Source organism: Myotis myotis, unplaced genomic scaffold (genome assembly GCF_014108235.1).
Source record: "Myotis myotis isolate mMyoMyo1 unplaced genomic scaffold, mMyoMyo1.p scaffold_m19_p_15, whole genome shotgun sequence".
In the NCBI taxonomy this organism is placed as follows: domain Eukaryota; kingdom Metazoa; phylum Chordata; class Mammalia; order Chiroptera; family Vespertilionidae; genus Myotis; species Myotis myotis.
The window spans coordinates 21587427-21715652 of NW_023416319.1; the positions used below are offsets into that span (position 1 = coordinate 21587427).

A 128226-nucleotide genomic window follows, 5' to 3' on the forward strand; every position below is an offset into this window, starting at 1 on the left:
GTCTGCGAGAGTGGACACCTCTCCTGCCATATCAAACCTACCCTTCTTTCCCGCTTTCAAGCTCTAACAGACCCCTTTTCAGATTTTTTCTAGCCGCACACAGTAACATTTCAGTCTCCTTTGCTTATACCGTAGCCTATGGCCCAGTATTAACTCTCCTGAGAATTCAGAATGCTTCCACTCATGCTTTCTCCACAGGTAGACACTGTGTGGTGGCCGCTTCAGAAGGAAGACATCACCTCTACCCAGGGCTTGCCTTTAATAGTTTGAGGTTATGTGTTTACAATTTAAACGGAGCTAAAATGCTTTGCTTTTATCTGATGAATTTGGGAATCTGCCCTGGTTTGAATTATCTAGATTGTCTAAGTGGAGGTTCCAAATGTCCTGGATGCTGCAATTAGACAGCTTTGCTTGGGCTCTGTAGACACAGCCATATTTGGGAAACACAAATGGGCCAGTTTTTGTATTTAAGACTTTCTGGGTTAACAATGCATGTTTAAGAAACTTGTGTGCCCAGAGTTGTACATATAAAGCGTTTGGGAAGGAGCTCAGGGCTCTGGAATGCCATGAAGCCGGGTTAGGAGCAGGGAATTGGCAGTGAGTGGGCCTAGGAAGCCATGGGGTCCTGTGTGTTGTCACCTGGCAGCCTCTGCTGACTATTTTAAGACAAAACCTTTTGGTGTGATTGCTTCTTTAGGAAATCTGGCTGAACATTCTCGTCGTTTTATTGCCCCGCCTCATAAGACACTGCATGGGAGTAGTTTGGCTCCATTAAACAAAAGCAATCACTGGCGAGCCATGCTGGAATTCCACATTTGGGGTATTTGCCGTTAGTTCTGTGGGAGATTGCACCATGCGGGCCGCCATGTTCTAATGGACAAGGTTGTTAGTGGCATTTTTAAGCTTGTCTCCTAGAATTCTCTCTCGAAAGTTCTAAAGATTACACAATTGGGTATCAAATGCTAGGTATAAAATTACCTTTCAATAAAAAGAAATGTATTATAACGACCTTATAAAAGGGCCTGAGCTCAGGGATTATTGATTCTGGGCCTGTCTGTGTCTGTTCCACACAGTTTGGAAAATATGAATGAAATAAAGTTACCAGTAATTCCATGTCACCGTCTTATTACTAGGATTTGGGCATATTTCCTTTCAAATATATGCATATGTGTTGTTTCTTACATAATTATAATCACAAATGTCATACAGACCTACACCCTGCTTTATTCCCCTAATCTTATGATAAGAAGTCTTTTCCCTTGTTGCATGGTCCATATAGCCATTATTTTCAGAACTATTCAACAGTCCACACAGGCTTGAGGGGTGGCCATGTAATTGGTCTAGTTCGCTGTCACTCAATACTAGTGTTACTAGGTTTTCATGATTATTAATATAGCTGTGGCAATCTTCTCTGACTGTGTAGCGTTATTGTCATGCGGTTCTTTTTCAGGCTCGATGCCCCTAATGCAGAAAGGGTCAGAGGAGCACAGCTCCTGATGCCGTGTACTGCAAACAGTTCCAGTGGCACTGCTGTAAGGAACAGGCCATCGTCTCTGCATTTGTCCACATTGAGTATCACTGTTTTTAAATTTGTGGACTAGTTTAAGAAGTGGAAAAATGGTTAGTCATTATTTGAATCTTTTTTGGTTTTAATTAATCAGGTTAAGTGAACATTTTCTCATAGATCTGTTTGTTGCTTGCATTTTTTTCTTCTGGGAATGATTTCTTCATGCCTTTTAAATTTTTTTCTTGGTAATAAGTATGAATGCACTGTAAAATAAGAATATTAAACCTCTGTTAATATATAAATAATAAATGATTACAGGCGATCTCCTAAATTGTCTGAAGTGCAAATAATACTGCATTCATAAGACTTGAAGCTATTTTGGGCTGTATTTTGGTTGTTGGCAACTTTCTTTTAAATATATATAGAGAGGAAGGGAGAGATAGAAACATCAATGATGAGAGAGAATCATTGATCAGTTGCCTTCCACACACTCATGGGGATCGAGCCTGCCACCCAGGCATGTGCCCTGACCAGGAATCGAACCATGACCTCCTGGTTCATAGGCTGACACTCAACCACTGAGCCATACCAGCAGGGCATTGGCAATTTTCTTAGCAGAATCAACTTCGTATGCTGTTTTAAAGGCTCCATTTAGGTATAAAAGGTAAAAAAATACTTGTAAATTTATTGGTAGTTAACTTTCTAGCCCAGCCAGTGGTCACCAGCCTTTTGGACCTGAATCCTGTGATTATAAATAGGTCTTATTAAAATGAGTTTCTATCACCGTGAATTTTAATGGAGATTTAAAAACAAAACTAAATCAAAATAAAAACCTTTACTATTGTGGGGCAAATGGATCTGGCTACTGGGATTGGCCTTAAAGTTTGCGAAGGTTCGAGAAAGGGCATAAGTGGAAGTAAAAAGGAGATCAAAGACTCAGAAATGGGAAATCTTGTCATTGTTCAGTAGGAATGACAAATGTGGAATACTTGGAGTTTAGAGCTTATTGAGTGTATGGGGGAAATGAGATGGGAAAGTAATTGGAACCTCGCCTTACAGGGTTTTGTGGTACATTACAAAGTTTGGACTTGATGTTTTAGACTAGTATTTCCCAAAGTGTGACATTTGAGGTGATTTTAGAAGGTATGTCATTGAACATTTAAAAATGTTAGGGTTTATTCATTCCTTGATTCTATTTCCCATGCAGAATTCATTCCTTTTCTTTCTGTGCTCCTGTAACTCGTAGGTCAGATTGCTAGCAGAAGGGATACCCACCGTGTTATGTTTCAATAGGATATGTCTGCCTCCCTATAACTGTGATAGCCTTAGAGTCAACAGCTGTGTCTGATTCATGTTGATGTCCTCTAGGCCAGCGGTTCTCAACCTGTGGGTCGTGACCCCTTTGGTGGTCGAACGACCCTTTCACAGGGGTCGCCTAAGACCATCCTGCATATCAGATATTTACATTACGATTCATAACAGTAGCAACATTACAGTTATGAAGTAGCAACGAAAATAATGTTATGGTTGGGTCACAACATGAGGAACTGTATTTAAAGGGCCAGAAGGTTGAGAACCACTGGTCTAGGCCAAACACTGTCCTAGATGCATAGTAGCTGCTAAAGAAATGCTGTTTGGCCTGGCTGGTGTGGCTCACAGCCCAGCCGGTGGGGCTCAGCAGTTGAGCATCAACCCAGAAACCAAGAGATTGCTGGTTTGATTCCCAGTCAGGCCACATCCCTGGGTTGTGGGCTCAATCCCCAGTAGGGGGCGTGCAGGAGGCAGCTGATCAATGATATTCCTCTCTCATCAGTGTTTCCATCTCTCTATCCTTCTCCCTTCCTCTTTCTCTAACAAATCAATAAGAACATTTTTTTAAAAGAAATGCTATTTGAATGGTATCATTGGATCTGTGATTTGGATACATTATTTTTCCCTAGGAGTTTCACCACCTTTTTTCCTTTTGCCCTGTACTGCCCAGCCAACCCCTCTGAGCTCATAGGGGTCCAGTAGATGTTTCTTCCCCCATTGAAATCTGACCCAGGACCTCTTTCGCTGCTGAAGGCAGAATGTGGGAGTACTGGACTCTAAGGGTGATTCTGAGCCTTTTTAGGCTATTGTAATGATCTAGGAATGAGGTGATGGAATAGAATGGTGAACATGCGGATGGAAAAGCAGAGGTGGCTGGGATGAGTCATGAAGATGGAAGAGATGACAAGACTAGGCAACTTACCCACTTTGGATGGAGGGGGTGGCAGAGGAAAGAGAAGAAATTAGTGCACTCAGACACATGTGAGGGACAGATATTCTCTCCACCAATATTAGTTGGGTGCTGACCCTGTGCTGGATGCATTACTAGATGTTAGGATAGAGGTAAGCAACACACTGTCCTGCCTGCAGGTGCTGACTGTCTGGTAGGTTTTGTGTATGAGGCCTGATTGGAGCAGCAGACTGGGAGGGGAAGGTGGGGAGAGGTGGGTGATGGCCTTGGCCGGTCCTAGTAGTTTATCATCAGAACTTTGCATTGTTTGGTGAGTTATGGGGCATTATCAAAAAGGGAACATGACACTGTCCAGTCCATCAGCTGTGGAGGGCTGATTCTCATTTGGAATTCAGTGGCCTGAGGAAGTTAGAGGAAAGATAGGAAAGTGGGCTTAATAGGAGGAGTATAAAGCAAGACAAAGGGAAACTTTTTCTGAATCTGTTTTTGCACCTGAATAACAAGGGGAAGATTATTTTTCTGGTTTACAAACTTTTTTTGTAGCCACAGAACCCATTTATCCAAGGAAAACTCAGGAAGTATAAATGAACGAAATCGGTAAAAGGACAGCTGCCCTGGTTGAAGTGAAAGGTGGGGAGTGGGTGGGCGGGCGCCTGAGCTGTGGCCTGAGGAGGCCCATGGAAACCTCCTGAAATCATTGGAAAACCATGAAAATGGGCTATGTAACCTGCATGGATCCTCTGGTTCTAATATTCCAGATGAAATCCTCAGGAAGCAAGAATGTCCTTGGAAAGGAATGACGACCACCAACTCAGGGCCCTCTAGCTCTTAAACGCCTAGAACAGCGGTTCTCAACCTGTGGGTCGCGACCCCTTTGGAGGTCGAACGACCCTTTCACAGGGGTCGCCTAAGACCATTGGAAAACACATATATAATTACATATTGTTTTGTGATTAATCACTATGCTTTAATTATGTTCAATTTGTAACAATGAAAACACATCCTGCATATCAGATATTTACATTACGATTCATAACAGTAGCAACATTACAGTTATGAAGTAGCAACGAAAATAATTTTATGGTTGGGGGTCACCACAACATGAGGAACTGTATGAAAGGGTCGCGGCATGAGGAAGGTTGAGAACCACTGTGCTAGAAGAACCACAGAGGCCCCTTTCTAGAGGAAGGATACTCATGGCCCAAGGTAAACCGGTCCGCAGTGACACTTAGAAATCAGGACCAGAGAGCGTTTGTGGGAGGAGGAAGGAGTTAACTGTCCTCAGTTCGGTGGAAAGGTCAGCGAGGCCCTGATCAGTGCGGAATTCATTGGGCTTGGCCGTGTGTGCACTGGAAACCTTTCTGAAGGCCATTTCAGATAATTGGTTAGAACGGAAACTGTGCTGGAGGGACTCCAGGAGGAAATGGGAGGACGTGGGGGGTGGCCTTTCTGGTGTGTTTGCCTATTGCTCCCTCTCCAGAAGCATCGATCTTTTCACAGAAAGATCGTGTTTGTTGTGTTCTGAGCCCCCAACTGTGCTATGGGATTCCAGACTGAAGTTAATGTCAGGGTCGAGTTTATCCTAACTTCCTCCCCACGCAAGGAAGTGTTAATAACACAGTGTTTTATCCTTTCTGGCTTTCCGAGGAGCCTCTGCACCCTCTCCAATTACGTAGAGAGTGCATTTGGAGAGAAATTACGTTAATAGTGATTGAGAAGAGGATGAGGTATTGAAAAACTGAAGAAGCGTGGCTTTGCTGGTGGACCAGCAGAGTTTAAAGCAGCAAGGCTCTGTGAGCTGTCCCTATGCTTTTCAAGCCTTTGGAAGTAGCAACAACTATATCAAGTCCCAGATTATATTTCAAAGCTAGAGTTTAACCAGAGTTCGGTCAGGGAGCCAGCTTCCTTTTAAGCAGCTGCAGTGCAGTTAAGGAGGCTCTGGTTATCTTGAAGATAAGACTCCAAAGTAGGTTCTGAAGGCTAAACAGAGACAAGGGCAAAGTTCATGATTGAGCACCCACTGTATCCTTGCTCCTGAGGATGACATCGGGTCTCCATTCCTGTAACTTACAGTCCTGTGTTTGTGTGTGTGTGTGTGTGGGGGGGGGGGGGTGGAGGCAAAATACCACAGTGCATAGGAGAAGCTGGAGCATGCTGTGTGGAGAGGTCAACCAAAGGCTCATTGTCTTTCAAACGTTTGCTGGACCTTGAACTCACTCTTACAGGCAAACTCAATTCCTCCCTAGTGACATATCCCTGAACCACCCATATAAGGACCTTCTTTCCTTCCCCAACAAAAACCCATATTTAGTTATTGGATCCTATTTCAGCTGGAAGCAGGAGTATATGGTAACTTTTGCTTTTCAGTAATTATTCACTCTGTGTCATCTCAGAATTATAGGGTCGTGGAGTGAGGGAGGGACCATACAGAACTGTTAATTATCCAGACGCATTCTTAACAAGTCTGGCTACTTCACATCTTGTTCTTCTGGTGGAATGCTTGTGTGGATGCTGCGATGCTTTGACCAAGTATGGTAGGTCCCATGGCCCAAGGAGTGGAATGGTGGCTGGACCCTCACTGGCCCCACTCAAGCTGTGATACTGTGTAGGTTCCCGCAACCCATTGGGGGAATAGCTGCCTGGTTTTGTCACTAGTTGGCACTGGTCATCTTTTTGGCTTTTACCCCTTGGAGGGGACACATGGGAGAAATTCCAAAGAGGTGCCATCATGTTCACAACCAAATCAGCTCCCTACAGCTTAGTTTTAAAACAAATATTAAATGTCACAGGTTTTTTATGTAAAATAAACTCTCACATTCTACATATAATTGTAATAGCCTGTACTATCTATAATAATAAAAGCACACTATGCTAATTAGACCAGATATCCTTCTGGACGAAGCCGGGGCTGCGAGGGCCGAGCCCCTTGCATGAATTTTGTGTATCAAGCCTCTAGTGTCTAAATAAACAGCCAGGGCTGGATTATGACTTTCAAAAAGCTCTTGGCGTTCTTCTGGTCAGGCTCAGTTTGTGCAGCTTCCGGATGCATCTTCACTGACAAAACCATTTGCTGAGCCACGTGGGATTCGAGTCTGGCTGGTCTTACTGCAGAGGGATGAAGGTTCTCCTCTCCCAGTGAAGCCTTAGGGGTGCCCTCCTCCTCCTCATCTTTCTTGGTCAAGGTTTTTGGTTTGCAAACAACCAGAAACCACCTCTGGTCAACTCCCACTGAAAAGGGATTTATTGGCAAGATCTCAGGTAGTTCTGAGTTTATGGGAGGCTGGGGAATGGCACTCAGAACAGGGCAGGAATTCAAGGAGGCTGAGTTAGCTGGAATGAGAGCCAACCTCGGGCTCTGGAATAGTCTGGATAGGGTGTCACTGCTGTTGCCACCCCCGGCGAGGACTGGGCCCTGGGCGCCATCCTTGGCACAGCTGCCACTGCCATTCTTGCTACAGTTTTTATTTTAAATGGCCCACTGCGTCTTTTGTGTCACCTGCTGCAGATTCAATCAATCACCGAGTGACAACAGCAGAACCTACTTCCCCCAAGTCTTTGTGTGCAGAGTGGTACTCACCTATGCATCGTCATTGACACCTACTGTCATACTAGTTCTTAAAATAACAAAATAGTGTCCTACCTACCAGCCTGGGCCCATTCTCTTCCAGCTTCTTACAATCCAGCCATTGCATGGTTAGCTCCTGGCACAGGGAGGGGCGTCCCAGAGCCTGCCTTAGCTGTGGTGGTGGACGTTGTGGCAAAGTGATAGATAGTATTTTGGATATTAGCCCTGACCATGTGTACTTAAGATCAGTCTGTAAGTAAGAGGGGCTGACGCTCAGAAATCACCAGAATCTATATTAAATATAAAACACGCAAAGAGCTACCCACATATGACAGTGATCACTCATCGTGTGTGAGACGAGGCATCCTTTGTGTTTGGTTCATAGAATGTTTCCATTCATCTCCTCTCCTGCCTAAGAATGCTGTTGTGCTATGTACTTATTTACAAAATTAAGATGAATTAAACTAAATAATATGGAGGGAATTGGTAAATGAATTATGGCATGTTAATACTATGAAATATTATATAGCCACTAAAATGATGGACTTAATGACTGTAGAAGTTCAGGAAATGTTCATGAAATATTTAATTTAAAAGTTAGAACACAAAACTGCCCAGACATATGGTTACAACTATGTAAGCACTATTTATACAAATAAATGAAGGTAGGAAGGACTGTAAAGGAATAAAAGTTCTTTTCTGTTAAGATAGCTCTGTGGTTGAATAATACCATTTCTTAACTAATGCTTTAAAAACTAAATAAATAAAACCTTAACATAAAAAGTTGATTACCAAAATAAAGTTTTACATGAAAATGTTTGGATGCTATCACCACAGCCCTTTTGGTCCTGGGAAGCAAATTGATGTATTATCAACCAGGGTTGGAAACCACTGGGGCGTTCAGAACACAGGTTATGCTCCTTGACTGAGAGAACAGATGTTTCCACCGCTTAGAGAATGATCTAAGGGGGCTGTTGAAGGTCATGGGTCGTCTCAGGTGTATTGACAGTGACGGAGGCAAAGTTCGTGTTGATTTGGGCTGCACAGGACTTGGAGTGATTTGCTTGTTGCCTTGAGCATTCTACTCGGTCAATTCCAAGGACAGCAAGGCAGCCACCTAGAAAGGAAACAGGTGCCCATGTTAGAAAGAAAACTAAAGCATGTCTCCTTGTGCAGAGCCTCAGACCATACCTTGACCTTCTTACTACAGAATGATCACAATAAAAATTCCAGCAGGTTTTTGTTTTTGTTTTTGGTAAAAGTTGAAAGATAATTTTACACTTTATATGAAAATGCAAAAGACCTAGAAAAGCCAAAACGATTTTGAAAAAGAACGAAGTTAGAAGACTCATGCTACCTGATTTCAACACTCACTATAAAGCTATAGTAATCAAGGCAGTGAGTTATTGCATAAAGACAGATCAGTGGGACAGAATGAAATCCAGAAATAGGCCCACATATATGTGGCCAAATGCTAAATTGTGTTATGCAGAGCAAGAAAAGCTATATAGAAGATTACATGCACTATGATACCATTTACATGAAGTTCTAGGAAAGAAGAAACTAGTGACATTACTGGTGATGAGACCATACTAACTGAGAGGGTTATTCATTTGAGTGTCAGTGGTGAGTGCAGTGCCCAAGAGCCTGGGCTTTCAAGTCAGGCTGTCTGGGTTCCAGTAGCAACTCTTTGTTCACCTCTCTGTGCTTCGGTTTCCTCATCTGTATGAACCAACACAGTGTTAGTGCTTGCCTTGTAGGGTCACTGTGAGGATCAAGTGAATTAACATAATTAAAGCATCTTGAACATTTCCCTGTGCCTTTTAAGCCGTATTTATTGCTGCTGCTTTTGTTGTTGTTATTATTAACCTCCAATAATATTGTGATTTCACCTTTCTCCTAAAACTTGTTTTTTTCCGAACTTCACCCTCTCCATGACCCATGTGCACTCATGTAACTCTAGGGTTTTATTTGAATACTAGAGGCCCGGTGCACGGCATGAATGTTGCTGTGAGCCCTGCTTCTGGCTCAGTGGCCCTCCCCCTGTGGGAGTGCCCTGACCACCAGGGGGCAGCTCCTGCATTGAGCATCTGCCCCCTGGTGGTCAATGTGCATCATAGTGACCGGTCGATCCACCGTTTGGTCGATTTGCATGTCAGGGTTTTATTATATAGGATTAGAGCTGGAAGAGACCTTGCATAGTATTGAAATCAAGTACAGGCAACAAAACTGTGGCCAAGGTGGTTGAGTGATGTGCCCGCGGTCATGTTAGTACGTAGCAGACCAGAAGCTTGGCCACGTTGACTCCTGGTTCAGCTCTGTTTTATCAAGGATGTATGTGTTGTTTTTTCCTTTTCAATGTGAGCCACAGGGACTTATCTTGAACCTGCCATTCATTGGTTTCATTGTGTGGTTTTGTTTTTCTGCAGAGCAGTGCCGAGCCCCAGTTGCAAAAGACTTGTCCTGTCACCACCATGAGCTCTGGTAAGTCATTTAAAACCCTTTTCTTCTCGACAAATCTACAAAACTGGGCAGTTTACCCAGATTTCTTACTTACTCTGAAGGTTCCAACTACATTTCATTTTTTATTTTTGAGACCTGGGTAAGTGCCAGAGCTTTGTCATAAATCGTCATCATCACTATCATCACATGCATTGTTGAGGATTTATTCTCTACCACGTGACAGGAACTATGCTATACACTTTACATGCATGTGTCCTCATCTTTGTAATAGCTTCCTTTCTTTCTATTTTTAACAACTTTATGGAGGTATAATTGGCATACAGTAAACTGTGGATCTATTAAGTATACAATTTGATAAATTTTGACATGTATACACCTCAGTGGCATTTCTTAATCCCAGTGAATGCAGCAAAAAGAAACCAATGGACTATAATTGCCCCTGGGTGCAAGCTAATCTAACACTTCCTTCATCCAGGCTGACAGAGTGGTGTGCTCACCTTTTGCTGTGCCTGTGGTAGTAAAAATCAAGACCTACACAAATGACCAGTTTTGAGTACATTAAATTTAGAGCTGGGGTGGAAAGCATGGGCTAGGGAAGACGGGGAATGGAACAAGCCCCTGCTCATTGTGCAGCCAAGAGTTTGAGGCAGAGAAGTTTCCATCTGGAGATTAAGACCTGTCTGCCTCAGCCACTGAGCCTGCTTCGACCACTGGGCTCGCCTCGGTCACTGAGCCCGCCTCGGCCACTGAGCCCGCCTCGGCCACTGAGCCCGCCTCGGCCACTGGGCCCGCCTCGGCCACTGAGCCCGCCTCAGCCACTGAGCCTGCTTCGACCACTGGGCTCGTCTTAGCCACTGAACCCGCCTCGGCCACTGAGCCCGCCTCGGCCACTGAGCCCACCTCGGCCACTGGGCCCGCCTCGGCCACTGAGCCCGCCTCGGCCACTGAGCCCGCCTCGGCCACTGAGCCCACCTCGGCCACTGAGCCCACCTCGGCCACTGGGCCCGCCTCGGCCACTGAGCCCGCCTCGGCCACTGAGCCCGCCTCGGCCACTGAGCCCACCTCGACCACTGGGCTCGTCTTAGCCACTGAACCCGCCTCGGCCACTGAGCCCACCTCGGCCACTGGGCCCGCCTCGGCCACTGAGCCCGCCTCGGCCACTGAGCCCACCTCGGCCACTGAGCCCACCTCGACCACTGGGCTCGTCTTAGCCACTGAACCCGCCTCGGCCACTGAGCCCTCGGCCACTGGGCCCGCCTCGGCCACTGGGCTCGTCTTAATCCCTGGGCCCGCCTCGGCCACTGAGCCCACCTCGGCCACTGAGCCCACCTCGACCACTGGGCTCGTCTTAGCCACTGAACCCGCCTCGGCCACTGAGCCCACCTCGGCCACTGGGCCCGCCTCGGCCACTGAGCCCACCTCGGCCACTGGGCCCGCCTCGGCCACTGAGCCCACCTCGGCCACTGGGCCCGCCTCGGCCACTGGGCTCGTCTTAATCACTGGGCCCGCCTCGGCCACTGGGCCCGCCTCGGCCGCTGGGCCCGCCTCGGCCACTGGGCCCGCCTCGGCCGCTGGGCCCGCCTCGGCCACTGGGCCTGCCTGGAGCCTCCCGTGACCTGTAGGCTGTGGGGGTGAGGGGGATGACCAAAGGGCTAGCTTATTCAAGGGTGTCCCAATCCTGAGTTATTTCCAGCATGTTCCAGAAATCTCAGAGGATGAGAAACACGTCTTTCCACATATTTACATACAGTGCCTTTTTAGCCAGGTCCTAAACTGGGCGGACAGTGTGTGCTTAGGACTGAGGAGGGCTCTGGGTGGGATAGCTCAGGGCCACAGCTTGGCTTCCTCAGGTACCACGGTGTGACCTTGGGCCTGTGGTGGACCCTTCTCTGCATTCTCCTCCGTAAAACAGACATCCTAGAAGCACCAACCCATTGGGATTGTGTGAGGATTAAGTGAGGCCTTGCTCCCTAAGTACTGAGTACCTGGTGCCAGGCTCGGCTGGTCTTCCGTCCATGGGTTCCCAGCTCCGATGTCCTCCTTGGGAGGGGAGGGACTGGCCTATGCCTTCGGTGCTCTTGTTATGCATAAGATGCTGCACACCTTTTCCCTCCAAGGGGCTCGGGTACTGCCAGCAGCTCCTGCTTTGTAACGCTTTTTCGTTTTTGTTATCATTTTTTTAAACTTTGGCTCTGCAGCCTAAAGAGTTTTTGTTCTTCTAATGTCAAAATTAGCCCAAACTGGCATTGCTACCTACTCCTGGCAAAATAAGGGCAGAGGAAGTAGGAAGGGAGGGCCGGGCCGGAGGGCGAGGGTGTGGAAGTGCCTGTGTGAGGTCTCCCTACTTCTCCCTCTCGGGTGGTGCTAGAAGGAGGCTTTCACAGCCAGAGTCCAAAAAGTCTGGACCCTCTGACCTGATAACTCCACTCTTGGGAATTTCCGTCTTAATTCCAAGAAATCAAAAACACCATCCACATAAAGGTGGGGTCTCTCTAGGTTCATGCTGTGTATTTACATGGGGGAATAATATGCCGCTATTAAAAATGATCATTAGGAAGAAAGCAGTTCTGTGGGAAACACTTGTTTTAACCTCTGGTGGACAGAGCAGCATGAAAACAGCTTTTGCCTTCTCTCCTGGTCCAGACAACACGCAGTTCTCCGAATTCTCCCATGACACCCAAGGGGGCCCATCTCCAGGCCTGAGCAGCCCCCACGTCCCCAGCACCTCCCACCGGGTGGGACTCAACAAATGTTGGGGAGACCTCATCCCTATCCTCATGCTTCTTTCTTTCTCCAGAATGTGACGTTGGCGCTTCTAAAGCCGTGGTGAACGGGTTGGCACCAAGCAGCAATGGGCAGGACAAAGGTAAGGCTTTTAAAGGGAAGCCTGGCTTGGTACTGGGAAGCGTTTCTAGAAGGAGCAGGGTGTCGGGGCGGGACCACCTGCCCAGTGGGAATAGTCATGGTCCAATCAGGCCCTTTGCTGGAGACCTGTTTCCCACACTGAGTTTCTGAAACCGTGAGCATGATCTTGTATCTCAGGAGTCTGAGGCTGCTGCTTCCCACTGTGAGGTGACTTATTAAAAACTGTCTCCTGCTCACAGGGTGTTTCAAATAACAGATCAAATATACAGACCGAGGTGTACCTCCTGCCTGCTGCATATGGCATTTATCAGCCTGAAGTTTTCCTCACCGGCATTTCACCTTCATAGCCCTGACCCTGAGGCCGGAGCCTTAGTTGCTGAAATAAATGATTTCAGTGGCATTCATTTCGTGCACATCCTCTCATATTTTCAGTTTTTAAAAATTTTAGGATGAAAGATTTAAGTGCGAAATGAGTGATGGATAAGATGACCTTTGAGGTCCCATTTGCCCTGTCATCTCTCATCCCGAATGTCTCGATGTGGCTGCCCAGGTAGCAGGCAGCGGGGCTTCCCATGGTTCTTCTACAGCCAGGGGTGAGTTGGAGTGATAAGGTACAGACATCTCAGGAGGTCCTTTGTCCTCATGGGTGTGTCTAGAAAACACAGGCATTGCATGATCTGCAGTATTTATTCCTCTTCAGATTCTGGGTGCCAGTGGTTCTCTCCATGCTCACCCCACTAAATTTTAGGATATCAGAGAGGGAGGGCAGAAATCCTATCATTGGGCATTTAAGTAACTTCAGAGTTTGATGTGTTTGGCTTTTGTAATTTTAGGCTGGTTTAGCCAAGTATTCCTTTTTCGACAAGGCCAAGTGCAAAGTCAGAAGGAAGAGCCGGAGAGGGAAGTCATTGAGAGCGGAGGGGTGGGGAGTGGGATGGTGGTTTGGGGTGCTTTCTCTGGCAAGAGGTGTCCTGCTGCCAGCCTGTTCTTGCCTCCCTGCTGGCCGCCCTCCTGTACTCAGGGTGTGGGGCCGTGTTCTCGGGGTCCTGGACAATCAGGCGGAGTTGCATCAGGGGATGTTGAAGGGCGGTGCCTGTGGAGTGGCTCCCGGGGAGGGTTTAGTCCTCCAGTGAGGAGCATGGAGAGGATGGGCTCTGATGCTTAACAAGCCTGTGGTGCCAGCAACACCGTCCCTGTGAATTCGCTTAAGGAAGAGGCTCCAGGGGAGCGGGGGGAGGGTGGCAGATGGAGGTGGTTTCCGCTCCCTCTTCAGTAAAAATCACCTTTGGTTGGGAAGAGGAGGCAGATGCAACCATAGGTCATCCTGGTGGCCCGAGGAGGTCCCTGAACCCAGTGCCGGGACAGTGAACTCTAGCCTCAGCCTCTTTCCTTCACTGAGTGACTCTGAGCGGCTCCCTGAGCCTCTGGCTTCTTCCTCTGAAAATGGTAACATAACAGAAGTCTCCCACCAGCCAGTCTCCCAGCTGGTCTTAGAGAGCAGTGAATAAATAGGATTGCTGCGAAAGCATGTTTGTACCTTCACACGTGCTGCACCCCACGAGTTATCCCGGTCTTAAAGCTCAGCCGGGTGTCAGATCCCGGGCTGCGCACTTAGGTGCTGCCCTGAGTCTTGAATATGCACTTGGACACTTGGCCACCTCTTGCCCGAGAAAGGGTGGGTTGAAGCAAGACCATCTGCTGCCTGACAGATGGGGGTTCTGGTTTGCTTGGGGACAGAGGGCTATACTTGTCAGAGGAGGCACAGGACCCCAGAAGGTACAATTCTATGGAAGCAGTTGTGATGGCTGAAGGAACCAGGCAACTCACTGACTGGTCCCTTTCCTTCCTCCACTCACCTGGGGCCGGAGCGCACCCACCCACAACCCAGCACAGACACCCCAGCATTCTTTCAGGGGCCCCTTGGACCCTGATTCTCTCCCCTTCCTCTATTTGCCAGGCCATCTGCATCTCTAAATCTTGGCAAGTTCCTGGTGTGGCAGGAGGTACAGAGACACTGACCAACTGCACGCGGGCACCGGTAGGAGGGAGGGTTCTGCCGTCTTGGCACAGAACTCTAAAGAGAGAAAGCAGGTTATTTCAAATCACTGCATCTACTGCTCTTTCTAGTGTTCTTTTCATGTGGGCGACTTCCTCCTATTGTCCCTGCCGAGTTCCTCAACTGCCTGAGTGTTTCCCAATGTCCTTCCTGGAGGCACCATTTACCCTTTTGTGTTTGCAGCAACCACCGACCCCTCACGCGCACGCTCTATTTCTGCTGTTAAAATAATTCCTGTGAAGACAGTGAAAAGCTCTCCAGGCCTAGTACTCCCTCCAGGTACCTCTCCTTGGGTTGGTTTCTTCTTTTAATTGCTAGCAGATCATGCATGGTGTTTCTTCTTTCCTTCTAACAAAGACTGGAGGCTTAATCCTTGCATGCTTAGGAGCCATTCCCTCTCACTGCCTCGGTTGGTTTCCTTTCTTCGTGTGTGTGTGTGTGTGTGTACGTGTGTGTCTGTGTGTACGTGTGTGTGTGTGTGTGTCTGTGAGCCAGCCAGTCCAGAGACAAACTGACAGCTGCCTTGTGCCCCGTCCCCTCTTTAGGAGAAGGGTCACCCAGAGGCTAAGCATTTACTCTGTGCAGGTCTGAGGTACATGGACTTCTTAGCCTCTCCCTAGGGGTTTCCAGCTCCCGGTACTTTATTTAGAACTCCAGTCTCCCGGAGAATTCATGTGGCCGCACAGGGACCCTCTGAATTGGGCTGAATTTGGAAAAGAGGCTTCGCTTCTCTCCGCCTGGCACAGGCCTGGGAATGAGGTGGATGTCTGAGCCCCCATCCTGTCCACTGCCCACCTTAAACTTGACCTCATAATCCCAGGCTTGACGATTTTAGGTCAGCGATCCCAGCTGTGCTGTGGAATTCAGTTCAGCTCGGCCGCACAGAAAGAAGCTGAGCACGTGCGCCAGCCAGGGCTGTGCTCTGCGTTGGCGGCGCCTCCCGGGCCGACTCTCGGAGGGTGAGCAGCCAGCTCTTTTGAAGCCTGTTTTGAAACCCTTCTCAGTGCGATTCTGAAAGATGACCCGGGCCTGTTATTAGGCCATTGTCACCTGTGGAGAGGTCGGGACCCGGTGACGGCTCGGCTGGGTGCCGCGCACACTGTTCAGGGAAGGCTTTAGCATTCCTGGTCCTTTCCTTTGGTGTGAATTTTCTTCATTAAGTTGGAATGCGAGGCTCTCTCACCCCTGGTCTTTCTGCCCAGGCAGCAGATCCTGTCTCATCTTTTCAGGGTCCTGACTTGCTGATGCAGGTTTTCTTTTCCTTTTCCCACCAGAGAAGTGATTCTCTGCAGAAAACCACTGAATTCCTGATGTGCCTAGAGCTTTTCTAAGACGGATGGTCTGGAAACTTGAGAAATCTTTCATAAACTCTGTGCCTTACTAATTGGTCAGACATCTCACCAACCTACACTTCATTTAATAAAAGAAATAAACCCGCTTTCATTTTGAAAGTCTTCAGCTGATATTGTAACTCATACATATACTCCATTTCCCCCTAACCTCATGATGGGTGGTAAACCTCTGAAAATGGGGTTCATTCCTCTCTACTACCCACAAATTAATTTTCATTGACCATATAAGATTGTGCGGCTGTGCCCAGGTTCATCTCATCTCCCAGCTGTAACAAGTTGCTTGCTGACTGTTGCTTAATCCTCGAGGAGCTTTGCATTCAGTCCTCCCTTTTGGATCTTTCCTTTTCAGACATGGATCCTACAAAAGTCTGCACTGGGAAGGGAGCCGTGACTCTCCGGGCCTCATCCTCCTACAGGGACACCCCAAGCAGTAGCCCTGTGAGCCCTCAGGAAAGCCCACAATACGAAAGCAAACCAGGTGAGCCACCTCTGCGACTGGGGGCAGGTATTCAAGTCACGTGGGAAGGGCACAGATTCATCAGCTGCTTCCTGATTCTCCCAGGGGCCCCTGGGTCACTCAGCTTTTTGTCCCATCTGCGATACATGGTGATCAATGCCCTGAACTGACAGGGCCCTCTTGCTTCTGGCAGAGGCACAGCAGCAATCACCACTTTATTTTAGCTTTTGACTGGACAGGTGGGCAGACACCCTATCTCAGAGCTGGGGTCTCTGCTAACAGCACTGGTGAGGACGGAGAGGCTTGGAGGCCTGGGGGGGCAGTGGAGAGATGGGCTAGTGGTTAGGTGTCTCTGAGGGCTTGGCTGTGCCTGGCCAGGCAGGGCTGGGGCTGAGAGGAAGCCAGAGGGCACTGAGAAGTGCAGGCAGCTGACCGACCTGGCTCCCAGGAGAGCAGAGGTGGGGCAGGGGGCAGGCTTGGCAGGGGGTGACCTGGCAGCTCAGGGAGCAGGAGCAAAAGAGCAGGTCTCAGACCAGTGCAGACTAGGAGCTACAGAGACGAAGAAGCCCGTCTGAAGCCCAGCTCCCCACATGACTCGCCACTCGGGAAGCCTGGGTGTCTAGGTTTAGACCTGGGACTTCGGGAGCTGGTAGATTTGTGTTCAGGCCTTTCACCACCTGTTGGCTGTGTGAGCCCGGGGGATATAGTTAGTCTCTCACGGCTGGCAATCTCATCTGCACTGCCTCCCGCATCCTTGTGAGGGTGCAAGTGCGGGAGGTGTTTTGCACCACACCTGGTGGCATGGAATGGGCTGCATTTGTTGCAGCAGGAGAGTCAGACATGGGCCCCTCATCCACTACCTTGGTAGTGCTTTCCTACCTTGGATAAGTCACACCTTTGAACACATGTGAAACCTGAGGGACTTGGGCAAGATGGCTTACAAGCCATTCTCATTCTAAATGCTCGGAAACCTTGGGAAGACCTGATTATTTTGGCCGCTTTGGAGAGGGCTCTCTACAACCCAAGGGTCCTGGGAGTTGGGAAACGCTGATGTTGAGGTTCCACAGGCACCGTCAGGATCCGGCGGGACGGCCCTCTCCACTCTGTGGCAGTGGGCGGTCCTCACACTTGCGTTGCTTCAGAATCACCTGGATAAAAACACAGGTTCCTGGGCCCGCGTCAGAGCTTTAGAATTCCTGATTCCCCCCTGAAGGGCTGGGGTGCCGACCCAGGTTCTGCATTTCTGACGTTCCCAGGTCATGCTGATGCTGCTGTCCGAGGACCCCATTTAAGAGCTACTATAGGGGATGGGAGTTTCTTAAAGGAAGGAAATGAAGGGAGAAAAGGAATTGGGGTGATGATGACCCCCCCTTGGGTCCAGAGAGGAAAGGAAGGGGGGCATGAAAACTCTTTGGCACAGTGGGGAGCAGTGTGTGGTGATAGAAGGGAATTAGACAAGATGGGGGTGGTCAGTGCCCAGCATCCTGGGAACTGGCTTTCTTCCCATCCACCGGGAGCAGGTGCCAAGGCAGATGTCCGAGGGCGAGGCCAGGCTGGAGTGTGAGCTTCTTCTCCCTTGACTAAGGGAAAACGTGAGTGGCCTCCAGCACTAAAACTCAAAAGTAGCTCCTTGGCCCTCGATTCCTGAATTTACACCTGACTCTTGCCCCACTGCTGTTTGCCATTCTCGTCTCCAGGAAAGGTGGGGCCAGGAAGTGAAGGCAAAATAATTTCTTCCTAAAACAAGTCTAATCCAGTCTCTTCAGGCCTAATTGGGAAAATCCAGCTCCCAGGCTGGAGGACGTTAGGGCAAGAGTGAATCCCAAGTGATGGTTAAAGAGAAAAACCCTCCTCCCGCCCAATGGCCCAATAAAAAACGGGTCACCCCCTGGCCCTTTCTCCGGTGGTGAGTGAGAGGTGAAAGGAAGGAGGAGCCTTGCGCTCCCCCTGGTGGTTATAGTGTGGCACTATCAGAATGCAAATGCTACTCTTTTTTTTTTTTTTAATTGATTGACTTTAGAGAAAGAGGGGTAGGGGAGAGGGGGGAGCGAGAGAGAGATCGATTTGTTGTTTTGCTTATTTATGTATTCATTAGTTGATTCTTATACGTACTTGGCAGGGAATCAAACCCTCAACCTTGGCATATCAGGATGACACTTGAGCCAACTGAGCTACCCACCCAGGGCCACACTGTCAGTAGGCTTTCACTACAGGACTGTGCAGTTATTTGAGTCACTTTAGGAAACTCTCTCTAGTTCCCAAATAATTCTATGTCTTATAAATTTATAACAGCTAATTTGGGTTATAAAAGATCATGTTTTAAAATGCAAAAACTCTGAAGAATTAGGGGATAGCTATCAGTCATTCACACTTCACAGTAAATTAATCTTAGTAGATTATTTTCATCCTCATAAATTGAGATCACTGAATCCAAATTATTCATTCAGCCATTCACTTATCATCTCTGTGTCAGACACTAAGCGAGTCGCTGGGAATTGTGATGAGAAGGGGGGAGAAGGGAGGAAAAGGGAGAATAATTCTGGGTGCATTAGGTAAGGACAGAGGCAGTTTGTTGTAATAGGAGAGCCAGGTGTGGGCCCCTAATCCACTACCTGCTTTCTGACCGTGGTTAAGTCACACATTTTAAGCACATCTGAAGTATGAGGGACTGGGTGACATGGTTTCCAAGCCATTCTAGTCCCAAAATGCTCTGTGGCCTGACAAGTTTTGAAACTGACCTGATACAAACTGATTTCCATTCACTGGACAAATTCAAGATTGTGTACTAGAGCAGTTTGAGTGGGAAGGAATAAGTTTGCTTTAAGTAGGGGTGGCGCGGAGCCCCGTACTGGTTAAGAGCTGGAACGAGTGAATACTGGGGGTGAGGTTAAAAGGATGTGACTCTAGAGATAGGACCTTCAGGAGTGGGGATCTCGTCGCTGTACTCTGCTGCTCATTGACCAGCATCCTGGCTCCCTCGTCCTCCTCTCCTCCCTGCCTACTCCCTCCCTCTGGGCCTCCGGATGACAGCTTGTTGGCCCACACCAGTCTGAAGTCCTGTCCTGGGCCTGGGGGGCACTGGGCCGGGACCTGCCTCATGAAAACAGTCTTGAACAATATTTGCAGGAAGCCATGCCCAGCCTGGACTGGAAGCCCCACCAAGTGTGCGGTAATGAGTGGCTCTTGCCAAGGATTGGGCATGCTTTCTACTCCCCATGTCAGATAGCGTCCAGCTCCCTCCCTGATCACTAGGCCAGCATATGTCCCCCATCTGCTGTGTCTACCCCTCCCCCCACCTTGCTACCTGCCTTTGCCACCTTCTTCCATTCCTACAGGTCTCCAAGTTGCTGATCATTGGCCTAGACTGGAAGCTCCAGTCCCCCACACTGCCCAGCACCTCCATCTGATTTCTTTCCCTACATGGGCCTTTGACACCCACATTTCAGAGATACCCCCTATTTCCAGTCCTTGCTCCAACTCTCTCATGCTGGGCTTGTCCTTGAATCATAGAGCTCTCCGAGGTTCAGCTCTGCCTCTTACCGTCTTTGTGATATGGGCAAATCACTCAGCCTTAGAGAGCTTCAGTTTCTCATTTACAAAATAGGAATGATCGTAATAGAGTTGTTGGGATTCAATGAGCTCTTTCATATCAACACTTAACACAGTGCCAGGCATGTAACCATTCTAATTACTGCAGACAGGAGGCCCTTCAAAGAGGCTCAGTAATTTCAGTTAGAGGCCGTGAGGGCCTGGGCCTGGCGTGGTGGCAGCAGGAATGAAGAGCAGCGGCCAAGGGTGAGTGGATTCGGAAGAGTAAAAGGGCAGGGCTCAGTGCCGTGTGTGTAAGGAGCACGGAGGGGTAAAGCTCAGTGTGGACAGGAGAATAACCGGCACTCATGGAGGTGGTGGGTTTATGCAGGAAGGTGAAGGGCTGTTGAATTCCTTCGTTAGACATCTTGAATTTTTTTGGCAAGGAAAGAACTTCTAGGAGGAAATTTGGAGTCGAAGTATGGATGTGGGGGCCACCTGATCACATGAAATGGGGAGGTGGAGATGCTGGGGGTCAGGGACAGATGGAGCCTTGGGGGTTCCCCAGTTCAAACCCACAGTCCAGACTCCTGCTCTCAAGTGGAATCTGGACTCTGGGTCCCTGACCATGGCTTCCCAACCAACCTCCTAATCTCAGAACGTGAGCCTTGGTTTTTGAATCAGAACCACTAAGGTTACTGGGTGAGGCATCACCTTATCCCTGCTTCCTGATGCCATTGCCTGGCAGCCTCAGTGTCGGCCCTGTGGTTCAGAGTGACCCACCACATCCCAGGTCAGGGCGTTTTTACTCAAGAGGAGACAGGGAGCCTGAACTGGTGATGGGTGTGATATGCTTCCTGTCTGGTGTAGCCTGAAGACCATCAATCCCTGCATTTTGACTCACAAGCCAAAAGCCAGGGCAGATCTTACATGTTGCTCATTCTGTGCCAGTTGGCTCCACTCCTGCCCGGTTCTTGAGAAACAAGTCAGCTTTGGACATGAAGATTCTTGGACCTGCAATCAGCTCATTTCCTCTAGTTTGAGCCTCGCATTTGCTCTCCAGAAATGGCAGGAGCAGAAAGGTGTCATGAGAAAATTAACATTGAAGCAGTTAAAGGCACTTCCTGCCCTTGTTACTGCAGAGTCCTTTTTATGAGCACATGTGTGAGAATCAGGGCCAAGAGATGGCAGGAAATTCCCCAAAAGAGAACACCCTCACTCTGATACCAACTCCAAGTTCAGGGGATTCCCAAAACCATCCTCAGAGTTGATCATTTGCTAGAAGGACTCAAAGAGCTCATTGAAAGCTGTTGTGCTCGTGGTTATGGTTTCTTTCAGATTAAAATCAGCCAGGAGAAGCACAGCGTTTCCAGTGTCCTCTCCTGTGGCGTCAGGACGTGCAGTTCCTGGCCTTGAGGTGTACACTGTGCTCAGATATGCCAACCAGGAAGTGCACCTGAGCCACGTGTCCACAGACTTGTTGGTCTTTTAAATATATTTTTTTATTAATTTCAGAGAGGAAGAGAGAGGGAGAGAGAGAAAGAAACATCAATGATCAGAGAGAATCATTAAACGACGGCCTCCTGCATGCCCCTACTGAGGATCAAGTCTGCAACCCAGGCATGTGCCCTGACCCAGCATGGAACCATGACCTGGTTCATAGGCTGACGCTCAGCCACAGAGCCACACTGGGTGGGCATGTCCAGAGTTTTTGTTGAGACTTCCTTACATTGGCTTTCTCACTGCCCATGTGCTGATACCCTCAATCACGTTATTGGTGTGGCACACAGACACTCCTATCAGGATGACCTTCCAGGGGTTTAGAGAATAACTCCCAGAAGTCAGAGGGCAGAGCCAGATGTCTTCTTGAGTAAGGTTAAGTTCTTTACCACATAACATGAGTAAAACATAAACATAAAGAGCTTAAAACACTCGTAGAGCCACTTTAACACATCTCATCTGTTAGACACTACAGAATGTGTCAATTCTCTCAGAGAAAGTTATCCTAAGATTCCAAGAAGAACTGATCAGTAAAACAATGTAGAACAGATCAAAATGAAATTAGCACAGAAAGAGATACAAAAAAATGTCAGGGGGCTGTGGTCTCAGGCCAGAAAAGATTGTCTGTGAAAGACAGATGGAGGAAGAGATAAGGCAAAATAAATATTACTTCCTTCTTGTGGGAAGGCTCGGGTCTCTTCCGAGCTGTAGAGCCTACCTAGGACCCAGCTTTCCAACATTTATTGAAGGAAGCATTCTGATAGTCTCCTCACATCAAAGTTAATAGCTGATGGTTATGTGTATAAGATTTCACATGCTATACTCGGGCACATAATGGTCATACTGCCACCAGCCTTCAAGATTCAGAAGACTGGGTAACGGATGAAGGGTGACAAAACTGCAGAAACACAGCTGCCCTATAAAGGATGAGAGGGGAGGACTGCTCAGAGAGGTCCTGGGACCCACAGGGAAAGGGGAACCGTTTTAATGACTTGGAATTAGAAGAAAAAGTGGGTTGAGCCCCAAGAATATTATGTTCTTGACACTATTTATCAAATGGCAGATGTTAGCAACTCTAATTTACCTCTATGTCTGGGCAGATTTTTTTCCCCTTATGTTTTGGATTCCTAGTTTACTGAGCTCATACTTATGCCAGACATTTCCCTTTGATCCTCATGACTCAAGAGGTAGATAATGTCTCTTTCACAAATGCGGCTAAGTCATTTGCTGCAGGATGTGCAGTTAGCGAGATAGTCAGGACTCAAACCTGGCAGTCTGGTGCCAACACGGGAGTCCCTTTATGATGCCCAGACCTGCGGCAGCACAGACTCTTCTCTGTTTTCCACGACATAATGTTGGCCAATGTCACCTGAGTAGAACCAACCCAACCGAGAACCAAAGAAGGTGCAAAATAAGGTGCCCTAAGTCCATGCAGAAAGCTCACATCCTTTAAGGAAAAGCCCCTCACTTAGAGCCTATTGATATTTTAGTGTATTTGTAAATCTAATAAACTTGATAGAATGATTGACAAAGGTAGACCAGAAATAATGTAGAAAGGAGGGTGGGACAGTACAAGTGACAGGTGCCAGGGAGTAGGGAGAGTCATTGTCACAGTGTGTCACCTGGTGTTTCAGGATCTGTTTGATGTGAGGGCCAGGGTTCTGGATGGAGGCAACAGAGAGGGTTGAAAATGATCACATTGAGGCTTCTTCACATACCTGACCTCTGGAGCTCCAGCAACCCTGGGAGTAAGGATTATGGTTTATAGATGACGAGAGTGAAGTTTCGAGTGATTGACAGCTTGCCCTTGGTCACACAAGCTAATACATTGCAATAATGTGAATAAAATTCAAGTCCTGTAAATTTCCCAACTTCTGTGGTTGGGAAGAGAAGACAAATACCTGTGATTTGTCCATAAGGGAGGGGCAGAAATGCAACAGACAACTTACTAAAGGAATATACAACTGAAATCTGTAAAAACTCTGACCAGATTGGGGGTGGGGGAGGGGAGAATAAACAAACAAAAATAGATATAGTTAGTTTTCCAGAACAAGGATGTTTTTAAGTATTCCTTATAACAGTGGTTCTCAAAGTGTAGGTTATGGACCATCAGCCTTGGCCTCCCTGGGGAACATTAAAAATGCAGATTTTTGGACTGACCTCCCATCATGAGTCAGAGGCTCTGGGGGGCAGAGCACAGCAGTCTGTCCTCTGTGATTCTGATGCAGCTCTGACACCTTGTGGCTCCCCCACATCCCTGAAATGTAGGCTCTGCTTTGTGGCCTATGTGGGGTTACTGACTATCCTACGGATGGTGGGTGGAGCACCGTACTTCATTCTGGAGACCTGGGCTGACTGCTTGGTCGGCGCCTGGCTGTGTGACTTTGGGCAAGTCAGTTGGCCTTTCTGTTTCCTCGTCCATGAAGTAAAGACTCGTGTGCACTAACATACTAAATAGGAGCAAAAGTGACTAACAGTGTCTGGCAGAAAAATGTTCAATAAATGTGTGTAAATCTCAACTTGACATCTGGAAAGCCCATCTCTAGTCCTTGAGGGACACACTGAAATGGAGCCTCGGGCTGGGAGAACTGCTGTGTTGTTCCCTCTTATCTCTGTACAGAGTTAGACAAGAGCAGGCGCCCAGGGAGAAGAAGGAAGCTGAGGGATTGGCTAGATCAGGGGTTGGCAAATATACCCATGGGCCAGATGTGGCCGTGCCTATTTTTGTTCAGCCTGTGAACTACGAATGATTTTTCTATTTTTAAACGGTGGAAAGAAGATCAAAACAGTATTATATGCCGCTTGGAAATTACATGAAATTCAAATTTGTGTCCATAAATAAAGGTGTATTAGAATGTGGCCACACTGGCTCATATGCATATCATCCATGTCTGCTCTTGTTTTGCAACAGAAGAGTTGAGTAGTTGTCACTGAGGCCATATGGCCCGCCGAGCCTAAAACATTTCCTGTGTGGCCTGTTACAGAAAAAGCTTGCTGACCACTGGGCTAGATGGAGGATAGAGAAGAGAGGCGAGAGATGATGCAGAAGATGATTAGAGTAGACATTTACTGAGCTCTGCCAGGTGTGGTCTAAGCATTTCTCATGCACTGTATCATTTAATTCTTAAAACAACACTTATGAAGCAGGCATATCATTATCCCCATTCTTCAGATGGAGAAACTGAGGCTTATCACTTGCCCAGGGACACAGAGCCCACAGGTGATAGAGTCAAGATTTGAATTGAGGTCCAGCTGCCTTTCCAGCCGAGCTCATGACTGTTGTGCCCTGTTGCCCCATGGCGTTAAGTGGGTCAAGTTAGGAGAGGTTTAGGGCAGTGATGGCGAACCCATGACACGCGTGTTAGATGACATGTGAACTCATTTTTTTGGTTGATTTTTCTTTGTTAAATGATATTTAAATATATAAAATAAATATCAAAAATATAAGTCTTTGTTTTACTATGGTTGCAAATATCAAAAAATTTCTATAGGTAACACGGCACCAGAGTTAAGTTAGGTTTTTTCAAAATGCTGACACACCGAGCTCAAGAGGTTCGCCATCTCTGGTTTAGGGTCTCAGATGTGCCGGGCAATGACTGGGAGGGCAGGATAGTAGCCGGCTGGAGGGAGACAAGGGTGCCTTGTAGTGCAGTGAGAACTCAGAAAGGGTGATTAGATTTTAAATGTTTATGTGGCTCGTTTAACAGAAAGAAGAAAAGCAGTGGGGAGAAAAGAAGCCCTTACCACAGCAGATACCTCTGGGCTGAAATCATGTTGTCCCCAAGCCCAGCACCAGCAGCCACGGGAAAAGTGCTCATCTACTCCCCCTCTCTGGGGTCTGCTCATTAGCCCCCTGCTAATGGGGAGGGGGCTCTCTGTGCCCACATCAGGCGCGAAGGAGGGGATGAGATTTAGTGAGGAGGGACTGGACAGTGGAGTTCTGTTGCCTTTCAGTCTGTAAAATAAGAATGTCAAGGAACAATTGTTTCTTCATTGCTGTGAATGTGAGCCTTGTGTTTGCAAAGGTCAGCGCCTGTGAGCACATCGTGGCTTAGAGTGGGTTCCTATGGTAATTAGGCCGCTGTGACTGAGGGCATTCTGTGTCCGGCGGCCGGGCGCTGGACTTGCGCCTTTCTGTCGGGCGCATGCTTGTTTCCTGCAAATGTAACCATTTCTGCCCCCCCCCCCCTTTTCTTGTTTTCATCCTTTCTGCACCACACACAGTGCTGGAGTCAGAGAATCCCCCAGCAGGTATGTGTCCCTTTATTCTTCTGTCCTGCCTTCCACCCGGGACCCTCCAATTAGAGGGGACCCGGAGCGTTCCCTGCGAGTGAGGGTGTTGTTTTCTCTTCCATCCAGATGAGTGGCGGCTTTCTTCCAGTGCTGATGCCAATGGAAACGCCCAGCCGTCCTCACTCGCTGCCAAGGGCTACAGAAGCGTGCACCCCAACCTCCCTTCCGACAAGCCCCAGGTAGGCATGTGCCCAGGGCGGGGTGGGCACCAGTGAGCGGTACCTGTTCCTAAGTCGTTTAGCTTCAGATTGTACTGCCAGCTTGCTCCGCTGGGGAATGGGCTGGCTCAGAGTTGTGCTGTTGGGCACTCTGGAGAAACTCAGGCACCAGCCGTAGGGAGAGTTGGGGTTGAGGGGAGCAGAGGCGTGGAACCAGGTTGGTTTGCACCAGGGGATTGGAAATAGAGGCCCGATGTGTTATAATAGTAACGTGTGTTTAGGAATGTTCTGGAACAGGGAAGCCATTTGGCCTTGGATGTGGGGAAAAGTTCTGAGCCTGTTTGTTAAAAACTCTTTAGAGTCATATTCAAGACAAGAGTGCACTCTTGTGTTCATTCCGGTAACCAGCTGCAGGTGGGGCTGTAAGAGTTCCAGCAACTCTTCTCTTTTCAGCCTAAGATGGGGAGCTGTGGCCAGACCTCACGCCCTGGCCCAGGAACAGCAGCTAGAAGTCAAAATGGGAGCACCTGTAGTTTAAACCTGTCACCCTGCCCCCAGGTGTACAACTGGAGTAGAGATCATTTTGCTTCAGTCCCTTGTCCTAGATTGTTTTCCTGATGGCCCTCCCCTCCCTGTGGCTGCTTTGCTATTTTGAGGAAAGGAATGGACCCTGTTTTAATCCAGGCAATCTGTGAGGGGCGTCTTTACAGAGAGGAGCCGAATCCATGGAATGGAGCAGTTCTTTCTTTCAAAGGAAGCTGTGCTGCGCAAAATGTATTGCGGAAATGTGCTCCTCAGGGGGGCCTTTCCCTGTGCCTGCCTCTGTCAGGGTGCCTTCTCCCAGCACCCACCAGACCCGGGAATTCTGCCTTTCCTTCCTGGCTCCCACACGCCTTCTCCAGCGATCCTCTGGTTCCTGTTCCTGAGGACTGGCCCCTGAAAAGAAACTGAGTCGGAGATAACATCCTCCTTCCTCTCTGTAGACCCGCCTCCCAGCTTTAGAGCTGGTCACTTGATGGTCTACCTTGTGTGCCGAGCAGCACCACCAAGCCTTCCCCCCCATGGCTGCCTCTCTGGGGCATGGCCCGGTGCATCCAGGCTACTGGTTAGAGCCAGGAGCTGCAAATGCGTCTCCTGAAGTCTTCATCAGACACGGGACGTGGGTTTCCCAGTAGGTGGCGTGCCCTAGTTCTCCCTTTCTACCACCTTCCTGGCGGGTAAGCGTGCTGCCTGCGTCAGACAGGCTTCCTTCTTCAGAATGGGTACAGGCGGCTCGGCCCCAGTTAGGAAACAGCACTGACCCACGCCAGGCAAACGTACAAGCACGCCTCTTCCCCTCGGTGACTTAGCTCAAGGAGAGCTCACTGATCCCTTTTGGCTTCTTATGCTGCTCTTCAAAAGAGATGCTTTTAAAAGCATGTGAACTAAACAATCACTTTAAATACATGAATTTACCGCAGCTTTATTGGGCACTGTGTTCAGATCACTGTGTTAAATGTCGCCCTCGAGGAGTTTGTAAGCCTCATAATATAAGTGTGAACATCCTGTAATATCGCCTGTGAATAGCATATTTTCTTACCTGTCACTATCCGAGACGTTGCTTTTTTAAAAGGGAGCCTGGTAAATTGCTGCTATAGCAGTTGAATCCCGTATGTTCAGAGTTAAGTTGCCCGTCCAAATGTCAAGAACCTTTAGGTCATGCCTTACCTCTTGAATTTGTTGGCTGAATACAACTTGTCTGTAGAGCCATTGCCAAAGCTGCAAGTATTCACTGGCTCAGAACAGCCAGGTGGCTGGGGGCTCTCATATCCCTACAGACCTAGCATCTCCTCAGAAGGACTGGATTGGGGTCCAGAAGCTTCAGGGGGAGCCTGTCCCTGATGTTCCCACAGGCTTCCTTTCCTCCTGCCAGCCTGGACCTGCTGCCCTGCTGTCCTTGCTCCCACTGACAGGAGCCAGGGCTGCCCTCTCTCTGACAGCATCATCGTGTTGGTGTCCCCATTGTAGGTGGAGATTGGTAGTTTCCGGAACAGTATAAACTAGGAGCCACTCAGATTCTTCCAAGCAGCCCCATCTTTTCATTGCCTCACCTTCTGCTAAGAGAAATGAGATCTCATTAGTAGCCTGCTGGGGAGGATGCAGACTGCCAGTGTGGTTCCTGCCACGTTTACAATGAAGCAGCGCCTTCCATGTAAAGAAACTGTGCCTGCCCCCCTCCTTCATTGGGGCTAAAAGCAGCCCCAGGACAGGAAGGCCTCTGGCTCCGAGTGCGCTGTCAGCACTCTGGGGAGGCGTCCTCGCCACCGGGTCAAGGCCCTGGGAGGGCTCGCGCCTGATGTAATGCAGCTGCGGCACCGTATATGGCCAGAGCCAAATCCAGTTAAAACCTCATTGCAATTGATTTCTATCTTTGGACAAGAAGGAATCACATGTGGGACACTCCAGCTCAAAGTAAAAGTAAATCTGAGCCTAATTCAAAATTGCCTTTTACTTACTTCCCTGACCACCATTATCACCTTACCCCCACGGTCCCTGGGGTGCGTGTCAGTTCAAGCACTGTTTCTAGAGAGCATCATTTAGTCTATAAACGCACCCCAGCCTCCAGCCTGCGCTCACCAGGACCAGGTGAGCACGTCTGGAGGCTTTGCTTCTGGTTACTACCGAACAGGGGCTGCTCCTTTTGTCTTTTTGGCCAGTATTTAGGTTCCACATGGCTGCATTCCACCGGCACTGTCATGGGCAGCCTGTGGAAGGTTAGGCATCAAGTCAGCCCAAGATACCCAAGGAGGCTCTGCTCCATCCAGGTTATTTGAAAACCAAGTTTGTTAAGGAATAGGTCAGCTACCACTTCTGGCTTGATATTCTAATCCAGGCTCATAAAACGTTTTTATTTCTCACCGATTACCCTTACTAATATTCCTTTACCCCTTGCCACCTGCACTCCACAAAGAAATAAAAAAAATAAAAAGCAACCTCAAAATAGACCCACACCCTTGTATCTTTCCAGTTTTGATCACAACCCAGATACTGACCACACTCTAATGATCTCACCTGTGCCATTTGGAGGACTGTTATCTTTAAAGACGGGGGCCAGTGAAGGGCATCTAGGTGTCTAGGCTTGGACTGCTGGAGCCAAACACCGTAGTTGGGTGGCTTAAACAACATACACTTATTTCTCACAGTTCTGGAGGCTGGGAGGTCCAAGGTACTGGCCTATTTGGTTCCTGGTTTGGGCTCTCTTCCTGGCTCGTAGATGGCTGCCTTCTCACTATGTCCTCACATCGTGGGGGGTGGGAAAGAGAAGGAGGAGGGAAAGAGAGGGAACAAGCAATCTCTGGTCACTTCCTTTTTTTATAAGGACACTAATCCACATCATGGGGGCCCATCCTCATGACCTTATCTAATCCTAAGTGCCTCCTAAAGGTCTACCTTTAAAAGTTATTACTTAGGGTTAGGGGCTCAGCACATGAATTTGGGGGGACACAGACATTCAGATATTCAACACTAGGAAAATAAACTGCGCATCTTATGGTCTAATTCCCAGGTGAGCCACAGTTTGACAGATGGCTCTCACTGACATGAGGATCAGTCTGGAGATTTACCCCATTTCCTGCCCTTCTGCTCCACTGAGCCCCAAGGAGGAGTCATGTGGAGGGAGAGGGAGTGAGATGTGACCTGTAGCTTTCTAGCTCTGAAGCCAAGAGCCCTGGGGCTGATCACATCCCTCCAGAATGCACTGCCTCCTAGTGGGCTGGGTGGGAATGGCTGGAGTTTGATAAACCAGGTACAGCCCAATCTGGTAGGTGAATCAAGTGCTTCATTGTCTGATCCCTTTGTTCCATGTACGTCAAAAATTGGAGATTACGTGCTTTTCAGCCCACACCTGTCTTCCTTCTAATAATTAGTTCCATCATCTTGTTTCTTGCGAGGAGAGAGCACATGTGGGTGCTAAGCCCTTAGCACTCTCTTCTTGGGGAGCTATGGTTTGTTCTGCTCATGGAAGTGAGTGCTAGAGCTCAGGGATTCCATTAGACCTCTGTCTCCTGTGAGCACAAATAAGGATGGCTCTTCCGAGTCTCCATTTCCTGAGGGAAAAGCATGAAAGACCCTTGAGGGTTTCAGTGAACTTAAACTTTTAAAGCCAAAAGCATAAAGAGGAGAATCTTTGAGGAGAGGAGGTGTAGTAATTGGGGGCCTGGGGCTTCTTCCCCTGGCTTAGCCCCTGGGCACCCTTCTTCAGTCAGGAGGTCTAAGAGTGCAGGTCAGCCAAGGATCGGCGTCAACATAGACTCAGCGCGGGGCTCTCCTGGGCTGAGCTCCCTCCTACGGGTGAGGGGTCGGGCCTGCCCCTCCAGGTGAGTGAGCCGGTCCTCGGCTTGACCCGGAGAGAGATGTAGACTCCATGAGAGTCTACGCTGAGGATTTGCTTAAAAACTTGTCTAGAATTATTTTTTTCTTCAGATCATGTTATGCTGCTGTTTCTAATGGTCGTCCTTCTTTCCATATCCCCTCCTCTCTCTTTTTCTCTGTCTTAATATTGTGTCTTGAAAATCATACTAAAGGTTCTCTCCCCCCCACGTCCTCCTCTCCCTAAAGTGGGCCACTTTGCATGGCAGCCCCCTGCGCTCCACGGTGCCTCCAAGGACTCGCTGTACCGGAGCTCACCAAAGCCTTACGCCCCACCCGGCACCCCCAGCCAGCAGAGCCCCTCACCACTCCAGCCTGTCTCTGTCCCCCTGGCGGCCAGATCAGCTCCCAAAGGTGTGGTGTGTCCTGGGCCCTCGCTTCCAGGTTCCACGTCCCCCAGTGCTTCATCCCAACCCCAGCGCCACTGTGCAGCCACCAGGACAGTTTATAGTGGGAATGTGAGCTCTAACCCACGTCATAAGGCAGTTGGGAATAAAAAGGTCAGCAGCTTATATGTACCTTGTTTAGCCAATAACATTTGCCCGGTGGCATCGGAAAGCTGCTCTCGTGTTGCACGTGACCCAGCCCAAGGCACTCGAGCACTGGCTCCCAGCATTGTCTCCTGCTCAGCGGGCACGGGAAGGCCACGCTCTGCTCCTCCTCACTCTTCCAAGCTATTCTTTGACCCCCGTAAAGATGCTGGTAACCGTGGCGAGAGTCCTTCCCTGGGGACTCGGCCTTCGTTCCCAGATGCAGTGGGACCACCTGTGCTAGGCCCCCAGGTTACCTCTGATCCCGAAAACCGGAGGAGAAAAGAACCTTACCTTTTGCAGCCGTGTTATCCAGCCAAGGCAAGGAACTAGGAATGTTTGTGTGTCTGCTCCGTCTCTTTGGAACTCATGTGAGAGCTCGTTTGTGTTCCGGGCTGCCCTCCCTTCCCTGTCCTCGTTAATACCGCTGCAGCTTGAATCCCAAATTCTCTAAACATCTCAGCACAGTCCTTTCTGTCTCCCTGTCTGTCTTTCCTGTGAATATGTAAGTATGCCAGAGCGTGGAATACATAGCCTGATAATACGGTGGGACACGGCATTTATGTTTTATAACAGGTGCCAAAGAAATTGTATTTATTCCCAAGCTTTCAGGCTCCGCAAGCGGCTCTGGGGGTTAAACACAGCCTGCCTGCCTGTTCTCTCTCTTTCTCTCTCCTAAAGTGTTAAAAGGATTCAAAAATAGATGGATGGAAAGTAAAGTTGGATGGGGTTCCCTCTGTGTCATAGAGTGTCAGGAGGCCAGCTGGCTAGCACCGACTGTCTCATGCACCCTGAGCAAAGGGCACCGATTAAATAGTTCTCAGAGTACATCATTGCATGTCCACGCTCAACTGTTTAAATATGGAATTCCTTCTCCCCTGCTGCCATACCCCTTTGCGTAACGACCCCTTATTTCCTACAGGACGCCACTTCCTCCAGCCCAGCCCAGCCTGAGGTCATAGTTGTCCCTCTCTACCTGGTTAATACTGACAGAGGGCAAGAAGGCACTGCCAGACCTCCAGCACCTCGGGGGCCACTGGGCCCCCCAGTCCCGGCGGCCGCCCCTGCCGGCTCACCTCTGACCTTCCCGACTCTAGATGATTTCATTCCCCCTCATCTGCAGAGGCGGCCCCACCACAGCCCGCCAGCCAGCGCTCCGGGCCCCCACCCCCCTGTTAGCCAGACACCACCATCCTTCTCACCACCGCCTCCGCTGGTCCCCCCAGTCCCGGAGGGCCTGCACAGCGTCTCGGAGCCTGACCTCACGGGAGCTGTTTCAAGTACCGTAAGCTTGCTGGGGTCCCTTCCTCGCGGCTTTCCTGAATGTCTGCCCTGGCAGTAAAAGCCCTTCTCACTGGAGTACTAAGTTCCGAGGGAGTGCTGGCTGCCTGTGCTTGCGTGATGGCTGGAGCCGGGTCTGCTGTCCCGAGTGCATGCCTCCGTGTGTCCCGGGCTCTCGCGGCTGCTCACGGTCTCCCTCCCTCTTCCTCGCTGTCCTGTTCGGAATGCACATCTTCCTGAAGGAACTTGGTTCTCCGCCGAGAGAACAGCCTCTGTGGCCTTGCCTCTGGCCAGGTGTGCTCGCCACAGGCAGGCAGGTGTACTGTGGAGAGCTGAGGAAAGCTACGAATCAGGTGGAAAAACCAACAGCCGTTTCTCCACCAGGGAGCAGGGGAGGAAGAGAGTCACTCTTGTGTGGATTTAGCAAGTAAACAAACTCGTGTCCACAGCCATGGCAGAGACTAGGTTTAAAAAAAGAGTTGAATATGATTGAGAAAATGGGTATAAAAGCCTTGTACGAATGTTAGGACTATTTCCTCAACAGGCAGATAATTGCTGGGGACCCTGAGTAGTGGCTCCCAAGGCCTTTGTAGCAAAGCAGCGCCTCACTGGTCATGAAGTTAAAGGGCCCATCCTGTGAGGGACAGGCCCCCAACCCAGGGGGGGAAGCCCAAGAGAAGACTTCATCGAATCCCCACCGTGTTCTGGGCATTCTTCTCAATTCTCTACGAACAAGGCACAGCCCCTGCTCTTAGAGAGTTCATCTGAGCTGTGTTCTCAAACTCAGAGTACGTGGCTCATTGAACGGCAGGAAAATGCATTTAAATCGTACTCTCCAGGTTATACTCCTGGAGATTTTAATCAAGGGATCTAGGACTCAAACTACGTGGTAATGTGCATCCTGGGGGATTCTGATGCTGAGGGTGCATGGGCCACGTTTTGAGATGAAGGGCCATGCAATTGGCTGATGGAACTAATGTTCACTGGCATCCTTGTATGCCTCCAAAACAGGCTCAAGTGGCTCATTAAACTGAAGCAATTCATGCAGTTTAATCAAGCAGGAGGGAAACTTTTGGGGGAGGGAGGCTTTTAAGAGAAATTCCAGTGAGATATCAGATACAATGCTGGGACCCTTCTCAAAACTCGAGATGCAGCACAATGGGTTAGGTCAGGACGCTGTCAAACGTGGCCCGGGGGCTTGGATGTCCTAGTTTTGACCTCTACAACTCCGCCCACGTGGAGAAAAATGCTAAATTGTTCCCTGCTGCACTCATCTTACCGTATCTCAACTTACAGGTGAATTTAGCAGCTGCCCTTGTTTTGGAGAATACAGGTGCTCTTCCCTTTGGCATAGAATGTGTCTCTAGGGCAGCGTTTTCAGTGTGCTCACATGCATGGTGAGCAGTTCGGCTAGGTGTTCATGTTGAGTTTGTTCAGGTAGACCAGGACAGGTGAGTTGGGACAATGTCCTCAGTTTCTCAAACCCCACTGACGTATAGACTTCCCAGGAGACTTCAGTTGGCCTGATAACTTCTAGTTTGGCCCAGGCAATGAAGTAGAAGGTGAAAAGGGCAACTGTTGGGTTCCTTCCCTGAATGAGGTTCGTCAAGCAGAGCAGATCCCCGTGGATGGCGGCCAAGCCACCATTGATACCTGCTCCATCTGCAGCCATTCACGTTAGTTAGTCCAGGTTCTGAATCTAGTCAGTAACCAGACTTGTGCCACAGAGTGAAGTTTGTAAAATGGGTGATGCTCACATGGTCCTTCCAGGCCTCGTGGGCAGTTCGCACACTTCAGAAAGCTGTGTGCCCGACTCTCGTGTTTCTTGGCTGCATTAGGGCAGTTTTCATGGATATGTCATTTATTTGTGTTATATCACTTTGGAAGTAAATAGGATGGTGTAATTGTTTTCCCACTTTATAAATGAAAAATTAAGACGAGGCACTTTCGTACAAGACCATATTGTGCCTCAAGTCTTGGGGGGAAGTTTCATTCACTAACCTGAGCTGCCACTCATAAGTAGCAGCTGTGACATTGGGGCGCTTTCAGAAGTGGACTGACCAAGCCGCCCCTACTGTGTGTCGGGAGCTGTCCGGGGTCCTGACACTCACATCCTCTCCTGAACTCTTTGTTCTTTTGAACACAAGTTGTTCAGAAGCACCTTTGTTGGTAGGTGGCTGCTGTCATTCATGTGGCATTTTACTACTGAGCCCCTGCTGTCTGCAGGGCATTGTGCTAGGGTAGGGGATGGAAGGAAGAGGATGGGGCCGTGCCTCTAGTCCTGCAGAGCCATGATCTCTGATGGAGCATACGAATTGCTTTGATGCCATACTGTTTTCTAGACCAGTGATGGCGAACCTATGACACGCATGTCAGAGGTGACATGCGAACTCTTTTTTGGGCTGATTTTTCTTTGTTAAATGGCATTTAAATATATAAAATAAATATCAAAAATATAAGTCTTTGTTTTACTATGGTTGCAAATATCAAAAACTTTCTATATGTGACACGGCACCAGAGTTAAGTGAGGCTTTTTCAAAATGCTGACACCCCGAGCTCAAAAGGTTCGCCATCACTGTTCTAGACAGTAACAAAGTCTTGTTCTTCAAACCCTTTAAGAATGATATTCTGGCTTTAGGGTCTGTAAATTCTAAAATAGAAACATTGCTAAATGTATAGGTGTGATAGAGGAAACTGTTTACATATCCTTGCTACATTTCGAAGTCTTATTTTTCCTGTCTTTAAAAAGACTGCCCTTATTCCCATCGTGCAAATTGTAATGGTAGGAATAATAATTTTACTGGTATTTCTGGCTGAGACCCTCAGGTTTTTTAAAAGTCAGGATTTTCACAAGTCTTCAGAGATCTTTGTCAGTCGATATTGGAGTGAAAAAAGCGCCACTGTAGGACAGGATAATATCTGAATCTCAGCAGCAAGTGCTAGCAAGGTGCTCAGTGATGTGGGTGACAAGCATAGCTTTCCAAGAGTACCAGTACTTAACCCTTTCTACTCTTACACCTATGGCTTCTTATCTCACATCGTCTCATGTTTCTGTAAACAGTGTACTAAACTTTCCTGATTTTTCCCTATTAAACCAGCTCTCGTGCTCGGACCGCATTTGGAATTGCATGAGTTTTGCATGTTTTTTTCTACTTTGATTTGAATTTGCTTTTTCAGTAACTGGATTGATCCACGTTTCTTACCAGGTGAAAATAATGAATAATGTTGCTGTGACTTTCAGTAACATTATCTTCCCTCTCGCCCCTTACTAATACCAGCGAAGAGAATAAGCATTCCAGATTAAGCTTCTAACTGGAATCAATGACGTTTCATTGATTACATTTCTTTTTCTAATTAAGGTCCTTGTACAGCCTTAATTTTCTTTTTAAAAAGCATTAGCTCTAGGTTTTGTGTACTGACAGTTATGTTTGTCCTTTTTCAGGATTCAAGTCCTCTGCTAAATGAAGTTCCTTCATCTCGTGTTAGAACTGATTCCCAAACCTTTGCACCAGTCAGCAAGCCATCCTCTGCCTACCCCTCCACGACCATTGTCAATCCCACTATTGTGCTCTTGCAACACAACCGAGGTAAGGGAGCTTCACTGCTCACCTCTCCCTCCACTCACTGTTCCGTGACCCCGGGACAATAAGTCTGCCTTCCCACACAAATTTTCACAAATCTCATTCATCTCCGAGGACATCGGCCCCAGTTTCCTCCCACGACCCACCAAGTAGACTGTAGCGGACAGACTTCTGATTTGGGGTGACGTCTGGTATCAGAATAAGTAAGCTCCTGCAGTGTGTGTTCCACACCTTGGGTGTTCACAGTAACTTCAGAGGGTGGCACCAAAAAGAAAAAAGAGGCAGAAAGGGAAAGTCTGGGCCCCTTCATTCCTCATCGTGAGAATTCTCATCACAGCTTTGCTTGGAAACTCTAGATGCAGTGGTCCCTCTTTTCAGAAGTGCCTGAATCATTGAGCTCTGACATCGTGAGTTCTCTAGAAAGAGACATCTTGAGCACCAAACTGTAAAAAAACCTAGTGATGGGATATTTTCTAAAATGTCAAACATGTTTTTCTGCCTCTAACACAGAGGCTACTGAACGTCTCAGTGTCTCACCAGCCTCCATTCTTGCCAGCAGTCGGCACCCTGGGCCACCTTTCAGCACCCCCTGTGGGGACTGCCTGGCTGTGTGGCCCCTGGCAGCTCGGCCGGGGGGTTCGTGTGTGCTTCCTGCGGTTCCGCAGGCTGGTTCTTCCCCTTCTTTGCAAGGCATCGTGGGGAAGCAGAAGCACTTTGTGGTGATAATTCATATGGTGACCCTCTGCTTTAAGATTCCAGAAGATGTTTCTAAATCCAGATGTTTCGGTTTTGGAATTCAGTAGAGGGATGCGCTTCCCGGTCCCCAAAGATCTTTGCACTGAGAAATGTAAACTTTTCCAGCTTTCTGGGTGTTTCTGAGTGAGGTTTTATTATTTTATTCAGAGCTCAAAGCTCGGTACCAGATCTTCCTTTCCTGACTCCCTGCTTGCCTACTTCATAGTTTCCCTCCCCTCCGCCTCTCTCTCTGCCTTAACTTGGATGAGAATGAGAGGCTGAAATCTATTTTTAATTGTTCTCCATATTAAATGGAGTTTTCTGTTTCCTGCTTCTAACTTAAAAAACAGATGAATGAAACATTTTCTCTCACTGAAAATCTTCCCACTCCAATCTTAGTTATTTTAGTAATTTTATTTTTTTCACTCTGTGTGGCTCCCATATTAATTTTCACCCATGAATCTGTGTTCTTCAAAAAATAAAAAGTGCTCCCACCCCGCCACACACACACTAAATTATGTAAGAGCCCATTCTCCTCTCGGCAGCGGCTTTCCCTGCCCAGAAAGTGTCCGTAATGCAAGACAAAGTGAAATTTTGGTTCTGTATGAACTTCTTTATGACTCATCTTTTTAAAAAATCCAGTCAAATAGAAGCAAGTGAGTTCCCAGAAGGAAAAGCAGTTTCTCTAAAAATGGGATTTATTCCCAAGGCAACTTGGGTTTTGGGAAATGCCAAATGTAATGTCAGTTACTTCTGCCAAGTCCTCTGACACCGAGTGAGACATCTTTGGGCACAGACATGCCCGTTCTTCCTTTTTGTTCCTTTCCTGAACAAACGGATTCTTCTTATTTGCCCAGATGTCGTAGGTTCTAAATTTCTCTTTTGTCCAAACCCTGCCCCTGGGTTTAAAATCAGAGTTGTGCAGCCTGCAACACACATCCTTCAGAAAAAGATACACGTATATTTGTCTTTTGTTTTGTTTTTTAATGAAAAGTCGCTTCCTATAAAGAGCAAACCATATGTCCCCAAGGAGGTGCGGCAGGAAGAGTCCAGGAGAATGGAAGCGCCTCGCTGGCCGCGCCTCGCTGGACTGCTCGTCAGTGGGGTGTAGGTCAAGCATTTTTGGCTTTGCTTTGGAATTGACCCAACCTGGCAGCTCTGCTTTGCATCATAGATAATACCCGTAAAAAGTTTCTTAACTATTGCAAAGTCTCCTGAGGGAATGATAACTTTACTCCACTTCTGGAATTCTAGTTTAGTCATCCTAAGAAAGGTTCCCTTTTTTCCTGCCTAGACTGGCCCGGGGGATGGTGTGACAATAGCCCCCTCTCTGCAAGCAGATGGAGGGCACCGCAGTCTGGCCTGGCTCAGAAGGTCATGCACCACACCGCCCTTGCTCCTCTCCTGAGACTTCGCTTTACATGTGTCTGAGGGCAGATTGCTTATGATCAGTCTGGTAGGAGGACTGGAATCAGAAAACTCCCAGGACTGAAAGAGATGCATGGGTTCCGTAGCTCCAGCTTCTCAGTGTTTTGTTTTGTTTTTAAGTTTTTAAAAATGTTTACTTGATTTGAGAGAGAGAGAGAGAGACACATCGATTTGATGTTCCATTTATTTATGCATTCATTGGTTGATCCTTGTATGTGCCCTGACCAGGGATCAAACCCACAACCTCCGTGTATCGGAACAATGCTCTAACCAACTGAGCTCCCGGCCAGAGCAAAGCTCCGCAATCTTGATTGTGCCTAGACTGTGGGGGAAGGGGGTCTTCTTGATCTGCAGATGCAGATGCAGATTCAGGAGCTCTGAAGCAGGGCTGAGGTTCTGCATTTTTCAGCAGCTCGCAGGGCGTGTTGGTGCTGCTGGTCCATGGACCACACTGGAGATCAAGAGCTCTTTGGTCTCCAGACTTCTGTCAAATGAAACCGTCTGGGGACCACCCTAGGGTTGCTAATTTCTAACTTTGCTACATAACACCCCTGAAAGACAATTGCCGTTATCCTCATCGCATGTCATTCCAGGAAAGAAGGGCCTTTCACACTTGAGAAGTGGGAACAACACAGTGTTTTAAACGGGATAACTTGGCTTTTGCCTGCTGGGGAAGAGCCTGCCCCTGGCTCGGAGACCAGAATTCGGGATCCATGGACCCAGTGAGCGCTTTGATTTAACAGATTAGGAAATGGAGGTGACGACTGGTCAGTGTGGCTGGCAGCGCGGTGCTTCGAGCTCTGCTGGTCTCTGTTGTCCAGCCGTGTGAGTAGCCTCGTCCACGGGCCCGACGTGGACAGGGCTGCTTCCACCAGCTGCGGGCTCTCTTTACTTGCCCACGCTGATTCTGCGGGGAGGGTGGGGACGCAGCCACGGGGGATAATGGCAGCACCCATGGCTGGCAGGCTTTCTGTGTTTATCTGTGTGGCTGCTTTATATTTAGCAGCTATGGAAGGTAGAGGTCATTTTTGTCCGTATGCCGTAGCACGTCCACACAGGACTCTCCAAACGAGAGGTTGACTCCTTCCTCACAAGTGCCCAGAAGAGTGAGAACCCATAGACCTCAGTGTTAAGGAAAGGGACCTGGTGATTAGAGTTGGAAAGATCCTTGAACTAGAGATAAGGAGATTCCAGGTTTTAGACCAGTCCTGGTTTTCAGTGTCTTCTTGGGTAGTTTGTGCCCCTCATTGAGGGTGTCTCAACCACCCTGACCTACCTGCTAGGGTTGTTGTGAAGATTAAAAGCATTAACCTGTGGGAAAGCTCTTAAGACAATGCCTGGCATCTGCAAGTGCTCAGGAGGTGGTAGCTGCTATGGTTACCATTGCAATTACTTCTCCTCAGAAGGTACCAAGACTGGGTGGTTCAAAGTCCTCCTCCCTTGAAACCAGTGGAGGTGGGAGGGTCTCCTTCCGTGACCAGATTATCCTGAGATACAATGTAAACACCCAGAACAACAGTGACAGTGCCTGAGTCCTGGTGCAGACCCAGGGGCAGGGGGATGAGATACCACACTTGGATGACAGGGCCACGTCAACACGCTGCTTTCACTGGATGCACAGTGTTTTAGCATCTAAACCCAGAGGACACAGATACTGGGATCCTAACGAGTTGTGCCCAGATGTCTCGGTTTCACCACGTCTTTGTAAATCTCACGCTGTGTGTTTTTTCTTTTATCACAGAACAGCAGAAACGACTCAGTAGCCTGTCAGGTAGGTGAGAAATATTTATTTACACGTTAGCACCTGTCCGTGTTAAAGCTGGCTTCCGGTCACCACTGATGTTCCGTCAGCACAGTCTTATGAGCTCTCCTGGTGTGTGTGGGCGGGGGGCGGGGGGGGCTCTGTTTGATGCTGGTTGGCCAGGATGATGAAACCAGGTGTGGTTCATGCTTCCCTACAGCTTGAAGGCTGGGGAGGGCCAGACCAGACAAGTGACCCAAACTAATAGACGTGTCCTGATGGGTAAGAACAGGATATTCCGAACAAACATGTTGGCGGAAATTGTGGGGAAACCCATTTCCGTGGCTTCTGTAGTCGCCCTGCTTTGAATCCTGGTTCTATCACTTACTAAACAACGAATCCGTTTCTTACATGTTCTGCTTATAAAACAGCTCGGCCGAGCCTTGGCATTCACTGAGTGCATGATGGGTAGTCACTGTTTTCAATAGGTGCCTCCCTTGATTTATTTATCATTTGACTGAGTGTCTACTTTGTGTCGAGCACTGAATAGGCTCTGAAGCCATGACAGGGACCAATGCTGCCCTCACAGCTTGTGTGATGGCTGTAACCTTGTGTTGGTCATGGCCCCATCTGGGGATCTGTGAAGGCGGTAGATTCATTATCTAGAAGAAGCCACGCGTGTGAAAACGCATGGCTGTGGTCATTTGCAGATAGTCTTGAATTCCGGGGTTAAAAGTCCCTGATTTGGTGGATAGCAAAAGCCACCGCTTTCTGAGCCGCTGCTTCATGATTCCTGTGTTGCTTCGTCCCACTGCTGTCCTTGGGCTTCGTGGAAAGCCCGGGTGGGCAGGACATGGGGTTCTCACACCCTCTCAGCTTTATCAGGACTTGGCTGTGGAGCCAGGACAGGCTGTGGTTGAGCATAAGGTGCCCTTCGCTGCCCCCTCCTCAAGGTGCCACTCTGTGGCCCCAGCCCAGGTTGCTGAGAGCAGGGTGGCTCGGGGTGGGGGAAGGGAAGGTAGCCCCTGTGGGCTCCTTCCTGCCTCTGGGAGATTGAAAGGAGCAGTGGAATGGGTTTTTAAAAGGCTCCCAAACACAAGTTTTGTTTTTGTTTTTTTATTGCTTAAAGTATTACAAAGGGTATTACATATGTGTCCCAAACACAAGTTAGACCCAGAGTTTGGTCCTGGCTCGTCCCTCTTATGGCTGTTTGTCCTCGGGTAAGTGACTTCACCTCCCTGAGCCAGTTTCCTCATGTGGGAAGTGGGGTGACAGTCCTTGCCTCTGCAGGATTGTGTGTGTCACAGGAGGCTTTGGGGTATTCTCTGCACACTGCAAAGTGCTATATAAATGCCAGGGCTTGTCTGCCGTGCCACCAGACCGACCCACCTCCTGGCTTTGAAAGAAGCCTCGAGCTCTGTCCTCCTTGGGTTTGAGGACAGATCCACTCATGGGGTTCAGAGAGTGGCACATCCCTAGCTCACTAAACGTTAGTCTTGGTTTAAAAAGAAGCACCATTGTGTTCAGAGCTCCCAGCGAATGGGGCGGCAGGCCTGGTACTCCACCCTGTGCCTGGAGTAAGTGAGGCTCTGCTATCTCGCCTGCGGGGATGGCACTTGCCAGCCACCCTCGGGGGCTTCTTGCTCAGTGAGGTTCACCTGTGGGAAAGAGCCCCTGGGGCTCATGGTCCCCTGGGTGGACCGACAGGAGAAGGGCTAGGACAGAGGGGCGCTCCCCCAAGAGAAGTGTCAGCAGGCTGTAACCTCAGTCACAAAGCTTTCCCACCCCCACAAAGAGAGAGGCCCGGTCTCAGGTTGCCGGCACCATTGTTTACTGAGCGGCTCATTCCAGGATCTTGCTTTTGAAAGCACAGTATGAAACTGGAAGGAACTGCTCCAGAGCGGGAGGCGTCGGCAGCTGCTAGTGCAATGATGGCGAACCTATGACACGCGTGTCAGAGGTGACACGTGAACCCTTTTTTTGGTTGATTTTTCTTTGTTAAATGGCATTTAAATATATAAACTAAATATCAAAAATATAAGTCTTTGTTTTACTATGGTTGCAAATATCAAAAAATGTCTATATGTGACACGGCACCAGAGTTAAGTTAGGGTTTTTCAAAATGCTGACACACCGAGCTCAAAAGGTTCGCCATCACTGGCCTAGTGAGACGTAGCAGAAGCCCTCACTGCAACCCACACGTCACCTGGGTGACAGTGAAGTGTCACTTTGGGTTTTCACTATATAAAGAAACAGTTTTCCTTCAGAGGCTGCAGTTCCGCCCTCCATATATTGAAATCCACTCAATCATGAATCACATGATCACAAGCTTCTAAAAAACAATAATTCGGGGCTAATTTTTGTAGATCAAAAGGACTCTGGCAGCTTTGGAACAAATCCATGGACGGTCAGCCTGGGTTTTACAGTTAAGTGTTGTTAGAGCCACCTGCCATAAAAATTTTTTTAATTTCCTGGACCCCAAAACCATGAGAATGGCATAGATGCGATCTTCCTCTTCTAAAGAAATGACATTGAAGAGTGAGGAGTATGAGCACCTCCAAACACCAGTGAGACAGAGCTTGAAATCTTTATTTTTAAAATTTTTTGATTGATATTTAGAGGGAGAGAGGAAGGGAGAGGGCGAGAGAAACATAGATGTGAGTAAAACATTGATTGGCTGCCTCCTGCACTTCCCCTGCCGGGGATCACGCCCAATTCCTGGGCATGGGCCCTGACTAGGAATCAAACCAGCAACCTCCTGGCTTATGGGCCGAGCCCAGCCAACTGAGCCAGGGCCAGAGCTCAAAATCTTGATCCCACTTAGGAAGGCCTTTCCAGGGGGAGGAGAATGCTCAGCTGAGCCATTTGAAGGGTAGACTCTGGTAACTTGAAATCCCCTGACATGTCGCATGCTTCCTGCCAAGTCCCTGGCCTCCTGTTGGAATTTCCTGGGAGTAATAGAACCCATTCTCTGAAACAGTCTGGCCTTGACATCCTTTAAAGCTCATGGTGGTGACACCGGGATCAGGTTGTCTGAAGGGTTCCCTGAACCGAGTCTCCCACAGAATGTTTAGAAAACGTCCTATGGCCCTGGCTGGTGTGGCTCAGTGGACAGAGCGTTGGCCTGCGGACTGAAGGGTCCCCCGGGTTCAATTCCTGTCAAGGGCACATGCCCAGGTTGCGGGCTCGATCCCCAGTTGGCGGCGTGCAGGAGGCAGCCAGTCAGTGATTCTCTCTCATCATTGATGTTTCTATCTCTCTCTCCCTCTCCCGCCCTCTCTGAAATCAATAAAAATATATTTAAAAAAAAAAAAAAGAAAGAAAGAAATCGTCCTATGACCACAGAATAAACCTCATTTTGGAAGTTAGTGTGACATCCATGGAGCAGACTGTGAAAGTCGCAAACCCTGAGGGTGCCCACGAATGTGTTGCCCCTCCCCCAGCGTCCCCTCCACACACGACAGCTCCATCTTCAGCACAGCGTTGCCTGCACCCTCGGCTTCCTCCAGCTGGCACTCGAACCTTTTCCTTTCTCAAAGATGCGAACCTCCTCCTCAAGCAGTGAACAGATGCCTGTTGAGCATGTATTCATCTCCAGGCACATCTCAGTCCCCGCAGCCTCACCGCAGGCTTCACCGTGGGCCTGTAGACTCCCCTGGCTTGGACCTTCTGCCCCCGAATCTTGTGACCTCTCTGGTTGGCATAGTTCTTCCATGCCCACCTCCCTACTACCCCACTTCCTGCTTTTATATTCATTTCTTTTCCTGCGATCTGGCATCTACCCCCACTGCCCTCCCAAAATTACTCCCTCAGAGCAATCCTGTGACTCTTCGTTTGCCTGATCTAATGCCTCCTCCTCTGCTTCAATTTCTGTTTTGAGGTTTTTTAATTTATTTTTTGACGTATTTAACCACCCACTTCTTGGCATTGTCTTCTGGTTTCACTGGCACCTCACTGTGCCTGTGGTTCATTTCCTACCCCTCTGGCGACTCCTGCATCTTCTGGGGAGCCTAAGACTGCGACAGTCCTTGGTGCGTGAGTTCAGCCCTTGACTCTCTCATTTACCTCCTCCACTGAGCTCTTCCAGCTCCTTGACCTCAGCCACCACTTTCATGCTGATGGCTCCAGAATTGCACTGCTGCTGGGGCCTCTCACCTGGGCTCCGCTCCCACATTTCTCCTAGGGGTTCTAGGGCATTTCTTCATGAACATCTCACTGTCACCTCTAAGTTACCGTGTCTAAATGGAAGAGGCCATCCCTCCCTGCCTTCCCCAGGCCTGTTCCCTTTCCTTTGCATGGGAATGCATATCACCTGGCAGGGACTTAGTAAATGCCTTCCCATAACTAAGTGACATGGAATAATAGGTTAAACGGAGTAATTTTATAATCTGTAGACCGCCCATGGAACGTTTATTAGCTCTTTGTAACTTCCAATCCTGAATCAAATTTAAAATATTCTAATGTGCATTAAGCAATGTAGAGCTTTCTGAGCATTTTGGCATGAGTTATCTTGTTAGGTCCTCTCGTAGCATCCCTGTGAGCTTGCCAGTGGAAGGATTATCCCCATTTTTGGATGAGAAAACAGGGGCACGGAAAAGTTCAGTGACTTCCCCAAGATGAAACAAGGACTTTCAAGGAATGAATGGCCACCTCTTAATGGTTTTACCTGCTCCCTGACAGTCAGCAGCCTCCGGTGTATACCTCTGCAAATTTTTTAAAGGGCCAGATGGTAAATATTTTAGGCTTCGCAGGCCATATGGTTTCTGTCACAGTTACTCAACTTTGCCATTTTAGCTTGAAAGCAGCCATAAATAATTCGTAAATGAATGGGTGTGGCTGTACTCCAATAAAAGTTTATTTACAAAAACAGGTGGCCGGGCCTGGTTTGCTGACCCTTGCTCTACGTGAAACTCGTTCCAATTGAGAATTAGCAAGCACACTTCCCCCAGCTGGATTGTTTGAGCAGGTGGTTTTTTTTGGGGGGGTGGGGAGGTTTGCTTTGGAGCCACCAGAAGAACTTCAGCTAACGGTTGTTTTTCACTTCCAGATCCTGTGTCAGAAAGAAGAGTGGGAGAACGGGACTTGGCAACAACCCAGGAAAAACCCACCTCTCCTGGCAGGTCCACTGACAAAAAGGCCAAGGATGACAGCAGGCGGGTGGCTAAGAGCACTCAGGACCTGAGCGATGTGTCCATGGATGAAGTGGGCATCCCACTCCGGGTACGAGTCCCAACTAAGTCCTTTCTCGGCCTCCTCTCAGCCAGGGACAAGTGTACACCCCTGTGTGCATGTGGGCCCCAACGTGGGTTGCAAAGGCCTCGTGAGGAGGGTCCTCACCACTGCCCACTGTCCGAGCCCACTGAGGGCGCAGAGCCTCAGAGCCCTGTGCTCCAGCCTCCGAGCCCACCTTGGTCCTGGGCTCCGCGTGCAGCAGCTTTCCCCAAAGAGGTGCTGTCAGTCTCGTGAGAAAAGGGATTTCACGGTTGAATGAACGTGAAGAAAAGCTTCGTGGAACAAGGGCAGGGAGATTTCTCTGCAGCAGAACTGAGAGGCGTTGAGATGTGCGTGTTGAAGAGGAGAATGTTGCCGGCAGTTTCCCAGTCTCCCCACCCATGGACACGTTATTTACTAATCCATGGAGCAGACTCGGAAATTGTTAGTCCAGGGTTAGAGAGCGCAGGGGAGAGTGAGGCTCAGGGTCCCTGTTCACGGGTTCTGGGAGCAGTTCCCCTGATGGGAGCAAGCCCATCATCCAGCATGAGAGGGAAACTAAGGCAACCACAGAATGGCTCAGAGTGGCCTTGGGGTAGCCTGCCCAGTCCACCCCCCGGTACAGGCATGCCAGCCTCCCGCAGGCCCTCAGGGATTCCAGGGAAGCCCGACTTTTGAAACTGGATTAGGGTGAATTCCATTCCTTGCCATGTGCTTTTCGGTGATTCCCTTGAGCTAGTGTACAGGGTTATGTGCCCGTTGGAGAAGGCTGATAGAACAGCAGTAGCTCAGCCTCCAAAGAAATGTTGTCCAGTCCTATAAAAGAATAGTTGTATAACAATAATGAGAATTATTACTAGTAGTGATCACAGCTACCATTTGCCAAGTGCATTATCTCATTTAAACATCATTCACTTTACAAGGTGGCTAATAATATTGTTCCCATTTTATAGATGAGGCGGCTCTTCCACTCCTCTCCTCACCAGCTCTGTCGGTTTGGACACTTTGATTCATTTTCCTCATCTGTAAAGTAGGAGTGAAGCTATCTGGTCTAACCACCTATCTGTCCCTGTTCTTGTTTATTTTTATCTTAAAAAATAAATAAATAAACATGAGCCCAGCTGTGTGAATAGGATGACCGCTCTGGCACTGGCTGCTATAATGGATTACATTTTATCAAGTGCATTCTGAAGCTGGCCCCATGCAAGGTGACTTAGACACACTTCTACAGAGTAATCTGGGATGGACAGGGCAAGGCCTGACAAGCGAATGTTCTTTGTCTCGTGTATGTTTCTAGGATGTTTTACTTTAGTTTAGTCATCTATGTATGGAAAGAGACTCTGTAAAAATGAAGTTTTAAAAAGTTCTATAAAAAGGGACACCTTTTGAAGTGTATCTTCGTCCACTGTTGTCAAAATCTGTGTCCTGTGGGCCAAATGTTACTCTGCAGATTCAGGTCTGAATCTCTTGGTTTGTCTGTTCTTTCTGAAAAGTCTTGCATTTAAAAAAAAAAAAAAAAAATTTAAGTGTGGGATCACAGGGTGTATAGAATTACGTGAGTTTGGACTTGAGCTGTTGTAATTGTAGAAGTTCTGAAATGTACCAAGATTTCCGTTTCATGTTACTCTTTGCCTTTCTCTTTCTCCAGAACACCGAGAGATCCAAAGACTGGTACAAGACCATGTTTAAGCAGATCCACAAGCTAAACAGAGGTACTGGTTTGCTCTTGTAGAAGCTCTGCTGTGCTCCCATGCTGACTGTTGTGGTGAGGGCATAAACCCCCTTTGCTAGGATGCCAGGACTGGCCCCTGCGGCTTGACCTCATTAAGCGCCAGCCTGCCTGAGCCCAGCAGCCACCTCCAGAGCCAATGGGGGGAGGGAGCACTTGGGTGCCTGCCTCACGTGGGGGATTGAGGTCAGCTTAGAAGTCCTGCCCAGATGTTGTGGGATGCTACAGGCCCTGCTTCCTGCGCTCTGGCATCTGCCTGCCTGGGATGCGAGCAGCTCCAACTTCCACCTGCTTCCAGCTTTAAGGGCACCTCCCCATGTCAGCCCATGACTGCCTTGTAGGAGAGCAGGTTGAGAAAGCACTGAACCGGGAGTTAAAAACTGTTCTGACCTGGAGTTAGTTCCCCAGGACTCATCTGATCTTGGACCAATCACCTACCTCTCTCTGTCTGTCCTGCTTCCCTTCCTCCAAGAGATGTTGCAAATTCTGCCTGTGAACAGCACGCCTTCTCCCCCTGTAAGGTGGTGTTAATATGAAAAATAATCTTCCCCATCTGGAGCCAGCCATTGGCAGGTAGCCCTGAGTCAGTCAAGAGCTGACAGTCCAAAGCCCGTTCACGCTGGAAGAGAAGCGCTTCCAAGTCGGGCCCGCTGGGTGGTAGCAGGTTCTCCGCATGGTGGGAGAGCCCCCGGCCAGTGCTCGGGCAGGTCATAACCCTCCAGCTCCCATCGCCTCTGCCGCCAGTCAGCTGATAGGCAGGGATGCAGCTGCACCATGGGAAGGTACCACGCCTCCCTCAGGCAGAGCATCCTGTCCTTCCGTGTGACCAAATCCAGTCTGGCTGCCTGGCATGGATGACACACACAGGCAAAGAAAAAGCGTCCGGTCAGTGTTGGCCTAAGCCACAAATAACCAATCTCTCTGATTAGCTGTGGATGCCAGTGAAGGTCACTGTTAATTACCCCTGCAGTGTTCAGAGGTGCCCCTCTTCAAACTCCAAATATTGAGATGCTCGTGTTCTGTGTTTCGGAGCCAAGAGTAAGCCCACTGTAGTTGGGTGGATGAGCTCCGTCAGGATGGCGAAGTTAATGGCCAGGTCTCTGATTGGATAGTGCCAATTCCTCTGGTTACTTCCTGAAGCTGATGTCCCTTTCCTCCAGCAAGCTGTGTCTCACGTTTAGCCTTTAGCCCCAGCTCTGGCAGCCCCGATGTGGGGATACAGGCACATGTGTGAAAAATATGTGATTCTGCCTCACCAGCAGTGTGGGCCGCTCATATGTTACAGCTGTTAACTGCTCAACTACAGGTCCCGAACAAAACTGTCTGCTTTCATGGTAGGCAGAGGTATGGGAAAATGAAAACCTCAATTGTTTGCCTTGACTCTAATGTCCACAGCACAAGGCTTGATTTATTTTACAAAACATTTTATGATAGTGTTTTCATTACATACTATTTATTAGCAAACTTTAATATTCTTTGCCTATAAAAGGTAAAAACTTGACGCTGTGTGTTAAATGCCTCTTGCTTTCCGGAGCCTATATGTACGTAATTCTTTGTCAAAGAAAATAAATGATATGGTCTCTTTAGGTGTGTCTCAGCACTTCAGGCAAAAGGACTGGATTTTTAAACGCAGTGTGAATTTCTCTCATATCGCTAGTGAAGCTTATGTTCTGAAATTCAAGGAGCCTAAATTGTGTGTGGATTCCTATTTGTTCATTCTCTCCATTTGTATCTTCCTCTATTCTCTCTCCCAAACCTGCTCCTCTGCCTAGACACTCCTGAAGAAAACCCTTATTTCCCTACGTACAAATTCCCTGAACTTCCTGAAATCCAGCACAATTCTGAAGGTACCATAAACTTAGACAGTGTATCTGTTGTGCTAGCCTTAAATTAATTCTTATAGTTCCATTATAGGAATGAGACTTGGCTTTTAGATTTTATTTTTATAGTCGTTTTTGGTTGGCAAAAATTTTATTTCACTCATTTGCATGATGCGCTATATTAAAATGACTAAGACCTCGCTAATACATTAACCTGTTTTAGGTGTGATGCCCACGAGCTTTAATAACACTAAACAGGTAATCAGTCATTTGAAAGAGTCAGTGGGGGATTGGTCAGTTCCTCCACCTCATGGTGGATCGTTTCAAAATCCACTGCTTCTCTCTGCTACAGAGGACAGTCCTTACACTCCTACCTACCAGTTTCCTGCATCTACTCCTAGTCCTAAATCTGAAGGTAATTAAAGGAAAATCATGTGCCTCTCCCTTTACCGGTGCTGTTCCTTTCTCTCATCCTGGGTTTTTTTCTGGTGGCTAAGGGCTGCCTCCCAATCATTTGCTTCCTCCGACCTTGCATTGTGTGGTGTTGTCTTGCTCCTTGCTGACTGTGTGATGGGAGTCTGTCCAGATGGTGTGTTCATTCTATTTCCTTGGAATCTACATGATGAATGGGGTAGCCAGTGTACCTTAGTTATGATGCTGTGAGCATGTGGAGCTCTGGGAAAAGCTGCCATACCCAGCCACCCAGGGCTTTATGCTTGGGGTGGTCACAGGGTATTGTGGGTGGCGAGGCATTGACTCAGGGAGGCTGTGGATGGTGGGCAGGAGGTAGATGTGCCATCTGTCAACAGAAAAGTTACCCAGTTCCTGTATGTGCAACTAACTCCATCACTAGGACCCTCTTGTCATGGACCCTCAGGGTGTAGCTCCTTGGTAGGGAATTCCCAAAGAGGTATCCAGGTATGAGATTCAGTCATGGCGGGAAATGATATTTCTTGAAAATAAAGGCTTTGGCCAAACTATGAAATATTTCATGAAAGAGCTGGCTTAGAAATTTGGACATGCTGGGGAAGATAGTCACACTTATACCTAGAGATAGTTTTCTCTAAGGCAAAAAGTCTAGGTGTCAAAGAAGGTTCTAATAGACAAGTTCAGAGCAACATCCTGGGAATTATTCTAGTCCCAGGGGTTGTCTGATCTTTGGGGAGTGACCCAGAAAGAGGAGAGAGCATGGGACATGCAGGAGGAAGTTTCCCTCTGTGCTCTCCCAGGACGAGAGGTCGGATGCTCTGACCTTCATCCATTCAGGCAGGGTTGAGCCCTTGCATGTCCCATTCCCTGTCCTGGGGACTGAGGTTAGTGCCATGAATAAGATAAGTCCTCTGTTCTCAAAAGTCCACATCTGGCAGGGAATCAGGCAAGGCCACTCCATCATACTCTGAGCAACGTGGTGGCATCTGCAAAAGCATGTGTCCAAAAGGCCACAGCAGGTCCTCGGTGCATGCCTGCCTGGCGAGTGTTGATGAGTGAAGGCTTTGGACCATGAAGTCAGAGTTGTCTTCTAAGGTGAGCCACCACCTCGGTTCTTCTCTGCTCTAATTAGGTCAGCAAACTTCCCACAGCCCTTCTCACCATTGGCAAAGTCATCCATTAAGTCATTCACCAAACTTTTATTGATCAGTTAGTATTTATGAGATGACACACTGGTATGTAAATACAGCTTTAGTTAAAAGACCATATTCCCACCCTAGCCAGTTTGGCTCAGTGGATAGAGCATCGACCTTTGGACTGAAGGGTCCCGGGTTCAATTTGGGTCAAGGGCACGTACCTCAATTGCAGGTTCCTCCCCAGCCTGGGCCCTGGTCAGGGTGTGTGCAGAAGGCAACCAATCAATGTGTTTCTCTCACATCGATATTTCTCTCTGTCTTTCCCTCTCTCTTCCTCTCTCTCTAAAAATCAATGGAAAAATATCCTCAGATGAGGATTCAAATAAATAAATAAATGGCCATATTCCCTTTTGGGCCTCCCTGTTTTTCTGTGATAATCTTTGGTTTCCAACCATTTCATGCCTCGGGCCTAATTTGAATGAAAAGAAAAGTCTACCATACCAAAGCAGATGTAAAAATTAAAAGCTGATGATTGAATTTTAATCTTTGACCACCTCACTGCCAACAAAAGTCTACTTGGTGTGAGATAACCTAGTCTTTTTATCTTGGGGTACCGAGTCTAGCCAAAAACACTGCTTATGAAACAATTGACTGAGTGAGGACAAGGGGATTTTTTCAGGGTAGTTTTGACTTTTTTATTTTGGCTTTATTTGGGCCTGGGAGCCTAACCCACTCAATAAGGTAGGGTTCACATCTGTAGTAAGTGCACGCCGTGCCTGAAGGCATATTGTCCCGTAGCCGTGGGCAGAGGAGGGGCACCTGGAGAATCCTGTGAAAGGAGCAGTGACACCCATTGAAAATTGCTGTAGGCCTGGCACAGGCAATGCCAGCAGCTGCCACGGTCAGCCTGGCTGTTGGTCTGAAGACAGGGTTTCAGGCTTCACACCCAGAGCTGCCACATCACCCACTGCCACACCTAGCAACCCTGGCCAACGGTGACGTCTCAAGTCAGGCCCATGGGGGAACTAGGGTTATTCTGCCTAAAGGCTTAAACAATAAGGGATGACACAACAACTCTTCATCTATAATTTAGGAAGCAGAAATCCTCACCTAAGAATATTTTTTCCATTGGTTGTTTTTGTTTTGTTTTTGTTTTTCAGAAAGAGGGGAGGGAGGGGGAGGGAGGGATAGAGACAGAAACATCAATTGGTTGCCTCCTGCATGTGCCCCGACCAGGGCCAGGGATTGAGCTGGGACCTTTCATTCCTTGAGCCAGTGCTCTATCCACAGAACCAAACCGGCTAGGGCCAGACGTTATTATTTTTTATTTTCAAAGACCAAAAAGGAAAAAATTCATAATACCCAATATGATTAAACTTGAACACAAATTTCTAAGAAAGTCTTCTTCCCTGGAGATCTTTTAAAAATAGGGTAGATTTCATCTCTTGCCCACGCTCCTGTCTAAATGACAGATTCCTCCGAGGTAGAGCACAGATGCATTCAATTAGATGAGGGCTTTTTACAAGTGAGTGAAACGTTTGACTCGATCACTTTTGAAAGTCGTTTTTTTAATTTTAATTTTTGTAACTAGTAAGAGATTCTCTGGCTTGTGGCTTGTGCCGTGAGCCCAGCAGGTCCTCCTCAGCCTGCCCTTGGTGCAGCTCCAGCCCTGCGCCTGCACACCCTTCTCAGCGTGGGCAAGATTTATGCCGTTCAGGGAAAGGTGTTCAAGACAGATTAGCACCTCACAGAGGCTCTACCCCAGGTTTTTAATGAGCAATAAAAAATAGACAGCTTGACTGAGAGATGTGAGCCCTCATTCCAGAGTTCATCCCCCGGGGAGGAGAGACAGTTGTTGCTGCTGGTTTTTTGTTTTGTTTAATTCAGAATTTGAAACTTGCAATAAACCTATCAAAACCTGGCCTACAGCTGCCGCCGCTGTCTAGATTCTGGTTGTTTATACAGTGTAAAAAAGACATTTCCAGTGTCTCAAAGCTGGTTCTCCTGAATAGTAAAGGATCACATGAAAGTTTGTTTATGCTGGCTGAGCAACCTTCTTTTTCCCCTCACTATGGTGCAAAAGTAAACTTCTGGCCAGACTTTCAGAAGATAAGTAGGATTAACATGTCTTAATCAATGAGGTTTAAAATATCCTTTTAAAGAAACCTGTAAATTCCAACAAGGAGCAGCCCCTTCTGATTGCTTTGTAATCTTGGAGCGCGCTCTACGGACAGGAACAATGTGATGTTTGCTACTCCTTGTTTCATGAGGCAGTTGGGAAGAATAGGGCTAGGAAATTTGGGGAGAGTAGAATGAATTCAGGAGACTTATTTCCTGTCATTTTACTACATTCCCTGGTCCTTAGGAAGCTAATAAAAAATAATAATTTACCAAAAGTCCTTTGGGAATAACTTTCAAAGAAGGCTAAGCAAATGAGTTTTACTTTCTTTAAGAAAACAAACAAACAAACAAGCTTTCATTTCACCCCCTTCCTCCCCATCATTCCTTCCTCTCTGACCCAGAGTTACTTGCCTGGGAATTACACTCCATTCTCTCTCTCAAAAGCAAATGTCCTTTCCTTGCCTCTGAGATACCAGCAAGTCAAAAAGGATTGTGGGGGTGGGGAGCAGGGATGTTGATGGAGCCCAGCATTGCCCCACCCTCCGCTGCACCCAGACCCTGGAGGGGCTGCCAGAAGGAGTCTTCAGACATCCTGCCCAGGGTTTCCTGCTAAAGCGGGAGCGAGAGGAACAAGCTGTGGAGAAACCGCTTCCGAAACGCCCCTTCCCCTCCTCCTCCCTTCTGCTCTAGGAAATAGCAGGCTGGTGGCCAGCACCCCAGCAGCTCACAATCAGAATCCTATTAATAATTAATAGTAATAGTAGCATAGCCACTGCGATGACTGTGCCTCACTGTCCTCTGTGGAGCCCCTACCAAATACCAGGCTCCGTGCTGAGTGCATCACCGTCGTCATGTCATTTCATCTTCCCAGCAACCTCATTCTACCAATAGAGGGTGTGAGGCTCAGAAAGATTAAGTGATTTGTGCAAGATCACACAGTAAGTGGCAGCGCCAGGGTTTAAACCCAGGTCTCGGGGGCCCAGCAAACATGGGCTTTTATGCACTCTGTTCTGCTGCTCTGCTGCTTCCCGTTCCTCTCCGGCTGTGCTCTGTGTTCTTGGTTGGCCCCCTTGCCCAAGGGCTCTCTGATGCCTGATTCCAGGCGTCGGGCCTGCCCTGCTTCTGAGTCATGTTTCCCGGGCTGAGCCGGTGTCTCCCGGGACAGTGCCTGGGAGTATGAAGTCAGGGAAGCTCCCTGACACCCGGCCAGGACTGAGAACCACTGGGATGGAGGAATGCCACCCTTTCCACCCTCCAGAAGAGGAAGATACTCGCTAGCACAATTTGAGGGATTTGGATATAGAATTAGAGTGGGGAATACAGATTCAAAAATTCCGTGGGTGAAAATAGAAGATATTTTCAATTGATGCCACCAAATAAGCAGTAAAACCTCGTGGTCCGTGGCCCGAGAGGACCCCCTTGTTCGTGTCAGGATGAAGAGCTACCACACCGGCCAGGGGTGATGTCCCCTTGCTATCCGGGGCCTCTGCCGCCGCTGTCAGGTGAATCATGGCCACTGCCACCTCCTGGCAAAGTGACTTAAGACACCATCCCCAAGACATCCCCAGGTCGCGGTGACGCATCATCTCCTACGGGTCTGTCGCCTTGAGCTTTTCCCTCAATTCTCGATGAGGATGCACTAAGGCAAGGATTTAGGAGGCTGATTTTCCCAGTCACATCTATATTTGAGTTAAAATAATCCCCTGCTGGCCTTACAGGATTTCTAAGAATAGCCTTATTTTGCTTGAGTTCAAGCAAATCCTTCTATTGTGAAGATGCCTGGCCAGGATCTGTGCCTCCTGCCCCAAACTCTAGCTAGTACTGCCCAGAGGAGGGGCTGAGCCGCTCCCCGCGGTCACCTTTGCTCTCCTAGCTAGAGCTGCCCGAGGCCTCCGCCTACAAGCACGGGAGTCTGACGGCCGCAAGCTGGTGAGACAGTGGTGGACTCCCTTCCCACCTTCAAGGGCCAGGAATGCCCCAGGAGATGAGGTGGTGAGTCTTTCTCCAGCTTTCACTCCTTTCCTGTTCCCCCTCCTTCCGATTCTACTTTTCCCCGAATTGGTCTTCTATAGCCACTCTACACCCTGTATTGATCTTTGTTCATCCCTTAAAATTTGATTGCCTTAAACGGGGACCTAGGCAGCTTGAGGAATCTTCCCCCCAAGATCCCTGGGCTACTGACCAACTTGCCCCGTTTCCTAGCTTGTAAATTGTTCCTCTTCCCTCTGCCCAGATTTGGTCTCTGCCTCTGCATAGGTCTTTCTTCTTCTTTGAATCTTTTTGTCGGAGGTGTGTGTCCTCTCATGTGACCCATTTATCCTCTTTCTTCCTAAGTGTGTGGGTTAAAGTAGGAGAAAGAATTAATTTGAGCAGTGGAAAAAGACTGTTAAAACAAGCTGTTGATATTGAGAAATAATTTGAACTTTTCAAGGTCTAAGAAATGCATAAAATTGAAACTTAATTGATATAGGCAAGTGATTATGCAAATACTGCTTTTGGCCCATCCCATTTTGGTCAATTACATAATTTTTATAGAACAATCGTTCTCAACTAGCACTTTTTCCAGTGTCTTTAAGGTTGTCATTAATTCTCCAAGAAAGTCTTTTTTTAGAAGTTCATTTTTAAAGTCACTGTGGTTGAAAAGGCAATTATGTGCCTCCTGGCAGTGTAAGAGGGTAGCTGTTCCCAGATGCGCCTGCAGGACAGACTGCCAAAGCCCAGAGCGGCGTCGCGGGTGTGTGGACATCAGAGCCCAGCAGGGTCTGTGGACCCTGGAGTGAGCTGTCCACCCCGTGAATCCCCTCAGTGTTAGAGCTTCCTGGAAGTGGCTGGCACAGGAAGTTCTGAGCATTGCTGCCAAGGTTTGATGTTTGCAGCTTTGAGGGGCACAGTCAGCATGTGGCTCCACCACGAGCAAGAATCACAGGATCCCGGCTCAGCTCAGCCCACTATGGCATCGTTTTAAAAACCCTGGAGAGCCCAAGCCGATGTTGCTCAGTGGTTCGAGTGTCGGCCTGCACACCCAAGGTTCCTGGGTTCAATTCCCACTCAGGGGCACGTCCTGAGGTAACCAGTTGATGTCTCTCTCTCTCTCTCTCTCTCTCTCTCTCTCTCTCTCTCTCTCTCTCTCTCTCTCTCTCTCTCTCCCTCTTTGTCTCTCTCTGTCTCCTGTTGGCTAACCCTAGTATATAGACATACAGACAGGTAACCAGTTTTCCCATTCACTGCCATTCTGAACTTCATCCCCTCTACCCCAGTGTGGACTTAGCCTGCTAGGCCTGGAGAGCAAGAAGCAGCAAGCGGGAGATGTAGCAACAGTGACTCGGTTTTACCCGTGTCCCTGGAGACCAGCAGGAGGAAAACTGAAGAGTGGTGGGGTAACGCAGCAAACTTGCCTAAGTGTCACCAGGGAGGGGACGATGCAGAAAAACGGAGCAAAGGCCTCAAGGTCTGGGAGGCAGGCCAGGACGCAGGGCAGGACTGAGTCGCAGAACAACACTCTCCCTTGTCTCTTGCATGATATAAATTATAAAGGAATAGCCACAGTTTCCCCCGGGACTGGGCAGCTAGGGAGGGTGAACTCAGAACAAGGCACCCATCCCTATCTCAGGGCTTAGAGGCGGCCCAGGGAAGTGGAGTCAGAAAGACGTGCTCTGTCTCTTACTGCGAGGCTCCAGGCACATTTCCTGACCTCCCTGGGCCTTAATGTCCTTGTCTGTATGTGAGATATTTATGCATTTCCTATTGCAGAGATTAAGTGATACTAGTACATTACTGGCTGTTATTAGGCACTTAATAATGGGAGCTGCTATTATTTTTACTCATAAGCACGGGTAAAATTTCTTCCATTTGTTTTGCAAGACTAACATAAAAATTTAAAGAATAGATTATATGTACCCTGGATATTCAGATGAATTAGTACAACTTCAATTTGCCCTCTTAAAGGTTTGATGAACTGAAATCCACATGCCAGACTTGGATCCCATGACCACTGGTGGGCAAGGTTTCTTTCCCCACCTGCACCAAATAAGAAATAGCTTCAAGCCAAAACCGGTTTGGCTCAGTGGATAGAGCATCGGCCTGCGGACTGAAAGGTCCCGGGTTCGATTCCGGTCAAGGGCATGTACCTGGGTTGCGGGCACATCCCCAGTGGGAGATGTGCAGGAGGCAGCTGATCGATGTTTCTCTCTCATCGATGTTTCTAACTCTCTATCTCTCTTCCTCTCTGTAAAAAATCAATAAAATATATTTAAAGAAAAAAAAGAAATAGCTTCAAGAACATCATTCATTCATTTTCTCTGTTGCCCTCACCCCCATCTTTCCTACTTCTGCTTTTCAAAATACATTAATTGTTTAACACTCCAAGCTATTCCTTTCATCTTATAAGAACTATTTCTCATTTTCTGTTAACAAATCTTCTAGCCCTGGCTGGATAGCTCTATTGCATTGTCCCATACACCAAAAGGTTACAGGTTCAAGTCCCAGTCAGGACACATACCTAGGTTGTGGGTTCAATCCCCGGTTAAGGTGCATGCGGGAGGAACACCTCTCTCTTTCTTTCTCTCTCTCTCTCCCTCCCGCCCTCCTCCCCTCCCCCCATCTCTTTCCCTCTCTCTTCCTTCCTTTCTTTCCCTTTTCCTCCCTTCCTCTCTTTCCCTCTCTCCCTCCCTCTAAACATATGCTCAGGTGAGGACTAGAAAAAAAATTAGAAAAAGAATCTTCTAGAAATCCACATTAGAAAGCTCTAGAGAGAAAATATTTTTAAAGATCTCAGGGTTTTTAAATTTTTTTCTTTGAATCTTTAAGTGCCTTTTTCTTCCCCATTTGCTTCTTACCTCAAGAACAGGTAATAGGAATTAACCCTCACGTTACCAGTTACAGAAAGGCTGTAATTCTCCACGGTTCAGAGAGATGCAGAGTTTTGAGCTAAAATGCTAGACTGGATTTTAAGCACTGTGTACATTGGTTCCCAACTAGGCTAATTTTTCATTTGACAGGCATGATTTTTCCAGTCAAATGCCTCCAATCAAAGTTGATTTTTAGTTTTCTTTGACATCATAGCATTTTATCAGTACAGTAATCAGAAGTTCTGTTTAAAATAAAATTCTTCAAAATATATATTTCCAGATGCCACTTTATCTCTTCTGGCCTGTTCTCAAAAGTTAATGACACTCACCCGCTCAGCTTATAGCAGGGAAAGGCTTGGCTGTGTTGATAGAAGTAACCTTAAGCCCTGTTCAGATTTGATGTTGACTAACCCTAGCCTTAACACAGAGAGAGGGATGGGGAAGGAGGTGGGCGAAATAACTTGGTACCTGATGGCTTTTCTTTATTTGCGGGGGCGGGGGCGGCGGGGAAGACCTGGGACAGATAAAAATGGGGAGAGAGGAAGGTAGTAAGAAGGGGGAGCGGGAGAGGCTGCCTTTGCAGAATACTTAACTCACAATAACAGCTGTTTTAGCTTTATTTACATTGCGCAAAATATTATGACCTGTACTACTCTGAGACTAAAAATGATTTTTATAGTGACAAAGACTTGATTAACACTTAGTCATTAACATGTACTGGGTTCTCTGACTTGTCCTTTCAGGTTAGTTCATGTGTTTTGTAAACTTGCTAAGATTTGAAGGGAAGGTATTGGGTCTTCAGTCCACATTCACGAATCCTGAGTTTGGGTTAGCGACACCTTAGAGGATGGGAAAGGCCGACTGTTTCAACACTTTGGAAGGGTCATCGCGGGGATAGTGACCAAATATCTGATATTCTCAGGACAGTCCCAGTTGTGAAATCTGTCCCTGTAAGTGCACCTGTAGTCTCAGTGTTAGTGCAGTGCAGCCACTTGCACGGGGGTTCAGATCTTATCGCGGTTCCCAAGTCTGAGAGCCCAGTGCCCAGCTTCTTTAGGGACGTGTCGTGCCCTCGGTGGGCATCTCGCACTTACAGAAACCCCTGGGAGTCTGACTTATTCCAGAGCCACAGTTTAGACACTCGCCCCAGCAGCGCCTTTGTGGAGCAAACCGCATAACCGCACCTGCCATGGGTGTGTTATATCCCAGAAAAAAAAGTGCCTTGAGGAACCAGGTCAGAGTGGAATCAAAATACGATTATGGGGGTTTTCTCCGACTGTTCTTTTAGCTGCAGAGCCTGCTTGCTAAATGATACTGTATAGGGAACCTTAGCATATAAAACAGGTCATAGCCGAGGTGGGGAGCTAGAAAACACACCTCTTCCCCGACAACCCCACCCAGTAGCGGGCCTGGGGGACTCCGAGGACCTTGCAGGCTAGACCAGAGACTCGGGGTGAGCATCCAGGGAGGCATCTCAGCCCCTGCTTCCAGCTCAGCCAGGCGGAGCCCCCTGTTCCAGCTCTGCTTGTGGAAACTCTCCCCGAGGCCCTTTGGCTACTTGTCCCCATGCTTTTCTTGGTGTCAGGCAGTGGTCATCTCCCAGGCCACGTGACTGTACCTTCTGGCCTGCAGGTTCTGTTTGGGTGGGTGGCTCTGCAAACCTGGCTCCTCTCGCTTAGCTCCTTCCCCTCCCATGGGCCCCTGGTGTGGCTGGATGGCGGTGCAGGTCGGCGGGAGTGGGCACAGGGCGCTCGTTCTCCTGCCTCAGCCGAATTTCTCCTGATTGCATTTTGTTTTGTTCACTAGATGATGATTCAGAACTGTATTCTCCTCGATACTCCTTTTCTGAAGACAGTAAGTGACAGAATTTCCTGAGCATGGGGAGGAAGAAGGAGCATTGGATAAGGGGAAGCCTCTTCCTAATTCCTGCTTTCACCAGTTTTAAGTCTTTTGTACCCACTTTTCTTCCCCAGCAAAATCTCCCCTTTCTGTGCCTCGCTCAAAAAGTGAGATGAGCTACATTGACGGTGAGAAGGTAGTTAAGCGGTCAGCCACACTTCCCCTGCCAGCCCGCTCTTCCTCACTGAAATCAAGCCCAGAAAGGTAAGTGCTCCTTCTCCCCGATCCACTGTGACTTCAGGCTGCCACGCAGTGTGGCAGCCAGGTCCCACCTCTCGCTGCTGGGCAGCAGCCGTGGGGCCAGGAGTCGGGCAGACCTGACCTGGAGTCCCTCTCTGTCCTGTGTTAGCAGCGACCTTTTCTTTCAGTGTTCATGTTCTTACCTATAAATGGGGACACATTTTACATTTGTCAGGGGTGTTGCAAGGACAAGACAAGGTAGTGCATATAACATTTCTCAGTGCCTGGCCAAGTAAGTATGGGCTTAATTCACGTTGGCTATAACTCATCACTTTTTACCTTCTCACAGGAGAAACCTTAGCTGTAAGCTTTGTCATGTGTTTTTATACTCTCTGTGTTTACTGATGGAGCCCGTAGCAGAGAATATAATTTTAACATGAAGTTACACTTTTTAATATCAGTTTATTTGCACAGCACACGTTATTGAGACATAGGTGTGGATTGGCTGTAATGATGACGTTAGTCATGTCTTGACACCCACATGGAATGACCCAATATTCTTTCCTTGGGTTGCGATGCCCATGGAGCAACCTTCTTATGCCATCTGGACTGGTGTCCCACGCATCTCCCACTGCTTCTCAACACAAAAGAGGCTCTTGCCAAAATGCATTATTTTTCCTGAAAAAACACACTTAGTTTCACACCTTCATACCTTTTCCATCTTCGTAGACAACTGAATAGCTGTTTTGAAAGTCCCACACATGCATAAGTGGCATCTGCCTCAGGAGTTTGATAATGAATTTGAAAGGAAGGTTGGGTCTGCCTATAAATTCTTTGCAACGGCATTCATCAAACCGGGTGCGTTCTGTGTGCAGACGGGACCACATGCTGTGGGGGAATATAAGCATATAGAAATCATCATCCCTGCCTTGCAGCAAAAACTAAATATAATCACAGTGCAAAGGCAGTCATGTGCAGGCATAAAAACTCTGCAAACAATTTTCAGGGATTCATCTCCTCTGAAACCCACCACTGGATCCGGTCGAATTTGTGTGCCAAAGGCTGCAATTTGGGTGATTACTGGGGTGAAGTGTGGAATAGGAAACACCACGGTTATAATACCAAATAATATTTACTGAGTGGTTACAATGGACCTGGTGATTTACATGCACTGTCTCATTTAATCCTTGCAACAACCCCATTTTTCAGATGAGGAAACTAAGGTAGCAAGAGGTAAAGTGTGTAGCCTGGATCACCAGCGAGCAAGTACTGTCGCAGGGATTGGAAACACAGCTGACTGGCTCCAGGACCTGCATTCTCTCTCCCTGTACAAGCATGAGTGGGAAGTGCAGGCGTGTTTGGGGGATGATAAGCTCGGGAGAGCAGAGCAAGCTTTGTGCTTCCCTCCCTGCCTCCCTCTCTTCTCTGCTTCCTGGTACCTGGTTCCTGGTACCTTAGGCCTTTTGTGAAGCAAACCCAGAGCTTTAACTGGTGGTTTTGAGAAGGGAACCAGGACAACTAAAGGCTTTGCACCGAGTCCGATTTTATGCTTTGGATTTAAAAATTCCTTGATTAGACTACAGTCAGCCAATGTCAGAACCTGTTGGATGCCAATTTTCATGAAAACAGCTCTAATAGGATTTTCTTTCTACAGAAACGACTGGGAGCCCCCAGATAAGAAAGTGGATACAAGGAAATACCGAGCAGAGCCCAAAAGCATATACGAGTATCAGCCAGGCAGGTCTTCCGTGCTGAACAACGAAAAGATGGTAATGTGAATATTAAAGTCCCTTTGTCCCACCCAGTCCTGTTCTTTGATCCGGATGCATTGCGCACTTGCATCCCCTTCTTTCTTCCTTGAGATAGACTTGCTTTGTTTAGAAGACAATGAAAAAATGAAGTATTTTTACCCTTTTCATTTTTGCAGGTGTTCATAACATAAGCCCTGAGAGTCTGCTTTGAAAGAAGCTCGTCTTGTGGCTTTCTGGCACTTTTTGTGCATGGTTCTAACTAATTTAGCATTTTCTATTAACATAAAGATTGATTTTGCTGCTGTCTTTTTTTAAACATCTAACCATTAATTTGGCAGGCTTATTACTAACTGGACTAAGTTCGTGGTGTGTGTTTTTAAGTGCCTCTATTTGAACATGCATAAATTTTGTAGAAGGTACTTCTAGTACATCACTAAAAGCTAAGTAATTACTACGATGTTGTGATTTGAGGGGGAAAAGCCCCAGGCTGTTAAAACATGTGCTTTAGGTCTTCCTTTTCTGACACGTGCAGTATCGAGGATGAATTTCATAGTCGGTCTGATTTATGGTTCACATCTCTTCTAAGTGGGGAAGTGGCGTGTGGGGCAGAGCAGACCACCCTGGAAAAGCGGCCTCTTCTGTGAAACGGGGAAGGATTTGTACAAACCCATCAGTTTCCTACCTGCCCATCACACTTCCTTTTATCCATCCTTCCTTTGAAAAAGCTGGTTCAGAATTCTGATCATGGTTAACGGGATTCTCCAAAGCTCGTGCCACCGCAGCCTCCGCCGGGCCCGCAAGATGGAGCTGTCATGCTGAGAACTGGATTCTGTTAAAATGCTGCTACCACACTGAGCACAGAGCAAGTAACCCCTGAGGTGTGGGGGCGCCTTCTTCTCCCTCTGCCTCTCCCGTGCCACGTGTTTTTCAGGAGCGATTGACTTCACTTTGACGAAGATAAAAGTTTGACATCTTTGAAAGCATAAAGGGATCAGTAATTTTAATTAGGATACAGCAGCCTGCAGAAATGCTCCCGATTGTCATTCCTCAGCATTTTCTGTGCACTGCAGCTATTTTAAGCAAAAAGTTCAGAGAGGAGTGGAAAATGTTGCCTGTGGCTCCACCTTTCACTGGAGGCTCTCTCCGTGTTAGAAGATGATAACCTCATTAGGTAACCTTCCCCACAGGTGTTCCAGGAGAGAAAATCATGCTCTGGGTGTATTCCTGACACTGGAATAACAAGTCAGGACACACCGTCATATACCAGCGCACGTGAACGATCTCAGAGTCTGTAGGCCTTTGGGTGCGTTGTTTTGGCAGTATTACTATTTACAGGTGGTCACTTCTCTCGAAGCCTTGCCCCTAAAATTTCCTCATTGTTTTCCCCTCCTCTCCTTAGTTCCTAGTAATTTGACCACCAATTCAGAACTAGGAATAAAATAACATAGTTTTGTTTCGTTCCTTGATATCACCGTGGTTACAAATATCTTCCATGTGTTTACAAACCCAGAGAAGTAACACATAGTAGCCCATAGGCGCCCTCTTTGGGGACCTGCCCTGATCACACGCATGGATCACAGAGCACCATCTGTGTTCCTACCCAGAAGCCCCTGTGTCTGCCGAGACCTAGGCCCATCCTGTCTGTCTTGGGACAGAAGCTCCAGAGGGCCCATCACATTGCATCCGCGAGCTTCCACTCTTAGCGCTCTTCCTCCAGAGACTTCGTTTCAGAGAGAAATTTCAGTCAAACCTCATCTTTGAGCCACTCTTCACGGTAGTCAAGTTAGTCCTTTATGTTTGAATTCTTTCTCACCTATCTTTGAACAGAAAAGTTGAAATGTTGGTTTCAGTGTGTGAGTCTTCCCTTTTAACATCCCGCATCAGGTTTGCCAGAATTTGAAGACAAAACTCCCACCCTCAGCTCACACACACACACACACACACTAACTGTGGATGATTGTACCAGCTAGTGACAGGTGTAGAATCTAAATTTGCTTTCAGGAATACACAATTCCTTTTTGGGAAGGGAGGGGAGAGTAGGGGAACCATGCTTTTGTTTCCAATTTGAGGTATTCGTGTCTGCTTAAGCCTGGCGATTTAAGTTGCGACCTCATTGGCACACCTATCTGCTGTGTGCAGGAAGGATTGAATGGCAGACTGTAAAGGCTGCCTTAGAGCTCATCTTTGTCCCTGGAGCAAATGCCAACCACCCAGAGAAATAAAACACTATACCACCTTCAGAAACCCCACCAGGAGACGCATAGATTTGATGAGCTACTCAGCTACTTGGCAAAATCATATGAAGCTCTTCATAACTGCTCGGCCTGTCTTACCGTAGCGTGAATCCACTTCCTCCTCTTCTGGCCTTGGGATTGGAGATATTGGTCAGTCCCTGCTTGGTCAGGAATAACCGTTTCAGGCTTTGTCCCTTTTACTTTCCTCCCAAGCCCCTTACAGGACTTTGACTCAATTCAACAAGTACAGAGAGAATAACTTTTATATGCCAAGCCCTGGGTTAGATGTTGGGGGAAGAGTGGGAAGGAGAGACACTAGCGTAGTAATTTCACAACTTATATTTGCAAGTGTACAATGAGGGGATTTTCTCAATTTGGTTTTTTCCCAGTTCAGGGTCACTTTGAGTTCCTCCCTGGCTTTTCAGGTCTGTCAGTTAGCCCCGTTTTAGCTTCGTATCACCTGCAAGCTGAGTGGGCCCGCCCCTTCTCGTGCGGAGTGGGAGAAGTGCAATGCGGCTAAAGAGCACCCGGACTTGGAAGCCCGAGCTCTGAGTTCGTGTTTCGGAGCAGGTGCTTTACCTTTCTGAACCTCGGTGTTTTCATCTCAGCCAGAAGTGTGATCTGGCCCGAACGGAGGTCATGAGTGAGAGGACTGAGGGCAAGAATCCGGACAAAAGAACCCTGAACATTATGAAGTGCTGTGCCAATGAACGTACCGCATTCACATTACTACTTAATTAAAAGTTGAAGCTGGTCTCTGGCTCCTATTCAAGCAACAAAACTGTCCTTGAGGAGATCAGGCATTTTCCTGGCAAGGCACCCGCCCTTTCCAAGGGTTTTGCCAGCTGGGAAAAGAGGAGCCCCGGCAGGGAGCACTGAGCCTGGCATTGTGGAGCCTGCCCTGCCTGCCGTCCCGAGATCCTGCTGTTTGTCCGTCCCACCACCGATGGACAGCTGAGTTACGCATGGCCCGGTCACACGCAGACGGCAGCACTGTGTGTGTTACCGCTCACTTCCTGGACAGCTCGAGGGACCGAGGCTGCTGCCTGGGCCACGCTGCTCGACACACCTCCTGACTCAGTCCTTGGCACAGTGTGAACCTCAGCCATGCGACACTTTGCCCACAGCCTTCAGCGACAAAATGGGTTAATTCTTTCAGGACCAAGTACCAAAGCATTCAGGCAGTTTCCTGAAAGAGTTGGTACATTTTATTTAAAAAAAAAAAAAAAAAAAAAGCCTAACCTATTCCCAGAGAGCAGCTTATAAATAGTCTCTAAAAATAATAAACATGAAATAGGTTTCATGAAACCCCATCATATAAGGACCTAGGATGTCCCACTGCCTTAACTGTTTCTCCTGAAGGGTATGGGTTCGGGGCCCCATCTCCCTGAAGAGACACAGAACCCATTCTTTTACATGGTTACAGCGCCCCCCGAGGAGGAGCACGGCGTCTCCTTCAAGATTTAAGCCCACGTCCCTAAAGACCGTGGGGGAGGTTTTAGCTGGACATTTCCCTCTGGTTTCAGCTAACGTATAGTCAGTGAATTTCAGTTAAAGGAACGTTCTCTGTCATATCTTCCTCAATTTAAAACAAATGTAGGGAAAAAAATCACAGTGACAGTTCTTCTGATGGAAATAAATATTTTTATTATTCTTGCAAAAAGATAAAACAAACGTAGGAATAATAGAAAGGTTCTCCTAAGGATCTGAGAAGAGGAGATGGGTGAAGGTCACTGAGACGCGTGCAGCATCCCTACAAGCTGCAAAGGCCTGAACGTTAAGAGAGCCGAGTCCGGGGGAGCTGCTTGGGAGCAGGCGCACGGAGGAGTCCACAGCCCGCAGCCCCTCCTCCTGTGCTGGGGCCCGAGGGAGTGACGTTGCTTACAGACCATTTTCCACCTCCGTGGGAAATGTACATTTCATATTTCGTACCGTTACCGGAAAATCCCCCCCCCCTTGTGACTATCAAGGTTTTTTGAAACATAGACATGTATGAATTTAATTGGAATTTAATTAAGCCATGAGCCTCTAACACTTTTGTCTGCTGTGAACATATCTCCATTTTATTAGGGGGAAACATGATTTGCTTTCTAGGCATTCATTTTTAACTAATTATTGCCAGAAACACACGTTATTCCACAGCAAGGTACCAGGACTTTATAAATACTTGATTAAATATGAAATCCCCTGGGGTCCATTATCACTCTGTGTGAACTACCTGAGAATTCTGTAAAGTGGCAAATCTAACTTATTTTTGTAACATAACCCAGGAGTTTTTCCTTCCCCTGTTCTGCTATCTGTCTTGTTCAGCTTTCCCTCGCTCTAATTCCCCAGCTCTTTAACATTTACTTGTTGGAACATGAAGTATATCCTATCTGTACCCATCCCCCGGGAGCTTGTTTAAGATGTTTTTTCACTCGTGTCCTCTGTTGTTACTTATATCATCTTTCGCTTTACTGTGTAAGGGACATGGTTTCTCACCTACTCATGTGCCATTAAAGATGCAGTATTAACAAATTGGCTTGGATAAAAGTGTCAAAATTTGCGTTTATTTTGAAAACCTTAAGGCAGCCTTGCAAATAAGTACTAAAACTGTACTAGCCCGTAAAAATGGTTTGCTCTACTCACCTGGCGTAAGTGGCTAAATGTTTGGTGTGCTCACCAGGTTATTTGCTCATAACTAATAGTTCTTGGTGAAGAGGAGATGAGATCCTTCTTTTCTCCCACAATATGGAAATACTGCTATCCCCGCATTCGTATTTGTGGGGGGCAGCAGTGTGTGCAGAGCTCCCCGTCCACACTCCATCCTCCTGCCTTGGGACTGAGCGTGATGCGCCCACTGCTCCCTCGCTCAGGGGCCCTGTTTCTATAAACACATCCTTCCCCATCTGTTTTAGCTCCATGATGTTGCCAGTGTCAGTGGAAACGGGTGATTGCTGCTGTTAAATGCAGTTCTGTATATATCTGGAAACCACTGCATCTCTACTGGCCTGTTCCTATGTAATCTTTGCATAATGTTATCCTTCTCTCTCTTCCATTTCCCTGTCACCAACCCCTATAGAGTCGGGATATAAGCCCAGAAGAGATAGATTTAAAGAATGAACCTTGGTATAAATTCTTTTCGGAATTGGAGTTTGGGAAACCGGTAAGTTTAATAGCTTCAGTGGTTATAGACATTTTTAAAAATCATGCTGTTGCTGCATTGTCGCTGCTAAGGAATCAGATCTGTTTGTAAGGACTTTAGGGAGTGGGGAGCCCGTGTCGGTTGCCCTGGTGGGATTGTCTAGTCCAGGGGTGGGCAAACTTTTTGACTCGAGGGCCACAATGGGTTCTTAAACTGGACCGGAGGGCCGGAACAAAAGCATGGATGGAGTGTTTGTGTGAACTAATATAAATTCAAAGTAAACATCATTACATAAAAGGGTACGGTCTTTTTTTTTTTTTTTTTTTTTAGTTTTATGCATTTCAAATGGGCCGGATCCGGCCCGCAGGCCGTAGTTTGCCCACGGCTGGTCTAGTCTCACTACCATCTGTAAGCTTTCCGTTGCTTTACTTCACCAAGAAAGGACAGTGAGCTCCGGATTTATTGCCAGAAAATCCTGAGAGACACAACTAGATCCTAGCTTGTCTTAGTCCCTCCTACCACTAGCAACGATGCCACGTGTCTGTGGATGACATTGAATTGGCCGTCAGTTCAGTTCCATGGCCAAAGTCCTTGTGGCATACTGAAGATAAGCAGGACAGTGCACCACAGCGTGAGCAGACCAGCATGGCCACTGCTTCGGATAGAGCTTCTAAAAGCACCTGTGCAAGGGGAGTGTTGAAGCCAGCCAGAAAAGGTCTATGCAGATGTGATCCACAATTACAACCCCATGTCGGGTGACTTTTAGGGAATGAACTCTATGAGTTAGGATAACATTTCCCAAAATTTGAAATGAGAGTTAGGAATTCTAGCAAGTTTAGTGTTGAGCCTAATAATATTCCACAACTTCCCCCTGATGTGTCTGAGTTGGCTTTGGTACCAAAGGATTTTGTGTACTTAAAGGAGGGTTTCTTAGCCCTGTACTCAGAGGAGTGCCCACCAGAAGGGAGAAGGGAGCTCATTTTTCCACTGGAGATGACTGGAAACTGACTTTAAAACTCCACTTACTTTAAATGTTCACAACTGCAAAAAGCATTTACAAGTGGGGGGTTAAGCGTATAAACATAAAATATTTCATTAGATCAATGGTTCTCAACTTTGGCTGCACATTAGAATCACCTGGGAATCTTTTTAAAATCCTGATTTCTGGGCCTCATCCTCCAGAAATTCTGTTTCTTTGTTACTAATGTTGTGGCCTCATCCCATAACAAAGAAACAGAATTTCCGGAGGATGAGGCCCAGAAATCAGGATTTTAAAAAGATTCCCAGGTGATTCTAATGTGCAGCCAAGGTTGAGAGCCACTGCATTAGATGTTCATGTGAGATTTTAAGCATTGCCTCCAGTATTTGAGTCACCGTGGTTTGGAATGATGGTTTTATCTGCAGACAGGAATTAACTTTATATAGTTCAGTAAAATGTTAAATTCCATGGTGTATATTTTTATTAAGATGAAGACAAAGACAAATTAAGCTGGTGCTCTGGGATTTCCCTGTTGATTTAGCGATGCTGAGCTTTGTTTCAAAGTTCCTGCATCTTCTGAGAGGAGCACCTGACTTGCAAACAGCCTGCTTGTAGGAACAGACATTCCTCCCACCTTGTCCCTCCTGGGACACTGGCTCCTAATAGCAGCTAAGCTGTCCTGGGTGAACAGCGCCATCTAGTGACCAGTGGAGAGGGAAGCATCTAACCCAGAGTGTGCCCCATCTCCCCTTCCCAAAGCTTTGACGCACACCTCACTTCTCCTTTCTCTCCCTTTTTTCCCTGCTGTCCACCATTCAGACATCAGTGGAGTCTACCCAGGCAGTCTCTTCCACATTCAAATATTTAACAGTATTGTAACCCTTTTCTTTTTCTTAAAACCTACTCAATTATCTCACAGAAAATCCTTTTGATATATGTAGTTCCTCCCCTCTCCCCAGTGATTGGTATATATAATAATATATATATATTATGGTATAATAATAATACCGTATTTCCATCAGGGAAAACAAAAGCTATTTGCTTTGAATTATGTATAAGCAAAAGTCCATGCCATTGAATTTCAAAGTCCATTCAGGTCCACAAATTTCTAGCCGTCTCCTCATTGGCCAAATGACTAAAATAGTTTTCTCTTTAATGCTAGCTTTTAGGAAACATGAAATGATTCTAATTAATCATTTGTTTTACCAAATCTGTCATTGCAAACAATCCTGGTTTTGTCAGCAAGAGACAGTACTTCTGCCCCAGCACACCCTAAGCAGCTCTCTGAGAGCTCGGTGTCTGGCACTGCTTCTGCGGGAAGCTGGTCTGAGTGCCCCCAGCCATGCCACACAGATCCTGGGAGCACAGCCCATTCGTATCCTGGGACCTCCTGTCATTCGTATCCCCAACCTGTTGTGCTAACTGCCTCTGAATTATTTAAAGAAATGCTTTTCCAAAATGTCATTTCTCTCAAGCCACAAGTGTTCCTTCCATAGACCTTAGGGTCCTTAAAGGGGACTGCTCCTTTTTGTGCAGGTCTTTTAAAGTAATGAAAGGTAAGACTTTTAAAGACTTCCCAAAATAACGTAATCGCTGTCTATCCGGAGGGAACAGTGTTGAGACCACAGTTCCGATGGTCTGAGGCATTCGAAGGGTGGGCTTCCTATCTAGTTGAACCAAGTTGAATGACTGGATGGCACTCTCAGCGTTTGGTAAGAAGGGGAGGTGGGGAGAAATATTTTTCTTCTTTTCACGTCTCTCCTACCCCAGTCGCTCTGGGCCATACAAGGGTAAGAGACATAAATGAACGTGGCATAAACCAGGAAAGTTGTTTTTGAAGGTTTTGCCGTCATTCAGAAGCAGAATGAAATTAAAACTCCTACCAAAGCATGTGGGTCATCATTTCTGCTTTTTATTCCACACCCACTCGACCCCACCCACCACCCCGAGTGAGGAAAGCCTGCCAGGACTTTGATGCTAGACCTTCATTTACCCTGGACCCCTTCCTTCTTCAGCCCCTTCACTGAAATCCACCAAACACACTGACACTTCAGCAAGAGCTGACTCTAACGCCGCTCAGCTCTAACCGGTGCTGTGGAACATAAGTCGTTCCAGACTCCGGGGCCATTTGGGGGAACGTTATTGACAACCAATTTAATTTGTAAGCACTGTCTTATTTTTTGTAGTCAGGACACGTAGGGAGACTGTATGTGGCTTTCAAAGGTCTACTTCCCATCTGAACCATCTGTGAAGTGTGTAAAGCGCTTAAAGAAAAATGATGATTGTTAATAGCACTTACTTTATAAAGTGCAGAGTATACGTCTACAGAGATCACATTGCTGTCCTGTTGCTGTGGGTGGTAAATGCATCTTGAAATCAGATTACTTTTCATTTGCAAATTTATTACTAAGAGCCTGGGTGTCAGCTTTACACACACACACACACACACACACACACACACACACACACCCGCCGCCAACTTCTACAGAAATTGATGTGATTTCTATAAGTAAACTCACGGCAAAATGTCACAATGTAAACCAATTTGAATAAGCTTCCCTAATTGGTTATAATGAATATAATTACAATATTCCAGGAGCTATTAAGTGACAGCAGAGGGGAGGGGGAGCTGTATGAGAAATTTCAAGTCTAAGTGGACAGAGCAGAGGGTTCACCTGGGGGCAGAGTAGCTTGTAACTTCCAGTGTCCTACATTTGAACCCCTCCCTCACTAAACGTTACAGCGGTTCTCCCGGCAGATTTCTGTTTTAGGAATGTACCCTAATTCTATCGTGAAGAGTTAAAGGAAAAAACAAAAATAGCCTTACAGTCCGCTGTTTAAATGCAAAGTAGATCTCTGTTCTCTAAGGGAGATGGAAGGTATGGCTCTACACTAGCAGTGTTAATGTCTAAGCAAGCAGTGAACGATTATTAAAATTGCCTAGTCACACCGTGGGAAACTTAACACCCATCTGGTACACTTGCCACAAACCACAGAAAACACATTCAGTGCAATTTACCCTCCACTGGCCAAATCTCCAGATTGCCACATTGAGGAACAATGAGTTTCACAGTGGAGAAGCCTGCTTCAGAAATGTGGGCTCTCAGTGGCCATCTTAGTTTGAAAACAACAACGGGGAATTTTTAAAGTTTCGATTTTTGTTCAAATTGGTGTTAATGCTTTTTTTTTTCTTTGTGTCTTTTAAGTTTGCAATATTTGGACTCCAACCATGATCTGCTCTTGAGACAGAAACGTAGAAAGGAAGCTCCCAGTTAGCGCCCACGCCCGTGCTTAGCTCCCTGTTGATGAGCCCTCCTGGTGTGCCCCTCTTTGTGTGAGCTGGTCTCCGTGTCTGTCCTTATGCTCATTTCTCCATTTCCTCCTCTGCTTCCCATCAGCCTCCCAAAAAGATATGGGATTATACTCCTGGAGACTGCTCTATCCTTCCTAGAGAGGATAGAAAGGTAATGCGCGCCTCTCCGGGGCTGTGTGTGCTCCTGGCCTGGTTAGTGTGAGTGTGCTGTGTGTGGGGTTTTGCTCTTATTTTCTTCAATCGCTGTTTTTTTAACTTGATAACTTTTTTTTTTTTTGGCTTGGTGATAAATCTATTTAACAAAGTCTCTGAGATATAGACTGATGTATAGAGGTGTGTGTGCTTTTTCAGCAATGACTTACTCTGACATGTAGTATTTGCCAGTCACCAGACTGAAAAGAGAGACAGTAGGCATTTCCTCCCGGCAGGTGTTGTGGTATTTGTAGTTCTCTGTAGCCAGGAGAAGAGAGTTTTGAAGCTCTGATTACCGTGGGGCTTATATTTTCCATGCCTAACGCTGCATTCTCTGTTCTCGTGGCTTTTAGTCATTTCCAGTGAGCTCCTTGTTTAATCTTGCCATCTCTGCCTTATTAAAATAGAACCCTAAGAAGATTCACTTTTCAAACTTAACCTTCCATTCTCTCTGCCTGTCCCCTAAACTAAAACGCTCTTTCTCATCTTTTCTTTCTCGTACCAGACTAACCTAGAAACAGAGCTCAGCCTCTGCCGCACAGAGTTAGAGGCAGACGTAGGAAAAACGGAGACGCTTAGTAAAGCAGCCCGTGCAGACCTGGCGCAGGTACTTCCGAGTTTTCCTCCTGCCGTCAACGCCTGTCCCAGCGCGGTTCTGTCTTCTTTGCTCTGCGGTTTGGGATGTCGCTGAGGAGGGGACTGTCTCGCTGATTATTGTGAAGCTGCATGGCTTTCTGGCTGCTGTTTTCCATCCCCTTCCCCCAACTTCAGTTTTGCTTTGGTTTCTTTGGAGCTTGACATCTTCCTTAAAGGGGGCTTTGCAGGTATCCTTTGGGTGGCTGGTGATTTCCATGCTCCCCCTCTCCTCTGCTGTCAGGGGCGGCCCTCTTCCTTCCCTGCCTTCGCCTTGGAATGCCTCTCGGGGTTCTCGGGGAGCTGTGTTTGGCAGCTGTCATTTTTGCAGCCTTGGGAGGTACCGGCCTCGGAGATCATTCTCCAAAGTGTGGCAGTGACTCGAGCGCCGCTTACTAAGTGCAGGCACTGCCAGAGCAGCCCTGCTTGTGGTTTGAAAGGTCAGGAAGTTCTCAATGAAAATATGCACTCCAGGGGCCAGACCGCCGGGCCACACGGGCAAGCATTTGAAACTCGGCCTGCACCGGTATTTTTAAGTGGAGTGGTGTCAAAGCGTGGTTTATTAAAGGCTGGGTCAGGAAGAGAGGGAGTCCGAGGTAAATGGGCTCCCAGCGGAAGGAAAACACCCAGTGTTTGGAGATCTGCTCCTAGGGCTCCTTGAAGAAACAAGAGAGACCCTTGAAGGAAAGGGGATCTTTACAGAAAATAGGAGAGGAATGTGGGCACACTCGAGTCTGGGAGGGTCCGCAGACCAAGGCAGGGAACATGGAGGTTGTGAGTGGATCGTGTTACACTTCAGCGGAGCTAGGAAAGCAAGGAGGGTCAGACCACCAGCGTGAGTGACGAGGCACCAAAAGTCAAGTGAGTGCCAGGGACGTAGCCCAGGGAAGGAGCGGAAGCTGGGGTTACAGCTGCGGCCACTGGGGGACAGGATGGAAACAGACATCGTGAGCCCTTGGTCCAGACAGAGGGAGCCGTGGGGACATCAGTACGTCACATAAGAAAGATGGGGAGAAAGTCGGTGCAGAGGTTAGATGAAGGATTTGGTTTTAGGTCATTTGTTTTGAATGCTGGTTGGGTATCACATAGGGGATATGCAGCTGACAGTTTGAAATGTAAGACTAGGTTCTGTGAGACGAGCAGAGGCTTACAAAGGCAGTTGCAGTCCCTTGAAGAGAGGTGATGGTTGACGTCCGGGAACAGATGAAGACACCCCGCCTGGGGAAGATGAAAGATTGAAGGGAGGATCCTGTTGAAAGGATGAAAGATCCATAAGGACCTGTTGGGATGTTGGTGACAGCAGGAGAGCAAGGGGAGGTCAGAGAGAGAGCATTCCCGAGACGTAGGAGGAAAGATGAGAGGTGGGTCTGAGCATGACCCAATGCTCCAGAAAGGTCCCCACCCTCGACTCAGGAAAGGCCAATGGGTTTGATAATCCAGAGGTTTCTAAAAGCTTTGGAGGCTGCTGAGTGGTGGACGGGAGCTGGAGTATGTGGAGAGGAACTGGAATCCCCAGGGGTACACACTGATTAAAAATGTGATCACGGCAGGAAGGCGAGGGGCGTGTGCCCAGAGGGCTCAGCAGGGTCGGCAAACACTTTTCCACGTTGGAGACCGGGGCATCGTCCACAGAAGTGTGGAGACCCAGAACGGGGCAGAAGCCAAAGGACAGGCTCAAGGGGGAAGGGTGGGCAGGGAGACCAGTGCAGGCTCAAGGGGGAAGGGTGGGCAGGGAGACCAGTGCAGGCAAAGGGCTGGACGGACGGACGGACAGACAGACGTGCAGGTAAGAGGGCTGCCTTCTCTGAGGAGTAATGGGGAGAGAGAGGGCGGGGACCTCCTGGGGTGGAGGTGCCCTCAGAAATGCCAGGACCAGCAGGCAGAGGGCCAGGTGGCTGAGCCCCTGAGGAAGGTTACCTCCTTCCTGCACAGTCTCTTTCTCTTTTCCTGGTGTTTCCTTTTCTCAGGTATCTCTCCTCCAGGTAGTTTGTTTTCCTTGAAATGGTCAGTATTAGAGCTAGGAATATCTTTGAAAGTTAACTTTTTCACTGATTTATTCAACGACCACATTATTTTTAAGAGCCAATATACTGAACCCTTTGCCTGATTCTCTCCAAGATAACAGAAACCCTAAATAAACGACACAGTGTGCTGCTTTCTCTGCATGTAGCTCCCGATTGTTTTCCTCCTTTTGCACCGTGGTCTGTAATCTTATAAAGTGTTTCCCACTGAGGCTGAGGTGGTCATTAATAGCTTCTGTAAACCTGCATTTCTCCCCCTTTTTGCACGTCTAAGTCTGCGAGGGCAGACAAACAGCTAAACCCAGTGTGGTCTTTTAAAATGTGTTGCTGTGCATTCTGCACCTAATGTTTCGGGTGGCCCTCTCTCTGGATGTGGCATCTGGGGCGCATGAAGGAGTCTGCATTGGGTTGGCAGGGGGTCGGAAGGTCGGGGCACGCTGGGGGAGGGTGTGCTCTGTCAATGCATGTTGGCCAAATGGTGGGCCTGTCCCCCAGAGGGCCCAGGCGGCCATCTCCTGACCCACCCAGGGAGCCTCGATGCAGCCACCGGAAGGTCAAGACCAGAGACAAAAAGAGGACCCCTCCCTCCCGGCCCGAGACCTTTCCAGCCAGGCCCCCTCCTCCCAGAGGCCCTGGCTACATTAGCGAAGAAACAGGGACGCCCCTTGGCTTGAAACATCTGAGTCAGAATAAAGCATGTTCACTTTTCTTTCTTTCTTTCTCTTTTTGACATTTACAGAGCTCAGCAGCCAGCCCCACTCCGGAAATGTCTTCAGAGCCTCCTGGATAGTAAGTTGCCACCTTGTTTCTAGGCTCACTGTATGGAATGTCTAAACGGGAGACGCTTACGATCTGGGCCTAAGTGTGTGTTATAGGCAGCAGTCTAGTGGCTTTGAATGACGTACAGTTTGGTGATAAGTAGCAATTCAGTTCTGGTCATCCATTTTTTCCTTCTATGTTTGTATAACTCTAATCTATGATAATAAAAGCGTAATATGCTAATTAGACCGGACAGCCAGACGACCTTCCGGACCACGCTGGGGCTGCGAGGGCCAAGCCCCTTGCACACATTTTGTGCATCGGGCCTCTAGTAAATTGTAAACTCCTTGAGAGCGAGGACTCCATCTCCATCATGCCAGGTGCACCCATAGGCCTGGGAGTTTGTTCTGGTGGGAGCAGCTCCTCACCTTATCACCGCTGTGTCTGTATCTTATTCTTCAAAGCATGACAAGAAGGGGAGCACAGCTATTACCTGTTCCATTTGGGTTGGGCAAATCCACAGTGAGACAAGCTCACCTGTGCAGACAGAAGCCTGACTTGATCTGAATGCTGAGTTTATGGATATGTGTGACGAACCTCTTGGTCACTTGGGCATTTTGCAAGAGTGGTTTCATTTGAAAGTCGATTAGCTGTGATTGGAGTATTTCACTAGAAAACTGGAAAAAACCCTTCATCCTCTTAGGGTAGTGACCAAATCTCTAGCCAGATCTATTCTATTAATATTTCTTCTATAAATGTGTATATTAATGGCTATGATTAACAGACCCCAGAGTCTGAGAAGAAGTTGAAACGATGTATTAGGACAGCAGTTAGAAGGAACGTTTCCTGCCTTAAAGGACAGCTCCATCTTGGAGCAGGTCGGCATCATCTCTTGCACTCACTGCTGGGTTGGTCGTCAGGCCACCGGTGTGACAGAGAGGAATCCGAGTTCAGCTGTATCATCAGGCTGCCCCTGCTCCCCCTCCCCCCGCCCCGCTACCTTGGGCTCTGAGGCTCACTCTGTTTTAAGGAGATAGTTGAACTATCCCTTCAGCCCAAGGATGACCAGCCGCAGGTCCTCCAGGTCCTAGAAATGAACCCACAGACGGCCTCAGGCTATCTGCAGATGAAGGGCTGCTTCAAGGCCACAGCTCCCAGCAAACTGGTCCCTCAGGTCACCCATTGGTCAGCGACAAAGCTTGTCACTTTGGCGGTCCTGACTGCCCAAAGCCTGGTTGGACCAGATCTCTCCCTGCCCTGCCGTTCCCAGGATTGCATAATGTAAGCCTGCTGCCTGGTCTCCCCCTCTGCCTCCTCGCCCCATCCATCTCCCTGAAATGCACAGACAAAAAAGGCTGTTTCAGGTGGCCAGCTGAGTGGATTCCTTAGCTTCTCTGGACCAAGGCACTATGCTATGTAATAAATAGGAGCATAATTGTCCCTTAGTAGTTTTGGGGGTAAAACAAAAAAAAAAAAAAGGAATGTTAGTAAATAAGAAGGCAAAGTGGGCCCTAGCTACTTTGGCTCAGTGGATAGAGTGTTGGCCTGCGGACTGAAGGGTCCCGGGTTCAATTTCGGTCAAGGACACATGCCCAGGTTGCGGGCTCGGTCCCCAGTAGGGGGCGTGAAGGAGGCAGCCAATCAGTGATTCTCTCTCATTATTGATGTTTCTATCTCCCTCTCCCTTCCTCTCTGAAATCAATAAAAATATATTTTAAAGAAAGAAAGAAAAGTGGCACATGATTGAAGCAGACTTAAAGGATTAAGAATATTCAGAAAAAGACAGCATTGCCCAGCCTGTCAGAGTTAGGCACACGGGTCTTAAATGAAGTGGTGACTTGAACTACTTACTCAGCATTTACTATGTGCCAGGCCCTATGCTTAGCAGCTTCCGTACTTCACCTCAATTAGTCCTTGCAACATCCCAGGACCAGGCATTATTTTTAATCCACATTTTACAGGTGAGGAAGCAGGAGTGTACCAGCCACGGCTCTGCAGCTGGTGTGTGGTGGAGTTGTTCCTCCTCAGACCAGACTAGCAGTCATGTTCTCAGCCAGGGCACTGGTGTTGGCAGGCGCTCCCATTGCACCATACTGATAATAAACTAATAGAAAGCATCTTATAACTTAATGTCTTTCAAATGATTGAAAAAACCATTTAAGCAACTATTTGTAATATTGTGTTAGCAGGATTGGGGGGCCTAATGCAAACTGCCGAAAAGAGCAAATTGCTGTCAGACTCTGAGGATTCATGTGCATAAAGCTATTTGATGTGTTCGTTTGCCCAGCACTCTTATTTATATCATCGGAACAGGTCTTCAAAGACCTCTGTTTTTTTCAGCCTTACCCTAGCTCACGGGAAATATGTGGCAGGGATAGATGAGGTTTGTTTCCTCTTGCTATTCTACCATTTGGGAATTTATCAGAAATTCGGGCTTGGTTTTCTCCCAGTTTGTTCAAATGAATAAGGTTTTTCTGTGTTTGGAATTGGTGAGAAGCCAGCTAAGTGCAGTGCCTGACGCATAGGAAAGCATCTTAATTAACTAAAATTCAACTCAGCACCAAGGCCGGAAACTTGTGGATTGAATCTGGTTCCCTTCACCCGACGGACAGGAATGACCTGCTGAAAGAAACATTGGCAAAGACTTGACTTAACCCAAGGACTGAAGAAAGAGGAATCACAATGGCCCAGGTGCAGGACTCTGTGGTCAGTGGGGAAGGGATGGTGTTGTTTTGAATCCACTCTAATATCTTGGAGAGACTTTAGTTTAGACTGTTATTAATTAAGTTGATTACATATCACAATATTAAAAGAACCTGGGAACAGAGAGGAAGAAATTCACCCATTGTCCCAATATCCTAATACCATCTACCAGTCCTTCCTCTCAAAAAAATATATTTTTATAGTTGTGATCACAGTGTATGCCAAATTTTGTATTTTATTTCTGTGGAATTACCAGACCTATAAATCAGCAGTGTAGCCTACTCTTCATCATTGCTTAGCCTTTCAGCATTGGTTAGTTTGGATAGTCTTTGCCTAACCAAAGAGCTTTACTCTATTTGGCCAGCAGGTGGCACTCAAGCTCCTGCTTTCCTAAGTGGTGATGGTGCACTTGAAAAAACACCCTTTTCCCTTAGTCTAACTTAAGATCAAAACACAAATCATTGCCTGGAGAACTTGATGAAATATTAGAAACTTCCAGGGCTTGAAAATGTATCATAAATCTGTGAGTGTAGGCATTTAATTTTATGAAATCATTTATTCCACTAATATTTATTGAACAAAGGTGCTAGACACCAGCCGTGCAAAGGTTAATCAGTTAAACTGCCTCCCTCAAGGGAAAAACCAAGTGTAATGGGAGGCAGACTTGTAAACAACCATCAGAATCCAGTGCAGGACAGGCAGTGATGGGATCAGGAGGGAGGGAACACCTCTGTTTCGTGGAGGAAGAAAGGTACGCTTTACAGAGGAGCCGCAAATGAAAAGTGAATAATAATAGTAACATTATATTACAAACAGAAGAGGTAATTTTTTTTCCATGAGGCTGGAATTTTTTTGTCTGTTTTGTTCCTTATTGAATCTCCACCTAAGAGACTGATTGACATGTAGTAGGTGCCCAATAAATACTTGTTGAATGAATAAGATGAGCCATGGAATGACATGGTGAGATCTTTTCTAGAAATATCGCTGGCAGTAGTTTGCAAAAATGACTGGAGGGAAATGGGGTGGAGCCTGGGGGAGTGGTGGTGTGCTGTTTGCACAGGTGTGGGTGAGTGGTGGGAGGTAGGGACCAGAGAGGTAGAGACGGAAGGGATTGATGTGAGCTGTGTCAGGACGGAGTAAGCAAAGCGTGCTGACTCCTGAAGTTCGCAGGGCAAGGAGAAGGAGAAGGGGCTGCTTTTCTGGGCTCTCTGGCTTGGGTGATGGGAGGCGGAGGAACGGAGCTGCGCTTGGTTTGGGATGTGTTGGGTTTAAGACGCCTGAGGAACATCTAGGTCAGGGACGGCGAACCTGACACGCATGTCAGAGGTGACACACGAACTCATTTTTTTTGGTTGATTTTTCTGTGTTAAATGGCATTTAAATATATAAAATAAATACCAAAAATATAAGTCTTTGTTTTACCATGGTTGCAAATATCAAAAAATTTCTATATGTGACACGGCACCGGAGTTAAGTTAGGGTTTTTCAAAATGCTGGCACGCCGAGCTCAAAAGGTTCGCCACCACTGCTCTAAGTGGAGCTTCTAGAAGGCAGTTGAGCGTATGTATCTGGAGGTCAGAAGGAATGTCTTTGTAGATAAGGGATTTGAAGGGGGACTTTTTGGACAGTCTCACCACACCTAATAGTCTTGTAGATGAAGGAAATGGAGGCTGAGAGGAACAGGTTGTTTCCGAGTTTTTAAAGTGAGCAGGTTTGCCTCCACTGATCACATTGCCTGTTGGAGTCAGGCGGGAATCCCGACCCGGCCAGTTAGCCCACTGGAAACGTTCGGCCCTAAAATGATCGCTCTGTTCTCTCACTTTATTCTTTGAGTGAGTTTCTGTCGAATCCCCTTGAAACTCAGCAGCCAGCACTGCCTCTTAGCCAGCGGGTCCGTTCTCGTCACTGCCTCCTGCTGGCCTGCTCTTCCTCAGCCCAAAACTGGCTCCGCCCAGGCTGCAGAGCCGAGCTTCTGAGCCAGGCTTGTTTTGGCGCAGAATGGGTGACTCGGGTCTTTCTCGGCCAGACCGAGGGCACTGTTCTCACCCTCTCTGATCTGTGTGAACACAGCAAAGACCCAACAGCACTGTGACCTTTGACAGAGGCCTCACCGCCCGGTCCTCAGTTTCCCCTTTGGTCCAGTGGACAAATGGTGTCTGTCTTTCCAATGAGGAGGCGTGGGGAAGATAACTCACTTAGGAACACTGTGCTGGAGCTTTTGGACATTGTTTTTAAACAAAGTTGCAAAAGTGTCACACATCTGGAAAAAGTATGTCGGCTTCGGTATCAGAAAGAAAACAATTGGCCATAGCAAGTCCATCCTGAGAGGTTTCCTGAGGGCTTCAGGCTTGTCGGTCTGGTGGGAAGCAGGAAAAAATGGTGATAATGGGTGGAATAAAGCCAGAAAGTGGGATGGTGTTGGGGGCGGGGTGAGTTCTGATAGCGGGTGAGGTAGGGGAAGGGGAGGTGTGAGGTCCGCAGCTGGTGTCATGGCCGAGAAGTTAGGAGGAACGAGGGGAGATGGGTCGGTCGTTCTGGCTGAGGCCACAGCAGTTTAAGGACAGCGGGGTGGAAGCCACTGTCAGAGTCGCTCTGTGCTGAGGTCTGGTCGCCCCAAACCAGAGCTTTGGAGGTGCTCCTCTCACAAAAGCGACCTCGGTCCCACAACTGTTGGTTGGCAGGCCTGAAGGATGCCTGTCCATGGGTCTCTCTGCAGATGGAACGGACAGAGGAGACACGGGCTTTAGCTGAAGGACAAAATCAGGAACTGCAGCCAAAAAGAGAGGGTGGATGGCGAAGGGGAAGTTTCGAAAAGAAGCAGATTTCTTTTCAATTAGGAAGTTCAAAGGGAACACCAGGTTAGATGACTTGTGCTGGTCTAAACCGGCATTGACAGCCTGCGAGTCTCCTGAAGGCCCCCCCCGCCCCCCCCACTAGAGTGAGTGGCTTTGGTCAGTCAGAACCAGGGACATCTGTGAATGCCCTGCCGGCAGAAGCCGGAGAGCCCAGAGCTGCGTGGATGGCAGCCCTGTCCCTTGCCAGGCCCCTTCGCCTGGGAAAGCCACGCCTTTTTGTCTCCAGGTGGCAGTAGGCCTCCAGGCAGGGCCCCAGCACCAGGAAGGACAGCCAGCCTGAGCCCAGGCCACCGGCCACCTCGGCCACCTCGATCCTGCAGCCCTTCTCTCTCCACTGCTCCGATGGCCTGAGGTCACTGACGTCAGTAGCTCAGAGCCCCAAGTAAATGTGACATAGTTCTTACACTTGCGGAAGAATCCTAAGTACGTCGTTTCACAAATCAAACCATATTCTTTGTTGTTATTGTTGTTAATCCGCACCTGGGGATATTTTCTCATTTTTTAGAGAGAATGGAAGGGAGAGGGAGAGACAGAGAAACTAAACATTGACTGGTTGCCTCCCGCATGCACCCTAACCAGGGCCAGGGACTGACACCAGAATTGAACCCGGGACCCTCCCCCTCGCTATGGTTCAAAACATATTCTTAATCAGATCACATGGGCCAAATTTGCTTCCAGAAAATGTGACCTTTTATTCATTCAGCAAATACATGCTGAGTGTCCTCACGGACCCTATAGTCCTGTGGGCTCTTAGAAACCAGGGCATGGCCTGGGGGGAGACCGCCTGGGCTGCTCTGTGGGCTCACCCCACCACCTGCCTGTATGTTCTCAGCTGTGAGGGTTGATTCTCTTTTCCCTTAGATTCCATTTCCGTGGTGTGTGAGCCTGGGCTCGGGGGGCGGGGTGGGGGGCGGCGGGGGTGCGGGCACTGCCTCCACAGTCGTGGGGAGATGTTCTAGAACAGCGGCTGAGAGCTCCGTGTGGCGCTGGTGTCCTGGCTCAGGGTCCAGCCCTCCCGTTCACTAAACCTCGCCCACCCCCACTCCATGTGGGGCTCCCCCTCTGGAAAAGGGAGGAGTGGGGTTGTTTGTGAGGACCAGAGGAATTCTGTTGTGATTGCTGGGGAAAGGGAAGGCAGGGGACAGATGTGGATAAAGCAGATGCAGCCCAGTGGACCTTGGGCAGGGGGGGGGGGGGCGGGGGGGCACATCGGTGTTCACTATTACAGCTCCTTAAGCATTTCTATGCACGTGGTAATATTCATAATAAAATACGGGGATGAAGCATCCACCGAGCTGTTGACATCTTTAGAGCTGAGAGTTCCAGCAAACGGAGCTCAGTAGGACGGAGCAGCAGCCTGGGCACGTCTGTGGGAAGGAGTCCTTTCCTATCTGTGCCTGTGCATCCCCCTGTCAGTGTGTCCGGGGCGAGGGCACAGGACACTGGGCCTCGGGAAGGGGCGGTTCAGTGTGTGAGTGTTCTTCATCCTTTCTGGGGCCCACCTCATTCCAAAAAGGATTTGTGGGAACTTGCAAAAATACCCAGGACTTCAACAAGATAAAAGTAAGTGAAGGCTATGTCAGTGAGTGAAGGATGTATCGATAGGTGAGCCTCATAACATGGCATCATGTTCTGAGTATGAATCTTGAAAGCAGTGGGTACAGGGGCGGCTGGCACCGTGAAAGCATGGAGGACCCAGGTTCCCTTTCACTTGGTGGCTGACTGTCCTGGAGCCCCAGCTGGGCCTCCTCTTTTCATGGTTGATTTTAATGCTTCATTGGCCAAAGAAAAATAACCCAGAAATCTAAGTCCAACTTTAAGTTGGACTTAAAGTTGCCAACACTGGTCGGAGACTCCACCTAACATGCATGTTATTTTTATACATGCATATATTTTGTTGATTTCAGGGAGGGAGGGAGGGAGAGAGACACACATCAATGATGAGAGAATCATTGATCAGCTGCCTCCTACATGCCTCGCACTGGAGATCGAGCCCACAACCCAATGTGCCCTGAGTGGGAATCGAACCGTGACGTTCTGGTCCATAGATCAACAGTCAACCACTGAGCCACGCCAGCCGGCCTCCAACTATATTCGTGACTGCCCCATCCTGTGTGCAGCACCTGGACCCCTGCATCTCTTGCCCTGCCCTCCCCACCTCCTAATCTTATCTCCTACCCCCTGCCCCAGCCGTGTTTCTCAGTTATTCTGCGACAGCACAAATCAGTCATTCAATTAGGGCAGTTCGCTATCTGGACAAGGGGCTCCCGTGGGCCTGCCTTGCCTGTCGAACTCGACCTCTGCGTAGGAATGCTCCTTAGAAATGGCGGTACTTGATTAGAAAGCCAGAAAGTATGCTTCTTACCCTCAGCTGGAAATGTACCTTTTAGACAAATGTTAAAATACTAACTCCTGTTCTTTTTCTCCCCCCTCTTCTCTCTTCCTTTTAAAATTACATTGTTCTTAGTATATATTCTTCCAACTTCCACGCAGTGAAGAGGGAATCCGATGGGGCTCCCGGCGACCTCGGGAGCCTGGAGAATGAGAGGCAGATTTATAAAAGCGTCCTGGAAGGTGGAGACATCCCTCTCCAGGGCCTCAGTGGGCTCAAGCGCCCGTCCAGCTCGGCCTCCACGAAAGGTAACCCCGCGAAGCCTGCAGGCCTCTCGCCTGTCTGCCTCATCGGGTGTCTCTCCCGTCCACAGTCACCGGGGTGTTGGCAGGGGTGAACCTCCAGCTGCTGGAATCACTTTTGTCTTGTGTGGGTCCACTTCCAGGCCTTTGAGCCTTCCTAGCCCCCTCCCCTCGTTTCTCACCGGCCATTTTTCTTTCTGGATTAATAGTTCTCCTTCCTTCAATCCCCGGCCTTGCTCTCCCTGAAGCATCTCTCTCTCTTTTGTTCTGATTCCCTTTTCTTAGAAACTAGCTGAGCTTTAGCCTTTCCTGACTAGCAAGGTGGCCATTTTTTCGTTGCATTTTGCACCTGCTTTGCAGCACAGATTATTTTGCTTCTGGACATCGACTGGAAATTTAAAATAAAAACACCTTATGACAAATGAGCATGTTACCTCTCCCTTTTTATTAGCAGCTTTCAGCTTTAACCTAATGGGTCTGTTTATTTTATTCTGCATGCTTTCCAGTGGATCGTAAAGGTGGGAATGCTCACATGATTTCTTCATCTTCAGTTCATAGCCGAACGGTTAACACTAGCAATGCCTTAGGCCCTGTGTGTAAGCACAAGAAACCCCTGTCTGCTGCAAAAGCCTGCATTTCAGAAATCCTCCCCTCCAAGTTCAAGCCCAGGCTCTCCGCTCCCAGCGCTCTTTTGCAGGAACAGAAGAGTGCCCTGTTGCCATCAGAAAAGGCTCAGAGCTGTGAGAACCTTTGTGTTTCCGTTTCTTTGAACGGTTCCAAGAGAGGGCTCCCCCTCCAGGTGGGTGGGAGCATCGAGAACCTGCTCATGCGCTCTCGGCGGGATTACGACAGCAAGTCGAGCAGCACCCTGAGCCTGCAGGAGTACGGCTCCAGCGCCAGGAGGCCCTGCCCGCTCTCGAGGAAGGCGGGGATGCAGTTCACCATGCTCTACCGGGACATGCACCAGATCAACCGAGCGGGCCTCTTCCTGGGCTCTGCCTCCTCCTCCAGCGTGCGGGACCTCGCCTCCCATTTCGAGAGGAGCAGCCTGGCCCTGGCCAGGGGCGAGCTGGGCCCCAGCCAGGAGGGCTCGGAGCACATCCCCAAGCACACCGTCTCCTCCCGCATCACGGCCTTTGAGCAGCTGATCCAGCGGTCACGGTCCATGCCGTCCCTGGACCTGTCAGGCAGGCTGAGCAAGTCCCCCACGCCCGTGCTGTCCCGGAGCGGCCTGACCGCAGCCCGCTCCGCCGAGTCCCTCCTGGAGTCCACCAAGCTCCGGCCCCGGGAGGTGGACGGGATGAACCCCGGGGGGGTCTATGCCTCCCCAACGTGCAGCCGCCTGGTGGACTCCCCCTTGGGGTTCAGGGGCCTGGCGCCCTCTGAGCCCCTCTCCACCTGCTCCGACGAGCTCGACCACTGCTCCAACGTCTCCAGTGACAGCAGGGAGGGCAGCGGCGGCAGCGTTCACGGAGACTTCCCCAAACACCGCCTCAACAAGTGCAAGGGCACCTGCCCGGCCTCCTACACCCGCTTCACCACCATCCGCAAGCACGAGCAGCAGGCCTCCCGGCAGCCCGACTGGCGCCCGGACTGCAGAGGGGACCGCAGCGCGCTCCTCAGGAACATCTACCTGATGAGCCCCCTCCCCTTCCGGCTGAAAAAGCCCCTCCAGCACCCCCCCAGGCAGCCTGCCCCTGGGGACTTCTCGGGGCCCCCGGCGGGCCGGAAGCCAGGCCTCCCCAGTCAGCCCCAGCAGGACGAGCCCCGCGCTGGGGGGAAGCCCTCGGTGCCCAAGCGCCTGTCTTCCCGACACACCATGGCCAGGCTGGGCCGGACCGCAGAACCCCCTCAGGAGAGACCCGCGGTCCCAGAGGACTGCCCGGGGGCCTTTGATAATGGGAACCCTGTGCCGTACTCAGACCACAGCCTGGACAGAAACAACAACCCACCCAGTGAACTGGGACCATCCCACGGAGGTGGCCTTTTGTGTATTTGCCCAGTCTCAGCTCCCGTCTCCACTCTGCTTGCTCTGTCCCCTCCTCCTGTGTGCCCTTGGTGCTCATTTTCTGGTCTGTCCTTTGTTTTCTGTTTGTTTTGCTTGGCAATTAATCATGGCTCGTAGTGGCTGCACTTCTTCAAAAACAAAGCCCCCATGTCATCTAGACTAACCACCAAACTCTGTTTCGAAAGAAAAATTGGCCGTTTAGCTCATCTGAGAAATTGGTTCATTTGAACCCTTGCACCCCTTGCAGTTTGCACCAACCCCAACTCGCCGTGGTTTTTTGAGAGGCAGCCGCTCTCGGTGGCCTGTGTGTGTGTGTGTGTGTGTACAGTGTGTCCCTGTGAGATCCTGCACGCCTCTGAGCAGGGACACTTGTCCAAGAAGGTCCTCTCCTTTTGCTCACCTTTTGCCTTGTAATGAGTTTTGTATTACACTAGTTCACAAGTGAATCCAAAACATGGGGGGAATTCGAGGGTTCTTTCCTTCAGAATTCGATTATTGATCACTGGTCTCTACAACTGTAAAAAATCTGCTATTTAGAATGGATGAAAGTGAAATCTTTTCCCAGTTTGGTTTCCCACTAAATGTTTGCCTGTTTTAATTCTACTTTGTTCTTTTGAAGATTCAGAATCACCAAGACATTTTATACCAGCTGACTACTTGGAATCCACAGAAGAATTCATCCGAAGGCGGCATGATGATAAAGAAGTAAGTGCCATCTCTAAAATCTCTTGGCTTTTGGGCAGAGAAAAATATGAAGGAAGTAAACATTCCAGATGTCTGCCAGAGAGATGACGTGACCTAGCAATTGGAAGCCAAGATTAGCTTTGTCAGAAGTGACTTTTTATATGACATTGGCGCAGTCAGGCCTCTTTTAGTCCACTTTCCCTTAAAGTAGATTTTCTCAAGGCACTGGGTTCTGAACGCCACGTTGCCCCCCAGGAGGTCCAAGAAGAGGTTGCCCACCTGTGTTGCTCTTTGCTCTTTCATCCCTCCGCCAGACCCCGGCCTTATTATTCTCTAGGGAAATCCTCTCGCATGTTTCTCCAGTACTGCCATCCCTCTGTTGGCACCAAGCACAGTTCATGTTGGGAAGGGTGCAGTAGGAGGAGGCGGAAACTGGAGAAGAATAATGACCATGATACATACTGTGGTCACTAAAAGGCAACCATTTGATGTTGCCTTTGTACTCAGAAGAAGAGATGCCCCAATAAACGTTGGTAAACTCCCACCAAGAGCTTCAGGCTGAGCCCTTTCCTTGCAGCTGTGGAGGCATGACTGACAGGGCAGGGAAAGCAGCGCGTTCCCTTGGGATTTAGGAGGAGGCCGCTCTGCCTATCCATTGACTGGGCTACATCACAGCGTCTGTTATGACACAGTGTTGGTACGAGGCGTGCTTTCTAGACGTTGTGTGCCCAGGAGAATGGGTCCTGTAGATGGAACAGGCTGCAGTGCCTGCTCCTGTCATGAGTGAAGAGGTGGAAGGACGGCTGGAGCCTGGCGGCAGGAGGTGGAGGGTGTCCATGTCTACGCAGCTCTTCCTTTCTCTGCAGAGTCTGAAGTCCCCGGTGGTTCTCTTTCATGGTGGTTTCAGGGTTTGGGTGGATTTTCCTTAAAGATTTCGGGTGAGGCCAACTCTGAGGAGAGCCGGGTGGTGCGACAAAAGACAGAAAAGACATGGTCTCCCCTCTCCGGGCATAACGCAGGCACGTGTCCATGGGAAGAAAGAAGAGGAAGGATCTGATGTATAGAGTAGTTTGTAATAACCAGGCGAAAAGCTCAGACACCATGAGTGTTCACGAGGCCACCAAGCAGACTCGGTTCTCGTCACCATCTCTGAGCCACAGGAGCCGCCCTGCAGGCCGGAAGCTGTGGTGGAGGAGAGCATTCCAACTCGCTGTGTAGACCGAGTCCCCAGCACAGAAGGTTTTGTGATAGAACGCTGCCTGCCACCCGGGAGGCATATTTCACGTACTTGGTTTAGCCATTTGGTATATTCAGAGGTAAATTCAGAAGGTGAGCAGCTCGTTTCCTGAACTGCTCAAAGGCCCTTAAAAACTGTGTCTTTCCACAGGGTATTGGCTGGTGTGGAACTGCGGGGCAGGTGGGTTTATCGAGGTCAGATCCAAGGGCTCCATTCCCTTTCCACCTTCACTGGCTTCATGTGACCTGGGCCAGACCACCAGAGGCCTGGCCTCAGCGTCGGGCCCTTCCCACGGCTGCAGGGAAAGCACACTCCCAGCTCGTGGGTGTCAGTGCTGGCGTGTTTCTAGCAAATGCTTTCTTATCCACGTTGATGATGGTGGCGTTTCAGGAAATGGTCATGTCAGCCCTGGCAGGGACATTCGTGGTCACCCAGTCACCTCCTTGTTCATCCAGGAAGGGACTGGAGAGGGTGGTGGTTGCCAGGGCCACATCCACGTTGCCTTATACCCGAGACAGAGCTGGAAACAGGGCTCCATGTGCTTGCGAAGCACCTGCCTGTCTTTTCTTATTTAATCTTCACAATTTACCCCAGCATTGGAAATCCCACGGCCTTCGGTGAGTCGTTACTTTATTATTTGTGACCCTGGAAAAATAGGAAAATTGGGCCCATGGTCATTTGGGGCTAGGTGTCACATGAGGCATTTAATTTCCTTCTGAAAAAAGACTAATGTTTTATTAAGAATGTAGGAATCGTCAGTTATAATTAATGCTTTTCCTACAAAAAAATGTTAATCCCAAGGATGTATGTTTGGTATGAAACAGGAAAACACATTAAAGTTCTATTCCATAGGGTCATTTCAATAGGCAATGAGGAAATGCAACATTGTTTAATTATTTTAAAAGATCTTTCAAAATAGAAATAGATGCCTATTTCCTTAATTTAGGGGAGAATATTTCTTCTAAACACAAGTACCATCATTCTTAGTTTATCTTCTGTATTTATAGTCTACAAATTAAACTCACTTTCATTTCACCTAATGAAGAAATAGTTATCTTTAAAAGTATAGCAAGAAAATAACTGATGCTCTGTCAGTCAAACATAGCCTTGGCTGAGGCCTCCTAAAAACTGCGCCCGGAGAAGAGATCGCTGGCCTAGGAGAAGAGGAGCTGCTTGCTGAAATGGCAGCTCCACTCTGTCAAGCATCTTAGAGTGACAGACATAGGAAGCACAAACATGACCTTGTTGCCCTCGACCCCTCAGAGTAAAAGCCCATAGCAGGTGTAGTAGGTCAGATGTGGGCAGAGGAGTCAGCCGGCCCTGGTCCCACCGTGGGAACGGCTGTGGGAACGCATCGCTGAAGGACAGCACTTCAGCCTCCTGCCGCCGGCCCAGCATGCGTACGAATGCATGGATACGCCTGGGTCACCTGGCCTTGCTGCCGCGTGTGAGGAGGTAGGGGGCTGTGGGCTGAGCCGGGGCAGGTTGCAGACAGTGTAACTGTGTGGACTTCAGCCTTCGCTGTGTCCCAGCGTCCCCTGGTTTCTCCTTCCTACGCGGAGTGGCGCCGGGGGGTGGTCATAGCGGAACATAGTGGTTGTGGCCATAAAGCCCTGCCAGCATCTAACCCTTAACTTCCCTCCTATTGACCTGGCACCTTTTCCTCAGTTGTTTTTGTTGGCAGTTTTCCAATGCCCTGGACCAGATGATTCACTGCCCATTTTATGCAATTTCATGGCAGAAACTTTTAGCGGACCAGCGACGACTTAAGCGCGAGCAAGAAGAGGCCGATATTGCAGCTCGGCGCCACACGGGCGTCATTCCAACGCACCATCAGTTTATCACTAATGAGCGCTTTGGGGACCTCCTCAATATAGACGATACGGCAAAAAGGAAATCTGGGTCAGAGGTCTGTTTTGGTCGCCTCGATCTGCTGCTTGACCCAAAGCCATATTTGCCTCCCCTCAGCATTGCCCGCTGTAGGCCGAATTAGTTCTGTCATCCTGGCTTCCCTAGGCTCGCTTTGGCTCACTGTGGCTGGCCCGTGGACATGAGTCCCATCATGTCCTGCGCTCTGTATGTTCAAGCATGCCTGGCTGCGGGACCGGGATCTGCTGGCACACACCCTCTGCATGCCTATAGAGCATCGGCTGCCTCCATGCGTCCAGTCCTCTACATCCTGCCTTTCATCGTGATACCATGTTGCCTGTGCATTCTGCTTAGAAACCTTAGACCTTAGTCCCTGTGCGTTAGCTTCCGTGTGGACAAGGACAAGGTTCTTCTAAGAGATGGTTGAGTGAAACTTAAGTTACAAAAGTTAGCTAGCAATGCATCTTTTACACCGACCTCGAAACTTAGTCCTGTTAACATTGAACTATCAGAGCACCATGCTGCCTCTCAGTGGTACAATGAGGTACTTGGATAAAGTGCCCAGCAGGACTGCAGCCTCACTGGCGAATTTTGAAATGAGTTTTGCAGCGGGATGAGCTCATGGAGGGTGAGAGGCGTTTCATTTGTTCCCTTAATTTTGACATTTCTCAGCTGAGGTTATGAAACTTAATATAAAACAAACGAAGAAGCACAAACCTTTGAAGTGATGTTGTTCAGGCCTCGGCCTCCTCCCCCTCCCCTGAGGTCGGCATGTTGAAATCCTGGTGCTGCCAAGGCTGCCTCTTGTGCCAGAGTTTGTTTTGTCACGTGACCCTCCAGTGGCCCTGCTGAGGTTGGCTCCTTTCGGGGACCTGTGTGTCTGGGGGTTGAGGGGGTATAGAAATGAGTTACACCCAAAGTATGTACCGTTTTATCATCTTTCAGTATAATAGTAGGTTAATACTCTTTTTTCTATCTTTTGAGTGACAGAGGTGGCACTGGCTAGTGGTCAAATTGTCTGGGAAGAAGAGGTAGAGAAAAGGAGGGGCCAGATTAGAAGACAGGAAACTAGAGAGGGGACAGAGACTCTAACATGATGGGGAAAAGGTCATAAGGAAGAGGCAGGAGTTCGAAAGGTTGATCAGTTTCAAGGGAAGGATGCCCTCTTGTACCAGCTCCTCAAAGCCCTGTTCTGAGGCTGCAACGGTGGCTGGTCCTCCTTCCTGGGTGGGCTTGCTCGAGAGTGGTGGGAAGATGGGAACACACTGCCGGGGTCCAACCCCAGCAGGTCCAGGGGTCCCCAAAGGTGTGGACGGAGTCGGCGAAGAAGGAAGGACACAGAGACAGCGTTCAGTTGATCAGCAGCCTAGCCAGGATCTCTAGCCAGGATCTCCAGCCAAGTGTTTTTCTTTTTAATGCCTGCTTTTAAAAAATAAAAAAGGGGGAATTTGCCGGGAGCCAGTCCATCCTTGCTGTTTCAAGGGACCTGGCATATATGGCATACTGTTCTTAATATGTTTGCTCACCTTCTTGGCACTATGTGTTTTAACCAAGGTCTCCTCTCTGAGAAAGGTTGTTTCCCCAGGTAGGGATTTTCCCCTGAAGCTAGGGAGGGAATAAAACCTCTTAACTAAGTGCCAGTTTGGTAATTAATCACTTTAACTATGAACAATCGTGCTTAAGCTACATAATCTTTACTCCCTGGAATGAAGATAAGAAACACCCTAACCTTTGTAATAGAGATTGACAGGATTGAATCAACTGGTATAAATACAGATGCAACAAGACAGCAAGACCCAGAACTTAGAACACAGAACCTACATACAGAACTTAGAATACGGAACCAAGAGAGACAGAACCTAGGCACAGAACCTACACAGAACGTTCTCTAGAGACAGAAGAACTTCGCTGGAGAGAACATGGCAAAAGTTCCTGGACAGAAACTGGCCTCAGAACCTAGAGACAGAACCTAGCGAGAGAACATGGCAAAAGATCCTGGACTGAACCTGACTACAGAAATTGGCAAGAGAACCTGACTAGAACCTGGTAACTGAACCTGGCTGGAGAACCTGGACAGAACCTGGCTGGAGAACCTAGCCAGGGAACATGGCTATAGAACCTGGCTGGAGAACCTGGAGAACCTAGCAAGAGAACATGGACACAGAACCTGACTGGAGATCCTAGCCAGAACTTCGCTGGAGATCCAGACCAGAACTTGGCTGGAGATCCTGGCTAGAGATCCTGGCTAGGCTGCTGATCAACTGAACGCTGTCTCTGTGTCCTTCCTTCTTCGCCGACTCCGTCCACACCTTTGGGGACCCCTGGACCTGCTGGGGTTGGACCCCGGCATCAGGCCTGCACACTCACACAGATGACAGCACACGTGCGTGAGAATGCGGCTGGGGTAGAATAACCATGGACAGAGGCAGGCACACTGCCCAGCCCGCCTTCCTCCCTCCAGAGCAGTGGTCCTCACACCTGAGTTCTCGAATCCCCTAGGGGCTTTTTAACATACAGGTGGCTGGGCTCCATCCACAAATGATTCTGGCATGGGGCCTGCGAGTGTGCATTTCTAACCAGTTCCCAAGTGACATTGTGATACCGGTTTAGGGACCACACTTAGAAAATCATTGCCCTCGATGTGGGCTGACAGACATGAGAAAACAGACACCAACAAGTCCCAGGGCACCGGGCTGTGCAGACACACTTCAGACCCATCAGGCAGACCTTGGGTGACCACTGGTTCTGCGCAAGTCCCTGTGGGGAGGCGGGACCCAGACTCAGACTGTGCCTTTAGGAAGCTGGCAGTCCAGCAGAAGAGGCCCCTTCCAAACAGGTGTCTCTGTGGTAGGAACGGGTGTCTCTGCTGTGGTAAGTAGCACAGTGCATGGGAGCCAGAGGATTCAGCCCCAGGAAGATTAGGAAGATGGAGAGAGATGCTTGTACAAGCAATGGTGACTCAGGTAATGTGTCCCAACAGATCAATGGAATCAGTGTTGCTCAACGTTGAGTGATACATGGGTTTCCTTTAATGAAAAAAGGAAGTTCAACCCCCAGTTTTGACCTAAGCCAATTCACGAATTAAGCAGTAAATACACACCTGTACAACTTTATTCATTTAACTGTAGGTCATACCACTTTGCGTGAGCTCTGTTGCCACCCAAAGTGTGCAGATGGCGCTGTTAGTGCAAATATTTACATCACCCAGTTCTAGCGCTAGCTGTCAAGGGTGGCCACCACTTTCATTGTAGTCACTGCTATGTTTGTCCTTACCGTTTTGGTCATTTTCTCTTGTCATTTATCATCAGCCCCACATCCGTTCTTTTCTTGTTTGCCCACAGCTGTTCAGTTACGCCCCTTGGTCACAGACACAATGCAGGCATTGAAATTGTGTAGCATTGGTTTGTAAGGTCATCCTTCAATTGACCTCTAATATGCATGTCTGTAGATAGAAGGATGGAAGCATCAGCATGAAGATGAAAAATAAAAAATTCCTGTGGAGAATTCATGCCCTTAAGAAGATCCCTCCAAGACCCCAGCTTGAGGAGCCTGGCCACACGGGGCGTCTCACTGAGGAATCGGGATCTAGGGTCGCCCATGTCCCCTGAACTTTGACCATGGCCTCTAATACTGAAGAGGAAGTGTGTGGTTTAATTTCCATCACATTGTTCCCCTAGACCAGGTGGTCATGGGGTCAGATCTATATTGGCAGCTACATTGCTCACATGACTTCTCTCCCCTCCTTTTTTTTTAAAAATTAGTTAAAATAACTACTTTTAATGGTGGGGAAGACAGATGTGCAAATACATATGGGGGTAAGTAAAGGTGAGCTTTTTGCTCTTTTTGCCGGAATTAGAAATGAAAAAATTCCAGACAGAGAAGGCAGTTTAGCCAAGGTGTGGCAAACAGACTTGCCTGAGGGGAAGAGTGTAATAAGAGATAAAGGCCATTAGGTGTGAGGGGGGAGACATTACCCACAGGCCTTAACAACACTTAGGAATTGAGATTTGATCTGAGGGCAGTTGAGAACCTCAGCCAACTTCAAAGCAAGGAAGTGATGTGATGGAAGCATTTGAGGAATGTTCTTTGTGCTCCTGAGAGACAGCAGATTAGAGTGGAGAGAAGTGAAGTCAAAGGAAGCTTTGTGCCTGTGAACCAGAGTCAGACCTGATGGGGAGGGAGGGAGAGGGAAGCTGGCTGACTTCATGGCAGACGGACAAAGGAGGGGAGACGGGCCAAGGGTGCACCCAGACCTGGAGTCTGGAAGGAGAGAGCCACCCGATAGGCAGGGCAGCCTTGGAGAAAGAATGAGCGCAGGGCTCCTTCACCTGGCTTGTGGGTGATCGCAGAGGCCATGAGAAATGTACAGAGTTGAAGATGACGTGAGAGGTGAATCGGGGTTTCATCCACTTGCAGGTCGTAATTTAAGTCAGGCAAACAGAGGAGGTAAGAGTAAGACGGTCACAATTCCCACACAGTAAGACTTCTGGCTAACTCCCTTTTTGTTTTTTATTAGTTTTTTTGTTTTGCTTTTAATAGCCATGGTCAGCTGTGGGGAACTAGAACGTCAGCTTTGGGACTTCTGTCACCACCTCCTCCCCAAATCTGGCCCTCCTTAGGGAGAGTCTCATGCATGACGTAGCTGACCAAACATCCACCTAGTGTTCTGCTGAGGTCAGACAAGAGGAATCCTGCCCAGATGTGTACCCCAGAATGAACTGGTTAGAGTGCGTCTTTCTGCTTTGCTTTCCGGAAACGTGTGAAAATGTGTCCTTTCCATTGTACGTGAATTGTGGTTTTAACTTGACACTGTTTCTTGTGTTTAGATGAGACCTGCCAGAGCCAAATTTGACTTTAAAGCTCAGACACTGAAGTAAGTGCCACTGGTCCTATTTGTCTGTCATTTTAACTGCCTCTCTGAAACACAGATGTCCACTTAGAAAGAAGAGCTGGAGAAGCCACAGTGATGAAAACCAGTCGTTTATGGCGCTTGCCGTGTGCCGAGCACTGTTCCGAGTGCTTTGCGCTGTGTTATGCTATGGCACAGGTTACACTGTGGCCCTGTGAGGTCGATACGGTTATCCCTTTGTATCGATGGGGAAACTGAGGAACTGCAAGGGTAAGGGACTTTCCCAGGCTGGTCAGTGATGGAATCAGGATTCAAATCCCTGCCTCCTCCTCTACAAGGATTCACTTTGCCTGATAACGTGGGGGCTCCCTTTGACCCAACCTCTCCCTAGAGGGAACCAGAGCCAGTCTCAGGAAGATAACTTTATCAGTTTTGCTGCTATAACCTGAGAGGTTAAAGGCCTGTGGGAACGCACAAGAGACCAGCATTTCTCCAAGTATGTTTCTCAGAGTGCTCCGTCATAGAAAGGAGCCTGGGACCACCCCACCGTGTCTGTCCCTCCCGCCTGCCCTTGAAGAGAGACTTTGCTGTTGGCACATGTCTGGCTCTAGAAGTCCTTCAATGAAGAAAGAAACCTGAGTAGCTTAACTAGCCCAGTGCAACCTACATTTAGATGACCAGGAGACCTCTATATCTTCCATGGAATGAAATGGGAGTGCTACCAAAGATGGGGCTCCAAAGGAGCCTGTTCACTTTATGTCTAATTATGGATGAAAGTGGACCAGAGATTTCGCGGGCAGCAGTGGCCAGCAGCCATCCCATTGTCCTGCTGGTGGGAGACCCCACATCTGATGATGAGAGAGACCTCCCATCCTCAGACACGGGAACTGTGTGTGGAGGCTGCTGGGCCGCAATCTCCAGCACAAACCAGGCCATGACTTCTAGAACCTGGGCACAAGTCTGGTGCCCTCGGGTATTTGTCATGACACCTCCAGCCCTTTGGCTCAGCAGCTAACAAGAGGCGGTGGCATTATGTCCCAGAAAGAGTATGGGCTTTGGAGTCCTGCCTCTGCCACTCTTGTCTCTGTGACCATGGCCAAGTCACCAGCCTCTCCCACCTCAAATTTTCTCATCTGTAAAATGGGCATAAAGGTGCCTCTCTTGCAGGGCAGCCAAGGTACTACACTTATAAAACATTTTGCATGATGTAACCAGAGAGGGTAACAAAGATTTATAAAATAGGCTTTAGTTTAATCAAGTAGACACCTTCATCCCCCTTTTTTTAATTAAGAAATGTCCATGTAATATTTATTAAGTGGTATCGTATTGATAATAATGCATTTACCACGATTTCACATTTTAAAGTCTTAAAACAATTTTTTTAGAGCAATCCTGTCATGTAGAACAGATGAGAAATCTGAGGTAAACAGGACCGTCACCACTTCCAACAGTGCGGGCGCTGGAGAGGGCTCCTCCCTCCCGCCTGGCTTTCATCCCGCCCCGCTGCCGCCAAAACAAGTTCGTGCAGCGTCCCTACAGGCGGCAGTGACAGACCCATAGGCTTGCGTCTTAAACGTCTGCAGTCACTGGGTTCTCTTTTCCCCATAGCATGTTACTCAAAAAAGTTCTTAACAGCGGGGCCCTGACGGCTCCCACCTGCCTGTACAGCTGCAAGTCACTTAGGTGGCAGCGCTGGGCCTGCAGACCCCCAGCACCCGTGGATGTGCCGAGGGTGTCCGTGGTTGGGTGTAAAGGGAGAGTGATTTCAGAACATCCCAAGGAGGACTATGGCCAAACACATTCCTTCTTCCAGAGACAGGTGCCCGGATCCCTTCACAGGCCTCTTTCGGATTAGAGTCCCATCTACCAATGAGAGACCACAAAGGCTGCCTTGTTCCTTCATTCGGCACAGCGCCGGCTTTGTGTAAGGTTTTCCAGATGTGGCCCCATTGTTCAGCCAGCATCTCTCACGTCCATGGGACTTCCTGGCACAGGGCAAAGCGGGCCCCCCTCCAAACTGCAGGCACAGACCTTTCTTTCCCAGCGGTTGGTGTGGCGCAAATGGAAAAGATCTAGGCGTGTGTGTTTTCAAGTCAAGAAAATTTCAAGTTACAATTTTTGTTCTCCTTTTAAGTTCTCGTTTTATGTTATCTTTTTGTCTCTAATTTTTAAGGGAGTCCTGATTAGGGGTTAGCATCATTATTGAGGCAAACAAAGGGATGGATATGGAGAGGTTGGGAAAGGGGCATGAAGAACATTTGAAAATTTACTTTTCTTTCCAAGATCCCTTTATGCGGAAAGGAAATAGCATTTACTGAGTGTTAACTACATGTCAGGCACTCTGCTGGGTGTTTTATTTGTAGTTTGTTGCTGAATTCTCCAACAACTCTGAGTTAGCTCCTATTTTGATAAAGTATCTCAGAGATAGTATTTCACCCAAGGTTCCAGAGTTAGTAGACGGTATAACTGGCTTTTGAATCCAGATCTGCCTAATTTTAGAGCCTTTCTACTGCACGTTGATGGATGGATGGTGAGATGGATGGAACGTCGAGGATATTGATATTGGAGAAATAATTTGATGATAATTGAAAGCAATGAAGACATGCCTTGGCAGGGCAGAGAAGAGGGTAGAAAAGGCAGTGAAAAGTGTCGAGAAGGAAACGTTTGTCATCATTGAATGAACATCAGTTAAGACTACCGAGTGCGTTGCTAGGTGTTATGTAAACCGTGAGCATAGCACAGCATTCGCAAAAAGTTCTTGGAGAAACCACAAGCTAATAGGCTCCTGAGCACTTTCAAGCGCTGGTCAGTTTGAAAGTTAGCATCCACCCCAGAAAAGCCCAGAAAAGCGCCAAAGGTGATGTGACTTCCCGCATCGGAGGGCTCTCACTTCCAAATGCGGAGCCCCACTCTGTCCTTCGGTCCTTTTGGCCTCACTTAAAGTCTTATAAAAATCTACACGTCTTAATCTTACATGCATTGAAACGTCTGCTAACGTGCATAACCCTCTGTTGACAGGGAGCTTCCTCTGCAAAAGGGAGACATTGTTTACATTTATAAGCAGATCGACCAGAACTGGTACGAGGGCGAGCACCACGGCCGGGTGGGCATCTTCCCGCGCACCTACATCGAGGTACCGCAGCCCCTCTTCCCGGGGAAAAGCCGGTCGTGCCCAAGGGCCACGGATTATCGGGAACTTTCCTCTCACGTCCCCACTTCTTCCCTGTTACCTCGTTTCCCTTCTCAGCTTCTTCCTCCTGCGGAGAAGGCTCAGCCCAAAAAGTTGCCACCGGTGCAGATCTTGGAATACGGAGAAGCTATCGCAAAGTTCAACTTCAATGGGGATACGCAAGTAGAAATGTCCTTCAGGAAGGTGAGCCCTCTCACCCGTGCTTCGGGCCTGTTGGGTGGCCCTGATCTCAGGGCAGGTGGCATTGCAGGGCAGCAACCCCTTGAAGATGTGCCAGTCCAGGGTGCATGAAGGGCAACTGGATAATTTTGAGATAATTTTAAAAATAAACCCTAGGCGAGAGTCAGGGTTTAACTACATTGAGTTCACTGATTACAGACAGCAGTTCTGGAATCTTACACACCTTCCATAAACTGTATTCAGTTGGCATTTGTCGAGCACCTAATGATGTGATAGGCGCTGTGTAGGTGACTAGGTTTTACATCACAGGTTTTGGCTTAGTCGAGAAAAGCAAGTCTTGACACCAGGAGAAGTTTGAAAAACTGTGAAGCCAAAAGTCACAGGTTCTCAGCTGTGCAGCTTTTGGGGAGTTAAATAATTTTTCTGAGCCATCATTTCTTTATATGTAAAATGAAGATAAGTGGCTCTCCTAGAGCTGTTGCAAGAGGAGTACATGAAACAACGTTTAGCATCTAGTTGGTACTTAGTAAGCAGGAGATGATGCCAGTATTATTATCATCCATTATTGCCTTCGAGGAGCTTAGCATGCGTATTTTATATTATTATTGATTTTTAGAGGAAGGGAGAGGGAGAGGGAGAGAAAGAAACACCCATGTGAGAGCGAAACATCCATTGGCTGCCTCCTGCAGGCTCCCCACTGGGGAATGAGCCGAACTCCGGGCATGTGCCCTAACCAGGAATCACAACAACAGCCTTTCGGTTTACAGACAATGCCCAACCAGCTGAGCCACAGTAGCCAGGGTTCCGCTTGCTTATTTTGAACACAAGCTGGCAGAGACATGTTCTTCCCAGGAATTCCAACACTTTACCTGCCAAAATTCTCTGGCTTACTAAAGTGACTAGTTTCATTGAGGACTGAGGAGAGTGAATATATGCCTCAGATAAAGATGAGCCCCTCATAGAAGAGAAGAAACGCTGGAAGCAACCCAGGTGCCACACATCAGGTGAATGGCAACTAAATCGGCGCAGGCATGTGCAGTGGGATAGCCCACAGTGGTCCTTACACTGCCAACACTGTTAGAAATGTAGAATTATTTTTCATGAGAAAGAACGAGGCTCACTACATGTAGTTTAGTATAAAAAAAGTAAGTTGGAAAAGGGAAATACAGTGCATACTCAGTTTTTATAAGAAAAATAATATGTGCAAGTCCAATTCACAGAAACAAAATTCAGTCTGGGAAGTACATATATCAAAATATTAACAATAGTTGCCCGAGTGATAACATTATGGGTAACGATTATTTCTGCTTTATATTGCTTGTGCTTTAATTTTTCTATAATGACACAGGAAAAAATAAAGTTATAAAAAGGAAGAAAAAAGAGAACCCCTCCCAAAAAGCCTTTGCCTTAGAGAAGAAGTTTGCATATCTGTCCGTTATGCATTTAGTGAGTGAAAACACTCCATTTGCCTGCTAGCTTCGGGGAATGAGTCTGACCTTCTTTATGGAAATATTTACGGGCCAAGCTCAACCTCCCAGCATCCAGGTAGCTCCACTGCTGGGAGCATCACCATCCCAGTGATAATAATTCTCTCCAGGTCTAGCAAGGAAGGTTCATGTGAGCAAAGAGTGTGCTAAACTAGCAGGACAGCGAGGGGTGCAGGCAGGGCCTCTGGGGCTGGGGCATGGTGGGACACGGACCGCGCCTTGCTGTGTCTTACAGGGTGAGAGGATCACGCTGCTCCGACAGGTGGACGAGAACTGGTACGAAGGGAGGATCCCAGGGACGACCCGGCAAGGCATCTTCCCCATCACCTACGTGGACGTGATCAAAAGGCCACTGGTGAAAAACCGGGTGGATTACATCGACCTGCCTTACTCCTCCCCAAGTCGTAGTGCCACCGCGAGCCCACAGGTACCTACGCATCTCGTCACTGGTTTTCACAGTCCACTGGTTTTCACAGTCGGTGTGACAGCCCCTCGGTGCTGAGGGCACAGCCCCTGGAGGGTGGCTCTTCAGCCTGTGATTGAGAACAGTCCTCAGCAGGGGGGTGTAGACACACCGGGCCTGTCTTCATGCATACAAACGGCACTTTTCACCCCTTGTTGGGAAATATTGTCACACCCTTGGTTGGAAAAAAGGGAGAGCTTAAGGAAATTGCTCTGGGGATAAGGTGATGAGAGGGAGAGAAATCAGAGCCTTTATCAGCTGGTCCAGAATTCTGTGCTGGGAGTACCCAGTGAAGCGGGCGGGGTGCCTCCACTGTTCTTCCGTGCCATGGCCCAATCGGTCCTTGCCACCTCATTGGTCAAGGTTGGTTGCAGAAGATAAAGACCCAGACTATGCTTTGCAAGCAGAGACCAGGTTTAAAACGTAACTTCTAGCACCTCTGTGTACACTGGGCTGAAGGAAGGGGGTTTATCACAAAATGTTCACTTTCCTGAACATGCATTATGAGCAAACTGGTTTTAAAACATGAATTATTCCAAATCTCCACTCCCCCAAAGCCAAGAAAAATGAGGACCCTGGGCTCGGGAGAGGCATGTGGGCGACTTCCTGCTAGAGCCCCGCCTGCTGCCACTGGGTTGTCGGGAGGAAGGAGAGCAGCCCCGGGACCAGGTGACAGTGGATGGTCCTCTCTCCTCTCCTCCCTGGTCATGTTCTCCTCGCTGACCGCCCAGGGCTGACCCAGGAGATGGGTACTGGCAGGTTCTCTGCCCAGCAAGGTCCACCTGCTGTGATCTTGTGGGCACAGGGTGTGAGATCGGTGCAGCACATTCTACTTTATATTACAGGGACTTCAATTCGATGTTTTGCCTGACTGTAGCCAAGCGAGACTATAAAACTGACCACCCTGCTCGTACTCCTCTCTGGAAGGCTCTTTGCTGAGCCCCCTGGAGAGAATAAAAGCCCAAGGCAAGGCGGGGCAATGGCAGGTCACCTTTTTTCCCTCGGTTCTGGGTCAGGGCCTCGGTTGCCCAGGCGGTTGGTGGGGCAGGCGGGCAGCTTCCAGTGTGTTCCTTTGGAAGTGACTCTGCAGACCAGGTGGCACAGGTGTAAGTGCCCAGTGGGACCCCTTTACCTCTCCCCCACTCCACTCACGTCTTCCACCCTCCCCAGCTGCACACGATCACAATCACACACGCACGCACACACACACACGCACACACACACACACACGCACACACACGTGCACACATCTCAGCTTCTCTCCGAACCTGGATACCGGAGTGTCCCGCTCGTCTCCATTTCAGCCTCTCCGTGTGTCCCTGTGGTTATTCCTCCTTTCTTCTTTAAGCTGACTCTACCTTGTGCTTCTTCCTTTTGTTTTCCTCTCTCTCCTTTTCTTTTTAAGTTTCCCAGTCACAGCAAGCTCATCCTGCCAGCCCCCTCATCTCTGCCTCACCCCCACCGAGCCCTGTCCCCTGAGATGCAGGCTGTCACCTCGGAGTGGATCTCACTGACGGTGGGGGTCCCAGGCCGGCGTCCTCTGGCCCTGACCCCACCTCTGCCTCCTCTGCCAGAGGCGTCTGTCTATTATACTGACCACCTTGCCTTTTTGACAAGGCCTAGTCCCTCCCTGTCCCTCAGCCTCCCCCATTCGAGCTGGTCGGGTCGTTCCACCCCCCACTCGATTGTCTCCCCGCTGGCCCTCCCTGCCCCACACCGAGCCTACTCCCCGGTGCCTGGTGCCCAGACCTCCCTTCACGTCAACGGAGACAGTGGCAGCCACAGGCCCCCTCCAGGCTTTCCGCAGGGCAGCTTCTCCCAGCCTCTGCTTGGGAGCCCTGATAGTGTCATCTCGGAGCTTAGCAACGCCTTTAGCAGCCAGGGCCCGTGGAGAGAAGAAAGCAGACAGTACGAAAGGAAAGCAGAGAGGGAGGCAGGTGAGAGATGCCTGGGCGGACCCACGATCTCTAAGAAGAGCTGCTTGAAACCTTCAGACGTGGTCAGGTGCCTGAGCACCGAACAGAGACTCTCAGACCTCTGCACCCCCGAGGAGAGCCAGCCCAGCCAGGCCCTGGGCAGCCCTTTCCCGGGCAGGGAGGCTGAGCAGACAGAGCCGCGTAGAGGTGGCGAGCAGGCTGAGCGGAAGGCTGCTCGGAGTGGTGCGCGCCAGGTAGGCCTGCAGCATGACGTGTGTGCCTTGGCATCTCCGTCGGCAGGTGGGCCAGACGTCTCACCCACGGTCTGCCTGCCGAGGCCACGTGATGCCAGGGAGACCCACTTGCTTGTCTTGGGAGCAGAAATACCCAGGAGGGAACAGAGGGGTCCTTGATGAAGGTGTCAGGGCTGGGAAGTCGGCGGCAAAAGTCAGGCTCTATTCCGGCCATTTGAGGGGATTCCAAAGACCCCCCTTGGGGCACCTCCTGCACAAGCCCCTGAGAAGGAGGAAGGCCTTCCCTCCCCCATTCCCGCTGCGGAGATCCCCTCGGTTTGCTCAGACTAACAGCTGGAACACAGGCTTCGTGTGCTCAGTGTGGTTTGCTTTTGTGTGAGAACCGCTCCGTGGCATGCCGTGCGGCTCCGTGGTCTGCGTCCTGTCTGTCTGGGTGCACAGGCCTTTGTTCACTGCGAACAATGGGCTTTGCTTCGGGAGGAGCGTTCAGGCCCCGCACCGGCCTCACAGGTTTGGGTCCCTGACTGGGCACGCCTGCTCTTCACGTGACTGTCCCCTCCTCTGTCCGTGTCCGCTACAGAGATTTCCGAGTGCGGACCAAGGTGGCTGTGGGGTGTTTGGAGCGCTGAGAATTTGGTGCGTGGGGGGGAGATAAACTTGGCAATTCGATCGCGATTCCAGTGTGGCGATGCTGTTCAATACCCCAAATGTCAACGAAGCCAGGTGTGCCTGCCTGCCTGCCTGCCTCCTAATGTCTAGTGCTTGGGAGTTTCTTCCCTTTCTGAGCCTCAGTTTCCCCATTTTTAAAATGGACCTGATAACACCTACCTCAGAGAGTGGTCGGGAGGGTTCCAGGAAGTCACGTGTGAGAAGTGCTCGCACGGGCTGGGGTGGCGCATGGTCAGCATTTTGTAAATGGAAGCAACCATCCCGGGTGACCTGGAGTTGCTTCTGGAACTGAGAACATTCTAGAATGTCTTTAGCACCCAGTGGAATTCTTGACGATGTCGCTCCAAATCATTTGTCGTCTGCTGTGTACGATGCCCACAGGAGACTGCTTGATCTCAGACCTGGTGTCCCCATTTCCCTTTAAAGTTTCATTTTTCACTCAACAAATATTTACTCAAGACCTGTAGACACCAGCCTGGGGGCAGGGGGCAGGGGTCACCCATCCCTGCCCTCGAGGAGCCTGGGTCAGCAGCGCCAGGACTGCAGTGATGGAGGTGCGCTTGGAGCCCACAGAGACCCACACGCAAGTGAGGCCAGACCTCCAGCTCCAGCCAACAGTGGGGAGGGGGCCGTGTGCTGCGGGAGGGCGGTGTGGGACATGTCACCACTCAGGCCGAGCCTCACGCTAGCAGCCACTTAACCTCCCAGCTCGGGCTTCTCCTGTGCCAGGCGGTCCCTCCCTCCGGGGGGGGGGGGGGCTGTGAGGATAAAGTGGGGGTGTGGTGCCGGCACAGGGAAGGCTCCACAAGGTGATGTTGCTCCAGCTCCGGGTGTGGGGCTGAGGGGCACAGAGCACCTGGGGAGGCCATGCCGGCAGGCGCTCCTGGGACGTGTGTTCACTGGGGAAGAAAAGGGTGCGGCCGGTGAGGGACAGAACAGTTCATTGGAGAAGTGGCTGGTGGGACAGAGTTAAATGTCTGGCACAGGAGCGGTTCTGTACACATTCCCCGTCAGTCCTGGTGCCCGGAGACCTCCTTATTGTCAGCAGTGAGTCACAGCGGCCTGCCTCCAGGCCCAGCACGCACAGGGAGAGCGTGGTGCCAAGCCCTGGGCCGGGCTAGGGGTGTACACGCTCCCTTCCTGACGGAGGGGCGAGAGGAGGAGCTGGTCACACGGGTGCCAGGCTTGATGAAATCGCTGTTCCGTTCTCGGTGGGCCTCCAGGCCGCCAGTGGACCACTTCCTGTCCCCACCCTCTCTCCTCTCTTCCATGTGGCGCCCAGGCTGTGGGCCTTGCTCCCTACGAGAGCTAGAGGGTTGTGGGAAAGGGGCTCCTGCCCACACACCTCCCTCCCAGCCCCTTCACTGCCCCCCCTGTGCCTGGGAACAGGACCCCGATACTTGGGAAATGGGGTCCTTCAAAAGAAGCTTCCTGCCTCGCGAGGCCCTCTGGGCGACAGAGCTAAAGATGGAAAGGACTTCAGTGACACTGTTCTTTGGTGGCCGTCAGGATGGTGCGAGCTCAGGCTGAGTCACTGTAGATAAATGTGCTCCAGACCAGTCTGTGTTATCGGGAAAACTGCCGGCCACTCCTCTTGCTGTGGGGAGCTGAACCAAAAGTTCACATGTATCTGACCAGTGAACAGAGGGAAATGCCTGAGAGCCTTAAAATCGCAGATGTTCTGACTCTTAGGATCATTTCTCTTCCATCCAAGCATTAAGGCTGTTCTAGGCCCGTACTAGTGCTGTGAGAGACAGAGGGAAGACCATCAGGGTTCTTCCTGTTGCTCTTGGGAAAGTCTCTCTTAGGCTCCGCGGACCATGTGCCGGGCTGTTTACACAGCAGGCCAGCCTCACCTCCCAAAGCCCCCCACGCTGTGTGCCTGGGTGACTGCTCCCTGCCTACACTTCTCCACTCAGATGTCCTTCCAGAAGCATTTCCTGGCGTCCTCCCGCCCCTGCAAGACGGATTAAATGCTCTGACCTTGTGCTTCCACAGCCCTCTGCACCTCACCTGTGGGGCACGTCTTCAGCTCTATGGCATTTGCCCCTTTGCTTGTCTGTGTCACAATGAGAGTGAGAGACCAGGACACATGATCAATGGAAGGCGCTCAATGAATACTTGTTGAATGAAAGAAAAGATAAAAGATGACTGACCCCACCTAAAGGAGTGTGTCATCTCCACTGGGAAAATGACATGTCCACAAGTAATTATAATGCAGAGAGGAGGACAGACAGCAGCTCACTCTGAGGGTTCAGGATGCGGAGAGATGATGAGCACTAGGAGGGGAGGGGCCATCTGGAAAGGCTGCGAGAGAGAAGTGGGGTTTGACCTGGGAGCTCTGTGGGAGGCACACAGCCAGAGGGTGGCGTTCACAGCAAGCACATAGACCTGCCACAGCCCAGGGGTGGGATGTGAAAGGGGGTACAGGGAGTGGCAAGTTCCCGGTTGGGGTGACCCGTAGGGTGTCTGCAGGGGAGAGGGGGGTGGTGTGGAGGAGAGGCTGGAGCAGAGCACGGAGGGGCTCGTTGGTGCCACGGCGGGCATTCGTCAGCACAGTGTGGCTAGTTATCGTCCTCACGGTCACGTGACCCTTGTGACTGGGTTGTCAAACTTCCATTTTTGGTGCTAAGTCCCTGCTTTGCTGCTTTCCTTCCCCTTAGTCACCTGTCCAGCCCTTCCCGCCACCCCCAACTCTGCAGATGTGCGAACACTTGCCTGTGACTTCCCACTCCTTGGTAGCCTCCCAAGCTGATGTCACACAGGTCCGTCCCTTGTGTTTGTAGGTGTGTATTCTCTGAACAGCAGAAGCGGGTGAGCCAAGTCGGGGAGGGGTCTGGGGGAGGCGCGCTGTGCGGACAGGATGCTGGGCTCCAGCTCCCATCAGCCTGCGTGTCTTTGGATGAGTCACTTCCCTCCTCTGGCTCCCCAGTCTGTTAGCAAAACAGTCAGACAAGAACGAGGGTTCTTTCTGTCTTTGCTGGTCTCGACTAGCTAAAAGTCCAATGTGAGTTTCAGTTGAAAGGAAAAGCAAGAACAAATGCAAAGTACGGCATTTATTATGGACTTGCGAACCTTCTCAATTGAAAAGTGAAAGTTTTCCCTTTTATTATTTGAGGGACAGCTTAATTGGACAAAAACATACATACAAAACACCCAAGAGTTAAGAATCATCAACCAAGTTCTTGGATTTGAGGGGCATAATTTTGGCCGAGCAAGTTTAGAACAACCAGTCCAGCGAGTAGAGGGGAAGCGCCTCTCGGAAACCTTCATGAGCATCAGCAGACATTCACTGGGCTTCCCCAACCAGGGCACTGTCTCCTGACGGACGCCCAGCCTTGGCTTCTGAGCTCCTACAATTGGTGAGAACCTCGTGGAATTTCTGAATTAAAAAGCATCTTTAAAGATCACCTGTTTCAGTGACTCCTGACTTCTGGGTTATGGAACCTGTGGGAATCTGAGGTCAGCCAGGGATCCAGGCCAGCATCCAAAGTCCGCGTGAAGTTTCAAGAGAGCCACACTTGAGGCCACCTGGGAGCTCATGGACCCCAGATTAAGAGCCCAAATCGATTGGACTTCCATGATGAGATGAGAAAGCTGAGGTCTGAGGAAAGTGACACACTTTTGTGATGTCAGTTTGGTTCCTAAAGGGAAGGAAGCCAGTCAAACAATAAAATCTGAAGGCGTGACATTTAAAAATAAAAATATTCAGGAAAGCTGTGTGTCTGAGAAATGCAAGAACAAACCGCTTGGCGGCCTAGAGGAAGGAAAGCTGCTCAACTGACGACAGAGTGATGTGCTTTGGTGGCTTGGGAACATCCCTCACCACGTGGGAACTAGGTTAGTTCCAGAGAGATAAGAACAAAGACACAGGCCTGCTTTGGGCACAGACATCAGAACTAGAAGGAAAAGCTTGCAATGCACCTTGTGAGAACCAAAAGGAAATTTAAAATGTTAAGATATCCAACAAAGAATGGGAATCATTTCCCTTTGGCTCCCTCAGGAGGGAAATCTCTAAGTACCGAGGGCATTTAACAATTTACAGGACGCGGAGAGACACTGGCCAAAGTTCTTACAAAAATAACCAGCGTTTCAGCATCTAAGACGGGGAACTAAGACCCAGCGTTGAAGTGTCTCCCCCTGAAAAACGTTAGGAGAAGTGGTAGACAGCAAACCCCCTAGCTCCAGAGATCAGGGTGTAGTGGAATGTGCAGGACTTGGAGTCCCAGAGACCGGGGTTCAAATCCTGGCTCTTCAAATTCCCAACTCAGACATATTGGGTCTTAGTTTTGTAATCTGAGGTACATAGCGACCACTTTGCTGAATTATTATGAGGACTAAATGAGATGTCACGAGACTAACGCACCCAGCCCCGAGCATGTAATTAGACCCAGTAAGTACCTGTTGTGTGATACTGATATAGCAGGAAAAAGAACTGTAAGAGGTAATTTACTTTATCCTCCTTACCCCGTTCCACCACGGAGAGGAAGGGGGGGAGGAAGAGAAGAGCGTAAGTGGTGGGAGAAGCCTTTTACTCTGTGTTGCACGATCCAGAAGTTAGAAGTTCAGATTGGCTCTGCCAGTCCCCGCTTCTCCGCATTCTCTCCCACCTGGAGTACAGAGCCACCATCTTGGAACGCGTTCGGTTTCTTCATAGTTGAGTGCCATTTGCCATTGCTCCCCGGCTTGTTTTAGGAAGGAAACAGAAGTCCACATTCCAGACTCTGACAGGTGGCTGAGCATGGGAGCGTTGCAGTCAGGTTTACATGACAACAGAGCTAGTGTGTAATCTGCGGGGGAATCTGATGGAGACTAGGGCTAGGTGGTAAGCGGTTGAACTAATCGGTTGTCACTGGTTTATATTTAAGCTGGGATCTTTTGCTCAATGAAATCAGGAGAATCAGCGGAGTCAGAGCCGGCGGGGGGGGGGGGGGGGGCGGGGAGCACAGAGCAGGGCGCTGCAGGATGGCTCTAGGTTCCCTAGAACCAAATCCCAGGAGCCCGAGTCACTCAGGGCTTCCTACTCCTCGGACAGAGTTTGCCCGGGGTGCGCCAGGAGCTGCAAACCTTCTGTCTCCATCGGAGCACCCTCACCTCCCACACTGCCAGATCCCCCTCTACATCGGGGGCTACTGTCAAAGCCCTCCGTCCAGTCTTCAGTGGGTGATGAGTGGTGCTGTCCCCTTCAGCCAGTTCAGCCCTGCCCAATGCCAGGTCTCAATCACAGAGTGCTTACACTCCAGTCATGGAACATTACAGCCAAAGGACACTGATGTAAATCTTGTCCAGTCCTCTGATTTCACTAAGAACTGGAACTCCAAAGAAATTAAGCATTTTGTTCAAATAACAAATTGGTATCAGAGTCTGGCCTGGAAGCCAGATTTCTCACCCCCAGTCCAGTGTTCCCCCGGGAGGCCAGGGTAGGTCAGCAAAATGTGGGTGGGGTGTGAAGAGGCGGAAAGGTATGGGGCCTGAGACGAGGAGAAGAATACCATCTCCGAGGGCCCGGGCAGGCCAGGAGAGCAGGTATCTCTAGGTGGTCCTGATGTTGAGGTTGAGCTCCTCTATCCTGCCCACACCTGCAGGACTCCCTGCTGTTCTTCAGCCTGCAGACAGTTATTTGGGGCTTCGGGCTTTGGCACACACCAAACGCTGGAAGAAGGTGCTTAGTGTCTGCACAGTAGCACCAGGTGTGTTGTGGATCCAGAGGGATGAACAGTCCCAGGGAGCTAGGGTCAGATTTCTGAGGGACTTCCGTGAACTGGAGATGGAAGGGCAGCAGGGCCACAGAGAAGGACGCTGCAGAGTTGCTCACCGGGAAGAATGAAGCCAGCGCTCCAGCCAAGAGAGGTGCTTGGGTGCATGTTTGCGAATAGGAAAGCAAAGCAGTTTCTGAGTCCAAGACTACCACCTGTTTGTTGTTGATGAGGGGGGAGGGGAATGCAGTGTGTGTGTGTGTGTGTGTGTGTGTGTGTGTGTGTGTGTGTCCGTGTGTGTCCGTGTGTGCGCGCCCGTGTGTGTACATGTGTTGGGCCAATTGCTGTTTTCTAAACATGTGAAAAACTTCATTGCATCTCCAAGAGTCCAAAACGCACTTAGCATGAGATAATACCCTCTTTATTCTTAACCCCGGATGAGGTCCTGGAGAGAATGTGTGTCTACTTTTAGACCTGAATAAGGGCAGACTATGAGGACCAGGGATCAAGGCAGCACTGTCCAGTGGGAACATAATGTAATTTGAAATTTTCTGCTAGTAAAATGGAGCAGGTGAAATTAATTTTAATAATTTATTTTATTTAACCCAATATATCAAAGTAAATTCACTTTAACATATAAACAATATAAGAATCACTGAGATATTTTACATTCTTTATTTTGTACTTTATTTTTGAAATCCATTGTATATTTTATCCTGGCCAAGTCACATGTGCCTGCTGGTGACCATATTGGATGGCGTAGGTTTGGAGGAAGAGTCTAAGGAAAGCATTTCCAAGAGGGAGAAATTGAGCCCGACTGGTGGGCTCATGGTTCAGTGTTGATCCATGCACCAGGAGGCCACTTGTTCAATTCCTGGTCAGGGCACATGCCTGGGTTGCGGGCTCGCTCCCCAGTGTGGCATGTACAGGAGGCAGGCGATCAATGCTTCTCTCTCTCCCTTCCTCTCTCTCTAAAAATCAATAGAAATATATTTTTTTAAAAGGGGGAAGAACTTGAATCTTAATTAATAGGGTAAATGTTTATCTTGCCTTCTCTCTCACTAATAAGATAAATGTTTATCTTGCCTTCTTCCTGCATTTTCCCACAAACGTTAAATAAGGAACCACATTGTCCCTACCTCTGGGAGATGAGTTAAGTGTGTCCAGATGTTAAGTGTGTTTGGATGTGAAGGTTGTGATGATGATTGCCTTCTGGTTTGGATAGGACCTGAGACCAAGGAAGGCGGGGCATCAGTATCCCTTTCAGTACTGGGGACCCTTGAGCTAATGATAGGATGATGCCTATTCGTGCACATCGTACCTTTCACATGATGAACAAGTAATGAGAAGGTACACGCTGGTCTTCTGAAGAGGCTGAGCTGGGTGTGCGCTGGTGCTACCAGCTGCCCGTCATGACTCGTACACGGATCAGACACGGAGGCTCAGCTCTCAGGGGCTTAGCCACCTTGTCAAGTTCTCAGACTTCCCTGAGCCTTAACATTTCATTTTCTGCCCGCCCCTTGTCACCGCGTTAGTACATGAGTCAGATGAGGACTCAGACTTATATGTGCTTTGAAAGCTGCTTTTTAAAAATGCTTTAAAAAGAAAGGGTTTCGTAGAATATCAGTCCTTCTTTCTGTATCTGATTCACCAAATCTCTTATGTGCCAACTATTTGTGGATGATCGATTCCAGTCACTGCTTTGGGATTAAGTTGATTGAAAGATGCTAGGGACTTCCGTAAACTGTGCCGACTACTCTGAGAGACTATCCGCATTCTCTCTGGTCTGCATTTGACCTGAGGTCATCAGGCCCCAGCTGGAGTTTGGAAATATTTTTATTTGTATGAGAACTTTATTTTTATGAGGTGCGACCCATGTCAGTCTGACACAGAGAATCTCAGTGTCAGATAGTTGAGAGCCTCTGCAGCCTGTGGACCAGCCGTCTCAGCACACACCCCCGAGGTGCCACTCGGGAGCCTGCCTTTGAACAGGATCCCAGGAGAGACCAGCGTCCATGAAAGCCTGAGAAGCACTACCCCATGTCCCAGCTAGTGATGTCAGCGCAGCCTCAGCTCAGACAGCTGCTGGGGCAGGCCACACACTCTCTCATCAGGCAGCCCCTGCTGTTGCTGGACAGACAGCTCTTACTTTTAGAAAGTTTCCCCTTCGCTCCCCTTGCCTGGAGGTATGCCCCACTCGGGGTGCCCAGAATAAGTTTCATTCTTCTGCTGTGGGAAAGCCTGCAGAGTAGGCTGCTGCTTCCCTTTCTTACACAGAAGCCTGGACCAGAGGCTGGTAGGTGATGAGGGGGCTATGCAGGGTCAGCGCCTCTCACCTGCCAGAGCCTGCAGGCCCTGAGACGTTGTAGGAGGAGCTTGAAAAGGCCTCTTCCAGTCCTGCGTCTGCCTTCACTCCTGCCGAGTCCAGGGGGCTGACTAGGTGATTGCAGTTTGGAGGGGGTTTGGAGAACTTGAAGGGGTTTCCCAAAAGGACAGGAGGGTAGAAGTGGTGCCTGGAATGGAGGTGGGTCCTGCAGCGTCAGCTTTCTGGGTTCTAAAGAAAAGGGGATGTGTAACCCTGCCCTGCCTGTCTCCGGGGTTTCTGCAGGACTCTGTGAAGTACGGTCAGTGAGCACACTTGGGAATGTGGGACATGGTCCGGGGATGACAGGGAAGGTCCTCGGGGACAGTCGATGACACCAGGAACCAAGTGCACCACGAGCTCACAGTGAGGCCTCAGGAGGCCTCACCCTCTCGGGGCCTCTCTGGAACGAGGGAGCTACGCACAGGTGTCCCTGGAGGTGCTGAGGCTCAGGGCTATGATGGTGAGCCGCCTGCAGGAAGTCTCCAAGGATGGCTCTTCAAATATTTATTTAGGGAGACTCCCCAGAGCTTGAGATTGAATCCTTTGTGAGGGAAATGATTTCATACACCCTGCGGTGCAGGCCTGGCCTCTGCTGTGGAAGACCCGAGGGGTGCTCGGCCATGACCGCCCCTGGGGCACCTGAGCTGATGAGTGATGGTTTCAGCTCCGCTCTGTGAGACGTCTCAACTCCTCAAACACCTAGCTGGAGCGTGTCATGTGCAGATCTTTCCAGAACAGTCTTGTTCCAATACTAAACATTACCAAGGAGCTTTTCCGAAGCGTTACTCAGTTTTGGTGAGTCCTGAAGCGTGGCGTGCCTGGTAGTTTTGTGAGCCTGCTTTGCCAGCAGTTGGCCAGGTAACTGAAACTGGCTTTGGTCCAGCAGCCCATCCATAGATGCTGGGCAGCTGAGAGCAAGGGGACCAAGTGTGTGGTAACGGAGGGACGTAACTGTTCTTTAGACAGCCCTTCCGTGTCTGTCTGCCACTCTGGGGCCCTGTGTTGTCCTTCTCACCTCCCTGCAGCCATGTCTCAGCCTCCCATCTCATTGCCTGGATGCTTGCTTCTAACTCTGTACATTGCATTTTCTCCTGTGCACCCACCGTGTTGTCATGGAGACTCGGTGGCCCTAGGCTACGAGTGTCCGGTGTCATCGAGTGTGATGGTGTGGTACGTGTATTTGCTCACGCTTTTATTTTGAATTCTTTCCAATGTGACATCTGCTAAAATGTCTCCCTTATAATTTGCTTGGTGATCACAGCCTTCTCATCATTCATTGAGCGCAGGACCTGATCTCACAGAATCTGAAAAGAGCTATGTGGTAAGACGCCTGTTGACTAAGACTGTAGCTTTTCTAAAAAGAGTCCTTACTGGCCTCCAGAGTACAGCCGGGAGTGCTGCCTGGTTAACTCTCAGCCACGAGTTACAGGATTATGTGGCTACTGTCGTAGAGAGATGTTAGGCCGCCCCTTCCCTCTCAAAAAGCAGAGGAATTAGAGATGCCATTTCTCCTCTGCCTCCATATGGGATTAAATCAGTGTCTTAGTGCATGATCGGGGATACATACTTGCATTTCTATCCTGAAGTTATTCTGTTTGTAACAGTTACTCACTAATTGCAGGCTTTTATGCTGCTACCTTTTTTTTTAATATTCATACTAAATTCCGAATTCTGTATCTTACCTGTTTTTCCATGCTTACGCCTGGATCCCTCCTGCACTCCACTACTGGAATATCTATTTTTTTAACCTGGATCTTCAACTCTGTTGTTTTCCTGGACTTATGTGCTTCGTCTGGAATGTTCCATCTCTTCCTCTCTTTCTTTTTTTTTGTCCCCATGTTGACTGTTTTATGGGGGTTTCTGGATATCTCGGGGCCACCTCACAGGAAGCAGTTTGCAATGAGATCATAAACATTGCCGAAAAGTCTGTTCATTACTGCAGCACTGTCTCTCATCCCCTTGACTTTCATCACAAGGTACCCCCTTCTGACAATAAATCATCTTTAATCATTTCTCAGCAACCTCAAGCCCAGCAGCGAAGAGTCACCCCCGACAGGAGTCAAGCCTCACAAGATTTGTAAGTACCCGGCAAGCTTCAGTTCTCTCATTTTAGCAGCCTGTTGGGCTCAGGAAGTGTTCATTGACTGGCTGTGGGGCAGCCAGGCGGGGGAATGAGTGAATCACTCCCAGCTTCTCTGAGAATTCCGTGTTTCCCATCAGCCAGTGTGAGAACAGGTGGCAGGTCAGTAAGGTCATGACCTACTGGGAGAGAGACAGGTACAGAATGAACTGCTCTCCAAGGGCAAATGAGAGCTGTGCTGACTGGCTTCCCTCCTAGTGTTGTGGGAATAGAGGAAGGAAATTAATTCTGACGAGAGCTGAGTGAATAGGGTTGATCCATTCGTTAAGAACAATATATTGGCTCTGTCTCCTCTTTTAAGCACAGAGGAGTAAACTCCATTCCCAGAGGGAGGGGATTTGGAATAAGCACTGAAAGACAAACTGGACTTGAGGGTTAGAGCAGGGTCTTCCCGGCTAAGGAAACCACATGGGCACGGGGGGCTTGGACAACCTCAGAGGTGCCCACGTGGCCGCAGGGTACAGTTCACGGAGGAAACAAAGCTCAAAAAGTAGGTTGGGACCCGTTGTAGAATCCATGATGCGACTGAAATAAGTTCGGGTTTCATTCTGCAGGCTCTCAGGAGCCACCAGAGGGTTTGAAGGAGGAGCATAGTGCTTCTGTTTTGTTTTCAGGAGGTAACTCTGGTAACGGAGTAGAAGGTGGGTTTCAGAGGTGAGGGACAAAGATGCTGGACAGGAGATGTTAATCCAGGCAAGGAGTGATGAGGGCCTGAGCCAGGACAGAGTGGGTGCACTGTGACCACGGGCACATGCAAGGTCACACAAGGAGACTCCGGGTAGAGCGAGAAGGGAAACGAGGGTCGGTCCTGGGAGAACAACTTTTAAGGCAACAGAGGAGCCACAGGAGACTCGGGAGAGGGGTTAGGAGCGATCCCTTGTGCAGATTGGAGCAAGCGTGTTCGGTCAGCAGTGCCTCCTGCTCCAGAGCGGCCAAGGCGGGAGGAAATGCGACGTGTCCTCCAGGTGTTCTGTTCGGCAACTGGAGAAAATCATGGGTGACCTCGGAGACAGCAGTTAGAGACGGGGAGGCAGACGCCTCCTTAGAAAGGGTTGGTAGTCGGTGCCATGGTGGGTGAAAGGGCTCTAGACGGAGGGAGTAGCAGATAGAGAGCAGGTATTTTTAGGGTGCAGAGACTTAAGTACATTTGTACCAGAGGAGAAGGGGTTGACAGAGTCAACAGATGTAGGAGAGAACACGGAAGCTAAGGAAATAGAGTTCAACTTGACCAGAGGGACCTTCCTCCCGTGTGGGAACAGAGCAGGAGGGAGGGGGTCCGGAGACTTAAACCTGAACGGGGCAGTGTGAAGAGCCCTCTGCACAGGGAAGCAGAGGAGGCGGGGGACTCCCACCCAACGTCAGCACTGCCCGGGCGACCCAAGCAGCAAGGCTACGGGACTTCCTCCAGCCGCGCTCCGCTCCGCAGTCTGGGAGTGAGAGCAGGAAGCAGAATCAGGAGTTACTTCCCAGAGCTGAACAAGTGGAGGTGAAGGGGAGCAGCCGTTCCAAGGAGGCCAGGGTGGGGGGAGGCAGCAGGCACATACAGAAACAGCAGAATGTGCTCATTTGCCAACTGAAGTCTGTGGCCGCTCTTAATTCCTCGTTAGAGACCCTCCGGCAGGCAGATCCACCTACAAAAGACAGACACATTCAGATAAATGTGCACAATGGACCTGCCCCTTTGGTTTTAGCAGAGGAGAACGAGCCCCTTGTTCTAGGCGCTGGCTTCGCGTACCTGGGTCTAGTCTGTCTTGCCCACACACTGGCGATCATAGGCATCTACTGGAAATGGTAGATGTTTGGCTCATGGCAGAGTTTTTCCTGCTACTGTTGTGTTTCAAAATAGTGAGCAAACAGAACTGTGAACTGGTATGCAGTGGATGCTTCTTAATTATTTGTCAAAGGAATAAGTGAAAACGGAGCTTTTCCTTGTTGCCAAAGCAGATGCCAGACTTCGCCGCATGCCAGCTTTCTCCGAGGTGGCTGTTAGAACAAGCAGAGCAGCACACCCCAAATCGCCTTAGGCCAACTGCCACCTAAATAAAAATCTTAACCCCCAGCTCACTGGGATAGAAAAAAAAGCTTTCACGAGTTTCAGAAAAATGACATCCATATTTTAAAACAATGAATGAAATGTCTGTTGGTGGATTAAGAAACTCAAAGTAGTTTTGCTAAATGGTGAGGCAACTGGAATATATTTCATATAAATACGACAATTTTATAATATACGACAATTGTCTTGGGCCATCCGATGTAAATTGCCAGAATATAATGTCTATCTCTGGACTTTAGTAACTTCTGACTATTCCCAATAACCTATATAAATTATCCCATGTTAAGAAAAAGCCTTGGGTAAATGTAAAAGGGGAGGGGGACATCTAGACAAAAATCCTCTGTTACGGTAACCAAATGAAACTAGTACAAGGATTGGTCATGACTTCCTCAGAAGTGCTCCATCCCTGCCAGTCTTAATTTATTATCAGACTAGAGGCCCAGTGCTCAGATTCATGCACTGGTGGGGTCCCTCGGCCTGGCCTGCGCCCTCGGGGGATGTCAGACTGCCAGTTTCTGCCTGATCCCCCGCAGACCAGGCTGAGGGACCCACTAGTGCACAGATCCGTGCACCAGGCCTCTAGTATGCATATACGATCTTTGGTTAATCTCTTCCTGTCTTCCCTCTTTCCCCGCCCCCCCTTCCCTCTGAGATTCATCAGTCTGTTCAATATTTCCATGCCTGTGTATTGAGCTTCTGACCCCTGGTGGTCAGTGCACGTCATAGCTGCCGGTCGTACAGTCAAATGGTCAGACGGTCACTTAGGCTTTTATACATATAGATTGATGTTGAATGGATCTCCCCCAATGATAAGTCATTAGAGAAATCGCCAGTAAAATACTTTTTCTCTCCACTGGTAAGCAGGAAACACTACCTAAATGTTGATTTAACTGAAATGGCTTTAAAAAGCCCTTATTTAATCCTATCAGTCACTTAATATTCCTTTTTCTCATTGATAGATTTAGCTACCAAGCATTATATAGCTATATACCACAGAACGATGATGAGTTGGAACTCCGAGATGGAGATATTGTTGATGTCATGGAAAAGTGTGACGATGGATGGTTTGTTGGTAAGTGACCTGGTCCCACTTCTCTCACTAGCCGTGTTCTGAAGGAACAACTAGGAGTGATGAACCGTGCAAAAGCCATATTCTCCGCAGGGAAGAGGAGCCTTCTTGGTCCCCGAACCACCATGAGTGCTGGGCATAGTTCATGTTTGCTCTCGAGACTGTGTGGCTGGCAGCAATTAGTGTTGGACCTAAAGCTCAAATCTGCCAGCGTCCAATGGAGGGAGGGCACTTGTCAAATTCATTAATTAAGTTCTGTTTGTATTTCTATTGTGCCTGTATCTGTTCTACATTTGGAAATTTTATTTTTTAAAACTCTTATGAAACAACACAAGAAACTTTGACCGAGCCTAGGTCTCTACCATGAAACTCAAGCGTATGTGTAAACATTTCAAGATCTTATCTACTCCAGCCTTCTAATAATTTTAATCAAAGCCATCTGCTTAATTAAAACAAAGGATTCACCTTTATAAAATGGAGGAATAAGTGAAATTCTATTACAAAGCAGATACTTGCTTGATATACTTTCTTATTGATAGTCTTTCAACAAACAGCCCAAAAGCCAAGAATAATCCTCATCACAGATTCAAAAACTGAGGCCCAAAGAGATTAAGTACCTAGCCCAGTGATGGCGAACCTATGACACGCGTGTCAGAGGTGACACGCGAACTCATTTTTTTGGTTGATTTTTCTTTGTTAAATGGCATTTAAATATATAAAATAAATATCAAAAATATAAGTCTTTGTTTTACTATGGTTGCAGATATCAAAAAATTTCTATATGTGACACGGCACCAGAGTTAAGTTAGGGTTTTTCAAAATGCTGACACACCGAGCTCAAAAGGTTCGCCATCACTGCCCTAGCCCAAGGCCACCCAGGCAGCAAATAGTCGGGCCAGTGTTTGAACCCAGGCCCACCTGTCCCCAAGCCTCTGTTCCTTCTTCAGGTATGAGTATGATGTTGGGAGTCACCAGCTCACTCTTTGCCTCAATTTTCCCCTCGTACAATGGCTTTGCCTTTATCTTCTCTCCGAAGACTTTTTCCTGATCTCTCTGCCCAAGCTTTACTAAAGCAAAGTGATGCCAGGGCTGGGGTAGTGAGAACAGCAAGGTCTCAGCATAAACGGGAAGCCAGAAAGACTTGCCGTGGCCTCACCAGCCTCTTAGAAAGCCGCGCATCCTCCCAGTGCCCCAGAAGCCTGCAGGCTCGCTACCTTGAGTGCTGTGTTCAGAGGGAAACCAGATCTGAGAAGTCAGCAGTACACTGGTGCAGCGATTTTCAGCCAGTGAGCCACAGGAATTTTTAAAATATGCAATTCCTGACTGCTTAGTCAGGGGCACTGACCTCTTTGCCCTTAGATTGTCAAATTTAAAAAATGGCCCTGACCGGTTTGGCTCAGTGGATAGACCGTCGGCCTGCGGACTAAAGGGTCCCGGGTTCGATTCCGGTCAAGGGCATGTACCTTGATTGCGGGCACATCCCCAGTGGGGGGTGTGCAGGAGGCAGCTGATTGATGTTTCTAACTCTCTATCCCTCTCCCTTCTTCTCTGTAAAAAATCAATAAAATATATTTTTAAAAAAATAACAACAGCCAGCACGATAGCTGCCCAGTGTGAATGATTCAAAATTATACCAATTTTTTTGGCAAATTGGCAAAAAATATATGTTTTTGGTGTGTCACAAGATTTTCGTAATGAGTGCATGTGTGCCATGAGATAAAAAGGGTTGAAAATCGCTGTTCTAATGCAAAGAAGTCTAGTAGAAACATAATACAAGCTATGTTCAAAATAAGTAAAATGAAGCCAGTGAAATTAATTTTAATATATTTTATTAAACCCAATGCATTCAAATGTTATCATTTGAACATGTAATCGGTATAAAAAACTGTGAGCTACTTTACATTCTTCGTTCTGTACTGAGCCTTCGAAGTCCGGTGCTGTTTCCCGGGGCAGCCAGCCAGTTCGGAGTGGCCGTGCCTCAGTGCTCAGCAGACGCCTATGGCCACCGCGAGAGCCCAGCTCCCGTGCATACGCGCTGCTAACCTCTCCCCTCCCAGAGCAGTTACGGTTTTTACCAGAACTGGGGGTGGGGTGAGGGGCACCAGTTCTCTCACGGAGCATCCCGGCAGCTTGGTAAAGGAAATATTTCAGATTCCTCAATTCCTCAAACACTTCCAAAAGTAACCCAATATTCAGACTTTGAATAAAATAGCCCAGCCAAGCTCCTCCTCATCCATAAGGCAAGGCGCTCACCAGCTCTCTGCAGCATCTCTGGGCCTTCCCACCTTCTTGACCCTCCCCCCAGGGGGTCAGGTAGTCGCTGTGACACATTCTTTTATCTGAGACGTTTCATTTTGGGCAACAGCTCCAACGCACTGGTAGGGCTGCTTGAAGGTTGTATTCGACAGGATTCTGAGCCGCATCCAGGCCAACTGGGAAAAGGAAGCAGTGCTCAGATTGTGTTGTCTGCTAATGAGAGGGTAATGGTGGCATAGCTGCACACACATGCACGCACACACGCACACACATACACACACACGCGCACACGCACACACACGCCGCTCTAGAGGGAATCCCGAGGGCAGGAACTGGATAGGGATCTGGAGCAGCCCAAGAAGGCTTTGTACCCAAACCGTGTAATGTTCCTGGCTCAACGGGAACCCTCCTAAGGTTGGTCACAAAGGCTGGGAGTCCGTGTGGAGCTTAGGCAGGCCTAGGAGAGGAATTTCCTTCTGATGTGTGGTCATATCCATTGGACTTTCAGAAATTGTAAATCCCCAGTGTCTTGTTGTGTTGGAGAGATGTGTCCATTCTTCCAAAAACAGAGAAGCATTGGGAAGAGCAGTGGCTGGGGATCAGAGGCTTGGGTTCAAGTGTGCCCTGGTGCTTGCTAAGCTGTGGGGCCTCAGCAATGTCACCCACGCTCTCTGAAAAAAAAGCTCATCTGAACAAAAAGCAGGGGTGTTAAAAACGCCTGCCTCGCTCAGCCCCCAGCCCGACGCTGAGCCTGAGTGAGGGCAGGGAAGGCCTCACAGTGTGGAGGCCGCACACTGCGCTGCGGGCTGCCCGGCGGCGATCCAGGGCCCTCTGCACTCCGGCGGGCGGGTCTCCTCATTGTCCGTGTTTTCACAGGTACTTCAAGAAGGACCAGGCAGTTTGGCACTTTTCCAGGCAACTATGTAAAGCCTTTGTATCTGTAAGAAGACTGAAAACCGCAGGTGATTTTTACCGGAGGATGAAGCATAACCCATGAACTGGTCTCTTTATTTGAAAGTTGAGTCAGTAGGAAAAGTAATACAGTGGATAAAGAACGAAGCAAAAGAGCGGGACAGAGAAGTGTGTTGTGTGTAAAACCCGGGCCTGTCTCAGCTCACCCTGCATCAGACAGGCCCGGGCCATGCGCTGAGCAGAAAGGAATGAGGCAAATCTGTATTTATATAGCTGCTTCTGGGAGCCTCTCCAGCCCTCCCCTCCGCTCCCCGTCTGAGGTAATCTGACCTGTGGCCACAGAGATGCCTCCTGCTGCTGCCTCCCTGGCCTGCCTGAAGCGGCCCTCAGAGCCCCGGCAGGTCCCCAGCCATTCTCCAAAGGCTCCGCACAGACCCCCGCCCACCCCAGCCACCCGAGCCCGCAGAGCCCCAGCACCATCAGCGCCGCTGGAGATTGGTCTGGGCTGTGAGGTCATCCCTAGACGGTGGTGGAGGCCCCTCGCTGGACCTGCTGAGGTTAGTGGGGAAATGGAGGCAAACCTTCGGCGCCCGAGCATGCACACCCAGCCTGCGGCATCGCCACTGCCCCCTGGTGTCAGACAGAAAAGCACAGGAGGTTTGCCCGTGGGAGCAGGTGGCCAGGCAGACAGTGAAATGTGCGTGTCCCAGCGACTTAGGTCAGGAAGCCCTGTGGCTCCTGAGGTCACATGCCGTGTGCTCCTTTCCCAGACCTCTGGCTTCCACAGATGTTCCCTTTCAGGGCACAGTTTCATTGATCAGACGCCATTACTAATCTTTCTCTTCTGGATTGCTCTTGGCCAGGACAGTTTGGGGTTGATAGGCCTGTTCTCAGGGAGAAAAGGATGGTGATGCTCAGTGATTCATTTAACACCCTCTGATAGACACTGGATGCTGGGCACCAGCCAGCAGACTTACCGCATCCCCAGAGGAGCTCAAGGGCCACTCAGAATGTAGTCCCCCGGGGCTGTGGGTCCTGGTGCACCCTGGCCAGGCTTCACTTCAGAGCAGAGGTGCGGATGCAGCGCCAGGTGTGAGGAAGTGATTCTGCTGCTCCCAGGAGGCCAGAGCTCAGCGGGGAGGCCCCTGCGACACCTACCTGGGTGTTCAGTCACAACTCTGTCCGAGTCCAGGATGTTTGTCAGCCCTCTCTGTTAGACCCCTTGGAGAATGAAAGATAGGAATGGCCCGTTCCCTGCCTGCGGGGACTCAGAGGTGATTGGAGACACACACACACACACACACACACACACACACACACACACAGGAGAGACTGTGAAATGTGCTAAGAAGGGTGTGAGAGAGGAAGAGATGAATTTCCCTGGAGGGATCCTAGAAAGTATTGTATTTCTGTCTCTATTAGCTGACTGTTGAACAACTAGGATGCTGGAAGACCCTTTGCCTGAGGGTACTTTATGACTGAAAACACTTGGCGCTGTTTCCAAGTCTTCAGACTCTCACCCTCTCCACAAATACACATCGGCCACAAGTAGGAGTAGCAATTCCGAGTGCCAGAGTGTGTACAGGAGCCCTGGCTCTCTGCCTGTAGCTCTGAAGTGCCCAGTACCACTGTCCGAAGGTCTGAGTCTTTATAAGTAAGCAAAAAGTTTGTCTTCAGTGTCTCTGCCTCCACCTCTGTCTCCACTACTCATCTTAGGATCCCACCGGCTGCCCATCCCCTATCAGACAGCTACAGTGCACTCACTTCTCTCCCTGTCCTCTTTTCCAATCTTGATGGCTGACTTCTTCACACTAAAGTGTAAATGACTGATACAGGAATGTGTTACCTCTTCCAGAGACATTTGTTTTTTAACTAGGGCAGAGCAGAGCCTTAATCCCCAGGGGAAAGATTATAGAACTAATGGTGGGGTGGGGTGGGGTGGGGTGGGGTGGGCAGAGGAACCTCCTGGGCAGAAATTCCTTAAATAAGACTCTTAGCTTTGGAAGGTCCCCTCCACTGCCCAGGGCACTGTGATTTGACTCTGAGGGAATGAGTACCAGTGTGTGCACGTGCATTTGCCCAGCAGCGTTTCACTCGTTTGGAAATGTAATTCTTGTATTGGCTAATGTGTTTCCTCATCTTTCTTAGATGCAAACCATTAATATCATGATCTTACCTAATAGTTTTTTGAGGGGTGCTTCTTGATTCTGTAGGTAATTGTGAACACCTCTTTAAATACAGCTAGAAAATAAAACCAATTTGTAAAGCCACATTTGCATATGATGCCAGCCTCGCGCATTTGTGTATCAACAGAAACCCAGATATGCCTCACCAATTTGCCCGTCTTTAATAAAATCATGTGTTCAAATTTGCATCAAACTTCAGCTTCTATGTATGACAAGACAAGGAACAAAGGTTTCCAATGCTCTTTTGTCTTCAGACATTTAGTATTATAAAATACCTATTTTTATGCTGAGATGTTTATACAGGTTTATTAATAGCAAGTGCAGCTAACTGGCGGCATGCCTTGCAGACAGTTTTGATATATTAGCCACGCTTCTGGGTAAAGGCAAGCCCCGAACCACTTCTCTTTTGCAGTCTCTCTGGGATCAGTAAAAGAAAAAAATCATATGCTTAGGTGGGACTGTAAATATGTATATTTAACTTTGTATAGCCCATGTACCTACTTTGTATAGAAAAATAATTTTAAAAATTTCAATTGAAGGGAGGTAAAATAAGGAAGTCATTAAGCTTTTTGCATTTTTATTTAAATGAAGGAATTCCAAATAATTCACCGGCAGATTTTTAGCACAAATACAGCCATTGTAAAGTTAAAACTTTAAATAAATAATCATTATTTCTGGGAGAGAAGGTAGTAACTATAATCTCAGTTACAGTTTTTTTGGTTTTGACGTTTTTGTTTTCTGTTTGGTTTCTTTTTTTCTTTTTTTTTTTTTGGCAGTTCTGTTTATCTGAAGTAGTATTAAGTCCTATTGCTGGACTAGATTACTACAAAAAAGAAAAAAGATTATATTCTGAAAGAAAAATAACTGACATTATACATAACCAATTAATTTAAAGTGTTGCCATTTACATTACACACTGAGAGCATGTGCTGTGCAGACACAGGTTCTCCTGTTCATTTATTTTTCTTTATTGCAGTGGGTTGATAAATAAAGGTGTTGAATTACTACATTTGCTGTACATATCATTTAATAAACTTTATTCAGAATCACGTGGTATCTAGTTGTTCTTACCTTTCATTGCTTCCTCCTTTTGCCAACCTTCCCAAAGGAGAGTTACATTCACTGCTTCAATTTTTCTTCTTCTTTTTCATTCTTTTTCTTTTTTTATTTGCGGGGGTGGGGGAGAGGAAGAGAGAGAGAGAGAGAAACATTGAGATGAGAGCCAAACATCAATTGGCTGCCTCCTACACACTCCCCACCCAGGGATTGAACCCATAACCCAGACACGTGCCCTGACTGGGAATCGAACTGATGACCTTTTGGTGCACAGGATGGCATACCGGGCAGGGCTCCTTTTTCATTCTTAATCACTTGCCATCTGGCTCCCACCCACTCCGTGAAGACACCTCTTCTTACCTTATTCTTTTCTCAGTAAGGTAACTTCATGACCTTCTTTGAATTATCGTTGACCATTTCACCATTCTTTCTATACATTTTTATTTGTTCTGATTACAAAAAATAATGCATAAATCTTTAAAAGAAAAGGTAAAACATTATGAAATATGTAAAATGGGTCTTGATTTGCTCCACAAGACAAGGGCACAAGAAGTGACACCACACTTGGTTTTTCTAAATCAAATTAAACCTAGAAAGTGAAAGTTCTCCATAATTACAGTTGCTCCCACAGAGGTCACCAATGCCAACTGTCCGCTGTATGGTCCTCCAAGCTTTCTCCTCTGCACATAGGAAATACCCAAATCTATAAACAAATGCTTTGCATAGTCTTTATCCCCTTAACAATGGAACTGGGATAGGTTTCCATAATCCACCAACCCCCTATTGATGATGCAAAAGTTTGCAAGTCTCGCCAGCTTTCTACCACAACAAACAATGCTGTATTGAGTACAGTTATTGGCTCAAAGAGCAGGAACATTTCAAATCTTGAGATCCTGCCAAATTGCCTTCCCCAGAAATGCCGATTTATTGTACGGCCAAGACCACGGGAATATCTGTCTCCCCACCATAAAACTAGCTCATTACCCGCTTCTAGGAAATGTCGCTTGGTTCGCCTGCGTTTTCTCTGATCAGCCCCTTCTCAGTCCTCTTTCTGTCTTCGCTGAGTTCTCAGCCCTCTGTTATTGTCTCTCCACACATGCTCCTTCAGGTCTCAGATCTCTCACAATGTAATTTGAGGCCGAAGAGTCCATTGTATGCGGGTTCTTTTCAATGAAGAGTGGTAGAAACCTAACACCACAGGACCATTCTTGAGTGACATCACTGGGAAGGAGGGAGTTGGAACTAGCCTAGGGCAGGAACGAATCCATAGACAAAGTTTCTGTTGGTATTTGTCTTATCTTTGGGGTTGCTGGTCTTGTTTGGCTGCACTTCACCTACTGAATGCAGCACAGGCAGCCTGGCAGCAGCTCCCACCAGTTCTCTGACTCCAGACAAGGCTAAAGTCCTTCCTGTTAAGTTGCTACTTGATGCAGGTAATTTATTGCATGGATTAGCCAAGAAGGTGGTTCAGATTGAGAATATTCAAAAATATTTAAGATGAAACCATAGATGCAAAAGGCCGTGATGAGATTATGAATGACTATGTGACGCTTTAGTCTATGATGTCTGTCCTGGAAGATAAACTACTCTTCCCTTCACTCAGCCATCAGCAGAAGCAAAATGCTACCTAGATTGAATCTCTCTGGAAAATTTGTTTTCAAGCGAGATCTGACAAACTGATATGAATCTGCCAAAGAGAGGTGGATCTGAAAATCATCTTCCGAGCAGTAGCATAAATCATGTAGCTAAAATTTTAGCGAGAGCTGGAAGTATCACGGTCCATGGATCTCAAAGTGTGGTCTATGGACCCCTTGCAGTCCTCGGACCCTTTCAGGAGACTTGTAAAGTCAAAACTATTTTCATAAAAATGTTAAGATGCGTGTGGTGCCAGCTTCCAAGAAAGTCTTCAGCAATCCTCACCTCCCAGGACTCAGCCTGGAGTGGTCCCTTCTGCATTCTGTCAGGGTTGGTCTGCATGAAGAACAGATTATGACAGAAGAGAGGGTATGTTGCTTCTGAGTCTAGGTCATAGAAGCCATGTGACTTCTGCCTCTTGCTCTTGGGGAGAAACAGGCTCTAAGTTAGAAATTCTGAATGCCAGGTACCTTGTTGTGTTAGATAAATATGCGAATGCCTCCCAAAACAAGAGGTATTCGAGAGAACAGTGGGCTGGGAGTCTGAAGACCTGGTTCGAAAGACCCGGTTGCAAGACCCACTACTTGTTAGGTTGTGAGACCTCGGAAGTGCCCATTGAGCTCTCTGAGCCTGGGTTTCCTCGTCTGGGAGGAGGAGGTGCCTGGACCACAGTGGAGTTCTGTTAGGAAGGAGGAAGAAGTGATGTTTGGAAGGCAACCTGCCAGGCCTACCACAGAGCTCTCCAGTTATTCCAGTGCCTCCTGCACACCAAGCACCTTCCATGCATCTTCTCGTTGCTCATGTCAATCCTGTGAGGTAGGTATTCGTGTCTCCATTTACAGGTAGGAACCTGAGACTTGGGAATTCAACCTGACTCCAAGGCCAGTTCTTTGCATTGATCACACTCTCCTGCTCCAGGGGACAAACAGCTGGGACAAGTCTGCAAGAGTGACTTCATGGAATACCAATAGTGATGACCGTTTGCTAAACATCTGCTGTGTGCTTGAACATTGAAATTTCAATAAAGGATTTATGTCCCTCCTCAGTCTAATGTCAGAGCTGAGACAGCAGCAGTGGCATAGAAGAAATCTTCATGTACCCCTGCCGATTCCATGTCATCCTATTCTTTACCACTCACAAGCCTCTCTGGTCCAGCCCCTGCCTGTACTTCCTCACGCCCACACCAGCCCTTTAATGCCTGCACTGCGGCTCCCATAGGTAGTGTCATAGATCCGCAGAGCTCCTAGGCCACCGAGGACCTTGTACTCCATATTTCCTGTGTCAGTTAAGAATAACTTGAACTGCAAGGGCACATGGCCCAACAAGTGACAGCTTATGTGACACAGATGTCTCATTTCACAGAAAAGAAGGCAGGCGCCTGGGTTGGCATTTCTGATTCCCCTGGCCTTTCCTAATTACAAGCTGACTGCTGCCATGGCAACTCCAAGCATCACGTCCTCGTACAACTGCCTCTGAAGGCAGGTGGCAGGGAGCAACCCAGGACCTGGCAATATATACTCATCTCTACATCATTTCTGTAATGACTCCACGGTGTTCAGGGTGTGCTTGTGCCGTGGTATACCCAGCAGCTCTCCTGTTGACAGGATGTTTTCAATATTTTGCAATTTGGACAATTCTCTGATGGACAACCTTTTACATACTCTTAGTACATTAAGTGCCTACTTTTTTTCTAGAATAAATTCCTAGAAGTATTGATGTGGAGAGTCTGACCTTGCCATGTGATTTGCAAATGAGGGGAAAGGCTACTGGGAGTGTGTGTTTCATTTTCTGATTTACACTATAGAGTGATTCCCCCCCCCCCCAACCCCCCATGTCAGGTTTTTACCCTGCGGGTACTGGAGTGTTTATTTCATCTATTAAAATGTTATGTTTCTAAAAAAAATAAAATAAATTAAGTGGAATTGTTAGATCAAAGGTTATGATGTATACTTTTTAAAATATATATATTTTTATTAATTTCAGAGAGGAAGGGAGAGGGACAGAGAGAGATAGAAACATCAGTGATGAGAGAATCATTGATCGGCTGCCTCCTGTACACCCCACACTGGGGATCGAGCCCACAACCCAGGCATATGCCCCAACTGAGAATCGAGCCGTGATCTCCTGGTTCGTAGGTTGACGCTAAACCACTGACTGAGCCACCCCAGCCGGCATGATGTATACTTTTCATAGATACAACTGTTGACAAGACCCGTCAGGTCTTTCTTGGAGGTCATCTTGGATGTGTGCTTTCCTGTCTGTGGCTAAGAATTCATCATCTCAGGCTCTTCCTCAACTGACACCTCTTCCTGAAACTCCTCCCTCTGTGACAAAATGCTTCCCATGCACCAAGTGAGCGTGGAGTTAGAGGTGCCCTCGTCATCTTCAGCGTGGGAGTCCAGTTGTAGATGAACGGGGTTAAGTTTGTTGTTGTTGTTATTTTAGCCTGATCAGTGTGACTCAGTGGTTGAGCATCGATCCATGAACCAGGAGGTCACTGGTTCGATTCCTGGTCAGGGCACATGCCCCGGTTGTGGGCTCGATCCCCAGTAGGGGCCATGCAGGAGGCAGCCGATGGATGGTGTTCCTCTCTCATCAATGTTTCTATCCTATCCCTCTCCCTTTCCCTCTTTCTAAAAATCAATAACATTTTTAAAAGTATTTTTTAAAAGTTTCCAAAGAATTCAGTGTGGCTCCTTCACCTAGGCCCATGGTCGGCAAACTGCGGCTCGTGAGCCACATGCGGCTCTTTGGCCCCTTGAGTGTGGCTCTTCCACAAAATACCATGTGCAGACGCGCACGTACAGTGCGATTGAAACTTCGTGACCCATGCGCAGAAGTCGGTATTTTGTGGAAGAGCCACACTCAAGGGGCCAAAGAGCCGCATGTGGCTCGTGAGCTGCGGTTTGCCGAGCCGCAGTTTGCCGACCACTGATTAGACTCTAGACTAGGCCCTAGGTCCTAGGGCACCAGGAGCCCAGGGGAGGCAGCCTGCGGAGGGGGTGTCCCAAGCAGTTGGTGTGGAACCGGAGGCACTTCTAGAGAACGGTGGGAGAAGCAGGCAGATGGGAGGGGGGCAGCGGGACTCCAGGGGCGAGAGGAGAGCTTTCAGAAGGAGCTGTGTACAGAAACACGCAGGGAGGACGCTAAGCTGCAATCCAGGGGCTTAGAGAGTTCATCCCGAGCAGGCGGGGTCAGGCCTGAAAGAGAGTAAGTAACAACTGTGTCCCATTTACCTAGAAACAATGAAGTCCCTTATGCACAGCAACCTCTCCATGACCCTGCAAAGAAGGCCTGGTCCTGCTTTTCAGTTAAGAGGAAACCTCTCAATCCTGTTCCTCCTCCAGCTACTGCCTCCTTGTCCTCATTCCCTCGGCAGCGAAAGGCCCCAAAGAGCCGTCGGGGGGCTGGTGGAGGCGGCCAAAGGGGTAGGGAGGGGGATGGGAACATCTGTAACAGTGTCAACGATAAATTTTTTGAAAGAAAAGAAAAAAAAAAGAGCTGTCTGTACTTGCGGTCTCCGGTTCCTCTCCTCTGATTCCCGCTTGAGCCCTGCTCCATTCAGGATTTGCTCCCAACCCCCAACAAAACCCTTCTCTTCATGACCTTCAATGACCTTCCCGCCTCTGAATCTTGTGCTAGGTCTCAATTCTCAGCTCCCTGGACTTCAGCAGCATTTGCCTCTCCTGCTCACCCCTCCCTCCGAGAATCACTCTCCTCCCTTGGCTCCCAGGCACACCCTCGCCTGCTTCTCCTGTCCCTCAGCTGCTCCTTCTCAGTTGCCCATGGTGGTTCCTCCTCGTCTCCCAGGCCCCATCTTACAGTTGGTGTCCCCAGGCCCTCCCCTGTTTTCCTGGTCCCCGGTGCCGCCATCCACGCTCACGTCTTAAAAATCCACTGTATGCTCCTCTCCCGCCTGGCCTCTCCTGTGGGCTTCAGACTCCTGGATGCAGCTGCAGTCCCACATCCCCACGGAAGCTTAAATATGTCCACAGCTAAACTCCGTAGCGTACCCCAAAGCTGCTTCTCCCACAGGCTACCCCGTCTTCATTAACGGCAGTTCCATCCTTACAGCTGCTGTTCAGGCCAGAACACTTGAGTCATCCTGGACACCCCTCCGTACCTCCCTTCCTATCCATCAGCAAATGCTCGACAACACAGCCGGAATCCCAGCCCGCTCCCAGGCTCCTCCGCTCTCCACCTGGGTCCCCGCCAATAATCATCTCTCGCCTGGATTATGACAACAACCCACTCACTGCTCCCTGCCCTGTTCTTGCCGCCTCCTCCATCTGTTTCAACACAGAGAGCAGAGTGTTGAAAACACAGGGCAGATCATGTTAATCCTCTGCCTGGAGCCCTCAGGACCTTCCCTCTGACTCCTAGCGGCTCTCTCTGTCATGTCTCTGACCTCATTGCCTACTCCTCCCTCGCTAACCCCAGCCCGCCGGCCGCCTTGCCAATGCACATGCCAGGAGTCCCCATCTTTGAACTTGCTATTTCCTCCGCTTGGAATGCTCACTCACCTGGCTCAGGTCTCCATTCAAATCACTTTCCGGGAGAAGTCTCCTCCCCTCACCACTTTTATTTTTGACTCTTGCAACCCTTCTCCATAGAACATAACACCGTCTATGGTGCCGTATTTTTTTTTCCTTTTTAAGAAACATTTTATAAGTTCAAGATCACAGAAAAGTTCCAAGAATAAGGACAGTACAAAGAACTTTAGCAGGGCTATCCTTTAGCAGATTCAGCTGTGGTTAACATCTTATACCATTTACTTCATTTGTTCCCTCTCTCTCTCCTCTTTCACACACTCATATACACGTAACTTTGTTCTGAATGTTTGAGACGTAGTTACATACATTCAGCCCTTTATTTCTTTAAAAAATGTTTTCATTGATTTGAGAGAGAAAGGAAAGGAAAGGGAGAGAGACATCGATGTGAGAAACATCAGTCGGCTGCCTCCTGCACGCCCCCTACTGGGTATCGAGCCCGCAGCCCGGGCACGTGCCCTTCCTAGGAATCAAACCAGCAAACTTTCGGTGCTTTAGGCCCGTGGTCGGCAAACTGCAGCTCGCGAGCCACATGCGGCTCTTTGGCCCCTTGAGTGTGGCTCTTCCTAAGCCTTAGGAGTACCCTAATTAAGTTAATAACAATGTACCTACCTATATAGTTGAAGTTTAAAAAATTTGGCTCTCAAAAGAAATTTCAATCCTTGTACTGTTGATATTTGGCTCTGTTGACTAATGAGTTTGCCGACCACTGCAAATTTAGGCCAACTGAGCCACACTGGCCAGGGTGCGGCCCTTTATTTCTGAATACCCCAGTGTGCATTTCCTAAAGACAGGGCTATGCCCTTACACAGCCACCATCTAGTTATCAACCAGCACATTTCACAATGACACAAGACTTCAACCTCCCACCTGTATCCTTTTATTCCCTCCAGTAAGGGCGGGTCTGCCGCCAGATAAATTGCATTTGGGTTGTCGGATGCTTTACTCTCCTTTCATCCGAAACATTTCCACCAACTTTCTCTGTCTTTGATGACGTTGCCATTTTAAAGAACATAGTTCCGCATATAAGCATAACCAATGGACATAAGACACTGGGGGATAGGGGAGGCTAGGGGACTGTCAAGGGCGGGGGGAAGAAAAGGACACATATGTAATACCCTTTGTAATACTTTAAGCAATAAAAAAAAAACAATAGAAAAACATCCTCAGATGAGGCGAAAGAAAGAAAGAAAGAAAGAAAGAAAGAAAGAAAGAAAGAAAGAAAGAAAGAAAGAAAGAAAGAAAGAACATAGCTCCTCGCCCA

The 128226-nt window shown here is 48.7% G+C and overlaps 1 protein-coding gene across 29 annotated transcripts; it reads left to right on the forward strand.

Moving 5' to 3' along the window:
• Positions 1 to 1427: 1427 nt before the first annotated feature.
• Positions 1428 to 120771, forward strand: SORBS1 (sorbin and SH3 domain containing 1). Of its 29 annotated transcripts, XM_036336507.1 has the most exons (33): positions 1436 to 1620; positions 9723 to 9777; positions 12554 to 12622; positions 14861 to 14956; positions 16379 to 16507; positions 25874 to 25986; positions 30528 to 31223; positions 31825 to 32187; positions 35626 to 35770; positions 39669 to 39698; positions 44716 to 44888; positions 46528 to 46591; positions 48381 to 48455; positions 48781 to 48843; positions 58768 to 58815; positions 58935 to 59064; positions 60695 to 60809; positions 66087 to 66170; positions 70527 to 70592; positions 71139 to 71240; positions 74027 to 74076; positions 82072 to 82244; positions 84866 to 84951; positions 87909 to 88076; positions 92863 to 92909; positions 95904 to 96018; positions 96133 to 96258; positions 97978 to 98169; positions 99611 to 100375; positions 110367 to 110426; positions 110992 to 111182; positions 114258 to 114370; positions 117500 to 120771. In XM_036336507.1, the coding sequence occupies exons 1-33, from the start codon at positions 1618 to 1620 to the stop codon at positions 117565 to 117567; spliced, it is 4773 nt and encodes a 1590-aa protein (XP_036192400.1). In that variant the 5' UTR covers positions 1436 to 1617; the 3' UTR covers positions 117568 to 120771. The 29 variants fall into 29 exon arrangements, with proteins under 29 accessions (XP_036192421.1, XP_036192400.1, XP_036192401.1 ...); XM_036336508.1 differs by lacking the exon at positions 30528 to 31223 and having other exon boundaries at positions 1443 to 1620; XM_036336511.1 differs by lacking the exons at positions 30528 to 31223; positions 48381 to 48455; positions 48781 to 48843 and adding an exon at positions 25739 to 25765 and having other exon boundaries at positions 1443 to 1620; positions 111124 to 111182.
• The last annotated feature ends 7455 nt before the right edge of the window (positions 120772 to 128226 follow it).

Excerpts from the sequence above, each read along its gene's own strand:
- SORBS1 (XM_036336528.1), top strand. Across the intron at positions 71,241-74,026 it reads CCCGTGCAGACCTGGCGCAG|AGCTCAGCAGCCAGCCCCAC; the intron begins GTACTTCCGAGT and ends TGACATTTACAG. Across the intron at positions 74,077-82,071 it reads TCTTCAGAGCCTCCTGGATA|TATATATTCTTCCAACTTCC; the intron begins GTAAGTTGCCAC and ends CATTGTTCTTAG.